Below are 121,896 nucleotides of genomic sequence, written 5' to 3' on the forward strand. Positions count from 1 at the left end.
AGCGACCAAGCAAAGAGAAGGAGGTGGACATGGATTGGAAACGTGCTGGGAATTGATAACAGTTCCCTACCACGAGTTGCACCGACATATGCATGGGTACCGGAAGGAAAACGCAAGAGAAGAAGACTCAGAGAAACATGGCGTAGCACAGTGGGGAAAGAGCGAATGGTGATCCTGGGTAGAGCCAGGGCTGGCGGCGTCTGACAGTGTGTCTTGAAGAAGTAAAATTTATGGCCCCAATCTCCATACGGAGAAGCAAAACTGATGATCGAATATAAAGTTTCGTTCAGGTGTTCTGAAATTGCTTGCAGAAATACATAATTTCAGCAAAATTAAAAGAAAGGACTGCGAAATCCTCTCTATAGAGAAAGAACCGAACGAAATCTCTCGACCAAAACTGCAATCAAATTGGATTTCATTAATATAACGGTGGATTAAACTCAGATTGCAATATAATTCTACCGGCAGAATTGTTTCTTTTTGATGGTTACTCAAATGTGAGGTTCTTTAAAACATTTTTAATTCCAAAAAAATAAATATCGGCAGAACTCTCTGGTAAAAGGTCTGTGGTTCTCACTAAATAGATTTTTAAAAAAACTTCTGGTAAAAATTAGACTAAAGGTGTGATTAATACTGACAAACATCCACAGCTAAAGACTTGTCGTTCTAACTTAATATAAATATAACAAGAAACTCTGACAAATGACCATAGCAAAAAGCCTGTGGTTTTCATTTAATTTAATTATAGAAAAACTTCATAAGCTTGTAAAAATTAGATTAATTAAAGGCGTCATAAATATCGGCAACAATCCAAAGCAAAAGGCCTGTGCTTGTCAGTAAATCTAACTAAACAAAACTTTTGTAAAAATCAGACTGAGGGTGTAATAAACTGTACCAATAGACGAGCAAGCGAAGGAAAGAATAATCGTGCGAGCGAACGATAAACCAACTAAACGAACAAACGAACGAATGTCCGACCGACCGACCAAACGAAAGAATGAACGAACCAACGAACGAAGCAAAAGAACGAAACAACCAGCCAACAAAACAAAGAGCCCACCCATCGACAAACCAACGAACGAACGAATCGAAAGAACGATCGGAAAAAAAAAGAACGAACCAATGAAGCTACCAACAAACCATCATCAGATATTTCAGAGAGCTAGGAATTTTTTCCCACTTTCAGAAGGACTCCTTGAATTTGAACACCATGGCAACGAGTCACTAAAATATGGTTCTCTTGAGATGGGGGAGTGGTTTCCTGAATGGCGAAAATGATGGAGTGAAATTTTGTTGGCGTCTATAGAAAGTGGATCGTGTCACCTGTGAGCACTCATAAGGTGGGTTCAGCCGTACTGCACTGATATTAAAAACAATGATAAAATTCTAAACAATCTGGTTTAAGTACCATGAAGGTTTCCAAGCCAAATTAAGACTAAAATATTAAAAGTACAGCGTAGTAGAAGAATTGAGTATACATTCATGGAAACGCTGTTTGTTCGCAAACGAAACGGACGAGAGCTGTTCACAACATGAGTCTCTAGGCCTTGTCGTCCACAAAATACACATAACGCTTGGTTATGAGTTAATCATTCGTGAAATTTCGCGTCTCGCGCACTTAATAAACGCTACAATGAAAACTTAACAGCGATGTTACTATTACAGTCATCTAATGAGAAGTCTTCGCCACTTGATTAGCGCGAGTTGTCTTTTTTGTCAAATGCTCTGTCACACCAATTGACGCTGAATCCAAGACAGTGTAGCTGAGATTATTTTTAGAAATTTCCATTGAACAGGCACTTGCAAAGCCAAGTTCTTCATTCTCATTCTGTTGGAAAGGTATTGTGGTGGTTTTGATCCACTCGTCGTTATCATAATCATAGCGCTCAACTATTGCTCCTTCAGAGTCGCCGCCATAGCAACCACCCAATAAGTATAGGTTGCCATCGCAATACACCATACGGCGGAACTGGTTCCTCCTAGTGACCAGGCCCCATATAATCTCCCACTCGTTCGATCGTTCGTTGTACACTTCACAAGTGTCAGCAGGCGCCCCTTTGTTTCCACCAGCAATGAAAATTTTTCCATGTGCTGCAGCACCACAAGGCAGCATTCTCTCCTCTTGCATGTCAGCTACTTTCTCCCAAGTGTTTTGGTTAAGGTCATACCTGTCAACATCGCTCAGGTATTTGTTCATTTCTCCGCGTACTCCACCGCCAATGAAATAAATAAAATTATCACTGGCTACAAGGCAAACTCTTTCCCTTAAACCCGAATCAAAAGATGTAATGTCTTGCCAAACGTTTGAATCCGGTGCGTACCTCGAAATCATAGAAACGTCGAATTCGCCTTCAAGGCAAGTCTGGCAGACTGCATGTGAAAGTCGTCCTTTGCATTTGAAGCATGAATAATGTTCCTGGCCGTATAATGAAAGGAGACACGGACAGAAACCAGTCAGTCTTCTGTTGCACTCAGGGCACCTGTATTTAGTTACCACACCATAAATTTCACAACCATTTCTGACAACTATCTGCTTCATAGCTCCTTCTTCATAGTACGGTAATGGCGTCCAAGTGTTAGAAAACAAATCATAGCGGTGCATTTGTGACATAGGGACCTCTGAATTTGATGGAGAAAAAGAATACAGTTCGTTATGACAAATAGAGGCTATCTGAGTTCGGTGATGTGAACCTAAACTGTCTCCTACATTGCACCATCTGTCTTCGCGAGGGAAATAACAAAGAACGTGTTCCTCACTGCACACCACAATGGTCGGGGCCTTCCTTGGTGGGGTAGATAAATCGTCGAAGTTGTTTGAGTCAATTGCCTTCAGAGCGCCCTTCACAAGATCCAAACATCCGTCATTAACTTTCACATGGTAATTGGTCGCAATGACACCGCATAGGAAGTCGCGTGATACATAAACAAGTCGAACTTGACGAAATAAATCAGCGAAATATTTCTTTCGTTCGTTTTTATCTCGATCAATCCATGCTAAAATGATCTCAAACACATTTTCCTCGGTGGTCACATCTATTTCGTCACTGGAAATCCACATCTCAACTTCCTCGTTGGACAAATTAAAAAACTCGTTTGTTTTGGCTACGGATGTGAAATTTGCTAGGATAAACTGTCTGGTCCTGGACAGAATTTCGTCGCATCGATACAATTCTGCAAAATGGTAGATTGAAATACAGTTTGAAGCATTCATGGCCTCTAAGTTTTCTACAACTCGCATGGCAAGAGCTTTTAATTTCGGAAGAAACAAGTAATCAGCCATAAAGACAAGATTTTCGGCCATCTCTCGAGGGGCTAATGTTTGAACGCTACCAGTGTAAATAAACTCCAGTACAGCAGACATCACTAACTCGTTACTCATCTCCAACCGAATTATTCCCTCTTTAGCCTCTTTCATGTCGCTGTTCAGCAGCTTTTCAAAAAAGGGACTGGCCTTCGACAAAACATCTTTATGAGCTTTGAATTCTTTTCCGTCTTCCACCAACAAAGTCAAATCACATGGATGATCGAGTGCTTCGTGTGGCTGAAACATTTCTTTCAAACTTTCGTTTTGCGAGCGATTGCTGGTAGATTGTAAGGTTGCTGACATCTTAATGACGTTTGAGACTAAATCACTTTCGATAAAAATGACATCTACGAGTCATGCGAGAGTCCAATATGGCAAACTTCCTCATCAGAAACTGAAACTTCAATGACTTAACCCTTTGCGTACCAAGTGGCCATATGTGGCCACTTAAATACAGGCCCCATTCGGGCGTCCTTGAAAGAGGGATTTTAGGGGCTGGAAACTAATGCTACATTTTGGTTCAGACTACACAACGTAGTTCTTCAGTTTTTTCGAAAATTTCTTCAATCGAGCGGGTTTTTAGCGAATTTTGCGAGTTTTCTTTTAGTTAAACGTTTTGAGCGAGGTGATTTAAAAATGGCGGCTCTTCGAGATGATGCTACACTAGATTTTAGCGTTCAAAACGATGTTGAAATTCAATTTATCGACGAAGAAGACTTCCCACTTGCTAATTTAAACGAGCACCGAGCCTCTGATCAGGAATTTTACTCTGGTGCATCTGAATCAAGCTCAGAGGATTCTAGTGAAGAGTCCGCAGAGGACGAAAACACTGAGACTGAAGTGCAATTTCCTGAAGAATGGTCAAGAACGGTCGAACGCAGAGTAGATATTGACTTCAGTGAAGAACCAGGAATACCGGTAAATGTCAACACAAGAAACCTGAAATGTTTGGATTTCTTTGAGCTCTTTTTTACACAAGAGGTATGGCAGTTGTTAGTTAGTCAAACTAATTTGTATGCAGAGCAGAAGAGAGGGCCAGCAGAAAGCTCTGCATGGTATCCAGTAACAGAAGATGAAATGAAGGCTTGGATTAGTCTTTATCTAAATATGGGGCTGGTAACTAAACCAAGTCTTAATTCTTACTGGAGCACTGATCCCATCCTAAGTTCTCCTTTCTTCCCATCTGTGATGTCCAGGACACGTTTCCTGCAAATCTTGCAGTACTTGCACTTTGCCGACAACACCCGTGCCCCCCCCAAGAGATTCTGAAGATTACAATAAGCTGTACAAAATTCAGCCTTTCCTGGATTTGCTTATAGCAAGGTTTCAGGCAGTTTACACACCTGAGAGGCAACTTGCCATAGATGAGACTTTAATTAAGTTCAAAGGCAAAGTGCACTTCAGACAATTTATTCCTATAAAGCCAGGAAGATTCGGGATAAAGGCTTTCACCCTTGCAGAGTCCAGCAGTGGTTATGTATTGAATAGCAAGATTTACACTGGCAAGGAAAACAATGGGGTTCAGAGAGATTTAGGGAGGAAGGCAGTTATGTCTGTGTTGGAACCTTATCTAGATAAAGGATTCTATGCCTTCATGGACAATTATTATACATCTGTAGCCTTGTTTGAGGAGCTAGAAGTGAGGAAAACACTTGCATGTGGCACTGTAAGGTCCAACAGGGTACACTTGCCAAAGGAGATTTGTGGTGTCAAAGAAAAGGCAGTGAAAGATCTTGTAAGAGGGCAGTGTCTGTACAGGCAAAAGGGAAATTTGACTTGCGTGACATGGCGTGACAGGAAGCCAGTTAGTGTTTTAGCTACCCTTCCCACCAGCACAATGAATGAGTTACCAGTAATCGGATACCCGTAATTGCACAAAGAACTCTGGGATCGTCAGGGGGCAAACATTGCAAGTCGCTAGAAGGAAATGTATAGCGAAAAGTTGTTTCGACGCCCAAAAACATGATTTTGTGGAGTGATCAACGCTTTTTCGCCGTAGTTTTTTCGCAAATGGATTTTGGCAATGTTGATACATGGAAAATGTAAGTTTTTGTTTGAATAACCGTGATATAAGTGATAAAATTTACCGATAAACTCCCTTTTGCTTGCGTGAGGTTTATTGTGAAATACATTGAATAGAATTTTGAAAATTTCAATACACGCCTGATCTCGAGAGGCTACCTGGAGCAAATGGTAGAAAAGACCCCCCGAGAAGTTACATATAAAGACAGAAAAGAAGCTCTAAAACAGAAATCGAAAATTGCAGAAGGAACCACTAACCTTTGTGTCGGGCAATTTCACTCAACCGTCAATACCAAACTTTGGAAAGCATAATTACGCACAAATGGCACTTTTAAATACAAATACTCAGAGATATATTCAAGGAGCCACCCTTGATCTGTTGTAGAAAAGGAAACCACTGAAATATGTGCTTGTAAAAGCAGAGCGAAGGCTTTGAGCAACACGGTAGCCACACAGCATGAGTCGCGCGGACTCATTTGTCATTAAATCAACTCCAGACAGTACAATGATCACCACCGGGCTTATTTCCAGTATTATTTGTATGACTGAGCTTTCAAATAAGCCAAAAGTAGCCTGCACACAACTTGAAAGGCTTTACTGGGTTATTTCCTCTCGATTTATCCCTAATTAATTTTGTAATATTTTCAGACCATTACGTGATGTAAATTTCTCAATAACGCTCACGTAAGCAACGGAGTTTATCGGTAGGTTTTATCACATATTTCACGGTTATTCAAACAAAAACTCACATATTCCACATATCAACATTGCCCAAATCCATTCGCGATAAAGACGACGGCGAAAAAGCGTTGATCTCTCTCACAAATCGTTTCTTGTACCTCGAAGCAACTTTTCGCCATACATTTTCTTCTAGCGACTAGCAATGTTTGCCCCCTGGCGATCCCAGAGTTCTTCACGCAAACACGGGTATCCGATTCCTGGCAACTCATTCATTGACTCAAGCACAGTGCAGCGGTCAGTCAAAACAAACGGGAAGTGGGAAAAGAAGGAATTCAATCGACCAGGTGTAATTGACCTCTACAACACCTACATGGGTGGCGTAGATGTGTCTGACCAGAGAAGTGTTGCGTATGCTAGACTAATGAAGGGGTCAGTCTGGTATTACAAAATTTTCTTTTACATGATAGAGGTGTGTGTATCAAATGCACATATTCTCCACACCAGGTCACAAAATCATGTCAGTAAAAGAGCTCTAGAGTTTAGAATGCAACTGATCAGTGGATTAGTTCAAGGCAAGTGCTTCCGGAAGGACACAGGATTAGTGCAGACCCCTGTTCCTATCCCTGATATAAGGTTCAATCGTGATCATTTTCATTACCCTGTAAGTAACGAAACACGATCAACCTGCAAGGTGCATGTTCAGAAAGTTAAAACAATATACAGCTGTGCCATTTGTGGTGTGAGAATGTGTCCTGAGCCATGCTTTCAAAGATACCACACAATGCAAGACTATTTCTTTGAAGATGAAAGTCGAAATGGCCCCAGGCGGCTGAAAGAAGGAAGAGGGAGGCCATATCAAAGAGGGAGAAGGAGAACATTAAGAAACTAACTCTGTATTGCTTAAGAGCCTGTTTATGAGCTACTGAGGCACAAGATTAGTGGTTGTATAACCCACAGAGGAACTCTTTGTATCTTAAGAATATTTCTTATGATGTTTTTATTTTAAGAATTTTTTCCTTGTAATAGGAAGTTATAATTTGTCTTAAATTCTCCCAATTGGGGTATATTGCCCTAAAAAATATTGCTTATCCCTTGAAACATTGTAGAAAGTTGATTAGGATTGGAAATAGTTGGATTTTTTTCTTGAGAGCAAGTGATTTCAAATTTTCTTTAAAAATGTGCATAATTATGAAAATTATGCCTGTCATGACGTCACAATTTTGACATGTGTCATAATTTGTATACTTGACGTGAAAGAATATTTAATGTACTTTCTAAATATATATGGTTTTATAGGGTTTTATTGTAAAGAATGAGCTTGACAAGCATTTTTGTAATATATACTCATTTTTGGGACAAATAAATACCACCCCCCTTGGTATACAACGGGTTAATCAACTTAAACGGAAGACGCATATTTATGAAAGTTGGCCACTTTAACCTCTGCCATTTTGTGATGCGTAAGGTATATTTTGAGTTGCTGATCTAAATTTAAACTGTTGTTGCTGTACTGCAGTTCGTCTCCGGGCGGTGCATGCACCGTTATCAAATGTTCTCGTTACTCTGTCGCTATTATATGAAAAGGCGAGATTTTATAGACTGAATTTAACTCACACGCTTGGTCGAGCACAGCATATTTATAAATTGTCTGCAACTTGCCTTTTGTTTCATATCACAAAAAGGGATTACAGTTGGAGACCACCAAGTAGAACACTAACCAATGAAAACTGTAGCTGACAACAATGGATTGGTAGCTTCTCGTGACGGCAAGTGAAAACACTGTCGACTCCTCTGTGTAATATACAGTCTTAGAGATTCAGTTCTTGACGGCGAATTATCATAGTTGTAAATCTTCATGTCATGTTCGAAAGTTAAGCTCAGTTCAAAAGTCATTTTGCGACAACTAAACCGAAACCGTTGATCATGGATAAGCATATACAATTAAGGATCGAAACTAGCAAATCGACAAATGACAAAGTTTCCTGAGAGGTTCGAAACACTTCGCACTTTGTTGGGTTTTCAATTTTGTTAAGAACTATTGTTCGTATTCTTCAATGTTACTGGTTTATTTCAGAAAAAAATATCGCTATCAATTGTTCCAAGTGGCCCGCATCCAGAAGTCTCACTGTAAAAGGCTTGGCTTTGGAAAACAGGAGAGCCGTGCGAAGACAGATAAATTTCGTCCAAGGGTGGAGTGAAGCTAAATGGGGAGTACAAATCATGCTTTGATCTGAAAATTCTTCCTGACGACTGACAGATCATTCCTAGTTTTAACTAACAAATCATGCTTCAATCTCGACATCGGTACTGACAAACGACCGATGATTGCAAATTCTAACTGACAAATCATGCTTAGTTGATTGAAATTCAATTAAATTAATTACAAAGGTGTCGTCAAAAAATTTGCCGTCTATATACTAAGACTTTTGGCGGGAAAATTGGAAAACATTTGCACAACGTTTTCCCTGGGAACGTTTTTGACAAACATTTTAAGGGGGTGCCCCCTCTTATTTTTCCCGCCTAAAAATATCAACATATACCATCCTTAACACAAACTGACGAACAATTTTTATACCAATCATTTGAACTTTTTAAAACTAAGATTTTTGAGTCCAGTAAATGTTTGTCTCCTGTGAAATAAAAATAAAAAAACTACGAAAACTTCAATCTAGTCCCAACGTTTGAAACATTTTAGACCTTTCGTCACTTTTAACCAAGATGAAAAATTATAAGGCAATTGAAAAAATGTTCATGGCTTGCTTAGTTATCTTCTAGAAATTACTTCCAGCGAGGTGTTAAAGGTTTAGGTCTGGTTATCAAGCTTCAAAATGTGTAACTATAAATTCTATGGTTTCAGTTAAATATTTTTTTCATTAGAACTTTGTCATTTGCGAATGAAAGCAATAACATTTTACAAGAATCAGACAACTGAAACTGTGGCTTTGAAAAGCAATTGTTGGTAGATTTTTGTCCGCAGCAAAATGATACCGGTAAATTTAAGAAGAATCTGACAATTGAAGCTGCATTCGTCCGTAATAGATATAATTAGTGAGTACAAACGATAGTGATAAATTTTCAAAGAATCAGATCGCTGGAGCAGTAAGTGTTGAAAATCGAAGATGTAATAGTGAATACTTTTAGTAACAATGTCTGCCAGTTGCAGAAGAAAGCAATCGTATTATTTAGAAAAATCAAACAATTAGAGCTACACATTTTTGAAAAGCAACAAATTTGTTCGCGAATATTTTTGGTAACAATGTTTTATGACGAGATTCATGAGACTCTAAAATACCCAACAGGACATAGGTTCTAACATCTGGTAACGTCACGGTGCTTGTGCTAATCAGATTACAAATCTGTCATTACTGCACAATTTTAGGGTGTTTGTGGTGTATGAGCCGTTTAACATTTGACAGAATAATTTAATGCGGTAAATCAAATCACCAACCATATATGGCCTGGTTAAAAACGTTTAAGCAGTTAATGTTACAACCAGAGGCTTCGCTGTATTTGCATCGATCAAAGAACGAGTGGCGCGAACTGGAGCATGGCGGCAAATGCATGTTCTGGACCGTTGCTCGATCCGAGCCAAACTTGATTCGCGGTGTCGAACGAATGGCTTCATAAACCACGAGAGTTCATCGAAAGTGATTCCTTTCCGTTTTCCAAAACAAGTGGAAAAATAGGTCACATTTGGAATAATAGGCAACACTTGAAAAATGGGTCCCATTTGGAGCAATAGGTAACACTTGGAAAAATAGGTCACATTTGGAATAATGGGTCACATTGGAAAAAATGCGTCACATTTGGAAAAATGGGTCATATTTGGAAAAATTCGTCACATTTGGAAAAATGGGTCACATTTGGAAAAATGAGTCACATTTGGAAAAATGGGTCACAATTGGAAAAATGGGTCACACTTGGAAGAAAGGGTCACACTTGGAGTAATAGGTAACACTTCAGAAAATGGGTCACATTTGGAAAAATGAGTCACATTCAAATAGCTCACACTTGGAAATACAAGTGGCAAAATGGGTCACACTTGCAAAAATTAATCACACTTAGAAAAAAGGGTCACATTTGGAAAAATAAGTCACACTTGGGAAAATGGGTCCCATTTGGAAGAAAGGGTCAGACTTATAAAAACAGATCACACTTGATAAATGGGTCACACTTAAAAAAGGGGTCACACTTGGAAAATGGGCCACATTTGGAAAAATCGGTCACACTCAGAAAAGTGGGTCACCCTTGGAACTCTGGGTCATACTTGGAAAAACGGGTCAAACTGGAAAAAAAAAGAGTCACACCTTAAGTCACATTTGGAACAATGGGTCACACTTGGAAAAAAGGCCAAACCCGGAGAAATGGGTCACACTTGGAAAAATGGGTCACACTTGGGAAAATGGGTCATATTTGGAAAAATGGATCACACTTGAATAAAAGGGTCAAACTTGGAAAAAAGGATCACAATTGAAAAAATGAGTCACACTTGGAAAATGGGCCACATTTGGAAAAATAGGTCACACTCAGAAAAGTGGGTTACCCTTGAAACTCTGGGTCATACTTGGAAAAACGGGTCAAACTGGAAAAAAAAAGAGTCACACCTTGAGTCACATTTGGAACAATGGGTCACACTTGGAAAAAAGGTCAAACCCGGAGAAATGGGTCACACTTGGAAAAATGGGTCACACTTGGGAAAATGGGTCATATTTGGAAAAATGGATCACACTTGAAAAAATAGGTCACTGTTGGAAAAAGGGTAACACTTGGGAAAATGAGTCACACTTGGAAAAGTGGGTCACACTTGTGTCGCTCAGACTTGGAAAAAAAGGGGGACACACTTGGAAAATGGGTTACTTGCACCAATAGACTAAATTTGGAAAAATGTGTCACACCTAGAAAAGTGGGTCACACTTGGAAAAACCAGTCACATTTGGATAAAAGAATCACGCTTGGAAAAATAAGTTACACATGGAACAATAGGTAACACTTGGAAAAATGGGTGAAACTTGGAAAAAATGGGTCACTCTTAAAAAATGAGTCACTCAAAAAATGAGTCACATTTGGAAAACTGAGTCACATTTGGAAAAATGAGTCAAACTGAAATGTGGGTCACACTTGGAAAGATGGGTCACACTTGGAAAAACGGGTCACACTTGGAGAAATTGGTCACACTTGGAAAAATGGGTCACACATGGAAAAATGGGTCACACTTGGAAAAATGGGTCACACGTGGAAAAAAGTTGGACAAACTTGGAAATAAGGATCAATGTTGGAAAAATGGGTCACATTCGGAAAAATAGATAATACTTGGAAAAGAGAGTCACACTTGGAAAAATGGGTTACTCTTAGAAAAACGGGTCACATTTGGAAAAACGGGTCACACTTGGAAAAAAGAGTCACACTTGGAAAAAAGGTCAAACTTGGAACAACGGGTCACACTTGGAAAAAACGGTGAGACTTAGAAAAATGGGTCATACTTGGAAAAATGGATCACATTTGGAAAAATGGGCCACAGTTGGAAAGAAAGGGAGAAAGTTGGAAATAAGGCTCAAACTTGGATAAAAAGGGTAACACTTGGAAAGATAGGTGAAATTTGGAAAAATGTGTCACATTTGGAACACTTAGAAAAATGGGTCGCACTTGGAAAAACGAGTCATATTTGGAAAAGAGAGTCATGGTCGAGCCCATGTGCCTTCTTTCATGTTCATCTTGATGCATATCAACCTGAGTTCATCAGGACTCGCTTTGAAACCAAGGCAAAACGAAACTTTGTAAAGGAGCATTTTTTATCTTTGACAAAGCCGAACTTTATTTTATGGAAACTGTAATAGTCAAGAAAATTATTTCTTTATTCCATTTTTTGATAATTTACTGGTTCATATTGAAGCCACAAGTATTTCATTTAGATTTCTCGTCTTTGAAAACATTACTCACCACAAGTAATTTTTTTAACTCTTTTTCTCTGAAGGAGCATTTACACCAATAATTGAAAGAAAAACTTGTTTTTAATGAAAAAATAAATAAAAAGCTTTTTACAATTCTGTTAAAACAATGCTGTTCATGGTTAAAAACTCTTATTCACAAACTCTTATTTACAAACTGTAGTTTCATTTACATTTTTGTTGAAATACCAACCTTGTAGCTCAGTGTCTGTTTGTTTAAAACTCAGTTGGAGGTATCTTGCTGTCTAGCTAGCACTGACAACAATGAACACTTAAATCATAAACGAGAAATGTTCTTCACATCGCGAAGAAACATAGTAGACCTCACTGGGAGTAACATTGAATTTGAAGACGCAACTTCTTGACGTGTCACTGTTTTCTTGTCTGGATGACTATTGCTCGTTTGTAGTCCTCGATAGCGGCCACTTTTTTGCCTTGTTTACCAAGAACATCAGCTCGCCTTTTGTAGACAAGAGCATCTCCGGGTTTGAGACTCAAGGCTGTGAAATAATGAATTAATAAAGAACGATCAAAAAATAACAATAATTCTCACACTCAAGGAAGGAAGAAGGATAAGAGAGCCTTAATCCCCCTCAAGTCATGTTTAGCTAGTTACTGGTGGAGAAACAGCTAGCCTCCTTCGCGAACGTTCTTCTCATCACGCAAGCTTTCCTCCCCGACGAGGAGGAGTGCGTGACGTTCTCACTTCTCTTCACGCACTCCTCCACGTGACGGAAGAAAGCTTGCGTGATGCGTCCATAGAGCGTCTGCGTAAGAGGCTAAGAAATAGTTTATCCCAATGTGATGCAAATTTTGATCAGGTGGACAGCCAAAGCGACCCAGCACGCACTTTCATACTCCAAAAAAACACCCACGCAACGTGCGCGCGTGGGAACATTATCCGTAAAAGACCTGGGTACCACGCATAAGGGGTACCCTTGCGAATAAGGCCTTTCTAGTGGTTTAACTCTCTTAACTTTCATCCTCACTATTAACAATGTATTACTTACGTTGAAGTAGCTCAAGCCATTACATCAAATGTGACGAGCGAACTCACGGATCCGTTTTAAAATTTTTGAAGCATCACTTGGCGAGAAGCTAAACTTCTGGTTATTTTTGGATATTCTGAGTTCTGAATTCGAAATATCAATTCTCCTTACTCATTGCGATGTTGGTGGTACATCAAGACATGATGGTTATCTTTATTCTCATCACCTGTCTACTTGACTGTCTATTCATATAATAAGGAGAATCTAACATGTGATCACTGTTGGGACTACCTCTTTCAAGTTGCCAACTGTTCTTCGATGATAATACAGCGCGAAATCAGACCAGGTGAAAGGACAGATGTACGCAATGGGAAGGGTGGGTAGGTGGGTTGCTATTTACCTCTTGTATAGTCGTCCTCTGAATCTTTGTATTTCCTCAATGAAGCATACAGGTTTGCACGGTTAAAGTACACATGAGCCGCATACGGATTCAGCTCCACTGTTAACAGAATAGAAATGAAATTGTAATAGCTATCATTGTAACAAGAGCTACCGGAAAATTGAAAAAAACAAAAAAAAAAAATAGAGAAAGTGTCAGTCACACAGAGAGGTGTTTTCTTGCTCCATTTTGATTGGCTGGGTAGATTAGAAGCCAACAAAAAGATATCAAGAGTTAAAAGAAAAACTCTACCTGCATACACACGAATGGATCAGATTAGTACCCCCAAAAAGAGGTCCAATCGGACAGCCCCCATCGAAATTGACAATGACAAATTCTGAGTTTATTTCCTACCTGCCCGATTAAAATCTTGTATTGCACCTCTGGAGTCTTTCATCATCACCTATATAGAGACGAAATGTTAATAACATTGACATTTCACTAGCCTGATGCACCTCTATAAAAGTAAATCCGCTGATCACAGTTGTAAATGTCTTATAGAATTTATGTTTTTCAAAGTATAGGATTTCATAAATTTGAGGCATCTTCGCATTTGGTAACAGCAGGTCTGGCGGGAACTGCACGCGCGCTACATGTGTGACCGCCGAATAATGTGACGTACCTTGGTTATGGCTCGGTTCAGTACCGCGGACTCATCTTCAGCATACCACGACAGTGCTTTGTTGTAGTAACTGAGTGCCTTTAATCAGAAAACAGAAAACAGAACGACCGTTATAACCAGGCTTAGTCCATGAACGGTAAGCTCCAGATGGAACGTAATGTACCGGTTACATGGAGTAAACGAGAAATGCTGTTTATCAAAGTAATGGGTGACAACTTATTACTCTCCCTCCCCTCCCCCTTCCTCGAGAATAAAAATCAACAATAATAATTTTACAGTTGTCTGCTCAGTGACCTGGCCTTTGTATGGCAGCGAGGCTAGAGTTGACCTTGTTTTGATACAGACCTCACTGCTTTTGTCATGTAAATGCAACTAGTTAGCATCAGAACAACTTGTTTTACACAACAAAAGCAGTGAGGTCTGTATCAAAACAAGGTCAACTCTAGCCTCGCTACGATGTAAAATGGTCTATTGAACTAAGTCAAGTCTATGATTTGAAGTTCGTTCCTCAGTATTTAAATACCAGGAAATTACTCATACTACATCTGCGAGGAAATTATTTTGGCAAAGAACACAACACAGAATTCTCAACAGGAATCGTACTATTCTCACTTCTGCCCCACCCTCCCCTCCCCCCCTCCTCTCCCACCAAAGAAGAAGAAGAAAACAAACGTTGGGAATGGTAATTTGGTTTGCACGATCAGACAAAATTTGAAATATGAACTAAATTTCTGAAAAGGTTCTGGAACATATGAGAATCATTTGAAAAGATGAAAACTTTGCGTTCCCACATGGACGTTTTTCTCGGCTAAAATTTCCAGGCCTTTCTTCAAGTTTGAATCCATTTCCGTACCCACACGACTAGGTTCCAGGGGCCCGAATCCAGTAAGTTCTTTTGTGAAAAAAAGAACCCTGAAAATCTTTGGCAACTAACTCAGTGTCGGCTTTTAAGTCCCTTAACGTTAACATTGGTTTCACCCTTTTAATGTTCACACCCGCACCCAACTGACCTGTTTGAACTGTCTCTGTCTGAAGTACACATTAGCTGCATTGTAGTAAGCCAGTGCATAAGATGGATCGGTTTTGACTGCCGCTTGATAATCACGGATGGCGTTAACGAAGTCACCCATGAACTGGAAATAAATAAGAAAACAAAGCAGCAAAGTCTGGTTAACTTGCTGCTGTTGTTTTACTGTGGGTGTCAATTATTGTCTGTGGATGCTTTGTTTTATACGTCACTGGTCACCACAAAATGAAGAAATTACCTAGCATGCTTTCTCCAACGGTGAAACTCCCTGATCGACCAAGTAAACACTCACATCCCACAATTCCCCAAATGGCAAAGTTATCTAAAACAATGTCAACAACCTAACCGTTTCATCTTCTTTCATTACTGTAGTCAGTTATTATCACAGAGTGTTTCACTCGGTTTACCTGCTGCACAACTCCACGATTGGTCAACAGCTCTGCAGTCTTTGAAATCTGATCAAAAACGTAAGGCAAATAGTTAGCTTCAATAGTTTTCATACAAAGTTGGGATGTTGTACCATCGCGAAACCCATGTTAAAAGGGATAGGGAAGCCCATCGACAAATTTGAATTAAATACCCAAAGGAGACCAATCTAGACGAGGTTCAAGCTTTATTTGACCCTCTTAGTGTGCAACCCCAAAACATACCCCCTGGGTAAAATCATTGCCGTTACATCCTGATATTCCCAAATGATAACAAAATCCGCCAGTTACATTCCAAAAATATACGACACGTATCCCACCCATTGCACATGAGAGTCTCCTCAGTGGGAAACCTCCCTTCTACCAGAGCAGTTTCCAAACACGCTCGAAATGTCATGTCAGCTTTCTAAAGTGTTCAATGTAAGAGCAAATTTACGACACCTGGTAATTATTGCTGATTTTCGACCAAACACTGCATTTTGCGCCATCTTTGCCACTGATAAAAAAAAACGGTGGGGGAAAATACGCAAACAGCCCCCTTTTAACGTCAAAGACGTTACTAATGGACATGGTGTATCCTCTTGGTGTCATGCTGATAGTGAAACAACTCGCACTCAGCCCGACGTTTAACATAATAACTCTGTCCAGATCATTCACAGAATTAGCCATGTCCAACTAAAATATACGTAACCAGCAGACTGTAACTCAGAGCCGCTAGTTTATAATCCTATACCTTAATGGCTTCATTCATATCAACAAAGGCACCAAACGTGTTACCCATCTGTAGATTTACCACAGCTCGTCCTTCTAGAGCTGACTGACATCCTGCGAAAATAGAAATTACAAAAACATTGTTTGCTAACCTGGCTCCTGATGTTTTCTTTAACAATTATAGAATTGAAATTTGTATAGCCCAAATTTTATGCGTATGATTAAAATGCGCTTTAATACGATGTATGTTAAAAAGCTTAAAACTGTTCCTTGTAAATTGAAGTAAAGCATTTAGATTACATATAGACTTTTTCTTTGTTCTAAAGGAGAAAAAAAAATATAACGTTGTCAACCGGGGTATAGTAAATGTTTACTATGATTTTAACAACATGCCATTTCTCTAAGTATTTTTTTGCTCGGCTAAGACATTTCAAGTCGTTGATTAATTTTCAAACATAGCTGACCTGAATCAATGGTTATTGCTGCGGAAAATTGGCTCCACGCTGCCTGGAACTTCCCCTCCACCTAAATAAGAAGACGACAAAAAAAAAATTTCCAAGGAATAAATTAATGGATCAAACACTCACTCAGGTGACCAGCCATGCCAGTGGAGCAATTTCTCAACTTGCACTTACAAAGCCGGACTGTTTTTCATTGCTTACTTGCAGGTTGTAGCCCAAGTTAACTCGTGCAGATAAACAGAGTGGGTCCATGTGAAGAGCCTTCAAATAATCATGCCTGAAACACAAGTGCAAAAACGTGAAGTTTTCAGCTTTATCTCTATCTGGTTAGTCATACATTATTTCGTTCGTTCGTTCGTTCGTTCGTTCGTTCGTTCGTTCGTTCGTTCGTTCGTTCGTTCGTTCGTTCGTTCGTTCGTTCGTTCGTTCGTTCGTTCGTTCGTTCGTTCGTTCGTTCGTTCATTCCTTCGTTCATCCGCTCGTTAGTTCGTTCGTTCGCTCGCTCGCTTGTTCGTTTGTTCGTTTGTTCGTTCGTTCGTTCGTTCGTTCATTCCTTCGTTCATCCGCTCGTTACGTTGTTCGTTCGTTCGCTCGCTCGCTCGCTCGTTCGTTCGTTCGTTCGTTCGTTCGTTCGTTCGTTCGTTCGTTCGTTCGTTCATTCCTTCGTTCATCCGCTCGTTAGTTCGTTCGTTCGCTCGCTCGCTTGTTCGTTTGTTCGTTTGTTCGTTCGTTCGTTCGTTCGTTCATTCCTTCGTTCATCCGCTCGTTACGTTGTTCGTTCGTTCGTTCGTTCGTTCGTTCGTTCGTTCGTTCGTTCGTTCGTTCGTTCGTTCGTTCGTTCGCTCGTTCAGAATAACATGAAGACGGGCGTTCAATGACGTTTACTCACCTTCCAAGTACGGTGCCGTCTTCGTGTCCAAAGTCCATCAGTGCATTTCCTCGGCCATTATAAGCCTCGACAAAGAACGGATCGATACGCAGAGCATCGTTGTATGAAGACACGGCTTCCTCCAGGCGGTTTAACCTAAAAGAAACAATGAGAACGTAACAATATTTTCATTGACGAAAGATTCGCCAAGTTCATCTCTGTTCTAAATGCAGTTTCTTCAGAGTCCTTAAAACTGCCCTCAGAATTAAGGAAAGCGAAAATAATTAAATAAAACCTGGGTTTTGACTGTAAGGGAAGAAACACAACACAACTTCTGGTTTTCATCGCTTTGAATTTTGAAAACCTTTTAACCTGACCCAAGTAACGGTGATGAACCAGTTGTTTTTGGTCGTCACCCGCGGCGTGAAAACAAAAATCCCCGACATTTTACCGACACGGAGACAATTTTCACTGATCGAAATATTTGCGCTTAAGATTTGCTTACCTGTGGTAACACAGACCCAAGGTGTGACGAATATGAGGGTTCTGCGGAGAAACCTTAGAAAGCAACAAACCATAACAGTGAATTATATGCACACGAGTAGAGGTCCCGCCAGTAAAAAGACTGGACAAGCGAGAAAAAATTATTTCCAGCAATAACGTACGTGTTTATGTACCTTAGCTGCAGCCAGAAAATCTTGAAGAGCGTTTTCCATGTCATCTATTTCGTAATACAGCAATCCTCGATTCTGTAGAACCTGGATTAAGACATATAGAAAAGGAAAACAACATTGAGGAATTGCCTTTGTGAAATAAGCTTGATTTCCGCCACTCTCTCGGTAACCGAGCCAAGATGTGCGACGGATCGGGGCAAGTGGGGATAACCACCATTCATTTACGATGTTTTAGTATTTAGTCTGTACAACAAGAAAATGAAGCTATTTTTTTCAATTTTGCCTAAACTAGATTTATCCATGCACGTTTGTACCAAATGAAGGCCTGTGATTATCCCGTGGTCATGGAACCCTTCGAAAGAATCATTCACAGCGACACGGATCAGAACGTTTTCCTAATTCGAGTAGAGTTGCTTAGTTAATACGACATGAGCTCAAGGTTAAGCAGTTTGTTTCTATCTGTAGGAGACTGGACAAGCTAAGTGGCACTAAGTAACTTCGGGTATTTGTAGCATGAAACAACCAGGTCCGAATTGTTCGAAAGCCGGTTATCACTAACCAAGGGTTAAAAGTTAATTTTCATTGATGAAAATTGTTTCTCACTGCTTATGTTTTGTGTGGTTTGAGAATATTCAAACTCAAAACTGAAGGACCACAATATAAACAGACCACCCCCCCCCCCCCCCACCCCGCTCCAAAAATAATAAAAAAAACGTCACAAATCTGATATCAAAATTCTCGCTGATCCTCGGTTAGCTTAATCGGCCTTTGAACAACCCAGCCCAGGAGTTGTGGAATCCCTTCCGAATGGGATGCAAGTTCACCACAGGTTAACCCTAACCTATTCCTACCGTCCATGATTCAACCTCACTCACCTTAATGTTTGGAGTGTCTTCAAGTAACATGACAGTTCCATAATCCATCAGCGCCTGTAGAAAATCACAAATGGAATGTTCGGAATGTTTCGCGGAGAGCGTTGTCGTATACATCACTTGCAAACAATTTCGCACTATTTCGGGCTTTTAATTTTTGGACACTTTTTACCTCATTTCGGACAAATTTCGGACAAAAATTTCGGACACTTTCTTGAAACTTAGACTGAAAAAACATCAAAAGGTAATAGTTTTAAAGCACCTTCAAGGTTTTACAGATACACCGACGAGAAAATAACACAAATCAGATCTATCAAGTCATTACGTATCTCAAGCAGTGTGTCAACTAAAGTTCGCTCAATCATAAGGGAACTAAGAGATTTGGACGGAGTTACTTACGTTTCACATTGTACTACAAATATTTCGGACGCTTAAAAATTTCGGACGGTTTTATTTTCGGATACTTCTTTTGTCCGAAATTAAAATCGACCGAAATTTCTGGCAAGTTAATGCAGATTTTGACAACTTACTCTTCTTTAGACAAACCCAAACCAACAAAAACTATTGAGTACGTTTTTAGTGAGTTGTACTAACCTTCTGAAAGAATCTCATTTCATGGTAGCACACGGCTCGGTTGAAGTAAGCCAGTGAACATTTGCAGTCGATTGCTACAGCTTCTGTGAGATCTTTCACAGCAAGACTGTAAGCTTTGATGTTGTACTTTAAGGCTCCCCTACAAGTTGTCAAACAAAATTTCAGCATAGAATCACTGCTAACTTTCCACAACCTGGTGTCCTCGCGGCGCAGCGATCAGATCCGGAGTTTAAGAGCTCAATTAGAAATCCACTCCGCTTCCTCTAGGTATATTATGATTTGTTTTCATTATCTCCAGAAACTGCCCGATAAACACGCTTTGTAAATAGCCAACTGGTTCGCTTTACCAATGCTGTGTTTATTCAAAGAACTCCTTCCCTAAACTATTTAGCTAAAAGCTAAATGTATGTCTACTACAATCATATATTTACTTCACATAAAGCTATTTTCCACATAAGAAATATGTCACTTTAGAATAAAAAAGAGCCTGTAAATGTATCCGAAGGTAATGAAAATTGCACTTCTTAAAAGTAGTCAGTCCCATAAAACACAAAATCATAATGATCAGCTTTATCGCAAGGTAACTCGAACACTTTTATTGCGCTTTCTTTCTTTTAAGTTCCAAAAGACGACCACTTCAGACCCATTACTCAGTCTTTGTCATCTGCATTATGCAGACAGCAACTTCCTAACTTTTCAAGTTAAATAATCTAGGAAAACTGGAGGCTGAAGAGAGAGAGTCCAAACCTGTAAAGATAAGCCCTGACACTGCGAGGCTGTAGTTTGATGGCCTCGTTACAACTCATGATTCCTTTGCTGTACCGTCCTTTCATACCATAGTACGCTGCTCGACTCAAAAATGCCTGACACAAAAACCAAATAAAACTCATTTAGAGATTTATTGATTTTGTATTGAAGGAATGCATGGTATCCTTATTCTTTATATCCAAAACTAATTACGTCTTTCAGGGTTGATTTTTGTTTCAAAGATTTTTTGGTGGGTTTATTTTCCGTGTGGGAGAAGCGCGTTTAAAAAAAATGCGCGCTTACATTAGAAGTGATTGTTTTGTGTGAAAAATCTAACACTTTCTAAACACGACAATATTCGAGTCTTTCCACATCGTCGACTTACCTGGAATAAAGTGGGATTGATGGCCAGTGCTCGGTTAAAATCGTGGATTCCTTTGGCGTGTTTCAGCTTCATTTTAGTGAGTCCGCGCTGGTAGAAAGCCTTAGAAAGGAAGTTAATATACCTTCAGTTAGAAATATCAATTCTCCTTTCTGGGTGCTACACGTCTCTTGCAATCTTCGTTCTGAGAATTCAATGGTAAATCAGGCTTCAGTAGTTCGAAGGCTGGATAACGCTATCCACCGGATAAATCACTATCCAGCGGATAGCGTGGTTTGTTATCCAGCCTTTGAACAAGTGGGGCCAGGATAATATGAAACCGCTAGATGTTTTTCTTTTTTGTTCTCATCGACTCGATATTTTCCAAGATTAACTCGAGAGATTTGGGTGGCGGGGTGGTGGTAGTGTGGTAGGGGAGGGGGGAGGGAGGGAGGGTAACTAACTGCTCCTCTTGGGACCATCCAGTGTATATTGTTACCTCAGCATAATCCGGGTTCACTCGTATAGCATTGTTGAAAGCATCCAGCGCACCAAGGGGTCTTCCAAGCTCTGATTGACACATGCCAATTAGGAAATGAACAGACGCAGCTTCTATTGGCATTTCATGGCGAGGATTCCATGGAGTCTGCAGAAGGAAGAAAGTCGAGCAAACGATCAGAAACTGTGCAGGTGCTTTGAATGATAAAAGTTTTAAGTACCCATACCAGCCAAGTGGCCCATCAGGCCGGAGCTTATCCCAGTTTCCGTAGCGTAAAGCCACTAGGAGTATTTCTACTTCCCCTTGGGATAGGATGCTAGTCCATCGCAGGGTTACCCCTCAGCATTAAGTTCGCCGGTACCCATTTATGCACCTGGGTGGAGAGAGGCACTGTGAGAGCAAAGTGTCTTGCCCAAGAACACAACACAATGTCCCTGGCCAAGGCTCGAACCTGGACCGCCCGATCCGAAGTCGAGCGCACTAACCATGAGGTCACCGCACCTCCACCAATGAATAGTACATGCATAAGTGGCAAAAAATAGCGGTCTGTCTTTGATTGTGGTACAAGGGTCTTCTTGTTTAAACAAAAGGCTTCTTACAGCTGAGCCATCGGAGGTCAGCTGGAAAGAAGTATCAAGGTATGACTGAAAAGTGAGCTTGAGAAATGACGATCTATCTTACTAGAAGAGGAGAAAGAGAGGAAAGAGGTGAGAGAGGAAAGGAGAACGAAGGGCGCGGGAGAAAATACACAAAGGCCGAGAAATAATGTGTTTAATTTCCGCATTTAGGAAAAGGGCATGGAGTTTTCTGCGCACAACCAAAAGAGAAATATCTGATAGTGAGGCTTCTTCAGTGAAACCAAACTGAGTACTTCAGCCAGCAACGATAGCAATACAAGTAATACCGTAGAATTCCGAAAGTAACGGCTTCTTTTGCCCGCTAAATCCGAATGTAACGGGGGCTGTTACTTTCGGAATTCTACGGTAATGAAAAAGGGTGGTATTCAAGAACAACAACAAAAAAATAAATCAATTAATTAAAAATTAAAAATTAAAATTACAATATTTAGAAAGGAAGCCACATCAGCCTTAGGTGGTTTTCATGCAGGTTTTCTATCCTGGTCGAATTAGAATTTGGAGTGTTGGTTATTTAGGAGTGAGGAAACCCGGAGAACTCGCAGAAAAACCCTCGGAGCAAGGCGAGAACCAACAACAAACTCGACTCACATATGACGCCGGACCGGAATCGAACCCAGGCCACATTGGTGGGAGGCGAGCACTCTGGCCACTGAGCCATCCCTGCTCCCCCAGAGTAAGAACTATTTGCCATATTACCGGGATTTCGTTTTAGAACGAAATCAAAGCATTTTTGCTCATAGGTGAAAAGCTTGTGTCCAATAAAAACGTTCCTCCTCTGCCTCACAGGAGGTGTACATGCAGCATGGAAAGAAAAGAGAAGTCGAGTCACATACCATGACCTTGATGGCCCTCTCAAAGCTGCTAATGGCGTTTTCAAATCTCTTGGCCTTCATGTTGGTTTTTCCCAGGAGAATGAACAAAGGAGCTACAGGTTTCACACGAGTTGCTCGTTCAAGAACTTCAATGGCCTGCAAGTCAAACAAATACTTGTGACAAAAATCAACGACGAGTCTAAGGAGCCTAATTTGCTGCTCTGGAAAAGTTAGATTTAGAATAAGAGTAAATTATAACTGCAGAATAAAAGATTATTTTAGTAAAAAAAGTTTTCTTACTTTCAAAGATTGACATTACCTGGTCGAAGTTCCTCAAGAAACTCTGCACCACAGCTTGTTGAGTTGCAGACGCTCCTAACCCACTGTTGAGGTCAGCGGCTTGTCTAATAAAACATAATGAACCATTGAACGAAAAATCACCACACTTGGAACAGAGCGTGATACTGGTCAGAGGTTAGTAAGGGACCATTGCTCCTTTTGCTTGTGTATATGTAACTTAATTTATCGTAAAAGTTATCCTATGATGAATAAATAGTTGCTATTGTTGTTGCTCTTCTTTCACCTGACCACTTTTTTTTTGACAGATCTTAACCATTAGAAGGTCCGAGCACCATTTACTTTACGATGAATATGGAAAACAAACCTGACATGAAAACTTGCCAGCTCTAATTTGTTCTGCTCCAGTAACAGTTTTCCCTGGAAACAAACACCATGTTCATTAGTATCAGCTTAAAAGGGAGGGATTTTGACTGCACTTGGCATTCTGTACGGTGAACTGGAATCAGTTTTGCCAAATCTTTTTTGAATCTGGAAACGTTTAGAATTCTTGAGGCCGGATAAAACGATGACGAAAATTGATGCGAGAACTCAAACCATCTGTGAAAAAGCCATGCAATGAAGTTCCAATTAGCTCCAACTGATGAGAGCGCACGAGAGGTTGGCTCTGAGGGAGCATACTGTCAGGCCAGCTTGGTTTCATAGTCAGAATGTTGCTGCTTAGCAACCTTGCAGACTATTTGCAGGCTCAGCTAGTTCCCAGGTTCAGGCAAGATGTGTTGTACTTATGTCACCGCTAATGATACTTTACAATCTAGGTTAGCTTCGTTTATTAAATGTATCAAAGGCGTGTACTTACTCTGGCCATGTGGTAGTCGGATATGTCTGGTCTCATGTGAATTACTCTCGTGTAGTCTAGGATTGCCTCTTGAATCTGTAAAATGATAACATTGTCAACATTAGTTTACCAAATTCATAATCCATTCCACTCTCCCTCAATCATAATTATCACTGTTGAATGTCGTTATTTATTCTGATCACCTTTTCGGTGCTTCTCTTCCTCAGGAAATTCTTGCTTAAAGGACTTACGTCACGGTTTGCGCATCTTGAAAATATTAGCCTACATTTTTCAAGTTCGTCGTTTGTAATTCGTGTTAATCTTCTCCATCCTTGTTCCTTTATGGTTTATTATTATTATCTCTTTGGTGTTTTTCTATCTTAGTAAAGAACTATTTTCAGGTTCCCTTCAGTTTAATAAAAGTAATTTTTTACATGGCCAAAATAACTCAAAATACGTTGAAAAGATGATTTAAAATAACGTATTTGGATAGTTTTGAACAAACGAAACTCCCCGTAGAATGAGAAATATTCTTCTTGCTTAGAAAGTTAAGAATATTTTCTCTCGATCGTATACTTGCATTCCTTTGCCTATTATAATAGGCAAAGGAATGCAAGTATACGATCGAGAGAAAATACTATTAATACTCGTTAGTTTTTGAATATATTCAAAGAAAGAAAAAGATATTCAGATATCTTGATAGTATCAAGTCAAGTAAAAGATACTATGAATGGTCAAGATAGAAGAAAAGACCAGAAATCTTGAAAAAGAACAAGCATGAATACAACACTGATTGGGAGAATCACAACTCGCGCAGAACTACGCAAATGATAGGTGGCCGAAACTAGACCATCATTTAATACCCACCATGTGGAGTTTGTGGTATGCCTCAGCTCGACAGATATAAGCTCTGATGTATGTGGGATCAACCCGAATGGCTCCTGTGTACCGGCGAACAGCCCTATAGAAATATATAACAACAACAACATACTTGGTGAAGCCAAACAAACTAAACCAGAGGTTTAATTGAGTGTTGGGCACTGGGCAAACTTCCCGGCTGTAAGAATGATTTTGTCCGCCTGGCTTGACCATCTAGGGGAAGGTTTTTCTTAAAATTTTACACGGCTTTTCAGTGTTGAAAATCCTTGTAAAACACCGCTGTTTATATAATTAATTTATTTACGTACTTGTGATAGTTGCTATACTTGATGATGTAAATCAGGCCTATGTTGACATGAGCACTTGCTAACTCGGAATCCAACTGAAGAGCAGCTTCGAAATCAGGGACAGCATCCTCCCATCTGAAAAACAACCAATTCAAACATTGTAACCAGTCTTGTAGGATTCGACGCGGCAAAAATAAGCTACGTAGCCCCTTACCTCTTAAGATCGGTGTACAGAATACCCCGGTGCAAAAACGCTTTGACGTTCTCTTCAGAATTGTCAAGAAGCAAAGACACACTGAAATCTTGCAAGGCTCTCCTCGGATGAACTCTGAAACCATAAAGAAACGAGATTATTATTAAGAGACATTTTTTCCGTATAAACATTATAGTGCATTTAGTGACACTTATGTGGTTGATTTTTTTCATCATACAAATCCATAAACGGATGTTGAGCCTATATTGAATTCGCCACCCTTTAGGCCCCATCTACACTACGCGGGGGAATTTGAAAACGGCGTTTTCCATCTGAAAACGCATCAGATGTTTTCCATCCACACTAAGCTGGAGGAATTTAAATACGCATCAATCATCGGCCATTTTGGATTTGTGTTTGAAAAAAAAAAAAAAACTCTGGAAGATAAATCACATGATCATTGTGATGTCATCGTTTTGAAAAAGCGTCGTTCTCGAAATATTGTTCGTCCACACTTCAAGGCAAAGCCGTCGTTCTCAAATTTCTCCAGTTGAAGTACGTTTTCAAAAAGTTCCTTTTTCGTGACGGATTAGTATGGACGGTAGGCCTAATCGGAAAAATAAAGCTGCGTTTTCAAATTCCTCCAGCGTAGAGTGGACGGGGGCTAAAATAAATTGGGACTTCCTAAGCGTACCCAGTTTAGAGTTCTTCAGCAATTACAGCCGTTTTGATAGTCTCTGTGAGCAATTACTCGACTCGCGTTACACAAGTAGTTATTGAAAGTTGTAACCATAGAGACGACAGAAACAAATAAGGAAATACATCTGCAAAATTACGCTTCTTACTTCCTCAGTAAACAGCCCCTGTGGTAAAATGCGACGGCATTTTGAGGATCATAATGAACAGCAGCGGCAAGGTCTTTTAATGCAGCCTCAAAATTACCCTGCAAAAAACATGAAAACTTTTCACTGATAAGTTATAGGAAGTGCGGTGGTTCAGTGGTTAGCGCGCTGGACTCCGAATCGACGGGGCCGGGTTCGAGCCCTCTGTGGTGGATCATTGTGTTCTTGGGTAAAACACTTGGGTAAACTTTTAAGGTAACCTGAGAAAATGGCGGTGTGCTGGGGAGACCCTTAGGGTTAGTCGTTTCTTTGGCTCGTCACTTAACCTCAATCACCGTTTATGCCAACAGCGAGTAAACGTTTGTAGGATAAGCTCAGCGACTTTATGCTATTAGATACGATAAGCATGTAGGTACTAACATAATTTTCAAAGGATGTGACTGAAGCTGTAACGCAAGACTATATTACATACCGTCTTGGCGTGAGCTCTTGCTCTGTAGGTATAAGCTCTGGAATCTTCTGGGTCTTGTTGGAGAAGTTGGGTGAAATCTCTCAGAGCCGCAGTCCAGTTTCTATGATCAACGAAACACTGTGTGATTAGCGCAAGATCACGGAAACAGACCACAACAATGTTTGGAAGATGATGATGACCGAAACAACTGAAATATTTCGACAATACAAAGCACGGACGATTACTAAATCGACTAAAAATGTATGGTTTAGTAACTGTCCCGGAGTTGTACTCTCTAAAAGTTCAAAAGCGAACTTTAAGTACCATAGTTTTAAAACAAAGGGCATTTTTTTAACAAACCACTAATTGAGAAATTGGGTACAAGTTTACCTAATTTGATTTCATAACCCTCCCACACAGTTTTGGTTTTCCATTGGCCGAAAACAAAGCGACAACTAGATATGTTTTTGAATCACTCACTGGTTGTTAAAACGAAAGAGTCCCATCTCGAACATGGCGTCCGTCTTTGAGGGCAAAAGCTTGGCTGCAATCTTGTAATCTTCAAGAGCCAGAATCATGTCTCCACGCTGCAGGACAGTTTCATTTAGAGAAAATGCCAGTAACTAACATGCGTTATTCCTGTTACACTTGCTGTATTTAATAAGTTAATCGGTGTCATCGGAGTAAATAGTGCCTTAACCCTTCTCTTCTTTAAAGTGACGAGCAAATAGTTTCTCCTTACAACTCCACTACGCTGTTAAGCATGCAGTTAAAGAAAATAAAGATTTTCATCAACTCGGACATTTTTTCCTGTATCGTCACAACATTGTGTAAATTCCTTTCCAGCCTCTCTCTTATTCCCACTCCAGATGGAGGGAAACACAAGAGCCCGTCTCTCTTCGCGCGCTAAAGTCTCACCAACTCAAAAAATCCCATACTGATGACGTAGCTTTAGAGAGATTCGTTTACTGTTTCTGATTGGTTGTTGCTCGGCTTGAAGGACGTCACTCAAGTGTAAGAAGTGTTAACAAGAGAGGTGTTTCTAAACATATCATTTCAATAACAATGCAAATATAAGGAGGTTACCATTTTAAACATGGCTGCTCTCTGATAGTAGGTTTCAGCATCGGCTGGGTTCAACTTAATCGCCTGAAACCAAATCACACATTATTTTGGTCAGTTTGTGTGCAGGTAGAATACTCAAATATTTTGAGATCTGAGCTAGAACAAATGTCAACGCACGGTTTTATAGCACTTCAAGAAATCCGTCATATTTCTAGGGATTAGTCTGGTAGGTGGGCGTCCTCGCGAGCGACCGTGAAGAAAAAGAATGATTTCTCTCAACCTCCGAGATTCGAGTTTCCTCCTATAAGGTGATTTTTGAGCGTGCTTACGCACTCGCCTGCTCGACTAACAGTGAGAAAACTGAAGGAATTCTTGTAGTGTACTTGATCATTGATACCTGAGAGTAATTGACAATGGCCATTGTGGCGTCATTTTCCAGACGATACAATTCTGCCCTGCAGTTAAAATCGAACATGATGTTTAATACACTCATTTGTCAACTACGATAGAGCATGTAAACACGAAATTGAATCCAAGAGCGACTCGTTCGTCAGAGAACTGTAAGTATAATCTAGGTCGTGTTTTGCAAGAAAACGATACAAACATAAGCTGTTCTTTCTACAATTCCCCAAACCTGGATCGAAAGGCTCGAGCCTGCGTACTACTGTGCTTGATAATGAAAGACAAGTCATCCAGAGCTGACTGAAAGACACAATAATAAACACCATAAGTAGAATTCTATTTGTATACTAAAGCAAATACTGCAATCTTAATGGCTGAATTATCGTACACTGTCAGCCATTAGTGTGCAGTGGTTGTTGGTCGTCTTCGAAATGGCGAAAGAAACTCTCCATGCACTGGCGGATATCTTCTGAATCTTACTGTTTGTGGACGGTATTGCACTGGAACAAGCTTGCATTTAAGGCTCAGGTAGGGAGTCTTCAAATCTCATATGGCATTACATGTAATGATATCCTCGCACATGAGGCTCCGCTGCAAGCTAGTCTGTTTACAGTCTTTAAACACTAATCGAGAGGAGGTCAGTGGACATGTTACCTTTCGATTATCCTGTAGCAGATGCAACAGATGTCTGTGCCAGTAAGCATCCAGCAGTTTAGGTTCCAGCTCAATAGACCTGGCAACAAAAGATACACCACATGAATGAAGGAAATTCCAAGAAACAATGAGTTATTCCATATAACCTCCAACGGTGTTTTGAGTTGTTGGAAGACCCGTATCCTTAATTAAGCCTTTTCAGGTTTTATTCTATTGGCTTAAAAATGCTTAAAATTGCTTCGAACTGCTACCATTAGAGAATCTACTCGTCCACGTATTCTCTGAGAGATAATCAACCATTTTTTTTCATGTAGGTGAAGTCTGCCAACTGGCCCGTCAGGCCGGCGCTCATATCCGGTTTCTGTAGCACGAAGCGACTAGGAGTATTTCTACTCCCCCCTGGTTGGGATGCTAGTCCATCGCAGGGTTACCCCCACTATTAATATGGCCGGTATCCATTCATACACCTTGGGTGGAGAGAGACACTGTGAGAGTTAAGTGTCTTATCCAAGAAAACAACACAATGCCCTCGGCCAGGGCTCAGACCTGAACCGCTCGCTCCGGAGTCGAGCGCACTAACCATGAGGCCACCGCTCCTCCAACTCGGGCTCATAATATGATTGTTGAATGCCACGGAGGAAGAAAGGGAGACAAGACCAGAACAACACGCGTGTATCAGCAAAATACTATAGATCCCTGTTACTTGTGTTTTACATGAGCTGTGAATTCATTCCCGTTCTCCTCTCACCTGTTTAAGTCATCCCACGCCCTCTTCAAATATCCGAGCTGCAGATGAAAAGAAAGCCCCATTCAAATTAGAACCACTAGGACTGTACAAATAGAACACAACTTATATAACAACGACGACCCACGTGGAACCCGACGTTTCTTAAGGCAGTAAGTGGCATCGCATTAAACAGTCAGTTCTGAAAGTCACGGAAGTTGCAACGCCATGATTACTGCGGATTTGAGCTGTATACTCTTTTTTGATACGAATATAGTTTTTCTAGCCTGCAAACGCAGACGCATTTTCGGCTGTCACTTGGTTCCGCCGAAAGGAACCAAGTGACAGCCGAAAATACGTCTGCGTTCGCAGGCTGTTGTTTTTCTGGCCTAGGCTAAAATTTATTATTTTTCTACCGATTTTAGGCTTAAAATATTCGTACGTGTGAATATTCTTAAATTATAGCATATGGCATTTATGATTTATTGACTTTGCTGGCGTTGAAGTAATTTTGAAGCCAGACTGCAGGTAATAAACCCTGTTATGACTTGTGCCTAGTTTTGCTGTTTAGAGAAAGGAAGAATTTTCACGGTTTAGTTCAAAACATATAACTGTATTGTGTTTACAAATTTTCAACACACAAAATCATACTCTTTTCAAAATCTCAGCCTCGGGTTTATTCTTAAAATATTCGTAAAATTTGGCAAATTTCAGCCTCAACATTGTTACAAAATATATTCTTATAATGAAAAAAGATCTAAAGTTGGTTATTACCTTGCGTAAGACAGCACCTCTTCGGCATAAAAAGATAGCAGTAGACTCCGGTTTCTGTGTAGTTTCGAGCAAATCGGTTAGTCGTTCAACTTCCTCTTGAAGGGCCTATAGTACAAACAAAACCAAAACAGAACATTTGTAGATTTATAAATTTGGCTCAAGATGAAAAATGTTTATAAGAGTTTTTGCCAAGATGGATAAAGTTTCACTTACGTTGTACAGCTCCCGGTCTGAGCTTCTTATCTCAGGCTCGATCACTTGGATGTCTTCTAGTATATCGTTGTCTATAACAACGGCTGTGGACTTGCTGTGTGGAAACAAAACTGCGCTCTAAGATACCTTTAATCACACGTGCTATGCTATACTAGTAACACTAAGGCTTTTCAGTTAGTCTTGAATTAACTGCTGAATATTTTACTGTATGACTGAGAAAATGTCTTTATTGTGATTGGCTGAGAGCTGGCCAATTTATCGTGAAGTTTTAATTTGCACTGCAGTGCCGCAAATTAACGCGCGCGTGCGTATATTTTTCAGTCGTACAAGTAAAACTTCTGTCACATTACACTCGTGTAAAGGCTGGTGCAATTTTGAGACAATTTTCAACTATCGCTCTTGGTGTAAATTTACTACGTCTACAGTCATGTACGATTTCCTGTGGCCGGTTTTCATGTGACGTCATCATTTTCCAAAATCAAAAATTACCAATCCTTCTGAAGTTTTGATTTCATCGCATGTAAGACCCTCTAAGAACTTGACGTTTTACTAAAGGGTTCTTCGTTTTGTAATAGAAGACGTTTGAATTTCCAAGTTTATGCGCTGCATGACATTAAAATGGCGACCCGAGAAGTCTCTCGCGTGGGTCAAAAAATGAGTTATTGCTTAAGTTTTTACTAACTGAACTGTTATTTCACAAGAAGAACACTTCTTCGAATAACGCGCGAATGAAAAACCGCACAGACCTAAATCTTGGAGGGGTTGTGTATATATCATTCATCTATCATATTCCAGATTCTTTTTAGTTTTGATGGCGTAACAGTGAAAACCAGCTATACTAATTCAGTCTTACCTTTGCGAGTGTGGTCTGGGAGAAGTCAAACTCTGCAGATCAACTAGAGCACGAATTAAAAACAGTTAACAAGTCACTTTTGACTAAGGCAATGCAAAATATTTTGACTGCCAAAACGATCCTAACTCGACGGTTCCTTAAATCTATTCTGGCTTCAGAGTTTTATGTCCGGCCAGGTGGTAACCTTAGATAGGCCACACGTTGCGTTGCGTTACGCTAAGTTGCGTTACGTTGCTTTACGTTGCGTTACGTTGCGTTACGTTGCGATGCGTATTTTTTTCCCTGGACCAACGCAACGCAACGCAACGACTTTAGGTTAATTAAAGAGGAAAGCGTCAAAGTGAAAGTTCACCAGGTGAAATATTTGGCAATAATTGTTAGAGAGTCTGATATCAACTTACATTTGATTTCAGGAATAGCAGGAGTGGGTGGATAAACTTCATCGAACCACACATACCAAGTACGCTCACGAACTTCATCAAACAGTGCTTCACCAGACCTGTAGAAAAGATTTTATTCACTTGTAGCTCACACAAAAACTGCTCCCCCCACCAACAAATAAAAAAAAAACATTTCCATGCTGCAAAATCCACAGAATACAAACAAAATGTTTTTTTTACTAACGAAAACGTTTCTAATAAGTGCGCCTACCCTGTAAACTCGTTTTTCATCATTTCGTCAAAGTCCAACAATGTTGGTTGGCTTTTTGCTTTTTCCAGGTCTGACCTGCGGAAAGCAGTTTCAAGTGAAAAATATACACGATTGGGAAATCTCGGTGCTGACAATCTATTATACTGTTGCATTCTTATTGTACCTTGTGCTGATGCTGATGCTTTCACTCCTCTGCGAAAACGTTTCTCTCTCTAAGTGTCTTATATCCGTGAACGACTTGTGTCTGCAAGACATAATTAACACTGACATGATTACATTGAGGAAATAAAGCAAATGGGAACATGGCCAATTCATCTAAGTCCCTAGTCATCCTTTTGCTTCACACATTATCAACTTTCTCACACCAGATGAACAACAGTCCTTACATTTTGAACCATAACTCTTGGTCTCCGAAACCACAAGTAGATGACAAAAACTCCCGGCTCAGAACAAGTTGGAGTAAAACCCGTGAAACTGTAACAACTTCTTTCTGTGTTTGTGCTTGTGTTTAGTTGTATTGTTTTGTCGTTATGCTTTGCAGCACAAGGGAGGTACATGTAGCGCTCGAAACATACCTTGAAATTTTCCTTGCTGGTTGATTCAAGAATTCTCTTATTGCCTGTTCTCTTTCCTAAGATAAATGAAAAGAGCTGTAGGTAAGAAGCTTCCACCAAAACAAGCAAACAAATAAACAAAGACATAAACAAAATTAATTTATAATCAATTTCGCCATTCAACGCCATGGAGAGATCAGAGTAAAGTAAGACATTTACATGTAAGTGGCCAGATGATCAACCAAAATTGTGATTAATCTTAAAATTTGCAAAAATAAAAAATGTACATACCAACTCCTTTTTTGTCTTTTTTCTTGTCTTTCTTTGAGGATGTCTCCTAATGAAATTATCGAACCAATACAGAAAAACGTTAAAACACTGTCTTGAATGTCACGCCTTGCCGATCATGTCACGTCATGTCACGTCACGACATCTTATCATCAATTCAACCCAACTTCTTTCCCTCTTTCATCTAGACTTCCACTCAAATAATAACAACTACAGTAATAACAACAGTAAAAAACAAACAAACAACATAACTTACCTACGACTTATAGGAACAGTTGTGCCTGTTTGTATTGACATGCTATCTCCAGCATCTGTCCTCCCCTCGTCAGTATCAAACTCATGTGACGTCCCCTGAAAATCTTGAGAACACGAACAGGAAGACAAATTAACAAAAACAAAATGTTATCATCATGGTAATTTTTAAATCTAGTTTTGTCAAAAAAATTAATTATACAGAACACTGTCATCTCATCAGGAATACATATGGAATAGAAATGCAAAAAGAGATAACAGACTGAAACAAACTAAAGCGTATTAACTTTGAGTTCTCTTTCATTTGCATTACTGATCAGCTCAACCATCAACTAAAAATGATCCACAAAATGATCCACAGAGAGTCTTCATGAATTATTTTAAGTTGAAAGTTTATGAGGCACGAAGCCCTTCCTTTCACAAAAAGTCATTAATTTTCTATCACGTATCATATTAACACTTGTATGATGTAAGCTGTAAACTAAATTTCACAATAACCTTGACATGACAATCTCACCCATTATGGTACTGTGTTCTGTTGGTGATGTCACAGTTGTTACTGAAAAAGGCTTTTCCTGAGTGAATATGAAACAAAGTAAGATACTAATTAAATAATAATCTTATTAAAAAAATAAAATATATATATTTAACTTTATTAGTACAGTCGAACCTCGATTATCCGTACCTCGATTATTCGGACTATTTCTTCCAGTCCCAACGAGTCCGGATAATCGAGGTTTGACTGTATACAGATATTAACTTGTCAGCTGTAAATTACAGGGTGAAATACATGTACAGGAGTGTACCTGAGAATGTTCCCTATCATCAGTTTGTTCTTTCTCCTGTTGTTTATCTTTGATTGCAGCAACCTGGTCACGTTGGTAATTCAACTGAAAAATATTAGACTTAACCATTAACATAACATAATTATATATGTCAGTGTTCCAGATAAGTGAGGGTTCTCAGGTCAAAAACCTCACAAGATCAGCAACATGTGATGACCCAACAAATTAACAGAAAATTTATAATTGATTTGGTGGAAGCAGCGGTAATTGATCCATTGGAAATCCTTTTAGACACCCTGCCTTGAAAACTGATCTGGAACCCTGCATGTATTACTGGACAATTTTATTTCTTTTCATGGGAGGCGTGGTGGCCCCATGGTTAGTGCACTCGTCTCCAGATCGAGTGGCCCGGGTTCGAGCCCTGGCCGGGGACACTGTGTTGTGTTCTTGGGCAAGACACTTTACTTCCACAGTGCCTCTCTCCACCCAGGTGTATAAATGGGTACCGGCGAACTTAATGCTGGAGGTAACCCTGCGATGGACTAGCATCCCATCCAGGGGGGAGTAGAAATACTCCTAGTCGCTTCATGCTACAGAAACCGGGATAAGCTCCGGCCTGATGGGCCACTTGGCTCGTATGCAGACTTTACCTTTTACCTTTACCTTTATTTCTTTTCACAGATATTTGTTAACATCAATATTCTGACTGGTCTTTCCAAACAACGTGAAGCAACAACTGAACAAGAAAGTATGACTGTCAATTTGACAAAAATAATTGAAGAATTCGACCCTTAATAGCTAACTTAATTCTGTAAAGGACTTTTGACTGATTACAATTAATTCATACTGTAAAACAATTTAATACATGTAACTGTACACTAATAAGCTTACAGTAACTTCAAGGTATTATCTCATTACCTCATTCATGCTGATGTCATACCCTCCAGGGACTATAAGACCCTTTTCACCAAGTGACAATGATGGATGTGACACTGACCTAAAATGGGGTCATTGCAATAGTAGTGAGGTATTGAAAAGAAGCCTTAACAGGATTGGCCAAAACTCACCATAAATAGATCTTTAAAGCTTGGGCAGTTTGTCACTCCATTTCAGACCATGTGATGATACTCTTGGGAATTTACACTTTTAAATTTTCAAATGGTCGCATGTATATGAATGAATACTTAATTATTTTTTTAGATGTGTAAAATAATATTCTCTAAAGAATATCATGTGGTCTGTAATCAGAGACGATGAACTGCCCAAGCTAAAAAGGTCTATCCAACAAAGACTAAAGGATAGGCAGGAAGGTGCGGTAGCAAAATGGTTAAGCATTCTGAGTCAAGTTGTTTAAAAACCAGTTAATGCTAACCCATGATTAAAAGTTAATCGAAGTATTAAATTTTCTTGTATAAAAATGTTTTTCCTTTCTATGTTTAGTGTGGTTTGAGATTACTCAAGCTAGAAACTGAAGGACAAACAAACAGAAATCCTCACTGAAAAGTTACAAAATCAAACTGAAATTGAAGAACCCAGTCAAGGAAGAACCAATTTGAAGAAACCGGTCAAGGACTCTGATTTGAAAGATCTGTGTTCAAATGTGTGCAACTAAATTTTCTTCTGTATCAGTCAATGGAAAAAAGACTCATGATTCCTGGAAAGTTTTTTTATTGGAGTATACCTGAAGATGGTGACACCTTCATCTTGGTCTTTCTGTGCAGCTGTACTTTCCATACCTCCATCTAGTTCAACATTGCTTTCTTCTGCATTATCTTGTTGTTTAATCTCCTGTCTTCTTTTGTCAAGCACTGACACAAATCTGGTTGGACTTGCAACTTAAAAAAAAAGTATTTAAAATTTAAACATGTGATTATTGTACACTGTTGTACATTGATCAATTGTTTATCCAACGTCATTTGTCTTGAAAGTGCATCAGAAATATAGCATGGTTCAATGCTGCAAATCTTAAAAGTTGCTATCTACACCCAAGGCAGGAAAGACATTTTGAAATCCAGTTGCCCAGTGGGCCAGTACATTTCAGTTTTCAGTTAAGTTGCCCCCACTAAAATATACTTGCCCAAAAGACACGCAGTGTTTGTGCCTTATCAACTAAATTAATCCATACTTTCAACTCATTGTTTTGCTCATTTTGCAGTCTTAAGTTTTGAAATTGTTTTTGATTAGAAATTATCACTAACAAGACTACTGAGGCTCATTTCACTTGCCAAGTGGACCACCAAATATCTATTTTCACTTGCCCAAGAACAAAATTTACTTGCCCTGGGCAATCGACTTGGGTTTTTTTCCTGCACTGGACACTGATGTGTTGTTTTTACAATCTTTGAATAGGACAGAGTGAACAGTGTTGCAAACATATCTAAATTGCACTGAATATTTTCTCAGGGTTTATGCTAACAAAAATAGATTCTGGCCTTCATGTATATACATGAACATTTTCAGAGCTTCTATTTATATTTATTGGACAAACGATATTGTCACTTCTACAATAATTTGTCAAGACACTGAACATGAGGTCAGGTCATGTTACCTTGTCCCTCTTGGCCGTCTGTCTGTGGGTCAAAACCATCCACTATGCCTCCTATATCAGTTTTTGGTCTTTGAACTTGGGTTTCAGCAACAAGCTTTCTCAGATCAGTCATGGACTCATGCATTCGACTGAGAACTCTGCAAAACAAAAAAGGAAATACATGGAACAAAGTCATGTGTGTGAGCTTGAACATCTATACATGTATGTGTACATGTACAGATACAGTATTGGGGGAGGGGGAGTAACTGGACTGAACAAAATGGTGCAAAACAGGATAGATAATGTAAACATAAAACAGTCCCAGTGTGAAGTCATGTACTATATGTGAGCTTGAACATTTATACATGGATATACAGATACAGTATGGGGGGGGGGGGGGGGGAGGGAGGTGTGGACTGAAGAAAATGGTGCATAACAGGATAGATGGTAAACGTAAAACAGCCCCACTGTGAGCTTAATTAATAGTGTTAAATCTAAATATGATTTTGAGAGTAAAGGTTGTACATGTACCAGATGGAAGAATGCCTAATCAGACAATTTTCTGTTTAGCTTCCTACCGATATATTCAAGACAACATAATGAGACTTTAAAATGGCTTCCAACAGGAAACCATATGCATCTAGAGAGAAACAAGATGAATCTTGAAAAAAACTGAGAATGATATGCTTCATGCGACAAGGTGATACGGTGTACTTGTAGTCCTTACTTTTGAGAAGTACATTGCACAGGCCATCAAAAAATACTCATTAAAATCAGGATACCTAGTTCTTAGTTAAAACCTTTCTAACCTAAATCAATAACCTTACTGTCAAGTGAGTACTGTACATACCTGTTCCTGGCCTTCAGGTCTTCGTCATCCAGGTCAGCCTCTGTTTCATCATTATCATCACTGTCTAGTCCCGTCACTGTGTGCAGTTCTGCTCCCAGGCTCTCCTGCAGCAAGGACGCACCATGGTACTCGGGATAAAGCTGCGACTTGATGGTTGCTGGGGCCAAGTTCATTTTAGGTGGAGCTGGAGTCCAGTAAAGTCTGCAACACAATGTATATATAACATCAGGGTTTCATTAACGTTTTCAGCAGGAGGGAAACTGGTTCAGCCAGGCAAAACTTTTTGAACAGAACTTCTTAATAAGAAAAAGTTTTTTCCAGATGGTCAAGCCAGGTGGGCAAAATCATCCTCACAGACAGTCAATTTGCCAGGTGTCCCACCGTTAATAAAACCCTTGTACAAAATAAAAATTACTGAACTGTAGTCCTAAGGTTCAATACATGTTTACTTCATACAAGCAATTACATGTACAAGGGCATGACCTTGAAGTATCCTCTTTTAGCTCCACTTTGACCCCAACAATGTCCAGAGATTCACCTGGTTCAGCTGAAAACTAAACCAAAAAAGACACAGCTTACAAACAATAATCATTAGCAATCTTTAGTTGTCACTTAAAATTTGAAACTAGTGAAAACTCAGTGCATGTGTCAAGTCAGTGTACAGTTTGTTCGTTATTTGATTTACAGTTAAGCCTTTCCAAAGCAGTGAATGGAAAGCCATTACGAAAAAACATAATAATTTACGTAGGATGTGGACCAAAGCATGAAAAAGAACTTGCAAACTCTTTCAATGATTAAAAATTCTTATCCTTAATTGTATGCAATTCATTTTGATGATGTTTCTTCAGGTGTCTTTTCAAAACATACTACATTGTACAGTTCATATAATCAGCAATTACATTATGAGCCTGTGTTTTGTTAATGAACAAATTGTCAACGAGGTGTAGCCTTGTTGCCTATTATCCATAGAAAACAAGAGCAAGTAATCTTATTGCTTTAGTTAAGACAAACTCAAAAGGATTACAGCACAAAATCTACATTTTTTTAGAAATTAAAAAAAATTGTAGATTAAATTGTTAAATTATTTTTGTAATTTTTTGCAATTATTGTAAACCGCATATAAAGTCAATAAGTTTCAGTTTAAGGTTACTTCCCACCTTCGCAGGTGCCCTTCGGGAAAAAAATCGTACGCGCGCCAGTTTCAATAAAACCCCAACAAACTAAATATCATAAGAAAGCTTAATAAATGTACTTTTAGAAAAAAAAAAACAATTTCAGCAATGTTTTCTTTCAGGAAGTGTCAGGAGGCAGTAAGGTGTGAAACGACCGAGGCTTCTTCTACTGAATTTATCAGGTATCGGATTCCGCAGTACGAGCAAAATGGCTGCACAGTCTTATTCACAAGGCATCAATCAATGAAAGTGTGTCGGGCTTTTTCGATATTCTGATTGGTTGTCTAGATATCCACTTCTAAAGTTGGAGTAGCTAAAAATATGCGAGACGTGTTGCATAAATGGATGCCACGGGGAAAAATGTGTTAAATATTCAAATTTCCCGACACACTTTGGTTTGTCATTATCTCTGGAATGTTCTGGCAAAGTTTCACAAAAATCCGTCAAATCTGCATACCCTATAAATTCGCTCAAAGTGGATGTATTCCTCCAAAAATCAAATGCGAGATTTTAGCTTGTAAAGGTTCGCAAACAACTCACGCCATGCCCGGAGACTATCATGCCTAATAAAACCGCAAACCAATGGAACAACAGGACCTCCTAGTGCCTATGACAATAGAGCAAGATTTCCTGGGAAAAGCATCACATTACAACATGTTTTTTTAATCTCGCTCAGTGGAGTTCAATTCAGGACGACAATGTTATATAATGGGCAAAGACACCAAAGGCAAAGGCAAAGGCAAAACCCGCGCCAAAAAGGTTAAAGGCAGAAAATGTGCCGCTGAAAAACAAGACGTTAAGGAATCGACGCACAGCTTAAGAAATACCCTTATTGCTGAAAGGAGTTCCCTTGGGTAGGTTTCATTTTCTTCATCACTTCCGCCAGATTCCAACGAAGAATCTTGTTTGCAGCCTGCACTGACGTTAACTTTGATTTTTAAGCTACTTGCTCCAAGGATATTCGAACTCTCCGGATCTTCAGCAGACACCGACATTGTCGAAGGCATTTGGCCCAACCAAGGGCCTTTGTCGCTTTCAGCAAGGTTTTTTTTTCTTTCCTTGACAATATGGAGCTTTTTCTCTCTTCTTTGGGCCGGTTTTTTTCGTTTTCTTTACCCAAGGCCTTTTTTCTGCTTTTGATTTTTCCATAGGAGTTAGCGTAAAGAGCTTCCACGTGGGAATTTTTGTCAAGTGCGTGATGTAAATAAAAATATGGAAATGACATGAAATACGAACGATGAGTGTTTGCCGCGAAAATTTCCCCAGGGTTCTCGCCTGTTGGCAAGATTGTGACACCTTCCTAGTTTATTAACTTTATTTGAAAATATGTTTTTTCTAAATAACTCGGCCACTTTTTGAGATTTTTAATGTTTTTCTTTTGGAAACACTAGATAAAATGACGAACTAAAATTTTGTCAAATAAAAGAAAAAACGATTTTTTTGGCCTCTGAAGGTGGGAAGTAACCTTAAAGAGCAACAAGCACGTGATCATTGTCTATCAGCAAAATAATAGGAAACAATGAGAGAACCAATCAGATTTGTGAATTTCCAATAGAACACAGCTTAGTGGCTACCAATATTAATCTTAGATACTGATTCTGTACAAACTGTGCAATCATATTCCTTCAACCCACCAGGCTATCAGAAGCCTTCTTGAGCCTGTTCAGTGTCTCGTCTGAATCTCCAGCCACTAACGCTTCCATGAGAATCTTCTGAGCCACAACTGACCAGCGTCTCTCTTCACTTTTCCCAGCCAGCTTGACTGTAGGCTTGTCATCTTCAATCACTCCTTCCTCTGTTTCATTCACTTCAGGCACTTCTTCCAAACTCTGTTTATACATTACAAGACAACATTAAGAATATAAAAAATCAAAGGTTAAGTATACATGTACATGTATGTAGACATATGGGGTCATAATCTATGATAAGGTTAAGCACATGTAAGTGTAGCCATGGGCCAGTGGTTCACATTGCTGGAGATTACATGCAGTACCACTCTGAGATAAGCGAACCATAAAATGCATTTTAAACTCGTCGACAAAAAGAATTCAACTTGTTGTCCCTTTTCACCAACCCATCAAATTTTGTAAACTCAGTTTTCATCAATACATTTGCCTAAGTTTGTTATTTGTTTTACTTTTACTACATACCAATGCAAATGCCAACATGTTAAAAAGCATTTTAGTTCTAAATATAAATGATTTTAATCAAGTTTAGAACATGTTTGATGGTTCTCTGAGTGGTACTGTAAGAGTATTGCTACATTTATCTTCTTAATGGGGACCTTTTAGTGATACAATGTAGGTTTCTCTTACAGTTAAATTAATGTTAGTACCCATTAGTGTATACCTGGGTGGAGCTAGGGAGTAAAAAACTAGACAAAAACAGTTTACCCTAGCTACATACATGTATGGTTTAAACCTGTCCCTCTCAAGTGATCTTTCAACTGTTTTATACACTGTACCATTAAGATGTCATTCTTCCCACATATATATAAGCATACATGCACTATAAGTTGAGTTACATCATAATCTTCAAACAAAGTCCATTTAATTAAATGTATTTTACTGTCGAAAAAGTATGTACCTTGAAGTCAACATCTGGACCTTGCTTCCCTGTGACCTGGAAAAATTTATCCCGTGTATGTTCATCTCTTGTGAGCTTGCAAAGATGGGGAGGAAGCTCTACTCTGGAGGGCATGGTGCAGAAGTGATGAATGTTGTGAGTCTTGACTGGCTATGGAAGGAAATGAAACATTGATCAAGAGTTAATTCTTGCTTAACAGCCTACCCTTAATACATGAATCTGTAAGTCAATTAAAACTGCAGTAATGTTGTACATATAATTTCATACATGCATACTGAGTTGTTCTTTTCAATTAGTCTCCTAATACAAGCCTACAATGTACACTTTGTTTCTTCGTCAAGATATTCACTCAATTTACTCATTCAGTTTTGTACATAGTTACCAAAATTTAAAAAAATGATACACTTCAATATTGTAATATAATGGCTCATAAACCATGATGGCTCCAATGAAAACTCTTGAATTGCATTATCTAATGATCCAGTTTTTAGTAATGTGATATATACCTTCTTCTCTTTTTCTGTTTCCTTTACTTCCCATGAATCCAGAAACATGACACTCGCCTCCCGATCCTGTTTGACATCAATCCACTGTTTGTTTGACTCTTGAAGTGGAAATCCTGTACTGCTTACAGGAGCAGTAGACTGTTTAGAAGCTATCTCCACCTGCTGGCCTTTTATGCTGATGATGTCTTCTGGAACCACTTCCGATGGCAACAAAAGGCACTGTACAGATGTGAGTAACACTGAATTACAAAACTAAAAAGAAATAGTTTCATTCTCTACATGTACATTACAAATCTCTTGTGGGCCTGGTTGCTCAACAGTGGACAACTGATGATTTATGATTAGTGATTTATAATGCTGTGGATGGCTTTATCCAATACTTTGAAAAACTGGGCCATCCAGGTGTTCAGAGAAAGTCAGTTGAGCTGCATTTCTGGTTGTATAATGCATGCATGAGAAATTAACTTCATCTCGTTACAAGTACATAGAAACCTCTCAAATAATCATTCAATTTTAGAGGGGTTTTTTGCGAAAAAAATTTCAGTCCATCACACAGCCTAAATGAAAGAAAGTGTCATTTTTTTAGTTTCGCCATTAACCTCTTTGGAGAAAATAATGGATCCATGCAATTCTATGTGACGAAAGAAAGGAGCTTGCAATCACAATGGGAATTAAAGTTTGTTCTACCTGTATTGTTACATGTAGTAGTAGCATTAAAAATGAACATGCACATGTATGTAAAGCTAAGTACCTCCATAGCCTGTTCATTTGTCATCATGGTCTTTTGACTCGCAAGCCCTTGTCTTGTTGAAAGTGTAACAGACTGAGATGCTGCAAAGAGTGACACAGAAGATTATTAAGACCATACATGTTAATTTCATAATATTATCAGACTGATTAATAGCCAAGTGTAATAAAAGGCACTTTCCATTCCACCAAAAATTCTGGAACTTTTGAAATGGGGGCAAAGAGGAGCCAGCAAAAATTGCCATCGACTTCAAGATCTGTCACCTACTTTGCTTGCTATTCACCTGATTTTTTAGAACTTCACGACAAAAGCAGTCACCTACATGTAAACAAGTGCTAGTGACTGCATTTAACTTTGTGAGAACCCTGAAATGGTATGCAAATCTCTTCAAGAAAAACTTGTTGATGAGAATTGAGGAATTTCTGAGGAGCAGACAGAAAGAAATTTTCAAGAATTAATTTTGGTTATAGCTGTACTCTGTGAGGTCATTCTGTTTTCCAGAAATTCCAGAAAATGCTGGAGATTTTCAGAAATTAAAACTGGAATTTTTGGTCAAAATATGGAAAAACACCCTTGATGAAGCAAATGTTAGAGTACAGGTAGTATTGTTCATGTACCTAAAAGATATCAGATCTCTGTCTAATGGTAGTCTGGCAATTAATTATTTTGAACAAACCTAGCATATCTCTGTCAGTCATTTCACTCTTCCTAGTTTCTGTTCCTTTGCCAGTCTGCGGCAGTTCTTCTGCTGTTTGTGGTTTAACACTGACGTCACCAGAAGCACCCATCTCACTGTTCATTGTAATTGCTTTGTCTTTCTTTGGGCTTGTGTCCAGACTTTCCTTATCACCAACAGAAGCTTTACCTCCTTCATCACTCTGCAATGTAGCCTTTCTAATGACAGCAGGAGTTTTGGACACATAGGGACTAGTGGACATTTGCTTCAGGTCAAGAGGAGACAGCCCACGAAATGCTCCCTGAATAGAGAAGTCTCCACTGCCATGCCCTGCCATAGCCCAAAGTAACAAACTTTCTTTTGATGGAGATAATGCAGCTGCTGCCACCTCTTGTTGCCTCTTAGCTTCGTTCTCAGCTTCCTCAGTTGCTCTGATCAAGTTCAGTATACCTGCCTCAGGCATGCTGATTCTTCTTGTCAATTCAAGAATCTCAGAGTGGATCCTGTTTATTGGGGAGTCTTCTTCCCCTTCTGTTCCCTCTGTCTTTGCATCTTCCACATCATGTGTAGAAAAAGATGTTTTAACTACACTAACTTCAAAATCTTTTGCAGTATTTTCTTCTTGCTGCACTTCCTTAGTTCCTGCATTAGTATCTTCTTGAACTACTCCACTGCTTTCATATTGAACTGGAATTTCCACATCGTCCAACTCATCACCTATAACAGCATCATCTTGCATATTCATGCCGTCATCATAACTTTGATTAACTGCTAATCCTTCATCTTCTCCATCCACATCCACTTCATTCTCAGCAAGGTTAAGAATGCCACCATCCTCATCCAATAAAGTGGGTGTGGTTGGGTGGAAGATTTCTTCACTCCTGCAGACATCAAAGTACAATATTGAACAGTTGAATTGCCCATCATGGAGACCACCTTTTGAACAGGGCACAAAGAAAACTGATTTTCAAGCTAGCCCTTTTTGCAAGGTGTCACTGTGATGAACTACACGTACCCAAAAATCTTTCTCACTTGCCCCCCAAACATTTTAGTAATCTGTTAAGTGTACATGTACTTCTGTAAATTATTCGGTTGTCCTAAAAAACTTCACTTGCCAATCAGGCAAGCAAAGGACAAAACCCACAAACCTGAGTGCACAATCTGCTAGCCCTGGGCTATCAGACACAACTTTCTTTGCGCACAGCTTTTAGTAACATGACATGAATTGTTTTTAATTAGTCAAAATAAAATGCATGATTAAGCATATACATGCAGCACTCAAAATCACCACTTTCCTTGAATCTCTTGCATTTAATGCACTGTTGTATATGATCTTCTCAAACTCTCTAATAATTCATCAAGTTAAAACAAAGAAAATCACAACCATGAAGGAAGTTTGGATACCTGGTCTTAATAAGCATATATTTTGACGATTTTACTTCTCTGTTTACTCCTTAGTTTTTGTTTTGATTGAGAAGATATATCAAATACTCGAGACAGTGTTTCATTGGCTATCCAGACACCTTGAATTTCGTCAAAAATACTCCGCCGCGCATTGTATTTTCAACTCTCTTCTCAGTGTTTGGATATCCCGATGAAACACTGTCTCTTGTGTTTGATATATTACTTCAGACATATCCTTTAACTTGAAGAATGGCGTAACCACTTTGCAACAGTGCTTAACAGGGATCCACCTGTAGATCCCCCCGAGCTACAATTAAACCACCAATTATCGATCAACACTGGCAACATCACGAACGAAGAGATTAAACGGGCACTGACAAGACTAAAGAACAGAAAAGCTGTGGGATCAGATAACATTCCACCAGAAGCCTTAAAGGCAGGCGGACAAACGTCCATCAATATACTATATGATCTGTTCAATACTATCTGGACAACTGAAGAGATTCCGGAAGACTGGCTAGATGGACTACTAGTAAAACTGCCAAAAAAGGGAGACACTAGCTATTGCAAAAATTGGAGAGGAATCACTCTGCTGTCCATCCCCAGTAAAGTGCTTAGCAGTATTATGCTTGAAAGAATGAAGGCGCATGTAGATGGAAGACTGCGTGAAGAACAGGTTGGATTTAGAAATGGAAGGTCCTGCGCAGACCAAATTGCGACCCTTCACATTATTATTGAACAGTCCATCGAGTTTCAAACATCTCTGTATCTGAACTTTGTAGACTTCGAAAAAGCTTTTCATAGCATTGACCACCAAGTGCTATGGGCACTGCTTCGACACTATGGGCTACCAGAGAAATTCATCAGAATGATTCAACTTTTCTACAAAATTTCAGATGCCAAATAATCCATGGGGGAACCCTTACAGAGCCATTTAGAGAGACAACAGGCGTAAGACAGGGCTGCTTACTGTCCCCTCTGCTATTCTTAGTGGTTTTAGACTGGGTGACTAAAACAGCATTCAACAGACCAAGGGGAATTCAGTGGAAGATGATCCAGAGACTAGAGGACCTAGACTTTGCTGACGACATCTGCATGTTATCGCATAGACTTCAGGATGCCAACAATCAAATGGAATGACTGAACACCACAGCACAAAGAGTAGGCCTGGTAAAACTAAAGTGATGTGAATCAATACCATTCAACTAGGAGAGGTTTGTCTCGATCAGTCATACATTGCAGAGGTTGAAGAGTTTACCTACCTCGGTAGCATGATGAATAAGACTGGAGGAACAGATGAAGACATAGCAGCAAGAAGAAAGAAAGCACAGCAAGCTTTTGCCATGCTTACACCAGTCTGGAGAAGCAAAGACCTGCACACAGCTACCAAAATTAGAATTTTCAACACCAATGTTAAGGCAGTTTTACTGTACAGTTCAGAGACATGGCGAGTGACGACAGCTTCTACAAAGCAAGTACAAACATTCATCAACAAGTTTCTGAGGAGAATTCTGAGAGTATATTGGCCTGAGGTGATTTCCAACAAAGATTTATGGATAAGAACTGGACAAGAGCCTATTGTTACCACCATAAAGAGAAGACGCTGGAAATGGATTGGTCATACACTAAGGAAGGGTGAGAGAAACATAGCGCGCCATGTGATGGATTGGAATCCCCAAGGAACACGGAAATGTGGCAGACCCAGAATTACATGGTGCAGAAGCATACAGAAGGACCTGAGGGAGAACAACATGACCTGGTGCGAAGCCAAAAGAGCAGCTCAGGACCAACAGAAATGGATAGCAATTGTGGACACCCTATGTCCCCCATGGGACAAAGAGGACTAGATGATCCTATAGTTTTATGATCGCAGGCTCGCTGAGGACGAAAGCTAAAGGAATCTGCGTGCATATTTTATGGCATCAACATGAGCACAGAAAGCGAAACTGACAGTGAATTTTCTCACATTTCCTGCAGCACTGCCTGTTTTGTGCTTAGACTCACAAGAATTGAAATGCTTGTCACAATGTACATGTGAGTACCTAGCTTAAGGTTACAGTATACCTTCAGATCGGCAATTTTCTTCAAATTTCGATTTTTGGTTCAAAGTAATGGTCGAAGAGTAATCTCTAATTTCTGAAAACAAAATTGAAAAAAACTCAATATTGGCGGAGAAATGGAGGTTTTACGTTACGGCCGGAAGTAAAAGTTCCCTCTTGATTGACAGCCCTATAACGTGTACGCAATCAACCGAGACTACTTTCGCGGGAATATATGGATACCACGAATTGGCTGGCTACTCAGATCCAAGCATTTTTTGTATTAGATGTAATTCTATTAAGTTATAAGTAAACATGGACCACGGAAAACTCTGTTTACCAGTTCGAAAAAGCGAAGAACGAATGAAAACACATCAATGAGTGAAGAAGCGAAAGTTGGCCTCGCGGATGAAGCTGTAGCTATTGTATCAAGCGGGCAAAAAGATCGAGTCAAGAGTAGAGAAAGATTCTGTAAAAGTTTGGGAACTCGACAGCTATAACAGCGACGTGTACATTGACTCTTTTGTTGAGTCCGATACCGATGAATCGCCCAACTCATTGAGATCCACTGGAATATTATCCATGCACATTTGCTCCACCACGCTTTCTTTTGTTCAGTTTGTTCTCGTCGCTCAGCCACTCTAGCGTTCGTATCCTTTTTCGTCTTCCCCATTTTGCCAGACCAGCTTCAAGAAAAACCGAGCTACAGAAAAATTATCTCTCCGCCTTGAGCGCATTGCGAAACACAAGGGTTTTTTCGAGATTCACGCGTAAATTTCACCGCGAGTTAATGGTAGTAAATTTTCCAAGCGCTGATTGGCTCAGTGATCTGAGAACCCAGTTGAAGGCGTTTGTGGGCGGAGTTTGTTTGCAAAGCAAGAGATTTTTCTTAGCGCTGTTTTCTCGAATAAATTTTTTCGCTTGAAGCAGACACTTTAAAGAGTTACAAATCAAAGGGGATTTGTTTGATTGCCCTCAAATTTGAACAGTAGCTAGATTAACATATAAAAACCAAAAACGTGTCTGCGAATTGTTTATTTCGAAATATTTTTTCTCCGAGAGCAATTTTTGTACGATCACTTCACATTTTTTAAATCCTATTTTGAAAATGTTCTGTAACTTTTTACTGCAATTGAATATGGCAAAACGCAGACACGCTTTTTTAGCGCTTTTTGTCCTGAAACCGAGGAAAAAAATAAATTGGCGAAAAACAAAATTCGCTTTGACTTGTAGCTTCCAAAAGGTGATTAGGACGCTCGCATTTAGTGGCCGTGAAAAAATCGGCACTTCATTTTATTTCAAAATTTTTGGTACGGTTTGATAGCCAGCTCTATAAGCTTTAATTTGATATAGGGGTTTAGGTATCTACAGCTTAAACCGGACGCGCTACATCGCTTGGACGTGAGACACCCCTGAAGGTATACGGTAACCTTAAGTGGAAATGCCCCAGAGACAGCAAGCATTCTCAAGATGATACAACCTACTTATAAACAGAAAGGCAAGAGGCTGATGATCTAGGGATCACCTCATGCAGAAATTGATCTAAGTCTACTATGCAATTTAGCAAATGTAAGAGAGAGATTTGAACCCTCTACACGTAGGTAAAATAAACAGTTTCAAATATTAAACATACTTAACAGAAGAAGCTCGACTCTTGACTGATCCTTGTTGTGAGGCCCTGGAGCTTGGTCTCTGTTTGGGCACTGGTCGATGTGCAAACTGCACAGCTACAGCAGTACTTTGAGAGCCAATTATAGCTGGCTTCTTAACCGGAACGTCCTCAGGCTGAGGGGATGTTCGTGAAGTGCTGGGACTTCTTGAGTGTGCTGACCGTGGTTTTGCTGCTGATTTCTTGAGAAAAACAAATCCATACAGACTTACAAATCCACTTATCTACTTACTCTGACAGCTTTGCTCATTTCATATCATTAATGAAGTTACAAAAACTTCTTAGAAAATAACTCAGATTACATAAAATTAATTTGTAATGGATAATTATGTAAAGTATGAATTCTGACTAATTCTAGGTGGAGGTGGCGTGGCCTAGTGGTTAAGGTGCTGGATTTGTAATCCCAAGTTCAAATCCTACTCCCTGCCACTAGATCAATTTGTGTTTGGTGGTCCCAGATTCAACTCCTCCACACTTTGTAAATAGCCAACTGGTCAGCCTCTCACTAGCTGGGGTTTTTAACAAGTTTCTGTTTAATTTCCAATATTTGTTTGCTTATTTCAGTGTCCTCGATTAGTACAGTAGTGCTACACACTTCAACACTTAAATTAAGTGATTTATTATTTTTTTTTTAATTCTAGTGAACACTTGGCAGATTACTGATAATTTTACAATGTACATGTATATGTAAACATTTCCTTTCAATTCACTGAGCAAGTTTCTAGACTAAATTAACGTAAGTCTCAGTTTATAGGTGATATTTTTCTGATTATTTTTTGAAGGCAAGCAGATATGACAGAAATGCCGCATAATGAGCATGTGACAAGGATAGGGTAAAATCTGGCAAGCAAGACAAACTGAAAATTTCAGTGTTACAGGGAGCAAGAGACAAGTATATTGTACATATGTACAATTGGAGCAAGATGAGTATAATTGTGTGATCCATTTTAACTCTACTAAATTATCTGCCTGGATAGAGGCAAAAATAATTCTCTGTTACTGGTCACCAAAATCTCCTGCATATGAAGAAATGCACTTAAAATACATTTTCACTTCTTTTGGCTGATTTTATATGTTTTTGGCAGGGGGTGGGGTATGCGGAGAAGGTTTGGATCTTTGACATATTTAGTGGTTGAATTGGTGGAGTTCTAATTTTAACAACATTCTTGGAGGGTTGAGAAGGTGCAAATTATTGGCAACTCCTGGATTTCAATTTTTTTCAATATTATGTGTTGTGAAATGTTGCTAACTATTTGTAATTCTCCCTTGTCTCATGTCATAAAATTAAGGAAAATAACAATCAAATTGGTTGAGAAAATTTCACACACATACTATCTACTTAAGCTTAGGTACACATGTACAACTATAAAATTTGTTTATGATAATAAATATTTACCTTATCTTTTTGCTTCGCTGTCGAACTATTTTCTTCTCCAAGTCCTTTCCCATACATTACAACATTCAACTCCACTTTTGAACGGATAGAAGCCACGCCAGTCGATCGAGAAATCATGTCCGAAGTCTTGCGATCAACACCATCCGAGCCTTGCAGGTCAGCTTCTTGAGCTGTTTTTGTGACAATCTCAGAGTCTGGTGTTATTGTTCTTAACTCTGAACCTAGATCGATGGATGGGCTTGGTGGAGGGATTTCTCCGTCCGAATCATTATTTTCTGCATCGATATTCTTGGTCGTTTTTCGTTTGCTTTTCGTAGTTTTCTTCGCTGGCTGGCGTTTTGTAGGTTGGCTTCTCTGCGCCAGTGAAGTTTTTGAGCTGCTTTCAAGCAGCTTCGACTTTTCATCGCTATTCAAGCCAAAAAATTCACTCTTTGATTGTCTAGTTAGGTTCTGAAGCTCTTGCTTTATACGCAGTTCCTCTCTCTTAAATGATTTTCCCCCAAATGACATCTTTAGTATCTCACTGTTGAAGCTGCTGTGGTCGACGCTTTTGTTGTTTGCATACTGTAGTTTTTGACGCTGAATTCTTCATCTTCTACCACCATATTAAGGCCAAAGTTAAAACCGTGTGCATTAGCTTGCCATAGTCAAATTGTCGTCAGAGCTTGTTCATTCTGCAGGTCACGACGATGGAGAAACTTTCGACTTTGGATCGGAGAAATGCGTGGTTCAGACGCCATCTTTGTTTAGATCTTGTTGCCTTGGACCCAGTTCCTCGAAAACTTACGAGCGGCGGTCTTCAATAACCCCACTAGGGGAGAGGATTGGAGGGGACAGGGTAAAATTTCTTCTTCCCGCTTTTCTAAGAAATCCTGAACCGAAATCGAAAGTAAAGGGAGATTTCACATACCCTTCCTTCTTTTCTAGGAAAACGCTGAGGCAATATCAAAAGGTCAACTGTTTAGTAGCGTGACAAAAGAAAACCACGTCATTGCGTAAAAATTGCTAAGACAGGCCATTTCTTCGACAACTTCGTAGAGGACAGAGGCACTAAAAGCCACCTGTGTTGGTAAGTACTGAAATGGTAGCATTTACAGGGAAAATTTGTAATTCTTACAAGTTAACTTCACGGTTTAGTTTATATCAATCGTATTAGCCAGTGTTAATCTTCAAGATAAGGTGGAGTTGCCTTGCCAAAGTTTTGAACAGCTATGTTAAATGTTTACATTATAGCAGTAAGATGCTAAGAGGGAACTTCGAGTACTGATGACTAACGCGGATGATCTGATAGTAAACTTGGCCTTTATCGCCGAGTAACTGAAGCCAGTTAACTAAAAGAAGCCGCTCTTCAGGTGAAAATACACAGAAATCGAATCAAAACTTATAAAAAAATGTCAAACTTTCTTATGTATCAATCAAGTAATTCCAATTCGCAAAACAGGCGGTTTGCATCTGCCAAAAACTATTCGATTCAACAAAAACTCTCCATCTAAAAACTGTTACGATATGGTTGATGTTTTTTTCGATACTTGCCAGAACTTGTTTTAGTAAACTCGAGCAAAGATCTACATTTCAATTGATGACTGTATCAAAGTTTCCTGTTTTCAATAAATGCTATGCATTCCTCAAATTTCAGTTACTTGTCTTTGGAAGGTACATTTGTTTTTAGTGTGCAAAAGGCATATTTCACAGCTCTTAGTATGCGTTTTTTTCCCTCTTGCATCGAGTAGTTATAACTCAACTCTACAAAATTCTGCCAACACTGGAAATTGCATCTGACTTTCAGCAGTTATTGTGACGTCAATGTGGAAATAATCGTCAACAACTCGAAACTAGAAAGAAAAGGTCGTTATTGTTAAATAATACGGAAAAAAAAAAACAACATCACGTTTGTCATGGGATATTAGTGGCTTTTTTCATACTACGGGCAACTGTGATTCGTGAAAGCAGTGCATGTAGAACATTATTTCTCTTCGGTTTTGTGGTCGAAAGCAAAGCAATTTACAAAAAAATGTTTCTTACATCCGCACCGAAACCAAAAATACAAAGAAAGAATTTAAAGCTGGTAGTCAGGTGACTCAAGAACTACTGACTAAAACATTCAAAGAATTTTGCACCAAGAATGACTTATTTTTGTAATTAGCAAAGTTTGTTAAAAGTAGCATTGCGTCTACACATGAATGATGTTGCACCACGCTCTAATATTTAATACTTCTGATTCTCTCCTGTTTCAAACAATCTTAGCATTTTTGATTGAGTAGAAAGATAACTTATCTTGCGGAAAGCACTGGTAGCTCTAAATTTAACTTTGTAGACACACTGCATAAAGTACTGGCAGATCTAAATTTAACTTTGTAGACAGTATCCTTACCGCCGTCAATTTCTGTCGAATGAATTCTTCAACCTTTTCCGCATTTTACACACGCTAATCAGATATTTGCACAAGTAGGAAAATTGGTTATTTTTCTTGGCCCATTTTAAGTCGTTTGAAATATACTTTGGCGAGGGTTCGAATTATCGGGAGTCACTATTATTAATCTACTATTTCTTTAACTTTTGCAATTTTATTTTTGCAGGACCCCACTGAAAACCACATCTATGTGAAGTGGGCTCCCTGTTGAAAGATCTTTATTATTACTTTTAACTCTAATAGAGGCCCACTCGAAAGATCAATTCTCTCAACGGGTCACTATGATTTTACTATCCAGTTAGTTATGAGAATCTGGGCGAACATCAAAACAGCATCTCCAAGTCGACGTTTTTTTCCCCTCATAACCTTTTCTTGAAAAGCTGTGTTGTTTACTGCAAAGAGTAACTACGTGTTGATCTCACCCAGCTTACTTGCGGCTGATTGGCCCCTTCTCGTATGACGTCATATAGTCACGTGGCTTATTTGTCAGAACCGTGAGTCCCTGACCCCCTGCGCTGTGTAAACATATTTCGGAAGCGTAGGTCGGTTGGGGACCGAAACACCACGATTTTTAGAGGGAGAGAACGAGGTTAATTCAGTGCTGTTTTCAACACATGGTTTGACAATGAAGGTAAGACAGTGAATTTGCTTGATGAAAATGACAGCCAGTTGAATACGTCGCTTGTTTCTTGATCCGATTATCAAAAAATCACTACGACGCTAGCTAGGTTACTGCACAAAAAGGCGGTCCATCGCCCCTGGTCTCTGCCCAAACCTATTGACTTTTACAGGCAACTCTGCAAATCAGTAACTCACTGAGGTAGCATCTAGTAGATAAATTAACCCAGCTATCGGCATCTTTCGCTAGCAACAAGTGTCAACCGTGCCTTCTGCAGGCTAGTCAAATAAAAGCCACTCTTTTAATACGCAATTAATGCTGATTGAAAGCGCCGCCTGAAGCATCCTGTACGTCTGAAACTGACTGAAACTAACTAGATCGAAACAACTCTCAATGATACAGCCTGATGAGAGACGGAGCCAGAGAGATGGAGCTGGAAAGAGAGCTAAGGTGCTGCTTAATTTTAGTAAGTATACAATTAGCAGTCAGTACCGCGGGTCTCAAAGCGTCGCTTGCGTTTTTCTAGCCAGAGCTCCATTGAGGACTCTCGTATTAACGTATTGCATTGCGAGCTATACTGATCAGGCGCAGCTCCGCCAAAAATAAAGTGAGAGCATTCAATCTAAAATAAGATACAGCTACATATGCGTATATATAGTCAACTACAGTTTAGTATTGGCGCAGACTGCAGGCTTCTGGGGTATTCAAACACTTCCGCTGAACTTACACTGAACACTAGCACCTTTGTAATAACTATACTCGAACGTCGCAGCAGACAGGGTTGTTAAACTCGATGATAAACGTAAATAAAATACAATTTTACAGCTTTATTAAATGACGATCTTCAGTTAGAATCGCGCAATGTGCTAATGGAAATTAATCTGAAAAAAGCTCGAAGCAGTTTTGATGGCAATGGTGTCATCAGAGTTGCGTGTTTTCAGATGTGAATCAGTGTTTTGGATACTTAATTAGTTGGATAATTTCCTGCTCATCTTCTGACTACATCAACTGTACTGGAGCAGAATGGACTAGATCTGGATGCGTTTGTCTTGTTGTGCTTGTATGGAGCCTTATAGTATTCCTTTATCATCAGCAAAGTTTTGTTCCCTAGGCTAGGTTTTAACTGATTAAATGGAAGAGAGGAAGGTCGCATTTCTGTTTGGTCTTTGGAGCCCAATGGATAATCATCAGTCTTTTTGAGATTGAGACAGCTGTTCAGTTCAAGGAAAACTAAGATTCAGGATGAAGATCTAAAGAAGCCGTAAACGCACTGGCTACTTAACCAATTTGCTGAGAAGAGAGGACAACTCCGCACTCTGGTCGACATCTTGAAGGCTAACATCTACTGCCCCAACACACCTCGACTGCAAATCATATTTACCGGTTCGTTTAGTTCCCACATCTATTTTAGAATGTACAAGTTTATTTTGAACTCCACTAACTTATAAACAGTTAACAACGTTTTAAATATTTATCCTAATCAGGCAACAAACAAACTGCATATCTGTATAACAATCGCAAAATTGTACTTGGCTTAGCACTATCACAACTTCCAAAGAAATGATTAAGCTTAAACTCAGTGTTCATCAGGTTTTGCATGTGTAAGCCTTTCCGTGATGCCACTGAGTTGAAATCACCTCAGTCGTGCACTCTTATCCCCGCAATATTTTCATTTTCAAAGCTCATTGATACACTGTATGTGTTTTGTTGGAGCATTTCCATCTTTAAGGCATAATTCTGATCATTTGAAGTCGTAAACAACGGCTGCAGAGTGAGCATCCACCCCATGTATAACTCAATAGTGGGCTTTGCACTGAAGCCCTCAATTAATTGGAAATGGCGATATGGAATGTCCATTCGTTACTACTAGGTACAAACTATTCTTTCTCCGGATTTTTCTCTCTCAAACTTCATCCGTCGAACCTGGAATGTATTTTTCAACTGTGGAAATTTAAGCTATTCCATATATTAGCTGTGTCGGACACGGTCAATACTTCAAGTCGGTTTTCAAAAAACAGTGGTGGAGATCATTTGGAGAACTAATGGAGTGTTTGCAAGTTAAACACGCTTAATTTACACAAGAGTCTGGTATTTCGTATCGCTTGATTTTAATCAGTCATTTAGGCGAGGCAGGAACGCTTTACTCATAAATAAGCTATATCTCAAGCAATGTAAATTGAATAGTCCTGCAATTAAAACTTTTAAGCTGATTATATTCATATGGTACAGATGGAGTAATTGTTTACCTGTATCGCCAAAAGCTACCTTAAATTACAAAAACTACTAGTCCATTTTTCTCAATTTTATCCCTGCCATCCAAAAGTGCATTTGTGTTTGTAATTTCTACTTATAATATTAAACTATTATGACATAGTAAGTAGGTATTGTTTTGTCAAAATGCTTGTGAGACATCAGGCTCCACCGAGTTTCGAACCCACATTGCAAATGGACCAAACCTTGTCATGTTTCGTCAGTTTTGTACTTTCAGAAGGAAAAGCTGGTGTGTACAAATCAGTCTCAAGCCCTTGTAAGTAAGAATTTTCAAGTGTGCCCCAAAAAATTCCAAAAATAGTTTTCAAAATATTATTCCAGTCCAAGAAGATTTTGTGCACACATTATTCGAATCTCTTTTAGATTTTTAATTTCCCTAATTACTCTAGTTTTCTCCACTCTAGCAATATAAAAATGTTTTGTTCTTAAAATTGATTTTTTTTGGCGATCCTTTGCTCAATGCTATTCTTCCGGTGAAGGAGTCATGAAAAGCCGCTTTAAAGATGAAACCATTTTCTACTCTGCCTTATTTCACAACAAAGCCTTCTTCTTGAATTTTTAGATTCTCCGGCGAGTAAAAATTAAAAGGAATGAATTGAAAACATTCTATTCCGCTTTGTTCGTGTCATGGAAAGTATTTCTTCCGAGGAACGAGGTTCTTGTTTATTTCAGTGCAAAGCCCTTTTCCAAAAGAAACATTTTATGTTATTTATTCCGTTTCAAAATTTGCATTTGCTTTGTTCAAATATTTTTCCTTTGTACTGCTTCAACCGTTCCGGACTGTTGCCGAGTTTCTTATACAGAATGGTTTGTTTTCAATCCTAGTTATACAGTTTTTTCTACGTCTTAAAATATTGTGTTACTTACATGTTTGTTCTCAAAGCAAAAGAAAAATATATGTAGATATTCCTCTATCTTTCCTCGGAAGGCTTTTTGCCATGTCGAAGTTATTCAGGGGTTGATTTACAATAAAAAATTTCAATATGGAAACATTTTTTCCATTATATTATTGATTTATAACAAAAGAAGTCCAATTTTTCTAGAACATCTACGGGTCAGTCCAATACGCGGTCACGTGGTCTTAAAACTTCCTGTGTTCCAGACTCCCATTAGTACATGAAAGGAGAATTTTGCATTTCATCGCCTATGATTTTCGGGAAAAAGCAGCACTCCTGCCTTTTTCAGCCGATATCGAAGGAATATATAAATATTGGTAACGAATTTAACCAAATAAACGGTAGATATTCCCTGTTTTGTGATTAATCTTAGAACTGGCACGGTTTACGGACGCTGGTGGAAATTGTGCTTTCTGGTTCTTCGCTCCGTTACAGTGCACTGCTATATCAGACTCAACGCTGTAACGGGGTCAAGGGTCACTGTTTTCGTCATTGTGTTATTCACTTTCAAGTTGGCAAAGGAATGAAAAATTGTCTGATTTAAGGTCCAACGAGGAAGTTATAACTGCTCCTGTAAGCTTGGGCACATGATCACGCTAAGCGCGGGAAAGCAAAGTTTTCCACACAGAAAAATATGGCGAGTCAGGGTATAACTCATGGCTAGGAGCAAGAAAGTTTGTCAAGGTTGGTGAAATCGATGTGTTTTGTGCTTTTTTCCAGACCCAGGCAGGTGTAATACGTTTACAGTGAAAAGTCTTCCTGGTGTAACCGAATAAATTTTACAAGACGTCATGAACAACTCTAATCGGTCTAAGTCTGTGTTCCATTAAAGAGGCATTTTTTGTTTAAAATGATGTAAGTAAGGTTGCCAGGAAAAAAAAACTATTTAGGAATACCTCACCAGAGAATAGCTACAATAAATGAAAAGAGATTAAGATGTGAGAAACGGAATTCTAATTAAGATTCAGAACTCGGTCATCGTACAACTTATAAAGAGCCTCTTGAAAGTGTAAGATTTGAGCTTTATTATTTCACCTATAGACCTATCCTCACAAATAACCTGACGACGTCGTTTGCTGACTACAATTAAGTTGATATTAAACTCGAAACTTGCTGTACATCAGCTGCGATGATGCGCGCTTTCGCTTTCATTTAGTTGACCATTGGAACCATAGTAAACAACAAAACTCGAAGACACTTCTAAAAGAGAATTAGTTTTCTTGGAAAGCGTTTCCGTTATTAACCGCTGGATAACAGCAACGGCAAACCACCATATAACCAAAATAAAAGAAAGTGTTGACAAAACGCAGCGAAGATTTATGGGATAGATCAGGTTAGGACGCGTCACAGCTGAACTCACGCGAGTGTATCTTAACAAGGTTCCAAAACACCCATCTTGTTGCGAACTCGCAAAAAAGGTCTGGATTTTCACAATTGAATAGAAAATATATCGATTCTCTGGGAAGAACAGCGCTATCGTCTCAATGGTAATAGTAAAGGTAAGTCTTCTTGCAAAAGCGAGTCCATGAAGAACGCGCTCGAAGCGGCGATCGATGAACTCATTTGAGCAATTTTAGCTTCGATGCATTTAACTACAAGGCCTTACGGGCCTTAGATTAAGACACTGCAGTCCTTATTGCAGTACCGCACAAAGACAGATTGAAAGAGCCCGATTTGTTTCTTTTTAACTGGTTTTAATTGTTCTAAAATGGACATTAAGGTATCGGTGAAACGTTCTAAATGAGTTTGCCGAAGACTGACTAATTTGCTTGGTACAGCTAGATGCCCGCGCGGACTTCACTCGACATCACATCTGAAGCTTGTATAATTATGCTACTTAACCCCAACTGAGTAAACTACAAAAAGGTGCTGTCTCATAGACGTTCAATATCGTTGGGTAATGACAGTTCTGTAGGTGCGTTCGCTGCCACTGTCAAGACGAAGGTGTTCTCTAACCCACAAAGAGTTTCATACAGTTAGAATCCTTGAAAGTGACTTTTGGTGAGCTAAACAGCCCCCTTTTGCAGGCAGGCAAATGAATTTCGCTTAATTTCTGGACGTATTTCTCGGACGTAGCGATGTTTTTCAAATACTGACATGCAAACTCAATTGAGTATATTGCACTCCAAAGTCCGCAGATAAGTTGTCCGTGCTAAACGAAATATGCAAACAATTCTCACTGTTGCTCAATATAAGGTCAAGATAAATGTGTTACCAGCCGTAAATGCTACAAACCGATGGCAAGGCATTGGGTTTACTCAACCGCTAATATGCTCAGGGATGGAAAACAAGGTATATATGTGCAGAACAGCGTCTATCCACTCTTTATGTATGTATGGATCGGTTCACGTGCACGCCCTCGACCCTCCTCGAGCAAAACCGGATGGCCAGTGAGTCTTTGTTGCACAGCAGAACTGACCTATTGTGTGGCTTAAACCAAGAAACCAGCTGGCTTTTCCGAATATTTTGTATCATAAGCAACATCGTTTTAAATTATAAGGAATATAAAATCTCAAAGTTGTATGTAGGATCAACTGTGGAGATTTTTGCAAAGATCGCGCGTCGTGTGATGAAACTGGGGGGTTTGTGCTTTGTATCGATTTGTAAACAAAGATGATCAATCCTTTTAGTGAAGGAAGACAACTGAGCATGTGAGAAACTACTGTCCACTGGTGTTGTGGATTTCCTATTTATAATGAGTTATTATTGTCTGACTTGAGTGTTTCAGCTTGAAGATATTAGTAACCAACGTAACATTAGAGTCGCGTTTCGTCCTTGCTTAACTCAAACGAAATGCTCAACAAAATATTGGAAACCATTCACCGGTTTGGTGCACGAGCCACACATTTTATCTCAAAAGGCGCGCATCTATGCAAAGACACATCTCTTCAGATTTAACCTGATGTGGACTGATTGACAAGGTTAGTTTGCCGTAATCCTTCAGGTAAACTTGAGTAAGTTACGAAGCTCAACCCATTGTGATATCAGTCTGTGATGGTCCCAGTTGGTTTGTTCGATTATAGCTAAGCAGGCCCAAGCTTTCTTCATTCACTCTATGGTGGTCAAAAATTAATACTTTAAATTTGACAGGGAAAGATTAAATCGTCGATTTCTGTCAGGTAATAAACTCATAGCCTAAGAATTGGTCTAATTTGTCCTGCTTAACTGAGAGCTGTTGAGTCATTGACTGTTTCATCATCGACTGCCAAGTTTCAGTGACACTTATTCAGTAAAACCATATGTATTTATTACCAATGCAGTTAACTGTTTAGTGGCAATTCGCTGAGAATAAAAGAAAGCTGGTTTCAACAGCTGGAAATTTTAGGGTATTTTAAAGCAAGGGTTTTTGGAGCAGAAAAACAGTGGCCATGCAACGGGTATTGTAATTGTATTCAAGCGGTTGCCTCGGATGTGATCTCATTCAAACTGTATTCATAGCACTCGCCAAAGACAAGTGCAAAATTGTCTTATTCGCCTCCGAAAGGCGTCAGAAGAAGAGAAAATAAGTATTCAGTGTGTTAATACTCTTTTTTGTGAGCTAAACCATCTACAAAAAGGCACCAATTTCTAAAATATGTCTAGAAATTACTTCACGAAGGTCAGCATGCAACATGCAACATGTCCACCATCTTGTTTCACCACGTTTTAAACCTTACTGGTTTGTTATAAATAAAAAAAAAAAGTGTTCAGAATGCAATTTTGTTTTAATTTCACTATCTGATGGCAGTCAAGTTACACTAAAATCCATCAACTGATTTCTATAATGAAAGTGAGTGTAAGCTAACCCTTTGGTGTGTACTACTTAATACAGAGAATTTGAACTGAACTGAGATTGGTTCAGGTTAAACAACATAAATCGTGAATATGTCTGCTTTCTCTGGCTCTAGTGTGTAATATAAATGCTACTTCTTAAGGCTGACTTCTGTGAGAGGACCTATTCCGAAACTTGATGTTTTAGCTCTGCAAGGGAAAGCAATTGTGGAGATACGTGGAGATCTACTTAGGTACTTGTAGCAATTCCTTCTTCGCCATTTTTTAATCAAACAGTAAATTGTACTGCTATCTCGTTGGCGGTATACATGTTGTTGCGTTCTAATCCAAATCACTAGCTACATCATTGTCTTAGATGAAATATAACCAGTGTCGAATTTATTTTCATCCACACTGTGTAAGCCTCGAGGCCCATGCATATGTACCCAGTTTCAACAGACTGCCCACTGAATGTATCATCGAACAACATTAATGGTTCATTATGAAGTTTGGTCTTTTTACTGAGAAGTAGTCCATCTTTGTTAACAGTTAGATTTGACTTTTTGTAAGGCAGGAATTAAATTTCTTAAGTTTTGGTATAGATCAAAAAGCTATCTCATAGTTTATTGACATCACCAAAAGTATCATTTGAGTTTTCTTTGCATTTGTTGTTTTGAAGCAGCCATGACCTCAAAACTTAAAAGTTCTGCTAAATTTAATTCATTGTTTAAAAAAAGGACGTTCACAATACTTTATTTATTGAGACTTGTAGAATTAAAATCAAGTTCTTTTTATAACTGCTGGACAACAGCTTTTTATAGCAGCTAGACATTCTTGTCATTATTCTGAAGTTTGGGTTGTTAAGATTTTGTACATTCAGCTTTGAATAATACTGGACAAGTGACTGCATTTGTCTCTCGTACGAATTTCATGGTACATTTCAAATTTTCACTTTAAAAAGTATCGTTTATGGCTCTTTTACTACAAGTGATTTCAGAAGCCGCTAAGATTCTGTAGTCACATGAAACTTCTTGTGATTTGAATGTAGAATACCATTTCGATTATTTACAAGTTATTAGGTGTCTCAGCTTGGATTGAAAGTTTTGTTCACGGAAATCTCATTGAAAAGCTGAAAAAAACCTGTTAGTATTCTGAATTTGAATAGTTTGCAGACTTTGGACTTGAAAAATAAAAATGGGCCAGTGACTGCCTGTAGATCTCTCCGGATATGTCGTGGTGTATCCAAATTATTTTTAAAAAGTCATTAAGTTGGGTTGCTGTTGATTCTTGAAGCAGTTACTCTACTACTGGTGACCCACGATCAGGAGATGTGATTTCGAAGTTTACATCCGCTTGATTTTATATTTAGAATATCCATTCGGATTATTTGGAGTATAGGGACGTTCAAGTTTTGCTTTAAAATTTGAAGCCAGTACAGATGGAATCGAGCTCTTAGCTTACACAGCTAGAAAACCTTGTGAGTATTTTGAAGGTGGGCTTTTAAGATTTTGTGATGACTTTCACAAATTAAACTGTCCAAGTAATCGATGACTGCGTGGAGTTCTCTTGAGATTTCTCCCGGAGCATTCACATTGTTTGGTTCTTAAAGAATCATTTATTTGTGTTACTGATAATTCTTGATGCAGCTGCCATTTTGCAGTTTGGAACGGCTTGGATTGAGGTTTAAATAGATATTGTTTGCAATTTAGAGATGCTCAAACTCTTGTTCTCCGCATTTTTACACCAAAAATTATTCCAGTGAATACTGGACGAGACACTGCTTTTAGCTCTCTCCAGATATCTCGTGGTACAGGCTAAGCACGTCATTTAAATACGTTTGTGTTGTTTAAGTACTGGCGATTGGTGAAAAGGCTGTGATTCTAAAATACCTTTTTCAATTATTTGCTATTTAGGGACTTTCAAACTTGGTCAGTAAAATCTTAATTTATGGAAACGAGCCCAGGTGAAATCAAGTTTTTCTTTTTAATTAACAGCTGTAACAGCATTTTAAAGTCAATGTGTTTAAGATTTTTATTTGCAGAGAGCAAACCTCACAAGCCATGCTACTCGATGAAGTTCTTTTTGGCTAAATGCCGATGGTTAAACACAATTGTTTAAGCATTTGCCATTGCAAATGTGGAGCTGTTTAAATACATGTTCAAAGGCTCTGAAGAGAAAGCTAGAGAAAAGTTTAATGGTTTTGTAACGGAAATGAATTTTTGCAAGTAAGCTTGCTCTACCAACGGTGATACAGCACTGACACGATTTTCAAAACCCTTCGGTCTAATTTTCATATTGAAATATACATTCGGAAATAAATGATTCATTTGTCTTGGAGGTCAATAATTTCTTACTTGTATACTGTATTCCCTTTTCGGGTTGTACCAGAAAACGTAACTAAGTTCTTTCATCTGTTTCTGTGATAATGTTAAGCTTGTTTTGATATGTACGTTCGGTAGAGCTTATGCGTGTCACAACACTAACAAACAATCAGAAAACGAAATAATACAAATCTCGTTAATTAAATTATCACCTGAAATCATGGAACATTCAAAGTCTCACAACTTCAAGCAAGATACATTTAATGAGTCCTCCATTCTGTCAGTGTCACAAGCTGGCTGCGAAAATGTGTTGCGACAAGCACTAGATTCCATTGAGGAATGTTGTTCTTCTAGCGTCGCCACACCCTCTCGCTCACTACGACACTTTGAAATCGTTCCATCAGCGTCGATAGATCTGCAACCAAAACATAACATCAGTGTTTAATAACTGTAAGTACAATTCTGCTTATTATATTGTGCCCTCTGCTTTTCCTAAAGACTCTGTTTTGGATTTATTAACATCGCGGAATGCTGATTCATAACGGCCGTAAAGATTGTTATGAAGATTGTCTGCCAAGCAACTGGCTTCATAAAACCAACAGACCCATTCAAAAGCCGTTCATTTCAAGACTAGAAAAACAGAATTTCTTCTATTTCACTAAAACGGCATCTAACCACCCAAAGACGACGATATATTACAAAAACTACTACGAAAGGAAAGATAATTTTGTGTGTTTTGCATACCATTCATGCACGTACACATTTATTAACCCTCTTAGTTTTTATAAAAATGTAATTGCTGATTTAGGACCGAAGTCTATTTTATGAGAAAGAAAATGCCTAACATTTAAATATCATCCTCTAAGAGAGAGAAAACGTAACATCTCTTAAATTGAAGAGTCCAAACTCATTTGGCAATTGCAAGCTACCTGCTGCTGAAGAAGTGAAGTGAATAGTTATTCCTGAAGACTTGGCACACTTAACTGGGCTCGTGTTGTACGACATTTGTTCTTTTACTACATGTTAATCAATGTCACGGTAGAATGCAAAACATTTCTCTCGTAGAAACACAAAGATCCCTTGCAATGCATATTGACTGAAATTTATTTGACTCTCTGAAAGAATAATCGATTTCAGACCACATATTGGTGACCTCAGGAAACAAAACAAGCCTAGTACATCACGCTGTTACAGAGACCATGCTTGTCAAATTTCAGTTTCCTTCTCCATAATTTTCCCTTTCGAATTTCAACCAAACGTGTTTGGAATTAATTTTCCATATTTCATATAGAAGACTAAATCATGAAGAAAAAACTTACAGTTTGATTATAACATATTTGCCATGAAATGCCTGATTGTACAGTGGAACCTCGATAGAACGAAGGGCCAAGGGACTGGCAAAATATGTTCGCTATAACGAGCTTTCGCTATATCGGAGTTCTTTTCCATATATTTTACTATTACTAGGGAAAATGATACCGTTCGTCACACCGAGGACTTCGTTAAATAGAGGTTCGTTAAATCGAGGCTCCACTCAGGACAAAGTAAAAGATTATGATGAAGATGTTTTTGACTTAGATATAAAAATTCCCCAGGACTGTTGAGCTACGAGCTATTCACATTATTGTTCAGTTGTTCTTACCACTTACAAGCCACTCCGTAATGAAAACAACTTTTCATTCTTTTTTAAAACATGTCTTCAATAAGTGTAGGTCCAATCTCTGTAGAATTGATGGAGCCTGCAAATTACTGTCTTCATCATACTAAGCGACTTCATATTAAGATAGCTACTATTAAAATAAGGTTGCATAAGGAGAATCAAAATCAAATTATATGTTCGATACAACTTGTTGGGCTGCTGTGCGAATTCAACAGAATCAGGGGGAAACATTTTTGCTCAAGATTACTGATAAATTCCGGAAGCTTCACTTGTTTCTGTTATTGTTGCTTGCATGTAGCTGAAGATGGGGAGAAATTAATACGTTGCTTGGCAGAATTCAAAAACCATTTGATATCATCTCTTTATTGCATATTTTAAAATCTCCTTTTATTTACTTTCAGGACAGTTTCTTCCAAACTTTCCAAAGCATCTACATCTAAACAAATACTTGACAGCTAAATTGCAGCATATTGTGCAACAGTTTCAGCTAATTTTTAATGTTTTTGATTTGTTGTTTATTGCCACGTTGTTTGAAGTAGTTACTGGAAATTAAAACACGTGCAACAAACAAAGTACTCATTATGCAATTCAGTCGCTCACTTGCTCCATTCTTTAGCTATTCTATGATAGTTTTACAACTGATTTTGCCGACTCCTGTAGGTATTCAACCGCTTCCCCCTCAAATAAAAAAAAGTGAGTATAGAATATCATAAATTGAAAGCAAGGCATCGAGTGGCAGTACAATTCAAGAGACATCTTTGAACAATTTGACTCTTTCGTCTTTAAACAAAATTTGCTCGATTCTAGCCAGTGTTTGAAATTGGCAACTTATTTCTTTTTGTTTTTTAAAACTACCACCCCCATACCGAGCTCATATTGGAAGATTGCTTCGATCTTTTCTACATCTACATCTACATCTACATTTATTAAGTCGGTAAAATCATTAAGACATCGCACCAACTAAACTATAAGAGTTGATTATAAAATATAGAGATAAATAAATAAATAAATAAATAAACTCTGATAATACATATATAAAAATATGTGAATTTTATAAGAGTATCATATAAAAATGTATTGTTTAAAAGTCTATTGATGTTTAACTAAATAGGGAAGTAACTTAGAGTTACAAACAGCCAGGGAGTTTGACTCAGCTATATCCGCGGGTAGTTTATTCCATAGTGTTATTGTCCTTTAAATATACTTCTAAGCTCCATTCAGCGCGGCTTTGGCTCGAATGACACTAAGTTCTCGGTACAAGAACACTCACTGGTCACTGAATTTTAGCTAGTTCGTATCTAATAAACAAGCTATTTGAAATTGTATGGTAAACGCTGTCATAGAACCTTCATATGTAGTGATCCTTGCGGAAAAATCAATAAATACAATTTGACTTCTGTCTAGGATGACCTTTATAAACGTTTCATATCATCACATGTGTCGAACGGAAATGGCTGACACTGTCAGGGAAAGATTAAGATGAATGAGCATTTTATTCCATGTTCAAAATCTCTTTCGGAAGGTGTTCGTCATAATTACAAATGTCTGAAGGATTACATCTGTCGAACAAATCATTTATTCCTGTTCAAAAATCTCCCATCTTTAAGTATGAACAAAAGTAGTGAACAATAGCTAAAATCATATACAAAAGTAACTAGATAATAAAAATAAACTCAAGTCTCTATAGATTTAAAACAAAAGAAATTAGATTTCTTACAAGCAGCGCTTAAAAAAAATATCAAGATACTATTTACTACGCTCTGAGGTATGATCATAAAGAAAATTTATGCACAATTGGAACAAAGGTTTAAAAGATCTTCGGATCAAAAGGGAGTAAACCGCGATATACTTCTTTATTACTCTCAAGGATTTTAAGGGTTGTTCCCATCTATTGTCAAAAAGACCTTAGAAAAACATGCTTTCGAGGGTTTAAAGGATTATTGCGAAGAAATAAAATCTCATTTGGTAGTAACGAATTCTTACCGTCACGATAGTGCATTGTTATCGATCGTTTTCACGTGACCTCATCAAATCCCAAAATCCAAAACTAAAGAGCCACGAAAATTTTTATCCTCATCAGGCATGAGAGGATGTAAATTTATGTCTGTTTATAACTTTTCAGCTCAACCGCGTGCTTGGTTTGGAAACCAGCGCAGTTTGAAGTTCGGAGTTAAGGCGGTGCGTGACATTCCGCTCCTATCACGTTTGTGGAAAAATATACACGTATCTAGTGATTTTTAGCCTTTTTAGGAGTTAAAGTGTTAGACAAAGTGCTTGAGGGAATGTTTGTTGGCTCAGTTCAGATAATCAGTCGCCTAGATAGTCAAAGTAAGTTCCAGATGCTTACACTATTTCGCGGCCGCCATGTTGGTGGAGCACAGAGCTCCCATACTGGGCTCTGTAAATTTGCGCAAAACATTTCGACGAATATCTGAAGTTTGGGAAAACGCAGAGAACTAAAACTTGGAAAAGTGTCTTCTTTACCTGTTTACTATAACAGTACAATTTCTTGACTTTATCCACTGAATAGTTTTCGATTTATTTTTTCGTTGCGTGACGGTGAAAAGGATCAACACTAACTTACCCAGAAACGTACAGGCTTTGCTATTTACGGCCTGATCGATTTTTTGTTTCATGTCGGTTCCGTTATCCTGTTTCGTATTTTTCGAATTTTGATTATTAGTAATATCTTAATTCTCAGTTAAGTCTTCAGATCCTCTAAAACCCTCTTCTAAAGACTATACTTATTAAATGGTCCATGTTTGTGAACTTCCAAATACGCCTCTCAGATTAAAATTATTTCGAAGAAAAATAAAACTTGTTACACTTAAAACTACCATTTTGGCCATAGAAGTACTGCGAGTTAGAAGATTACACTTAAAATAAGATAATTAGTTATTTAGAATAGAGGGAAGATACATAAGTGCCCTCGCTAAAAAAAAGCCTTGTTTCCTCTGTAATTATAAATCTGGCAGACAGAACTGATTTGCTCTTGTCAATATCACAAGAAAAAAACAACGAAATGTGCAATTCCACTACAACGAATAAAATTTCACAATGCTTTCAAGAAGATATCAAGTTAAAACCTACAATTACAAAACTACAACGGGTTATTTATGAGTTTTATAAGATACCTCATGTACATTGAATTTTGTTTTGGTTAAGAGTCCGAAATTGTTAAGTAACTTTGGAATTTCGAAAAGTGGTCTATGAAAGATATAATCTAATATAAAGAAGCTAAGTTTCTTTCATTATATATCAGAAAATATTGGCAGCTAAAATGCATGTTAAGTGATGCTGACTCAGTAAAGGTCAAAATGAGAGGGAATTGACTGAGAGCTACTGTTTTTTTTTTCTTCTGTCAGCTGAGAAATCATGTGTTTCTTAAACGAGAACTGACATGTGAGATCTTCAAAATTTGCTGATTCATGAGAAATTAACTAAAATATTTTAACTGTCATCTGAGAAATAATAAGTTTTTTATTTGATACCTGAGATCTGAGGTCTTCAAAATTCAGTTACTAATAACTGAGAAGCGTGCTAGGTCTTAACATCATAGCTGAGAAATCACCCAAAGATTACAGTACCGCTTCCAGACTGCGGTCTCCAATAACCTGGTTGTCTAAATAGTGCTATGACAAAGGTTCTTTAGGAGAGGGATAGTATTTTTTAAAAAAAATAAACTGAATTAATTTACGTATTAAAAAAATACCACATACCATGCTTAGGTACTTTATAATGGGGCTGTGATTTCGCTGTGCAAGAATGCTCAGAGAATGCTGAACAGTTTCCGGGTTATTCCAAATAACAAAGTTATAACTGAGTCACCAATACATTCAAGACAATGCTTGTATAAAGGTGGGCGACACATACTAAAAAAAGAATGACATAAATTTGGACTGCAAGCATAAGCTGATGTAAGATATCCGAACTTTGACACCGACAAAGAGAGGAAGCAAAATTCAGATCACGTCCATTGAAGAGACCTACCCAGTCAGGTAACTTCCTAAAATAACTCATGAAGAAATTAATCACTGCTAAGTCACATTAGTCAAACTTGGATGATTTATTAAGCAACTAATAGTAAAGCTAGATCTTTACATAATAATATTTAATGCTTCTACAGTCTATTGAGTGTGATTTTTCGTCGAAACTCCATTGACTTCCATTGTCAAGGGAAGACAAATTTCGGTCTGTGACATTCAACCGCCTTAAGGCTGATTCGACGAGTTTATGACTTTTTAGTTCTTGCTCTAGAATAAAGAGGTGTCATGTTAGTGCAAAACACAATAAACTAATTATTTTAAAGATTGACTCTAAATCTGTTTGTGCCCTCTTCATTAATACTGCAAACTATCTTGTTGGTTCGGAACTGGGGTTAGAAGAAACAAATTACAATAGCGTATTAATGAATTAAGCCACGTTAAGCAAAATAAGAGCCGACTTTGCAAAGACTAAGCACTTCCTAATTATCTAAGGTCCTATCATAGACCAAATTAGGAAAATAGCTCTACCGGTAGTTGTCTTTAAGACGTGATATGAAATTTATCCTATGGCTTGCACAGTGTCATAGGTCAGATATCGTTCATTTATTGTATTTGCAATATAATTATTAACCCGATGTGTGAGGAACGCAGTGCAAACATGTCCGAGTGACTAGAAATGCTTCTATTTTTATTCCAGATACATTCAGAAACAAGTAGACATTGATGAGTGGGAATTACTTCCTTGTCTTCAGTCACGTACAGACTTCTGAGTCGAACATCCTGCCTTTATTTGAAAAAAATTTCGAATCATAAATTTCATTATCTTCGGTTCCATCGTTCCAAATATATAAAACAGTAAAAAATTCATTTTTGGAATTCTATATAAACCTCCAACTAACACTTCTTTTGATGTCACAAACCCTCTTTTTCACAAACATGAACCACAGTGGAACCTCGATGTAACGAAAAGCCAAGGGACTGGCAAAATATGTTCGCTGTAACGAGGTTTCGTTGTATAGAGGTTCTTTGCCATACATTTTACTCTCACCGGGTTGAGGAATGTCGTTCGTTATACCGAGGACCTCGTTGTTAAACCGGTTGTTGTTCGTTAAATCGGTTACACTTACAGTTTCTGTTTCTACACTAAAACGAGGACTCACGAACTTGTGGCCGGCCAACGTTTACTTAGACTTCAAACCGTTGTTGTTATAGCTAAGCTTTTCATGCTTTTTCACACAACAAATATACTAAACTTCAAGCGGCTGAGGATATAAGGTCCTCTGTAAAAACCGCGCGTCATGGCTGTAAATTCTGTAAGTCTCACAAACACCGTAATTGCACCAAAATTCTAAAGTGAGTTTGGAGAAAATCAAGTGAAGAAATTGAAATTGGTTTGTTTCTCCGTTTTAATCCATGTGGGCATTTTTTGAACGACTGTGTTCATAGCAACCCCTACTTTATAGAACCTATGGGTCCTGAAATTTAATATGGGTCCTGCCTTAAGTTCGCTATTACGTAATGAGCTCCTTGATAAATTACGGCTATGCATTTAAGTAACGCTCCTGTAAACGCAAAAAATACGTAAAATTGGACATAAAATCACTTCGCAGTAAGAGAAAATAAAGAGGTTGTTGATATTTTTTAAGGGAAAGTTTCTGTATGGCCTTAAAATAAGCTAAAATAAATTCGAAACTTGTTCCCTGTTTGTTCTGTTAACTATTGAGATATATCAGAAAGTTTCGAATCAAACAGTTACTCGACAAAAAATCCACAGAGCTGACAAATTATACTTGGCAAATTATTTATTTTACACAGTCGAGAAAAATTTCACAAAAAAAATTGGCTTGCAAACTTTTCTTTAAAAATTTAATGGTCCATGGCTTCAGCGAGGCAGCCGCTCACAGGATGTCTTCGTTGTTCCAGAATGAAGACTGTGACTAAGATGATTATGTAATCCCGGCACGTACGGAAACTCAGCGACGATCGTATTTTTGTCTCGCGGCCGGTCTGGTGGGGTTGCTCTATTGTGCGGTTTGCGCCCGGTTGGAGCAGGTGCCTGCCGTACGTGCCTCGAGACGGCGAAAACAGGATGCTCTAAGCATTCGTAAACATGATCGTCGCGCCTCACTAATAATATTTGTTGTCGGAAAAAAATTGATTGAATTTAGAGACATCCACTTCAAAAATATACGGATAGAAAGTATGATACATGTTTGAGATAACACGACTTAGCATTTTTAATTTATGATTTCTCACAATATTTTTTCATTTCAATATTGGTGGTAAAATCATAAACGTAACAGATCATCTCTGCTCTTGTATAAAGCATTATGTCGTAGGGCAAAATTAAATTCCCTTTGGGAAATACTCCGGTTGCGTGACACGAACCCGGCTTATTCAAACATGTATGTCTAGTTTTAATACTGATTTTAAGTTGTCGCTTTTATCTAGGTAGAAAAGTGCGCAATTTTTAATTTAGTTTTCTTGATATTTTGCCCTTTGAATTTTCAAAACGAAATTACACACTGTTTATGGTAGACGGTCTGTTGATCGAAACCTAGCAACATGGAGAGGTTACGTGACCAAAACATCATTACCTTTGCATGCCTCGACGATTTGTAATTGTGTTTATTTCTGGATGGACGGCGCAGTCAAAACACGGAGACACAGACATTGAGCGAACGATGGAATATTTAAATAAAATTAACATTTAGTGGGTTTGTTTGACGGAAAATATTTTTACTCTTTCCGGTGACTTATGAAATGATAATCGGCCTCAATTCGATCACGGTTTTTCCATTCCTGATATTTTTAAGTATAATGTTATGTTATAACATATAGAAGAAATCTTAGGTCTGCAAGTATTGTTTTCGACTACCTGTCTTGCTTTTACGGGGTGAGAGGGTCACACCGGATGTTACTGTCAATCAAACTTGCGAGCTCCCGCCCTCTCACATACTCAGGTCCATTCCGGATGCAAGCGCTTTCAGCCAATCACATTTCGAAAAGGCGCACAAGTTTTCTTATCTTCCAATGAAAAAGATGCAGGGAAAAGCCCTTTTTATAGCCGCATCTTAAACGCGCTAAAACGACGTAGCCGACTTGAAACGGCTCAGTTTGCGATGATAAACCAATTGGTTAGACATAAAAACATTTGCATTACCGAGCCCTCTTGAAAGCGTTACAAGAGTTGCAGTGCACGAGACATTGGTTGGACTCTCTTATAAGGTAACAGTATTTTTTCGATGTTCACAAACTTGTAGTTCTGGTTGGAGATCTGAGGTGAATTTTCGGTGTGTGTTGGATTTGACAAGCATTCGAGTATATTTTGACAACTTCTCGGCGAAACACCCACGCTAGATTGTGCACGAAACTTGCCTATGCACATCAAGTCGAACTTCAAAAGCACTGTGTTTTCGCCATCGCGCGTAACACAATGGCTGTATTTTCAGGTGTCGTGCTTGTTTGGAAAGCGAGCTCCGAAGTCATGGATCTCAGTTGTCTAGACGTAAGTATATGAAAGACAATGATACGATCCCAAAATACGCAGTATCACGGAGACCTAGGGGCCTTAGACCTTCAGTGCATGCAAGTTACGGTTGTTTCACCTGAATCGCACAAAGCGTAATAATTTGTCTCACTTCTTCGACTGCGAAAGCGAAATGAGAACATGTGTTAGACGATCTGTTGCTATAAGAAGTTGTTTAGCTTCAGGTCAAACAGAGAAAAACGAAAATTGAAATGCAGATCACGTTTGCATCGATCAATCGCTGATAGTAAATTGTTATGTCGCGGCCTGCGGTAGAACGTATGTTTTTGTAAATACTTATTGAAATTCACAATTACGTCATACCTTGTTGAATATATTGCCGCATTGTCATTTTTGGACTAGAGGAGTATTTTTAACTTTAGCTGACGGTTTCGTCTCTCTGAAGAATGAATTCATCTTGGTAATCCCTTGCCTGTCGCTCGAATTGAGCTTTGCACTTTATTAGGTTAAAGTACAGTCAGTAAACCAGATAAGAGCCAGTTAAAATTCAGGTCCAGTTGATTTCTAACGTCACGCAACACTAGTCGCGTGACATAAAGCCATTGTTCCATACATGATATATCAGACATGAGAACAAAGATGGACTGAGTCTGTTAATAAAATGCAGAAAACATTGTTTTTATTTATAGGCATTGAATTTGCAAATGCCGTCTGCTCTTCTAACTGACTGTGGCGTATTTTGGTGGTTCATTAATTTACAACTGCGTGTCGCCATTTGTGAAGATCTTTTCAAGACTACAGAATTTGAGCATTTTGCACCCGCATCTCAATCGGCAGATTCAGTTTGATATTTGATTTTAAAAGCTTTCTCTATCGTGCCAAGATCGCATCCAGACTGAGAGAAATAATCCGCTAACAACACTGGAAACTTTTCTGCGACTTCTGAAGTGAAACTGCCCATATTTCATAACTCTGAAGAAACGATACAGCTTCAACACTGTAGCAGGTGTTGGAAATAATTTCATTTTTTAATCGGCATTGTGTTCAAGACGACTAAAGCTTTTAAAGAGTGAGGTTTCGCTATTCAACAGTTCGCTGGCGCCTTCAATAATTTGGCTCTGCAGCTTTGAACCCAAATGGAGGTAGGTCCCTTACGTAGAAAAGATTTTCTCAGCTTCAACTTGCACGTCGTGGCTTTCAATGAAACCTCTTATAAGAACACCTAGAAAGTGTTCTTCAATAATAGTTCGACGAAGAAAAATTCAAACTATGAAGTGCGTGTTTCAACTGATGGCGTTTAATGTTAAAGTTACAGTCGTTAAAAAATACCGAAAACCGACACAATGTATAGAATCTTATACTTTTAACTGTCGAGTGAGGCAAACTGACACAGAGAGCTAAACTGAGCCTATTTCAATGTCTACGTTACTTGTTTATCTCAGACGAAGCTAGACTATTCATTATATTATATTCGCCGTTTCGACACAGCCGGCTGTATTCTAATTTTGAGGCTATGGCAACGTTCGCTATAAACAAGAAACTGCAAATACTGAGGATTTGAATGCTGTTGCAAATATTGGCACAGCCGTCACATTTTCTCGCACCTTAAACAACAAAATGAAATCGTGACGCTCTGAGATCAAAAACTACTTGGAATGTTATAAAAATAGCGAAACATCGCAAGCACGTCCAGGGACCGAACCCCTGTAATTAAACAAACTCATTCAGTGGTTTTCTGACGTCGACTGGAAGTTGTTGTGATAAAAATAGCTCCTATTTTGCCGCAAATTCAGTCAAATTAGCTATGGCGTGCTGCTTTATGATGCCCTCTGTAAAAAACGTACGTGACCTTGTTATCCTTTTGTGGACATCATGACGAAAAATGTACGTTCCAAACAGAGGACATTTTCCGTTGTGGACACTGTTAAAATTTATCAGTGGTAATAATTAAGTTCTTTCGACGCGCAAGGTAACTTTGCTGCGTTTTGAATCAGCAGTTGTTTTGCAAAAACTCTACGAGGCATCTTAACCAAGCTGAAAGAGAAATAATCTTTACAATGTAAGAGAAGCATTTCAAATAACGCAATAAAAGTTGGAGCAACTTTTAAGCCCAGTTAACTGAGATAACATGGAGGCACTTTCGAGATCCCAGCACTTTGATAATGGAGTTTATCCATGCCTTTGGGGTCGAGAAAAGGGTTAACAATCGATCTCCATAATGACTACCATGCAGTTAATTTGGATTCTCGTCAATATTTGTATCCAAAGAATGATTATCTGGAAAGCAACAAAGACAATGATCAGCATATTACTTCGTTCACTTTTTTTTTGTTTTCACCTGATACATACATGCATACATCAACTACAGTGCCAAGATTATTTAGCATCTCTGCTAATTGGAGACAAAAATAAAATTCTACTTTATAATATTAAAACTATATAAAAACTAAGGAATCCTGTTCATGAACAATAAAAATTAAACTCTGGGCTAATAATTACAAAGACATTCATTATAGGAAACTATTTTATATGATTTAGGCTAAGAACACCTATATTAGCAAAGATCACTAGTATTTTATAATTTTTACTCTTGTGTTTTTGCATCAAGCTCACGTCACTCTCCTTTCTAAGAAAAATAATTGAAAACAAAACGTCAGTCCAAATTATTTAAAAACACTATTATCATAGCAACAAAATGAATTTTAAGGTAATCATACAAAAATACGAAAATAGGAAACATTTCAAAAGTTCAAAATTTGCAGAGAACTTATTAGAACATGCCACGTGAAATTTACAGTTTTTAGATAGAACCTAGCTTTTAAATCTCTTTTGTTTTGTATTGTAGTTTATTTTATATATATTTTATCGTATTACTTCTGATCAACAGTTCTCTTCTTTGTAAATACCTTTTAGATAGTCTTTTTAGTTTTTAGACACAGCCACATCAGCGTTACTGTTATTATCGTGTATAAATAAATGCATTACCTTACCTTACCTTTACTGTTCACGTTTGACGTTAAATCATAAAAAAATTATAGAATAGGAACATTAATTTCACTGAGGAACATTAATTTCACTGAAGAACAAGATAGACGTTCCTACTATGTATACAAAGAGTTGTAAGGGTGTACATGTATACATTTAGTAGAAAGGCACAACAACAATCCACAAATTAAAAGTAGTAGAATGAAGGGGCTGAGGGTACATAAAAGAAGGAGAAAATATAACTATAAAGCTGAGCTGACTTACTTCAAATTTGCACTCTTTGAAGTTTTCGAATATTTCAAAATTTTAACCAAATTCAGTGCAATTGGGCTAATTTCTATCACGACAACTTAAGTGTACTCACACATAATCTAAACCTGCATTTTTAAAATTCAGAATATACAAGCATGTTTCATGCCTACTTAGAGTGAATACTGAGCGTGGAACAGCTATTTGTCCCAGACTTTTATACGCTATATAAAACGATGAGTAACTAACTTGTTCTTATTCACTGTTTTATTGTTACTCTTTTGACGTGTAGCTAGAGGCTACTCAGTTTTCGAAACAAACTTGTTATTGTTTTGTTGTATAATGAAGTCACCTTGTCGGTCTTCTTTTTAGACTTTTTCAGAATTTGAGTTGACTGAAGCAGCTAAAATGAACTGCGACGAGGTTCCAGGCTGGGATAACTCTCTGAGCGATGCGCTGATGTTTCCCAACGGTGGTGGAGGCCCTCGATCCGTGGACAACACTCAAGTAGTTCCAGATCTTAATGAGAGCACCCTAAGTGGAGACATTCAGATGATGAGTTTGGACTGCCCAGTCGTATCGCCGGAGGATCTGACCAAACAAAGAAGCGACAGCCTCGGCAGTTTAAGCTCTTGGAAGAGTTGCTCCAGTCTGACTTCTGGCTATCAATCAGATGATACTCACTGGAGTACGGTGAGCTCCCCCAAGTATCTGGGTATGGACGAAGAACTTCCCTCTTCCCCAGCTGGTAGTACTCTTTTAAACTTAGACGGCATCTCATCTCCAAATGTGCTGGAGTCTCTTGGCCCTACAGCTGAAGGTTAGCCAGCTTTGAATCTCTAGTTTGCATAAGCATTTCTTCACACTAGCTTCCATACCACACATCCTGTTAACCTTCTGTGTAGCATGGAAATGAAGTTTCATATACACGAACACCTCTGGCATTAATTCGCACAAGGCCTAAATTCAAGGCCCGTTCGTCTTAACAAGAAATACAGCCATTAAAACATGGCTCCACCAAATACTTCAGTTGCTATCGCTCTTCATTTGCAGCATTTTGATTGGCTGGTCGAATGTTACCCATAATTCAAATCTATTGTTGGCGGTTCAAAGCGTCTTTGGAATGTTCTTCCTGTTTACAGCGGTAAGAAGTTTGGTTCTGCAACTCCTCAGAAAAGCGGGAAACATCCGGTTAAAGTATGACTTTACATAGCCGCAAATCCACGGAAAGTTTCAAATAATACTTGCCAAGCTCAAAGATGTTTTCTGGTTTTACGGTGACTCAGATTTTTGCGTTTTCTTCCCGTTTTCTCTTGTTTTGGGTTTCTAGCTGCTTAAAACTTCCGGTCGAATCGATCTGTGCTCTAGAAAGCTATGGACAGTCGTTTCATCAAGGTTCTATACGAAATCGGAACCAATGGTTTGTTCCTGAGCACACTAAAATCAAGGTAAGCTTTCGTTTCCTTACGTGAGTAAGGATTTTCTTGCATATCTACAAGTCTTCGAACTATCACGACATGCTCGATTTGAGTGCTTTTCTGAAACATACAAGATAGATCAAGATAACTCGTCAAGCCCATTTAGCCTCAAGGTAGCCTTAACCAGTCATGAAATGTTTGATGTAAAGTGAGTCGATTTCGTTTGGAGCGTTGTTCTCAATTTGCCCGTAAAATGTTCTGATAATTCGTCTACAAACCGGCGTTAACCAAGTGTAACGAAAGTTGCCCGCCTTTACAGTTCAGTTCCATATATTGGGCAAATGGATTTCAATTAATTCGTATATAGTTTTGCTGTTGCGGAATATATAAACAAGAGCTTCTTAATTACACCAGGATTATTGAATATTCCGTTTTCAACCTTTTTCTTTGCAAAGAGCTTTTTTCAGAAAGAGTCCAGTTTTTCGTATGCACGAAAATGCTTACAGCTCTTAACAGATTTACTAAACTGGATATTTTATTTGCTCTCCCTTTCATCGCAAGAGAACCATTTCAGTCGTATTGCGTAGAACTGAACGGTTTTGCAAAATTCAGCATGTATCTCTCCGTGTGCAGACAACACGATCGCCTTCATGCGATGAATGTTCTGCTTTTGTCTTCTTTAATGGACGAGTGATAATCAAAATTCAGCCAAGAAAACTGTTCAAAGCTTGGACGAAACGTTGACGTTTTTGCCTCGTTTGTTTTGAAAAGGACCACAGCTTCTGTTGATTCTGTGTTCGGGAAAACTGTCAGAGTTGTTGCTCGTATATTAGGCTCTTGATTGTAGTTGGTCTTTCTTTCTTCTTCTACTATGAATATAGAAAGGCAATGAGGTGAACCATTTTCCTCGACTCCTACATGAGAGTTAAGGCTCTTTAAATGTCGTTATTTATCTCCTAATAAGCGGTTTTGCAGCATGGTAAATCTTTTGTCTGTCTCATTCTCCGAGCTGAATATGATTTATCAGTGACTCTTCTAAATGACATATGGGCTGATTCTTTGAACCATATTTCTTCACTTGGTTCTTGCAAGTGGAAGCAACTTGTCTATAAATACTCACTCAAGTGATGAGTCATTCACTCATTCCCCTCTAGTGACCTCAATCATTAGACTCAGCCCCATTTACACATTTGCTCATATACCTGTTGATTGTCCATTCACCAATTCACCAATTCACCTATTCACCTATTCACCTATTCACCTATTCACCTATTCACCTATTCAGTTTTCACTCTCATCCCTCCCCCCTTTCTCCCTTATCCACCCTCCCCCTTTCTTCCTCCATTCATCCATTCCCTCATTCACCCATTCACCCACTGTATTCACTAGTTATTTCATTCATCCATTAACCCAATCACTCAGCTTCACTCATGCACCCATTCAATAATTCACCTATCCATTGATTCAACCATCCACTGATTCTCTCATTCACACCATATCCAGTTCATTTATTCATTCACTCATTCATTTATTCCTTCGGCCCTTCAACCATCCCTTCAATCACCAGTTCTTTCATTCACTCATTCATTTATTCCTTTGGCCCTTCAAACACTCCCTCGATGGCCAATTTGTTCATTCACTCATTCATTTTTTCCATCGGCCCTTCAACCATTCCCTCGATCAATCACCAATTCGTTCATTTACTCATTCACTTTTTCAGTCACTCAGCGCTTCACTCAGATTCATTAATTCAACCATTCACCCCTTCTCTCACTCGCCCATTCACTCATTTCCTCTTTTCCTCTTGTGTGTTTCCCATATAGGTCTATCCAGCTCAGGCGCAGATTGGATGCGTTGCTCACCTTCTACCTGGACAAAGGCTCAAGTACAGAGCTGGCTGAGGTGGGCCTGGAAGCATTACAATATCCCGGGAGAGTATGACCTGGGGAAACTAGACCTTACTGGTCTAGAGCTTTACTTCTCTCCAATAGAAGAGTTACAAAACCGTTCAGAACATGGAGGTCTTCTGTACGATGCCTTCACTCAGTTACAATTGGATATTCCCCAGTGGGAATGTAAGTATTGTGGAGCAGGCTACAACAAATATGTTATATAAGACAAATAAATAAATAAGCATTTAGATAAATAAATAGGAAAAAATATGTCTCTCAGTCTCTGTAGACTACGATATTCAGCTTTTTCTCAGTTAAACATTACTAAATCAGTAATACGTGGTCAGTGTATGAGTGCATTGGAATGAAGTAAGAAAAAGAAAAAGTAACAGAAAGTAATTAATGAAAGCAAGAAAGAAAGAAGAAGGGAGGAATTGAAAAAGACTAAAAAGAGGAAAAGAAAGGAAAGAGAGAAAGAAACAAGAATGTAAGGAAGAAAGACACAGAAAGAGGGAAAGAAGCAAAGAAAGAACGGAAAACGACAGACACCCCTTAATTCCACAGTAAAATGGTGGGACAATTTAAAAAAGATTCGTCGCCCTTCACGCTTCCGAAAACTTTTTTAATGTTAATTGATTTGGTTTTCTTTTCCAGATAACAGTACCTTCTATGAAGGTAAGTTTGCTTTGTCATGAACCTGTTTTGCTACATGTCGCAGAAAAAGGTTTGCCAGATCTAGACTGAGCGAAGCCAACACGGACTATTATTAAATTGTTTTTTCCTCTCTTTTACAGGATTTTATGATCCGTTAAGTGACGAGATCGTTAACTATCTTGCTGAGCAAGGTATTGTATTCTGTCTTTATCCGTTGGTACTTCATGTGTAGCACTGAGTTATGAGAATAAAAGATAAATTCTCCTAACGGACAACCAGTACAAGAATTCTGTTCTAGATGATGACTTTTTTAATTTTTATTATTTGTCTGCGTAACAACGCAGGAGAAATTATTTGTTTATAACTCATGGTGTCTTTTGCTCTTTAAAGGTTTACTTAATAACGAGCTTGAAGATCTTGATTTACAAGGTGAGAACGCTGAGATTCTTGGCTGCCAAAAAGAAGCAGATAAAATCGTTTCAAATCTCAGTTGTGCATGCTTTTCCGTTTTCGATCTTTTGCAATCTTTTGCGTCAATTTCTTTTCTATTTCATTTAGTACTGCATATGTCGTCAGTTATGCTTTTATTTTCGATTTTCCTGTCTGTTTTGAATTGACCTGTTTAGGAGTTCTTGTCGTAAAGGTTCTTTCTAAAAATCCACTTTTTTCTTCCTTTTCAGACTTGGCAAAGCTTCTTGATGATTCAGAAAATGGTGAGTAAAAATATCTGTTATAGCATGCAACTGTCATTGCCTAGCTTGTAAAATCGTCCATAATTACCTTAGATGGCCATGCCCCTACCAAAAACTGCGACCGAAACTTGTCTATTACGTAAGCAAAGCTGTGTGCGTAATAGAACTTTCATAGGTGCATTTCATCAGTGTATCTTTTATCGCGTAAAAGTAGCTTTCGAACTCGAGAAAAATTAGCGCTAAAATTTGAAAAATTTCCGTAAGAAGCACGAGTTTCCGTCCACACGGGTCTCTCTTTTCAGAAGGGTTACTCCTCGAAGAACAATTTTAATTTTAATCATGGTAATTCAGTTTTCGTAATTAACACCAAAAAGCCCCGTTGGGAGCTGTTTATATAATCTGTCTTGTATTGGTGCCTAAATTTTGGCGACTACTATGCTGCACAGTCCTAGACAGTGATTCAGCAAAACTGGAAATTATTAATGTCGACTTGTGACAGATTAAGCTGTGATTAAGTTGTGTTTTCCGCGCTCGACTTGCCATACTGCTAATACCACTATCGATAGTAATTGATTGCAAAATGGACGAGTGAATTATCAGAATTTTAACTTACCTCTCAAACATAACCCTCAAAACGCTGTGAATTGCTTGGTAACAGAATATAATAACCGGTGAACACCCTACATATTTAACAGAAAATTTGCGAAAAATGGCACGTATTCGTGACGTCAAACGGGAAATATTAACCGACCCCGACTTTCATTAACCGAAAGTAACGTCACTATCGTGGAAACAAAGACAAAGATAATTGAAATGTCCGTCACAGGAATTGCTCCGTCTTTCCGCAATTCAAAATTCGTGACTCGATATAACTTCTCTGCTTCCTAGTGCTCAATTTCGATGCCATTACTCCGAAGTGTCTCTGTGACCTTTTACGCGTGAAAGAAAAGAGAAAAAACGTCTCATTGGTTGAAAAAAAAAATTTAATTGCGTCCGGAGAAGCAAGCATTATAAACTTTGTTCAAGTGCATAAAGTGCTAAAGTTCACCAAAGCCAAGCTTCTACCGATTAAAGACAAAGTACCGCTTACGAGCAACTGCTAGTAATGTTCGCTGTAAGATAAAAGACGAAAGAAATTGAATGTATACTATTGACAGCTTCCTCTGAAGCTTGCTGTGAGCAGAACATAAGGTTCCGCATGAGTTATTTCCTTATGTCTCGGTATTAGCACGTAGCGCATATTGATCACTGCGCAAGTGGATAACACGTGATACCTCGCAGGTCGAGACTTGCGTGGGTGGTTGAAAGACGCACCCTAGTTCAATGTCTCATGATCGAGGCGAGCGCAAATTCCAAGCTTCGAAAGAAAATATGTTCAGTTTTCGAGCGCGTTTCGCAGCTTAGTACTCTTAGTGTGTTTTTCAACGGGTTTCGCCGTCTTCCGAAGGTAGAAATTCGCGACTTTAGCCGCGACAGATCCGCAATAAAGTTAAGCTTTAACAAACAACATTCCTTTGTTTCCGCCTGACGATACACTGACCGTAGAGATACGCTTTGTTACACACTTCCGGGTCTGTTGGTTTTTGTGTCAATGCTGCCCGTCTATGCTATCACGGACAACCGTTTGATCACACTTTTACAGCGCATTTGCCATTTCGACAGCGTATACTCGTTTCAAAACTCGGGAAACCAGCCTTTTGAATTCAAATTACTCGGGCGAAACAAATTATACTGCTCGCTTTAGTAAAAATGCAAATAATCCATCGCGGTTACGTAAATAGGCAAGTGAAATTCGAATCGCAATGACCTCTCACTTACTGAGGGGATAGTGCTCGGGAGGCTTTTGTTCTGATGCTTTAAACATTTGTAAATAGAGGCCGAAAGTGCTAAAAGGTTCTTCGTTTTATAACTTATGCTTTCAAGATATCTTCTTATGTAATAGCATCAATTCACCGATGATAATATATCAGAGAGCAAATTCAGTAAAATGTAAATGTTTATGACCTTCCCTCCCCTCCCTCAAAGATATTTTTTGCTCAATAATCCCCCAGCATATTTATCGACTGTGGTCCGTGGTTTGCTCTTGCATGTTGAGTTCCTAATAAGCGAGCTTTCCGCCAAACGTTCAAAGCTGGAAATGCCCTATTACTGCTCTTTAAGAATATTTAGCAAGGAGAAAAAGAAAAGACGTCGACGAAAAGGTAATCGACTCGAATTGAATCATAATATTTCGTTAGTATTAGCTCGTATGCCTTGCGTGAACTGTCCCTGCAATAATTTGAACTTTTATGATATATTTACTGTTAGCCGCCGTTCATTACTTTCGTTTGGGGAAAGTGTTAAAGCTGAAATGTAGTAGTTCATGCCTTGTTGTTCGAATAGTCCGGTTTTAGAGATTACAGTCTACATTTCGGATGGTAATTTGGAAACGGAGATGTCGATTTGCAGTGTAATTTTACGCAGCCAAACTAGCTTCCTGATCGATTGCATCTTGTATAGTTCTCGCCGTTTACGCCGTTTATTTAAGCTCTATCTGACAGACTTGCGTTCATTGCAGCTGATTGTGAATCTCGTTTGTTTTATTGGCATTGCAAAGCCTCGTCTGTGCCCGTCTGTTGCATGAATGAAACTAACAACCGTGTTCGTTTCCGCACCGCTTCAGTACGCGCCATATCCGTACACGAAGGAGGCGAAGGAAAGACGAAGTGCAGTCCATCGCTATTTTTATAATTTCTGGTCAATCCTTTCACATCGTTGAATGATACAGAATTCTTATTGTTTCTCAAGGGCTAATAATCTTCCCAGATGACGGTCTATCGTACAATTGCATAGGTTCTTGTGTGACCATCTTTTCGGGTTTCTATGTCGGGCGGTGAGGTGTACATGTATGCTAAATACCAGAAGATTGATCAGTCTCGAGATATTCTCAAACTCTTCGCTAAGACTCTACGTGCCTACATGTGTCTCTTTAAGCGTTTAGTCTGTTTAAAATGGCGAAGTGTCGTTAATTGTGATCAATTTTGAGCAAGGTTTATTTAACAGCGCGACGAACCAGGTTTCATTCTGAATAGTTTTCCGCGTTGCGGGGCGCTATGGTTTCCATTCACTTGGCATTGAAATGAGCTAGACACGCACAATTATTGCAGAAATTTAGCGCTGTTTAACGAATCATCGAACCATCTAACGACACCTTCTCTCTTTCAGACGAATCTTTTAATGAAGATGAGACACATGCTGAGGGAGAAAAAGATGTCAGAGGTAAGTTAGTAGCTTTTGGACGAAAAATTATTTTGTCACGTAGCGGGTTGCATCAGGTTAAATATTTCCGGGAGCAAAAACAGCTCTCTCGAAGTTTCTTCCGGGAGCAAAGCAGTTCGCTTTTTGTTTGCTCTATGGTTAGGTGTTCTCATTATGCTTGAATGATCGAAGTTAACTGACATTACTTGTTTTTGCTAAGGGTATTTTGTAATTTCTTTGTGTTAAAACCACAATAGAGATATCTTTGGCTTGTGGACGTAATTTATATTTATGTATTAGCTTTAACTACCTCCGTTGTTCGCTTTAATTCCTGTGTTACCTGTCTTGGACAAACGAAGAGACTGCTATACATCTCATTTTTGCATTCAGACGAAACATTTTGTTCTCGTGTTTTTTGCTGTTTCGTGGTCGAAAGGTTTAGAACAAGATTCGGGAGTGATAAGTCTCGAGGACAAAATGGAGTTGACATTTATTGATTTGCATAAATTTCGCAATGACTTGTATATTAGCGCTCGTCAATAAGGTTTTGTTCTGAGTTTCCTCAGTTTCTTCACCAAGGTATCGCTGATTTATTCAGGAATCACAGTTTTAGTGTTGATATCTTTTTATCGAGTCAAATGTCGCCGGGCCTAAAGTAATACTGCTCTCAGATTAAAGCATAATTATCATATGGGCTCTCTCGTACCGAGACATAAACACACAGCACTTCCTTTTAGCTTCGATTTGTACTCTCAGCTACAACTTAATGGAGAGTTGCTATTTCAGCACTTTTTTGGTAAAACCGTCGTATTCCGAGTCCAGAGCAAATCAATATTGTGAACATTTACTCGGTGACAATGTAACGTTAGCTTACGATATTAAACAGGCTTGGGGTTTACGATGCACATATATTAAATATCGTACACCTTTGAATATGCAAGACTTGGAGGAAAGTAGATTTTGCTGATAAAATATTAAAACATCTTTTCAGTTTACAAATGCTCTGTTTTAACTTTAAAAGAGATTTGCAAGCCTGTCGTTTGTAAACCTAAGCACGTAAATTATAATTTAGAGCTCTGTGAGATTTTGTTGTAGCGTTCCTGATATTAACCGTTCAATAAATATTACCACTATGGAGCCATGTAATGACGTCTGTCTCGAGATAAATGGCTAGTTTATTTCCTAAAAAACTTGTAACTGAGATTCGTAGGCTTCGCTGTGTAAGACTGTGGTTTAAAGTGTGAGGAAAGTTCGCTTGAATTTTCCATTTCTAGTGTTGACAACGAAGGCGCGAAAGGTTTCTAAACAAACCCCCTGGCACATTATAAACAATTTCTTAAACCGTTGTATGTATAATGCAAAGGAGCTTAGCTTTAATCGGGAGCAATTTTACACCACAGTAAATTTGGCCTGAGGAGTTACTTGCTGCGTTGTAGAGCGTGTTTTCAACGGTATTCTAGAAAGTTATCTAAAAATTGTAATTTTTTTGTTTTAAAATTATTCCACGTATTTATGTAGACATTGGCTTGCTTTTTGTTTAAACCTGTCTTTTACTATTATTTGGGGAGCTTGGGTCAATTGGGGGTAGGTTCTGGAAGAAGATAAATGGTTTTAATATTTTGTGTGAGCTAAAGTGGTGAAGTTAGCAAACAAAAGACAGGAAAAAGAAAAAAAAAACATTTTCAAAAAACTTGTTTATGAATGCCAAATATTCCGAGTGTGTGGATGCCTTGAAGCTAAAACCTAGCTCATGGCCGAAATAATTTTAAACATTTTGGCTTCATAATTTGGCACGTTTCTTCAGCTTGGGGCCAGCTGATGAAACATCTGCTTGTTAATATAACAAGTTGGGCGGAACAAATTTCATTTAAATTTTTAAAACTTGTTTTACTACTATCCACTCTGCAAAGATGCTTGAAGCATTATGAATAATGGGCACGTCTTGTATGTCAACAGTGAATGAATTATCTTTCCTGTGCTACCTCAATGAATCGCAGAACGTCTTGTACAATGTAGAAGGAATTTATTAGAGAGACTGTTGTTTACCTCCTTCACTTTAATATTCTGAGACACTTGGCTTTATTTTCTGTCCAAGTCTTCGAGTAAACAGCTATTGTTTTTACCTGCATTTTTGCAGAATAGGAAACTCATTAAAAACGTAGTAAATAATAATTTTCATACCATCACGAAGGCGCATTTTGGCAAACATGCATGTGAAAAAAAAAAAAAGCTAAATTTGCTCAATTTGGTCTCAAGGAAGTTAAAAAAAAAAATTTCAATTCTACCTGTTTTTTAAAATTTCGGATAAATTTGCTTGGGTGGATGTTTTATTATTATTATTCGCCTGATCATCAGAGAAAATAAGTCGAAAGCAATTTACTTTGTTAACGGCGAGCAGGTTTCAAACGACTTTCACCAATGAATAATAATTAATTTTTGTTACAGGGCCAGTTAATTGATGCCTGTAGTATTAATGACAAGTTTGTCGTTTCTTGAGACGTGGTTAATATCACAGGAAAAAAATAACTGTTTTCAAAAGAATATGTCACCATATTGTGTGCTTTATAATTGTTGTAACACACTAGTGCAGAAGTAAAACAACTGGATTTGCAAAAATTCTTTCGCTAGAGCTTTTGCCGTTTTGCCGAGGGCAAAATATTTCGTTTCTTCCGTTAAAAAGACAGTTTTGTATGACCTTGGCTGAAAACTTTTACCTTATAACAAGAGAAGTTAACTAATTGAACGGTTTAATACGTAAAGTTTTTTTTTGGCTGAAGTGTGTTCATTTTAAAAACCACATATTTTTTAAAACGATAATTTGATCCTTTTTTTTTTTTACTCAGTTACGTTTCATGTAGGACTTGGCAAGCTAAATACTCATGAACACTCCCTTATCACCCACCTATCCTTCAAACAGGTGAAATTTATTTAATAATACTTCTATAAATGCAAATTTTAATGGCGGTGTGTTTCTTTTCAGTGAAAAGTGACAGCGAACTAATTGAGGGTGCCAACGATACAATAACCTCGTCGAGCAGTTCTTTCGGTACGTTGTAATAATTATTTGTTGTAAACCTCTAGGAAGTTATTAGCTGGGAAATTAGAACGAATACAACGCCGGCAAACCCAAGTGTTTTCGTGTTTAGATACTTTGTAAAATTTCCGACCCCTGGGGGAACATAACCGTATCATATTTACAAAAACCGCCCTTTCAACAGGCGATGCTATAACACACAAAAAATTAAACCAATCTGTGATTAAAAGACTAATTTCTCCTTAAAATATCGACACCCACTCAAGCAAACAAGTCATGAGAATCTGTAACAATAAGCATCAACTCAGATTATAGCCTTATATGATGATTGTTAAAAATAATATTTACATTCAGCGTCTATAGATTTCCTTCGGCAGACTTCTTGATGCCCATGCAAAAGAATTGGTGCTTTTTTTATCGTCTAAATGAAGGCAGTAGTAACTCTGAATCACAGTAACGATTTAACTTGGAGGGGGTATTCCTTTTTTTTTTTATAGTAGGTGATTGTACTCTTTCTTTCGAAGAAAAACAAGCAGTTTGCCATAATATTCACGCTGGGCGTGTGTTTATTGATTGTCAAAAAAACCAGCTTTCTGCCATAATTTGCATTTGAAAAGATTTTCCGAACAAGCGTCCTTTGTGAGTTAATTTCTGAAAAAAAAAAAAAAAGATTTAAAATTAAAAACTATTTTATATTTTGTTTACCCCAGTACCCTCCAAGAACTCCACGGCAGGTGGTATTGGTCCGGTATCCAGGCCCCAACCAAGTAAGTACTCCATGGTAAAGTGTTATTCGAAAAGTGTTAATCAGCATTTCTAGGGTTATTTTTGTTATAATTACCACTCTCTTCGTCTCGGTCTGAAAAATTGCTCACACCTAGCGTGGCTTGGGTAATTGGTAATAAATTGCTTCCTGTAGGATGTGCTACGTGACACTTTGACTCGCTCAATTTAATGATTGATCATTTATATTCATACATACATACATACTTTGTAGATTGCTTTCTCGCTGAATAATGACTAATTATAATTTTATGCCGCTTGTGGTGTTAAAGAATGCCTTTCATTTAACCCTTTAGATCTGCCACTGAGTTACCCCGTAGCCGGATACCCTGCTCAAACCAACACTGCTTCTAATGGCTTCTGCGCTTCTCGCCTGTGGCCGCCAAACGGGAACTTCCCGCCGTGTGTTCCACCAATCAACGGATACACCCACCAACGCCAGCCTCAGCGCAACATGCCGGAACTTCACAGGAATCGTGATCTCCCCCCGGTGCCCCCACTGATTCCCTCCCCGACCAGTCCGTTGGATAACTTCCCAAGGACGCCATTGCAGACGCTGTCGTTGGCGGCGAGTTTCTTCGCGAAAACTGACGCGCTGTTTGATGCGGCTTCACAGCCTAAGAAGGCCTCAGCCGAGGAGCGCGTGAGAACCCGAGATGGGCTTTATGATGAGCCATTCTCCGCTGGTAGTCTTCTTAACAACGGGGCTTCACCTCCCGACGCGAAGAAACCAAAACTGGAGGGCTCGTTTGCACCGCTCAGTAAGATGCCGCCCAACGGGGCCCCACCGCCTATGAGGCCGTCACCAGCCGAACACCATGTGCCTTTCCCGGCGAGTCTTTCCCCCAAATCGTGTGCGGACAGTGAGCTGGATTATGTAGAAGAGCGGGTATCACCCTCTCCGCCGGCTTCTCCGTACGGGAGCGGCTCGCCCTCGCAGAGGGGATGCGACTCGCCTGTTGCCCGCAGGAGAAACAGTTCGAGTTCAACGGATTCTGGCACCGAGGAGGCGAAAGATGGTGAGTCAATGTACCTATTGTGATTGATTTTTGTGCAGCACAGGCAAAGCCTTCACTCAAGGCATCTTACTTGCTGAAAACTAGGTAGGGGCGACACGGACAGATATAGCGGGCTACACGAGCTGTTGACTCTTTTTCGTGTGCAATGCAAAACTCGAATATATTTAATTTCTTTACATTACCTGTTGGACTGTTGGATTCATTTCCACTCTTTTGTTGTTTGCAGGTAACCATAATCGCAGCGAATCGTCCTCTAAAAGTTCTAATTCCAGTTCACCCAGTGCAAAACCCCGCGTTGGCCGAAGAAAGCGTAAGTGATTCAAATATTGTGTTTCTTTCTTATTCAAAACAGTCAAAACATAAATATGCTTTGGAGTTACCGCGAACATTGGGTCATCCGTATTTACTATTAATGTAAACACGCAGACGCCATTTTTCAGTTCTTAAATATTTCCTCTATCTTTTCAGAAACAAGATCTTTACATCTGTGGGAATTTCTCAAAGAACTCCTGGAGAACAAGGAAACGTGTCCGCGATACATCACGTGGATAGAGCGTGAGGAAGGGATTTTCCGACTCGTCAACTCGGGCGCGGTGGCTAAGCTTTGGGGTCAGCGGAAGAATCGGCGCAACATGAATTACGAGAAGATGAGTCGTGCTTTGCGGTACTACTATGAGAGGAAGATCCTAGAGCGGGTCCCTGGCCAGCGGCTGATCTACAAGTTTGCTCCTGATACCATGAAAGAGTGTAACTTCAGCTTCATGAAGAAAGACGGCTGACATATTGGTCGGTGACTGTTATGTGTGTGTTTTTTTTTTTTACATGTAGTTTAGCTATCATACGACTTTGTGATTTTCAAACATTTACGGATTTGTGAAGTCCTCTCAAACATCCGGGATTTACTGGAAATAAGTATTTCCTTTCTCTGAGAAGTGGCCGAGCCCGCGATGTGTTTGTTACAGAGTTGCTTAGCAACATAGATCAAGCTTGAGGTAACCACGCAGTGGTCAAATGCCAGGCGTTCGTGCGGTTCCCGCCAAAACTGCCGCTAATTATCTCAACGTTTAAGAAATTCTGAACTTTCAAGCAAACGAACACGTTAACTTAGGCGCTTGTGCCGGAAGTAATTTTTTGAATTTGACTGCTGTGTGTATTTCAAGCGAAATTTGAAATTTGTTTGAGATGAAGTCACACAATACTGATTACTTTTGTAAAATGAAAGTGATTACTCAGTCATCGGGTCTTTTGATTCAAGAGAACCTTTTTGACTGGAAAGTTTCATTTTTTAAAATTGATTAAGAAAAAAAGTGAGAAAAGAACGATGAAAAATGTTTATAAATAGCTGATGATTGGTCAAGAGGAAGCATTTAGACTTCACTATAACCCAGTAAAATACAGCGCCCTCTGGAAGCGTTGTCTAATTATCACTAATAATCAATCCATTTCGACCAAAGAGTTCACTATTTTTTGCCTCGTTACATATGCAAAGGTTATGTGTCGCGGAAAGCGCTTTTGGTACGACAATGTAAATATAAAACTTTCAGTCTTTTCGGCACCATTTTCAAAGTTAGCAATTAGGGCAAAGTAGGAACTGTCTTAAAGGCAGCTGAGAGGGAAACTTGATTTTTTTTTCTCCCTATGTTTGCTGTGTGACGTTTTTTGCCCAATGTTTCACATTATAGATGAACTATAAGAGTTAGTTATTTACTTTATTTGCTATTTGTTGGTTTCGGTATGCTTTCATTGGCAGTCATATTGAGGTCATGAACAACACGTCTGATTTGACACATGGTCGTCTCCTGATTGATTGTGTCTTCATGCTTTGAGGGGCTTTGTCACGGATGACTAATTTTGACAAATTTAGATTTTTCTACGTTCGTCTTTCGTTACTCGTTCACATTTTCAACAATCCTTGCACCTTTTCGGAATCGCTGTTACCTTGATCGTTCTTTTTTTTCCCCTTTTTTTTCAAGTTTTTTGTTCACCTATTATTTTGAGGTAAGCGTCCTTTTCAAGCCTATTTTACAAACCTCAAAACGACTTTAAATCCGTGACACAACCCTTTAAAAGTCCAAAAAAATGTGTCGAATCGTGTTTGAAAATTAATCCTGTTGTTCTCAAAAGATGCGCAAAATTTTCACTCAAGGCCAAGAGAACTGTGCTAAACTCATGACCAGACATAAGTTCATAGATTCTTTGTTCGACTACCATACATGCAGCTGCTGGTGTTTTGAAATCGCTAAGCAAGGAACCCTTGTGAAGGTGGCTTGGTTTGTCACGGCACAAGTTGCATTGCGTGACAACACGTTTAACGGCTGTAAACGTGACTTTTCAATCCAAGGCGTGTGTGACAATAGACCAAAATTCAGCCTGACACAATGGACCTCAGCACGAGGCTCTGGCGAATAAACCCCACAAACTCTGTAGTTATTCCTAGGAGCCTCGTACTGAGGTCTATTGTTTTAGGCTGAATTTTAATATATCAAAATTGGTCTGTTGACTGCCAGATTTGTCATTATTTAGTTTCATATATTACATATTCATATTAATGTCACGTAGGTGACGCATGCCACACCATTTATCATTGTAAGATAATTAACATTCCATGTGTGTAATGCCTGCTGTGGTTTCGTAGGGAATATAACATTTTAGCTTGGTTAGAGTATATTTTGTATGGAAAGATTGTTTTTAATAAACATTACCATTGAAACATGTGTCTTAGTCGTCTGTGAAATACATCTCAGTCAAAATGCTATGGGGTGACCCACAGTGAACTAAGTTGCTTCATACTACAGAAGACCTCCGAGGGGGATGACCCACTTTCCTTGATCTCTAAAAAAAATTTTCTTAATTGTTTTCCTTCTTGTTCCCCATTAACATTCCCTTGTTCCCTTGAAATAAATGGTTTTATTTTTTCCAAGAGGGCACGGTAACAAATCCCGCAATTGAGTTTTTCTATCTCTGACCACGGTAATGAGCACGTGATGTGTGTGTGCGTGGAAAAGGTCAACAATTATAAAAGTGATTTGAAAGAGAGAGGAAAAAATAAATAAGTTATTTACCAGCTTGGGGTCAGTCTGTACATTGAAAAACTGTGACCTCAAACTTGAAAATGCTGCCCTTGGCCACAGTTTTTTACCATATGGAACTGCCAACTGGCAAACAGCTTAAAATTATATCTATTCCCTTGTTCCCCCCAAAAAACCCTGGGAGGCCTGCACTACGGAACCCAGAGTGCTGGCAACATCAATAGAAACCCCCTCCCCTTTGATATCCCAAGGCAAATGTACTAAGGCCTTATTTCACACTTCCTGCAGTAGAAGAACAGCAAGCTAAACCTCACATAATTGTACAAGAGTTTCACAAATACACCCACGTTTTTTATTCACGATAATGTATAACAAGTTTGATCTTCACTTTTTGAAGATCCAGAGCCCTGAGTGACTTTTGCCACGGAAATAATTTGAAAGCAGAACACAATTTCCTTGTAGTTGTGTATGAAACTTGTCCTCACCAATTTCCTTACGATTGTGCTTATTCCTAACAAAATTTTCCTCACTCTTCCCTCCCATAATTTTCACTATCTGCTGTGCAAGCTAAGACTAACAAACTCTCTCAATTTGGTTCTAAAGATAAAATATTCTAATTTAAAACATTTAGTGCTTAGGGTCCCAAGGAAGAGAGGAGAGGGGTGTCTCTGGAACCCTTGTGTGAATTCAAAAACTTTTCTTTGTTAGAGCCTGGAAATAGATGCTTATTTCTGTTCTTAAGGGCCTTGAGGTAAAGCAACAGGGGCTTGGTTGTTAAATGTATTTTAGCTTCTAAACCTGGAGTCCTAAATAACTTGGGACCCTGAGAGCTAAATTGATTCTTTGTATAAACACACACTGTCTTTTTTGATCTACATGTATAAATTTATATTATATGATCATTTTATTATGCAATGTATTTAACAATAATTATAATCATCACTTAATTTCTGTATGTTATGCATATGAGCTAAATACATTTTGTTATACTGAAGTAAATGACTTTGTAATATACATTTTGGGTATGTGCATGTACATGAAAGATAAGATATATTATCAGTTTTTTTTTAGACAGCCAGCCCTGCAGCGTTTTGTATCATAAATTCAGTTACCTTTTTACAGTATTTTGGAATGGAACAGCTCCTACTAAACTGTCACTTTTCTTGCCTTCAAGGTCTTAGTCCATTAGAGTCATTTTCTTGCCTTGACTTCCATTGCTAGCGCCTTAAAACCACCACATAAAAAATAACCCTTAATACCCCCCCCCCCCAACCCAGATTAAAATTACAAACCAGGATATTTCTTTTCCTCTGCAAAGGCTTTTAGCCTACATAAAAAATCTCGCAATCTCACAAACACACCTTGTTGAGCCGCTACATAGGAGAGAGAAATGATGTGAACTTTTGAAATAAACATCAACTTTTGTCCTAAATCTCTACCATCTATCTTGATATTAAATGCGCTTCTTCCTATCTTCAACATCGGAGCTTGCTATCCCATTTGCTATGACTTCTCCATTAGTCATGACTTTACCGTTTGCCATGATATCAGCACTTTCCCTGACTGTTCCATTTGCTACACCCTTTTCATGCCTATTGAACTTCCTGGTAAAGTATGCATGAATGTAAAAATTTGAGAACAAAACAAGGAAGGAGATCATGTAACCAATCAAGGCATACTGCATCCACAGAGGATAGTTACACTTGACATAGAGTGAGACAACACCATGACAGAGAAGCATACAAAACTGGGTCTAAAACAGAGGGAAAAAGAGGAAAAAAGAAATTAAATAAAATATACTCTGTATTTCTTTAGTCTGTCTGCATGATTTTTGGGGTGTGGGGCAAGAGGGAATGTGGGATGCATGGCTGTCACCAACCTCATACCAGAATAGCTGACAGATTGTAAAATTAATATAATTTTTCCATAACCAGGTTCTCCTAACTCCTAGTAAAAAGGCAAGGTAAAGTCTGCATACAAGCAAAGTGGCCTATTAGACTGGTGTTTATCCTGGTTTCGGTAACATGAAGCGACAAGGTGTATTTCTGCTCCCCCCCTGGATGAGATGCTAGTCCATTGCAGGGTTCCCTCCAGCATTAAGTTTGCTGGTACCCATTTATGCAATTGGCTAGAGAGAGGCACTGGGAGAGTAAATTATCCTGCCCAAGAACACAACATGATGTGCCCGGCCAAGACTTGAACCAGAACCACTTGATACAGAGGCAAGTACACTTAACTATGAGGCCACCATGCCTCTGTAACTCCTAACTCCTAGTAGGTCTGTAATAGTATTAATAGTATTAACAATTGTCTCATTGACCTATTTGAAATATTGTAGGGTATGATTAGGGCTTCATTTACATGTTGCAGCAGTCTGCACTGAATTTAAACTGCCTTTGCTCATTCAAATTAAGCATGCAGCTATCTTAAGTTCTGGCAACAAAATTATGAACTTAGCCAAAGCTAAACTTCACTAGAGTTTGCAAGGTTGATGTTTCAAACTTTACCCCTCGGCTTCATCAGAGGATAACAAGCTACCACTCAAAAGATCGGATTCACAAACTCGTTGCAACACTTAATTTACCCCTGTCAACTTCTGAAGTTCATAAAGAGCAAAGCGTTTCACATCGACACAGTTTCTTCAGAAATTATTACCTCTATTACAATAAAACTTTCTTTTCAGTTGTTTGTCTGACATAAGTATCAAAAGAAATCATAGCTATTCTACAAGATATATATCAAAAGACAGCTTACCAACTGAAATTGTGTTAGATGCTTTTTCCACCAAAGGTATTTCCTTAAACTTGGTACAGCTGACATACCATAGTAAGTGTACATAAAGACGTGTACCATAGAATTAATCATTGCACTTAAAAATGCTGCAAAGAAAACAAATTAAATTCTGCATTTCAGATGAAGATCAGATGCCCTACATGAATACATTTGTTAAGAAAGGGTAAAGGGATAGTGAGTTTCAAAAAAATCAACCCATAAGGCAATTATTTTCAACTGGTGGAAATGTATCGTAGACTTCGGACTTCAATTTATCAACCCAAGACGCAAAGAGCAATGAATAACTTACACTGTCCACCCGCTACCCACTTCATTCCAATCCACCACAAGCCAACCATAGTTGTGTGGTGATAAACATGAAGGAAAGTTACTTGATTGTTCTTCTTACGGAGAAGGAAAAACATCTGCCAGATGAAGAATTAACACACATTATCAGATCACATGCAATGGACTAGCGATGATCCCTGTGATGGACTAGCATCCCATCCAGGGGGGAATAGAAATACTCCTAGTCGCTTCATGCTACCGAAACCGGGATACAAGCTCCTGCCTGGTGGGCCACTTGGCTTGTATGCAGACTTTTTCCCTATCAGATCACATTCTCTGAAACTAAGTACGTAAACAGATGATATTTTTTTGGTGCTGTTGTACCTACACTGTTATTAACTTCTGAAACTTTTTCATTCTCACACTCATAGAAGTTCTGGTAAGGTATTTGAGAGCTTAAGCAGTGATGATGACAACCCCGACAATAACGGCCAGTAAAAACTGAATTTATATTTTACCCGCTCAAATTTTGCGATAGTCTATATCTGATCAGAACAGCACTTTGTCTTTGTGTATGGAGAAAAAATATATCAGAACTAACATGACTGCATCAAAGGAATGCTGAAACTGGCTGATTAAAAGATGGAAGTACTTACAGTGTCGAAAAGTTCCACAATTTTGGAGAAATAAAACCACCACAGGACTGAAGCAATCTGCAAAAAACAGGACATAACACTTGTCTAATTCACTCACCAGAATAAAAAAAGCGATAGAACAACTTTCACCTTGCAGGATGATTATCTTGGCCATGAAACAACAAAAGTGGATGGTTTATAGATAAATTCTGAGACTTTGAACAGGGATTTAGAAATTCCCTGAGCTGATACAAAATTCTCTGACTTTTTTCCTGACCTTGAAAAAAAAATCTGATTTTCCTTGACTTTTGTCTGTCCATGGCAATCTTCAGTTGATAATGTCTGATGCAGGTATAGTACCAAATTAAAACCTATTGTTCATTATAATAAAGTTCCCAATTTGCTGAAATGAATCATTTATGAGGAGTAGTGTAACTGTCTAGGTTAGATATTAGTGATGTTTCCGTCAGATCATGTTTCAGAACCTTGTACGTCAGTTTTACTAATCGTCTGAGTGCATGATCTGTTATTGCGTTTGCGAAGTATATTGCATTTATTGCAAAGTTTTTTGGATCCTGCGTTTATAACTACTCAGGCGTGCAGAAAGGACAATCGGCAAGCATGCTTTTACCTTTCTTAGTTTCATTTCATTGCTTTATTTCTAATTCAGTTGTTTTTGCCTTTCCTGTGTTCGTGTGTTTATCATATCCGATTATTGTTCGGCTTTGTTATTTCGTGTCGCAATAGACTGGATATTTTACTTGTATTTTAGTTTGACAGTTTTCAGCATTGGATCATTGTAATAAAGATAATCATTGGAATCAAGACGAGGTCTAGTGCTCTTGATGAGTGCTTTGACGTCCTTCAATTTGTAATTCTCAACGTGCAGTAATCGTCAGTTACAAGTAGGGACACTTAAAATTATTATTATTATTATTATTATTAATATTATTATTATCATAATTATTATTATAATTATTATTTGTAGTATTAGTATTAGTTGTAGTAACCATGATATCATGATTAGATACGGAAACATGTTTTACAGGTTTAACAGACATCAAATTATGTAAATATTATAGCATTTTGTAAAGCTTAGCTCTAGTTTTTGTCACAATTATTATTTGTATTATTTTTATTATTACAAATAATAACTTACAAAATTAATTGAATACTTGACAGAAAGTTCTTATTGAAATCTTTATAACAGCAACACTATAACTGTTTTTAAGTTGAGAATATAATAAATATAATTATAATTCGTTTTCAGATCTTCTGAAAGACAGTTACCCTCATTTCCTTGGGTTCAGAACTCATTGAAAACTCTTGACAGGAATAACTATACCCAGCATCAATAGTTGAAATCAAAAGCTATTAAAAGGAAAAAGAAGTGAACATAATTTCACATGTACACATACAAGCTATTAGTATTTCACATTATAGTAAACCATGGTTACCAAATCATGGACATAAACCATGCAAGTTATATTTTCTTCAATTTACATTGGTTGAAATGGAAGTTCTTTTCTGTAAGCAATGTTCTAAAATTAACACATCATATTAGGTAAGTTTATTTAAGCAACTTGCAGATTGAAATGTGCAAACCCAGATAATTTCCATTCCCAGACCCATGGAATGTCGCTGGACTGACTTTCTGAGGGGAGGGAATAACGTGTGGAGGAAGTGTTCTCAAAAGCCAAAAATGTTTATTTTACAAGGAATTAAAAGTAGCAAAACTAAACTGGAATGCTGGTATACACGTAGATTTAATTTTTTTTCCACATGAAATCTCTGTTTTGAACAATTTGTCCTTAAAAGTACAATATTAAGTTTTTTTGCCACAAAAACTCTGACTAGTGATCGAGTATTTGTTTGATAATCATTAAATTTCAAATTTGATATTACGATTATCAAACAAGATACTCACTAAGGAAAGATGAGCTACAGTGTAGTTTGTATTGATTTTGTTTAAGCAGAACCAAAGGAAATCAGTTTCAAGGTCATTCATCTTCTTGATTTAGAGCACTGCTCAGTTTTTTCACCATAACTTTGTGGGTGGCTCTTTCAAAGCTATCAGAACTCCAGTGCCTGCTCTAAATTTACCTTTAAGCTGAGCATTTTGTTCATATTTGCTGGATTACATGTACACGTACACTGTACAAGGTTTGCTGCAAACATTTCTGCTTTAAAGATGGAAATATAAGATTTCGATTTACAACTTACCTCAACACAGATGTATAAATTCAGTAATGTCAAAGCAGCATTGTAAATTACTAGTAGGGTGGTAAGTTTGAAAGCTTCTCTGGATCTCATGACTCTTGGAACCAGCCATACTAACAACAAATAAGTTATTACTGCAGTTACAGGAGACCAGATGGATGGAACAAATAACCAATTTGAAGTTCTTGGATCTAAAGATGGAAAAGACAGACATTAAACTAAGTATAGGGTTGGTTGCCTAGTGGTTTAGGCAGGACTCTGAATTGAGTGGTCTGGCCGCAAGAGCTGGATGGGGTTACTACATTGTGCTCTTGTGCAAGACACTTTACTTTCACATTACCTCTCTCCAACCACGTTTATAAAGGTGTAGAGGCAAGCTATCATGGACTGGCATCCCTTCCTTGAGTCACTTTATGTGAGGGATCAACTTTAAGATTAGCACTGACATTATTATGCCGACACTTAATTAAAGCCATCCACCCCAAGATTAAAGTCACCTACTTCAAAGCTGAAAATGTGAATTGAAAAGGAAAACAAAACAAAACAACAACAAAAACTGTTGATCAACCAACACTCAATGGACATCTTAATCGATACTTGGCTGACACTCGGTCAACATCTCTATCAACACCTGATCAACACTTCACTGACCGTCAGTTGATAGCTGGCCAGGTGTTGACCAATTCATTTATATTGATCCACACTCAATGTCGTGCCTGCGAAAATTAGTGAATTCTCAACTGACTGTCGACCGAGATGTTGACTGAGTGTTGAGGGAGTGTCAATTGAGTATTGATTGAGTGTCGATCAAGGGTAACAATCAACACTTGACTGTGGATGCCAGCTCTTATAGAACACATGACAAAAATATTCTGCATCTGGCAAAGCTAGTCTTCCAGTTTCTCTTACTACATGTAGCATCACGAGTATTGTAAGTGACTAGCAGTGGTAACAATGACAGAGGTCTTCATTGTATTGCATGGTGCAAAAAGGACAGATGCTGAGTAGCAGCTGGGGCATATAATGACCACAAGCACCTACACACATGCATTAACCTCTGAAAACCCAGGAAAAAGTATTTCCTTCATTTAAATTGGGGAAAATTGTCTGCTAAATACCAGTATTCACAGTCAAACTTGAAAAAAAATCTGAACACTGAATATGAATACGTTTGGAATGTTTATTGCATAAATAACCAGTCACAAGCAAGATCTTCAACTACAGAAGACCCACAAAACAGATGAGTTTCTACTGGTCATGGAACAAATCTGTTTTGTTTCAAAATAAATCCTTTAATTGTTTTTGTTATACAAGAATTTAGATAACTGCTCACATCCTAATTAAACACTAATGAAGAGGGTTTGGGATATTTTTAATGAAAAAAAAAAACTATTTTCACAAACCATCAAATGAATGCAATGTGCAGGGCCAACGGGACTGAATGATTGGCAGGGGTGGCAGTTGAATCACTCAAGTGCAAATGATCCATATCAGTGCTTTCATTGTACAACTGTTTTCTAAGATAATTATATCGAGTTGCTATTTTAACCAAGGATGATATTAAAATATCTAGCAAGGTTAGCAAAGCAACCAAAATTTTGAATTTTTAATCATCCCTTTTTCTAGACGTATTGAATTAACTGTTGCTTCACTTGAGTAACCATCTGTGCCAGCTTGCTTGTCAATTCTTTTTTTTTCCATCAAACTAAGGACTTGATGTGACTCTTGATATGAAAGAAAAGCAATTATTTAGACTTTCAGTAATTAAGATATAATGAGGGAGGGTAAATCTTGGGATAAAGTGAAAACCAAACACTAAATTTATATAATTCCGCGACCGACAGAATCCCTCTGTTGTCTGTGGTTTCTGTAATTGTCTGTGGTTTCTGTAGTCTGAAGATCTCACTTGTGATATGAAAATGTGTTCCCTCTACAATAAGATTCATTTTCATGCAAATCAACCTCATTTTTTACATGAAAGGTTTTGCATGAGGACTCATTTTGAAACACTGACACGTTAGGTTACTCACAACTGGCCTAATAATTATCCTGAAGGTTGACATATACACAACATAAGTGACTAAATACTAGTGAAAGTTTTCCCATGTTTTGATTTATGATCTGTTCTCTGGAAAGCATGGGAAATTATATTTTCAACCCTCTAAAAATAGAAAATTCCTAGGGGAAGAGGGATGCCCCCAAATCCCAGTGTTTACAAGGAACTAAGAACACATTTTTATTTGCCTTTCCTTGACTTTCAATTTTCTTATTATAAATGTATTTTCCTCTCAACATGCATCTTTCTGATATCATCAATAAGAGTTCTATTAAAATGTCATTAGGAAGCTTAAGCAGACCATGATGAAGACGGCAATGAGAACATCACTAAACAAAAGATTTACTGAGCAAAACAATAGCTGTGCACGTGCGTATAAATCTTTGTACATTTCTTTGGCATCCTCTGCAAAACAACAACAAGAAATGACCAAGTTCTGTGTCGTCTACGGATCGTGGATGAGGACGGCTAATTTTTCGTATTTCCATTTGCAACTGAACACCGTCGTTGCATATTTAGCTTAAGCACGTTTTTAGAGCCATTAGGGTACCAAACAGATCTAGACAATTGCAAATTTTGCTTGTAAAATATAAATTCATTTTTTTACTGGGCGTCGTCCTCGGCGTCATTGTTGTCGTTGCTTAAGCTCCCTATTAAGATGTATTTGCAGCAAGGTACCGTAGATAACCCTGAGATTTAATAGAGAAAAAAACTGTAATTATTCATGCTTTATGACAGAAGAGGTGAAAAGTTTAATTAAAAGAGTGAATGGGAGATGAGTTTTTGTTCAGTTTCTGGTAACCATAGGAGCCATCCTTGTTATTTTCAGTTTAATATTTCTTCTTTGGTTGTTTTCTAACAGCTTGAAAAGTTATGTATTTCTAAATGACATTTCTTAAAATGGACTAAACATTTTCATGTCTTCTTCTCCCATATCAATGCGTTGTCCCGGAAAATATCCATACCTCTCCCATAGAGGTCATTTTTGTTTGAAGCTCCTCCCCTCCCCCCTCCCCAACCTTCTGTACTTTAAAACAAAAAATGTGTCTTTGAGACACCCTCCATCTTGGAATTTCCAAAAATCCTCCTTGGGTGCACATGGATATTTTCTGGAACCATGCATTGTTCCCTTCTAGTAAATAAAAATAAGGGTTTCAATTTTAGCTAGAGGGTTGAATCTACATGGAACATCCTTTCATAAGTTTTCCCATGAGTACAAATAACATGCAATAGACCACTTGCGATATATTAAAATTCAGCTTGGCAGTGAGACTTAGACGACACAAACAAAGGAAATTGAATGACCCTGTTTAATCATTTCTTTTGTCTGTGTCCTCTAGGCCTCGCTATCAAGCTGAATCAATCGAAAGTGGTCTATTGGAGTGAAGGAATTAGCACGAATGCCATGGGCAATTGCATTTCAATCAAATTAACAAGTTCGAATTACTAAAATTACAGCAGCTACAAAAATATCGTCGTTTGAAGCTGTGGAATTTACCGGCATTCCCGATGGATTAATGTGCAAGGACTTTAAAGTTTGACCTCCAACTCACCGCTTTGAGAATCTACCCGTACGTAAAATTCTTGCAGTTCCTTCACCAAGTGGGAAGCCATGTTTACAAGCCTGCCACCGAAAACAAGAAAGTAAACCCCGGTTTGTGGTTAGTGGCTACCTTGCGCTAAAGACAAAACAACGGGTCGGGGTTGCGCTATCATTGACATTCCACGCATGTTGTGTGTTGTAATTTAAACTTATATCATACCTTATCACAATAAATGCGGCAAAATTGACGCTTGTAGGTGTTAGATCTTTACTGTGGGTTACTGCGTGCTTAATTTTCAGCTCTAAATTTTTGTTCTTCTCACATAATACGTTTAAGGCTGTAGTTTTGCACCCTTTTATTTATAAGCTTAAATTAAAACTAGCTCTTTCTAACTTAGGCTTACTTTAGCTACTCCTCACCTGCCATCTGTTGCCATGCTGGGAGAGCGAAAAAATATTCCTATCCAGAACAAAGCCTGAAGGCAGTACTGTACAAAAATAGGGAATATAAAAATTATTTTTGAAAATTATTTTTCCCCATACACTAAAAAAATCACTTCACAAGGTCATTTCACAATAATGGAGTGGCAAGACACGTGCCGGAGACGAAATATTAGCTCATTCCAAAGTTCATAGACAACAAAACAATAGAATCAGTCAACCTGGGCCAGGTCAAAACTTAAATAACTGCAAGAACAAACCTCGCAGCTTCAAAGTGCAAGATGTTCTAGGTCTGAGCAACAAAAATTCGAATTTCAGCTCCTGGTGGCCATGATTTACCCGCGCGCAAAGACCGTGCAAAGCGTGCAAACGAAGGCCGCTGACAAGATCCCGGGCGAGCCCCCGTTCTGCCCGTCGAACCACTAACGAACCACCAATCAGAGACCGGCAATAATGGTTTGTCTTGGACCTCTATTCATCTGTTCTTTCCTTTTAATTGAGTTTCACTTCGAAACCGTGGTCAGAGTTGGAGGAACAGGCTGTGGAACCGTTCAGTCAAAACATTCTTCAGTTTTCCAAGTGGTGAGTTGGAACTTCATTAATTAGAACTATGGCGCTACCTAGGTATTTCACGGACTTCTGGGTGCAAAGTTGCACATCATGCTGTACATTCAATGTACAAACAATGTCGGTTCCAGACGAAACTGATCTAATTAGGCCATGTGGCACTGTGGATGTTCAGTTCGTGTGCTTTAAAGCTCTCTAAGCGGCGTACAATCACAGACGAAGGAAAGCTTATTTAAAATAAGTAGATCTCGAATTCTTCCGATTTGAAAATAGTTTTAGGCCAGAGGCGACCGACCGAATGTCGTGTTACGCAATTATCACGAAGGTTATTCAAGGTGATCGTTCTAAACATTGCTTCATAAGCTTTTGTTAATGAAGGCATTATATATTCCATTCTCCCATCAACATGCTGCGTCTCGTTTTGGAATATTAACTGAAATCTGTGCAGCACACAGTTGATTTGGTAACCGGCGAAATCGTACGTTGTGTACAAACTTTTGATTTCCGGATCGACAAGGGAAAAATACTACTAACACGAACTAGATTTGGTATATTAAAGGTAAACGTAAGCTTAATTACACCTGCGTTTATGTAAAAAAAAAAATCGACTTTCGTAGGAAAATCTTTAAATTTTGTCGCTGAATTAATTTCCTTTCGCCGGATAACAGAGTGACAGCTTTCTTGCACCGAACGTTAACCAGCATCAAATTCATGAGCTAAATGCTTTCTAAACTAAATTAGAGCTAGAATTGCCATGCTAGTTCTCTTCTATGCGTTATTTTTCCGTCGATCAGCCTCGATCTGTAAGCTACAGTCTACAATCTGGTTATCTTAAAGGTGAAACTGTGTCCTTTGAAAAATTAAAGCTAGACCACAAAGAGATAAAGACCTAACTTCATGTATACACGTGACAGACCTGATTGGCATTAGCAGCTGGTCGTAGATTGAAAGCAAAATCTTACTTTTTGTTAGAAAGATGATATCTTATAATCACGTGAAATCAGCAACATTAAAAATCAAACATCCACTGGATGGATATTTTTACACAGAGCACTCTCCCTGTATAATTTATATATTTATGGCAGGACCAGATCACCACTTGATTTGCATTTTCATTTAAAAATCTATCTTTGACAAAGGTAAATGCTAATATCAAGATCAAGTCTAAATGATTTTTCTTTCACATATTATATAATAATCATTCTATATGTTTTAAAGTCAAGGGTCATGCAACATTGATCCCGCTTTTCTCACGGAGAAATCACATGAAATAATACGTAACATGAACTTCAGTCTATTTATCTCTAATCTGTTGTCTGAGGTCAAAAAGTCTGTCATATGCAGGGGAACTGACACTAATAATAAAGAGCCAAACTATGGAAACTGCTACTACTGATCAAATTCTAATAAAGAAAACAGTTCCTTATAAGCTAAGTCATATGACTAAGAGGAAATTGTGATGATGCAACACAGTTGACTGACAAAAAGCACTTTGCAGCTAAATGCCTCATACAGAGGGTAGCCTGACAAGTTAAAACTTCTTTGCCATGCAGTTACCCGATATCTATTTAAGAAAAAGAAAACATGTATGTGTCTCCATCAAGTTATAAAAACATGAGTGGAAGTTTGGGAGAACAAGAAATGCTGTCGTAAGACGAGCTGACAGGCGAGTGTTTCCACAGTTTTTTCAAGTTCTCCCAAACTTCCACTTGTGTTTCTGTAACTCAGTAGAAACATAGAGAACATGTTTTCTTCTTCTTTCAGAAAATTCCATAATGCAGAAAAAACTTGTTTAATACTTTGGTCATCAAAATGTAAATTCTCTTTGCTCAATCCATAATTAAGTCAACAGCTTGTGCTAGTTACTAGTTACCATAGGAAACGCAATTTAAACCAGTAAGCATGCCTATTTTCATTGGACTACTTTCTAATTAACAATTAGATTATGAGCTTGAGATTTCTATCTTGTGATAGTTGACAAGGGTGCAGCCCGAGTCAACTATCACACATAGAAATCGATAGCGAATACTGTAATTGTTTTAGTATAAATCTAGTAGTCGTTCAAAACTTTAATCTAAATCTTCTTCAAAGACACTTTGAAAACACAAAGAAGCGGCCCTCAATGTACGCTGCTAGGCTACTCACTATCTGCAACAGAATAGATAGTGAGTAGTGTAGCCAATCAGAGAACGGCATGTGTGATAGAACACTAGTAGAACACTAGTAGAAATGTATGAAGCTTAATTGGAATTTCCCGAGGGGAGGGGGGTCTTCCGTGGGGGAGGTATGGATATTTTTTGGAACTACACAACATTAACCAATGTTTATTATATGGCTAGCTCTGTGAGCGGGCAAGATGAATCAAATCCTGCTCTGTGGTTGGCTACCCGAGCGGGCAAGATGGAGCTATCTTGCCCGCTCGGGATTACCCGCCGTGTCCCGCAAGAAAAATTTCCTTGAAAGCCATATAATAAATTTTTTACTGACCAAGCTTGTTCGGTCAAGATGGCTGGATATTGGCCTCGTTCTTTTTTTTGCGTGTTTATGGACCTCGACTCCGTCTCGGTCCATAAACGCGCAAAAAAAAGAACTTGGCCAATAGCCAGCCATCTTGACCGAACAGGCTTGGTCAATAACCCATATGTATGGGAGGCAATTTCAGGCAGTTTCGTATAGTTTTTTCCCAAAATTGCTGTGCATCCACATGGATTACACTTGCAATGCAAGAAGGAAAAAAGGGCTATTGCCTGAAATTGCTTGACATACATGTAGCTACATGTTGAATTGCATTGTAATGCACATGAAACAGTTAACATTAAAAAGGGCTATAATTTATTTCCCGAAAGAACAAGAGAGGATATTTACTCCAAATTTTGGAGTGCTCCTTCCCTTTCTGAGATAGTGATACCCTAACCGACACCAGACGGATTTAAATCGTCTACGAGAAGCCCCTAACCTGCGAACAGGCTCTCGGCGAGGACGGAAAAAATTCGGCGAGCAAAGCGAGCTGACGAGCGCGAAGCTGCCAGAAGCCCCCTTTTGCCCACGGGTGACGACTGTTCCTCTCGCGCGTTCTTTCGCGTCACGCGCGACGGACAGAGCAAATGGCGAAGTCCAAGATTTGAGCAATCTTTTTGCCACTCAGGAGTGGAAAAGAATTAATTCATTGAGAGCGGCGCAAAAGCTGATAATTATATTTCTTAAATCAGGTATTGTCCGCTAAATCGATTTTAACTGAAACGTGAGATCGAAACGTGAGTGAAACTAAACTCATTTAAGCCCCGGTTATTCAACCAATCAACGGATGTAAACACTGTCTGTCGACTAGATAGTTCGTTTTGTCAACCGCAATACCCACTTGATAGCAATTTTTTCGGTGGATTACGTTACCCACCCCGTCATCAAGTATGTAGCGAAACGGATAATTCTGTAGCGGAGTTCAGTCCTAGCTGCAAACATACTTTGTAGCGTAGCGACCCGATAACGAAGAAGCTAACCCTAAACCGAGATGTTTTGACTCATTCCAATTTGTTTTCGATGTTAGTAAACATGCTGGCGGGTGTTCAATCGGCAGGCTACAACCCGCGGATAAACAGACCAAGCACCTGTACTACTGAAATCTTATTGGTCGTCGTGTGTAAAGAGACTGCTCAATGTGTTTCGGGCTCGTCCCGCATTTTCCAGCCCCCAGCGTGAAATCCATTGAAAAATTAAAAAACTACCCGTATATTTGCAGACAAGAAAATTGAACGGAAGGCAGAGTTTTCATGTCGCGTTTAATGCGCAGTGAATTGTGAAGCATTTTGAGTACACGACCGGAAACCAGTGGTTGAAAGCTTTATTTGCTTCTTGATATAAACTCTGGAATATAAGGTAATTAATAACTAGCGATGATTGCAAAGCTATTTTAATATTTAGGTAATTCAATGCTAGGATGAAATTTCAGGTGCAGTTCGATCGGTTGTCATTCATAATGCGTCTTAAAATTCAACATTGGCATTAGTTAGATCATAAACGGTATTTTCCTTATTTCGTTTCAAATTTACCTTTTAGTCTGCGAAGTTTAACTATCGTTCGGCGAGAATTTCCCCTATTATTTTGCTGTTTACAAAGGTCTTGTCAAACTCGGGCGTGGTAGAAAATGTTATGAAATACACATGCTTTGTGACTTGTGATTGACAACATGACATTGCCTGAAACGTCGTTCTTTGCTGTGCCACCAAAAGATATATAAACGTTACGTTTGTGCAAAAAAAGTATTAGAGAGCTTTAAAGCAACGATCATGGCGACGGCGAGGACGACGCCAACCTAAAAATGAATTTATATTTTACCAACGAAATTCGCAATTCTCTAGATCTGTTCAGTACGCCAATGGCTCTGAAAACGTGCTCAGAATAAATATGCAATGACGGCGTTCAATTCCAAATGGAAGTACGAAAAATTAGCCGTCGTTGTTCGCGTTCCTCAGACGACGCAGAACTTGGTCATTTCACGTTGTTGTTTTGCAGAGGACGGCAAAGAATTGTACAAAGATTTATAACGCACGTGCACAGCTATTGCTTTGCTCATTAAACCTTTTGTTTGGTGACGTTCTCGTTGCCGTCGTCTAAGCTACCTATTAAAATAACCACGCATCGCACCTCATAGTTTCAAAGCTATTCTTTTTGGAATTTATGCCTCAGCGCCAATTTCGTTTGATTTCCCTCATGTACGTTCACCTTTAATGTCTGAAATGTCATATGGCGCCCATTGTCGTCCTTTTCGCGTGTCTTCAAACCATAATCTTTAGTAAAAGTCATCTTGTGTGACACCTGTCACAGGTCTTCCAATGTTTATGTCACGCAGTTTTCACTAACATTCACGGTAGTAGAACTTTAGGCTGGGTGAAGATTGAGTTATAAGAGTGATAACGATTCGGTTTGTTACTGTTGCTTTCAGTCGAACGCATGACAGACCCAGCTTTCTACCATTAAAAAAAAGATGCCATACATTTGCAGGAGCCCATTACCCTGACATTTGTCATCTGATCGCTCATTTGATATTGTTTTTTATTTATTTTCCCAGGTAGATAAGGTGTCAATTAAGAATTAGGAACAATGACCACTACTACCCAACGTCTTGTAGATTACTATCAGTGGGTCATTGAAAATGGCGGTAAGTATTTTAACATTCGTCATTATTATTATTCAGTATTATTACAGTACCTGCTTGCTGGCTTGCCTCCTTGCCCACCTAACTACTTATTCAAACCTACCTACCAACCAACCTTGTTGTTTTCGATCGCTTCTAATCTGGTATGGTTCTTTCTTTTTCACCTGATTTCAGACCCTAAGACTGAAGAATGGCCCATGATTGCCACTCCATGGCCCACTATTTCTCTGGTGGCCATCTATCTGTTCATTGTGAAAGTTGGACCCAAGGTCATGGAGAATAGGAAAGCTTACAGCCTAAGAGAAGTGCTCATAGTCTACAACATGGCACTTGTTGCTCTGTCGGCCTGGATGGTGTACGAAGTAAGTACAGCGCTCGAATCAGTTGTAAATAAGCCTGTTGTTTAAGTTCCTAACCCAGCCGAGCTGCATTGGTTGGCGATTTTCCAAATTTGCCATGTTTTCATCTTGGCAGCGTTTACACTGCGCCGGAGAAACTTGAAAACGAAGCTTTATTTCTACGGTTAGGCCTACCGTCCACACTAAGCCGTCACGAAAACGCTCCTCGAACCGGAGGAATTTGAAAACGCCAGCTTTTCGTTTTCGTGTGGACAGAAAATATTTTGACCGAGTTTTCCTCAAACACAAATCGAAAATAACTGGTGATTGTTGCGTTTTTAAATTCCTCCGGCGTAGTCTTTGCGTGAAGTCAATCTACTGTCCAGCAAATAGGTGTAAATATCGTCAAGAAAGTGACAAAGTTGTCTCAATGTAGCACGTACCAACGTTTAAGAAATGTGTGACATTCATGCCGGAAATGAGAATGAATATGTCGATTTGAAGCAATTTTGTTCAAAGTTTTGAACAGCTTGAAACATTAGTTTTCGCCTCCGCTTATTCACAGATGTGGTATGTATATAAAATGGTTCTTATTTAAGTTGGAAGACATTTGCTAACTAGGGTTTCTTGTTTACTTTACTGTCCAGTTCATTGCCTCAGTCCTGGATATCCCAAACTTCAATCTTCTTTGTGAGCGCGTCCCTTATGTCCGTGATGACCCAAGACAAACTAGGGTAGGTAACTTTTTAGGAACGGAGACTCGTATTTTATGAAACTTCAACTGTTAGTACAGCAAATCCCTCCTCAACGAAGGATGACCGAATGAAAGAAATGTTCAAGAAAACTCCTTTAAGATTTAGTACCTTTCAAGGTAAAGCCAAGAAATGCGTTTAGAAGTCGAAAAACCTCCAAAATTTCACTTGCGGTGCTCAAGTTTAATAACTTTTCGAACTAAAGTGTAATCTGAATATCATTTTAAAACGGGATGTAATTGGTACCAAAATCGGGTCGGAAGAGATTATTTCCAGTAAGTCCTTATCCCTAAGCAGCAGTTAATGATGATTACTGGATTAACTGGTGAAATTGCCAACCGTCTGAGTGTTAAAAAGAATCGAGACGAACGCGGAATGTCGAGTGAAGTGTACGATGAATGACATAGAAAAGTACCAATACTGTAGTCTTGGTTTTTGAAATACGCTAAAAGTGCGAATAGAATTCATTTTAATTGTTTTTCCCTTTCTTGTTCTTGTCCACAGCTGGCTCGAGTTTGTTACATTTATTATCTGTCCAAGTTTGTGGAGTATCTAGACACTGTAAGTACATTCTCTTATAATTTCCGGTTGTGCGCGCGCGTAATTTTGTTTAATTTTGTCGACAATTTAAAAGTACGCTTATCTTTGCACTGTGCAGTTGATCCGAAGATTAGTCGAAGAAAAGGAGAGCCTTTTAGCAATCTTGTGGCTGACAACTCCGGTCCCCGTAGCGTGAGGCGATTGGAGAATTAAGTTTGTGTTTGTTGTTTGCAGTTCTTTTTCATTCTGCGAAAGAAGAACAATCAAGTGACGTTCTTGCACGTGTATCATCACGCAAGTATGTGTGTGCTGTGGTGGATGGTTTGCAAGTGGATTCCAGGTAAGACAGACAAGAGCAAGGGAAGGATAACGGACAGGGTTGGGTTAGGACAGATCGACAGGGTGGTGGGGGGGGGGGGGGGCAAGTTTATTTCCTCTTTTGTTTTCGTTGTCGCTGCGCTCTTTTGAAAAAAACAAAAAAACAAAAAAACGGCTTAAAACTGAAAACGGTTCTCTTGTGATGTAAAAGGTAGAAATGTGAGAGCAGGCTTTTATCCGTATTAAATTAAATTAATGTTTAAATTGCTCGAAGGGCTGTTAAAAATGGGGTAATATCGGAGAATGGGGGATTAAGGAAAAAAGAACGTGAATTGTTAAGAATGGTAAGATTAAGGCGAATTGCGAACCACAAAGTCCATAAATTTAGTCAAAAGTTTGCAAGGAACGCCAATTGTGACTTGAGTTTCACATAGTGATTTCTGGTTTCACTGACATTTTGCTTTCTTGTTTATTTTCTTGCAGGTGGTGTCTGTAAGTATCTCTCTTTAATTCTGTTGAACTGCATTGTGTTGTCAAAGCCGTGTTAGTAAATTACTTGTTTAGTTCTACATGGTATGGTTACCTCAGTCTTGACAGTTCTTTCTCTCTTTTTAGCCTACTTTGGTGCAACATGTAATAGTTTTGTTCACGTGGTTATGTACGCTTATTATGGTCTGTCTGCGATTGGTCCCCAAATGAGGCCTTACCTGTGGTGGAAGCGATACATCACTAAGCTTCAACTGGTAAGATCAGTTGTTACAATATTGCGCTTGCAACACAACGGTAGGCTAAGTAATGAGGTGTTATATCTCTTCACGCGCTTTTTGTATTCCTCGCTCGAGAGAAGGCTGGTTCGAGCCAAAAAGTGTAAGAATGATGACGTAGCTCCTCAGAGAACCATGCATTGTCTCTGATTGGTCATTACTTGCGCGCGAAATTTGGTAACCGAGCAACAGCCGATCACAGACAGAGCTCAGTTATCGGAGGAAGAACCGGGCGTTTAAACTGAGGAGACATCTTTTTGCTTAGCTTAGTAGCTGATGTAGCATTTAGTTGTTTTAACGTGTCTTTGACTACCCGGCAAGGGCTGACTGTATATATGCATGTGTGTATGTAAAACGGAACGTGACAAAATTGAACGGAGTAAATGGGAAGATGAGATAACACGAAGCTGACAAAGAGGTCAGTTGGATCTGAGAGGAATTCAGTCTTGTCGTTTACTTTCCAGCCATGTAGGCGGAGAATGTTTCGTCTTTGGAAACAACTGTTGCCTGCAAATACAGAGGGATTTTTGCCTGTTATTTCGAACCTAGAGAAACGACAGAAATCTACCTGTATTTGCAGACATTTTTATCCCTCGCTTTCTTTCTTATCTTAGCTTTATTTTTTACAGTAAAGTGTGTTTTTGACCTCCGTAATTAATTACTGAATGTCGCTAACTAATCGCTTGAGTGGAGAAACCCTATGGCTGTATACAAAAAAGGCTTGAGGAAGAATCGTGGATCAAATACAAAGAAAAACTACTTATTAAAAACCTAAACCTAACATGTAACGATTGTGAAGTCATTAATAAAGCTATGTATGCTTTTGCTTGTTGCCTCTTGTTAAATATTTCCTAATGATAAAGATGATGACTAACTGTATTGCGTAATATCATTGACGCTTAATACACAACTGCTGTGTGATGTTAAACGACTTAACCAATGACAAATTAACTAAATTCATCAGATATGGTATACTGAAAATCTTTTTAAACAAACTGTTCTCTTTGTTACCCTTTAAGCTGGGATGCATGGGTGGGTAGCGGAATTTCAAGATGCATTACATGAATTACCTGCATTTACGTAGTTTGTTTTACGATGGAATCTGTTAAAGAAACGTTTCGGTTAGGTCAGGGTGATAGCAAGCTAGAGTCAGTTTGTACTTAGTGCAAAAGAGGCGGCGTGAAATCTGTGGTCGAAAACTAAACATGAACTTGAGTATGCCTTTGAAATCATGTGATCTAGTGATTTATGTACAATGTAACGAGCATAGAATGTGATCAAGAGTCGTTTTCTCGTAAGCTGTTGATATATTTTAAAGTCATATGAAAAGATAATTAGCAGCATAGTGTCGTTGTGAAGCTGTTTTATCAAAAGGATACGTTCTATGAATTTGTTACTGGTATTCATTTGTTTGCTCTACAACTGGTTCAAACCAAGTCACTTAACATGTGGTCTTGATAATCAAGACATTGGTCAGCATTCACGTAATATGCAAATATTTCAATAGTCTTAGTCAATGAACTTTTAAACTCGTCAATCTTTGGTTACTCTACATGCGGTCAATTCAGTTCTTTGCTCGCTAAAAGCAGTTATTAATTCTCTTTATCAAGTAGCCTGTATTATGGCGTGGCTACAGAGGAGGGATGGGATTCGAGCCCACGGGTTAAATCTCGCGCTTAGTATAGGTCACGTGGCTTTTACCTCAAGTTCTCATTGGTTTGTTGTGATGTTTTGAATCATTGGTATATCTTTTATGTGTCGGTCTTAACTTAACTGTTCAAGTTAATATCAAGCTAAAAATCATCGAAGGTGAAGCAGAGTCTATATGACATGATGATATAATATGATTATGATTACAGGGTATAACATTCTGTGTTATTTTTCCGTACGAGGATAAAATTGTCTCATATCTAATTCTGAAGTTGGTACAAGGTATAACTTCAATACGATTAAGTGAACTCTTTCAAAACTAAACTTAATTATGTCTTTAAAAGAAAAACTGCCTGTGGTAAACGTCTGTGATATGAGTTCATCATCGTTTGACTTGTTTCCAAATTGTTTAATAGATGAGCCTGTGGTTGATGTGAATGATTAAAGTGCTGGTTGCACGTTGTTAACCATAAAAAGCTTAATACTATCAAACTCATTAATGCAGAGAATTGCTAGAACTCCAAATTTTGAGGCTACTCAACTTTGGGTAATGGCTTGACTAAGCTTCTTCATCCAAGAGGTTAACAACGAAATGGTCACTGCTTGAATATTTGATACTTTCTTCCTTCACACGATAATGTTCCCCTTTGTTTCGGCCTGTCTTTTGGAATTGAGGGGGACGGTTAGCCTCAGCCTATACAGAGGCTAGGACATTAACTTCTCTGCTAGGCTTGTCTGATTATTACTTCTTGGTTTCTGTTAACATGAAAGAGAAGCATTGAATGTGGCACTACCTCGTAATTCCACTCTTATTTTTAAAAAAACTAATCATTTGCCTTCGCTGTTTTGTTAATCATATGATTTCCAATAACCTTTACCCAGCGATTTTAGCACAGAACACTTTCAATCGTTTGCAAAGCGCTCTTTTTAGAATTAAACTTGTGTTTAATTCTGAGCAAGACACCTTTATGCGGTGTTGCGAGTTGAATTCTGTGTTGTGATGGCCATTTTTTCTCTACTTTTGTTTTCTAGACGCAATTTGCTGTGATAACTATATCTGGTATCGCTGCCATACTGAACCACGATTGCAAATATCCCTACTGGGCAAAATGGGTCATGCTTTGCTATACTCTTATTATGATGGCGCTGTTCACCAACTTTTACATTAAAACTTATCTGCAAAAGGGGAAAGGCAAAGAGCACGGCAAAAAGGAATCGTAGAGGACTGCTGAACAGGAAGCATGGAATGGACTCTAACACGACATAAATGCATTGGGAACTAAATTGGCTATCAGTGTAATATGGAGATTTATGGACTTTTCAGAATTAGCTATAAAAATTGTAAAGGACTAGCAGAGTTGAAAACTTTGCGTATTTAACAACGAAATTATACGAGAAATTGAGAAATGGACTTCATACTTTTTAACATTAATCGACTGTCGTTTTGTGAAATTGACAAAAAAAAAGTGATATTTATCGGGCAAACGGATGTTTCAGAGGTCACCCTTGTCTAGGCTGTTATTTATCTGTACTAATGTAAATGGGGTAGAAGTTTTCACTACGCCTTTTGCTATATCAAAATATATAATAATGCTATGGTGAAGAAATCTGCCTCTGTAAACTGATATTTTTCTAATCTGAATGAAAATTTTATACCCTTTCATTTATGTGTTGCGATGTACATAATTAAGGTTCTTTTACGTTAAGATGGATTGTTACAGAAAGTTTTGGGAGCGTTTTTTATGACAAGGCTTCAACTCGTACGGTTTTCATTTTTTTTTTTTTAATTCAACGCTGTTTAAGACGATTGTGTATTTAGATGTTTTTTTAACCACTTGAACTAGAAAACATGGATAGGTTTGTCAATAATATTTCGAGTTTTACCGCTGACGTTGTTTTGTGAAGTCACATGTGTCAAAAGGCGGAAATAAAGTCTTTGCGACGCCTGTCAGTTGCCATATCCTGTGCAAGTTATAAAACCTAGTGTTGACTGATGACGTATTCTCAGTTATGTTGGTGTGTTTCTCCGGGAAATTGTGGTCGACTTCCAATGAACGTGCTTCAATGTTAGATAGCGTTTCGTTGCCTTGACGTCGAAGGGTCAATTTATTTAGCTTTTTGAGAAAGGATTAAAATATCTCTCGTGTAGTTGATTTATTTTTTATCAGATAGAAGTGAAACTGGCAAAGGAGTCTTATTTTCCCCGCAATGAACGAATTGATTAAAGGAAAGAACTATACTGGCAGCTTATACTTTTGGCATTCACTTTCCTGTTTTATACTGCGGACACCAACGACGCTCAGAGGGGATTGATTTTATTACCAAATGCAGCCCTTTATGTTTTGTTTCAACAAACCAACATCGTAGCGCCTGTTTTCTACTATAAACCAATATATAAATAAACAAATACACGAAGAAATAAAACAAACGCCGTTTGCAATTTTACGCGGGTAGAACACAAAAATAGAAAGCAATATATAGATAAACAAATATAAGAATGAAATAAATAAATAAATAAATAAATAAATAAACAAGTTAATACATCGATAAATATACGAGTGAATAAACGAATGAAAGAAAGAATGAATAAATAAATAAACAAATAAATAAATATATTAATAAATAACTTTATTGACTTCTGGCTTCTTTATTTTCACTGCTTTTGTATCTCGATTTCGAATGACTTTTCGTGCATACTGATAGTAATAACAATCTTAAGCAAAAAAAAAAAATGGGTAAAAAGCGGTAACAAAAAAAAAACTATAAAAAGCTATAAAAACAAAACGAAATATAATATATAGGTCAAAAAATGGCAGAATAAAACTATTAAAATGTATGCTATCCTAACTTCATCTTAAAACGTAAAATTTCTTTCACATCATACAAATTATCGTCCAGATTGTTTAACTCTTTCACTGCCTGTTAAGTTCGTTTCTGTTTACCCCAGTTAGTTTTTGGGGCAGGCAAATGGATTTTCGCTGACGGGCGTTACAAGTGTGAATTCTACTGCATGCCGTACAAGAACAGGGCAGCTTCTCTGCCTACACATGAACTGCGCTGCTCCGATGGATTTACTCAGTTAAGCCACTCTACCTTGTAAACATAAACAAGGTTACAAATTAAACTTGAAATGAAATAAACATTGTTATAGTTAAGAACTTCAACGACTCCTGTTCGCACAAACATTTCTTTATTAGTATTCATTGCTAAATCGAGAGGACTCGAAAGACCAAAACGCAAAGGCGTTTTTTCTTTTTTGGAATGACCAAAACGCAACCCGTAACTCTGTGTTTTATTCCTTACACAGATTCAGTTCGTGGTCACGTTGGTTTTCGTACTCAACGCCTTGTACATTGATTGTGGCTACAGTCGAACGATTCTCTATCTCTGTGGCCTTTACCAAGTCAATATGTTTATTCTATTTGTTAAATTCTACATGCGGGCCTACGTGGTCGAGAAAAACGAAAAATCCAAATAAAAGATGCACAAAGTCTGTCAAGTGACGCCATTACATAACGCATATACGTCATGTTAGGTGCATCATGAGTGGGTTTGCATTCAAGCACACGTTTTTATAAGTCGAATTTTAAAATCATCAAGTGATAAACACTAGACGTTTTATAATTTACGTTTTTCTGCTGTCGATGGAAGTGTCAACAGTCTAATTTATTATGGAACAATTGCAACACAATTGTTGCTATTTTAGTAGCGGCAACTTAATTACAAGGTTCGCAAAGTTATCATTGACACGTTAAAACGCAACAGAATTCATCTAGAGGAAATAACAAGGTCGATAAAGTTAGTCAACGCATAAATATTTTTAATAAACAGGGTTAACATAAAAGAAGAATTCGAAGTCTCAGTTTTATAAGTAATGTATACCATGATATAATATATCGCAGAGAACCGTGAGAACATGAAGGCGATATCTCATTGCAATATTCCCTTCGGAGTGGTAATAAAATAACAAGTTTTTTTACTAGTCTGGTTGTTGTTTTTTATGTAGTCTACTTTTGTTATATAATACTCTACCTCAGAATTGAACTTACCTCACCTTTACCGTCGATTAGGGGATCGTTCTAGTTCTTAACTATAACAATGTTAATTTCATTTCTTGTATAACTTCTTTTCATTCTTTTTGTTTTCTATCTTTTACTTTACCTTTCTTGCAATGACTCTAACTTGTTATTTCACGTCTTCCGTTGAATCTTGCCTTTCACTTCCAATTAAAATTTTGCAAAATACTTGATAACGAAGAGTTCCACTTGAACGTACTACCTGATAACCATAATTGGAATGGTCACACTGAAGAGTTTGATTCAGACTTGACGTACTTGTACAACACACTAGACTGTATTTAAAGTACAGTTCGATGGCTTCCACTTGAATTGTCATACACTAGGGTTTGATCCACAAACTTAACGTTAGAACCACATTTTACAGCAGAATAATAACAATGTACTGGTCGATGGCTTTCATTTGAATGATCTCGCACTAGGGCTAGATCCATATACTTAAAGTTAGTTCCAACTCGCAAAATAGAACTTTTTCAGTTAATAAACCAACAACAAAATGTCCGGTTTTTTTGTACGACATCTTCAAATAAACTGTAAGAGCATAACCCATCTTGTCACTGGCTCTTCTCGTTGAAATATCACGATATTCTAAAGCTATAAGTCAGAGGTGTAAAAATTAACTTGTTAACTGTTCTATAATCGAAAAGCTTATCGTTCATTGTCTGTGTAATCGAGAGGACTTAAATGACCAAAACGATGATTTAGTTGTGTTTTTTTTTTTTTGGAATGACCAAAAGAAACATGACCGACTTTGTCTTTGTTTTATTTTTTACACAGATTCAGTTCGTGGCAATTTTGGTTTACATAATCTCCGCCTTGTACATTGATTGTGGCTTCAGTCGAAACCAACTGTATCTCAATGGCGTCTACTTAGTTACCTTGATTGTTCTGTTTGCGAATTTCTACATTCGTTCCTACCTCGAGAAAAACAAAAAATCGGAATAAAAGCTGCTCGGGACTTTCCATGTGATAGTATTATAAAACATATATTATGTTACATGTATGATGAGTTAGTTTGGATTGAGTGCAAGATTTTTTAGAGGAACTTTGAAATTACCAAGTGATGAATACACGAAATTTTGTAATTAACGGTTTTTGCTGTTGATGGAAATGTCAACAGTCGCGATTATTATTGACAAATTGCAGTACAACCGCTGTAATTTTAGTTAGAGACAACGTAATTACAAAGTTGGCAAAGGTATCATTGACTGATTTAAAAAACAGCAAATATTTTGTAACTTACGTTTTTTTTTGCCGTCAATGGAATTGTCAACAGTCGTAATTATTATGGACAATTGCAGCACGATTGCTGTTATTTTAGTTAGGAACAATATAATAACAAGGTTGGAAAAGTTACCATTGACAGGTTAAAACGCAGCGGATGTCATTTAGAGACTATAGCAAGGTCTATAAAGTTAGTGTCCTGACCAGACAAAGCATAAAAAGGCTGGTCCTTGATTTTTATGATTGACTTCTTGTTTTAAAAGAAGAATTCGAAGTCCATGTTAGATGCATGATGAGTAAGTTTGCATTTAGGTATGAGTCTTTTAGTGGAACTTTGATATTATCAACTAATGACTTCTAGAAATTTAGTAGTTAACGTTTTTGCGTCGATGGAATTGTCAACATTCTCGATTATTATTGAACAATTGCAACAGGATTGCTGTTAGTTTAGTTAGAGATAACAAAATTACAAGGTTGGCAGAGTTATCACTGACAGATTTAAACCACAACAGATTTCATTTAGAGGAAATAGCAAGGTCGATAAAGTTAGTATCCGGACCAGGCAAAGTATAAAAAGGCTGGTCCTTGATTTTTACGATTACCTTCTTGTTTTAAAAGAAGATTTAAGTCTTAGTTATATTCCTAATGTTTATACGTACGATGACCTAACATAGAGCAGGACACTCTGGCCCAGAGTGGAATAAAAAGACCATATCTGACACAATATAACCTTCAGAATGGTAATAAAATAGCAAGTTTTCTCTTTAGTTTGATCGTTTGGTTAGTTTTGTTGTACAGTTTGCTTGTTTTTATTTATTATGTTTTTTTTATGATGGCTACTCCTGTTTTTCGGATACTCTACCTCAACTTTACTTGCTCTTTACTAGTAGCAAATGAGCATAGAGGCTAATGGCATGGTAACGACTTACAACGTGTTATTTTGAACCTTACCTTTCACTCCCAGTTACAATTTTGGAAAAAGAATCGAAGTTTCAGTTTGCCAATTACTTTATAGCGAACAGTTCCACTTGAAAGTTCTCCTCGACGATAGCTATTATTGGAATGGTCACACTAAGATTTCATCGAGACTCGAAAGTTAGAGACCTGTCGTACAACGTAATAAACTGTACAACATGAAAGAAGTGTTCAATAACTTTCACTTGAATTGTCATACCTTGGGGTTTGACTCAAAGAATCAACGTTAGAAACACCCTGTACAGCTAAGGAGACAGTACTAAAAGCACTGCTCTGTGGCTTTTACACACACTAGGGTTTGATCCACGGTCTTAAATTTACAATCACCTTGTAAGGCGTAGAAAACAGTACCGCATTAAAATACTGCTCAATAGCTTTCTTTTGAATGGTCACACGCTAGGGTTTCATCCACAGGCTCAAACGTTACAGCCATCTTCTACAGCGCAATAAACAGTATCACATGAAAGTTCAGCTCAATAGCTTTCATTTCAATGGTCAAATACTAGGGTTTGATTCACAGAAGACACTTTAAACTAAACAGTAGCTCGTCAAAGTTCCACTCGGAGGATTTCAGCTGAATAGACGTAGACTAGGGTACCACATGAAAGTACCATACGACGGCTTTCACTTGAATGGTCACTAGGCATTCAAGGTAGAATCGCCTTTTTCAGTTGAAAATCAACACTTGCTGCCTAATAACTTCCATTCAAACGCTCTCACGCTCAGGATACATGAAATAGAAAATATCGTCCTTGTTTTCCTAGCCAATGTTTTTAGATAAATGGAATGTCTGACAAGCGAGAGAGTCTTTATTTGTAGAACGTGTTTGTCGTGGGCATGTTGAAATACCTAATCATAGATATTTTTCCTTTTTTCCTGTTTTAGATCCAATTTTTGTGTGTTATCTTGCACACTTCCAATGCTATCCAAATCAAATGTGGCTTCCCAGATGGTTTCCTATGGTTACAATCTGGCTATATGTGTTCTCTGTTCGCTCTCTTCATCAACTTCTACAGCAGAGCTTATGTAGAGAAGAGCAAAAAGGAAGAGTAAAACTAACACGGTTTATTCACAATTTTCCGCTAGTAAGGTGTTCACTATGTTATTTAAACATTTCTCCCAACATCTCTATGTTAAAAAGGTCTTCACAGTCTGTTAAAACTTAGTTGAATGAAATTTGCCTCAACCCTCAAAAGATGTAGTAAACAATTTTCAATGTATTGTTCTGTAACGATCTCTATTTAAATGCGTTCGCAGTATCTATTACAAATTATAAACGTTTTCTCCCCCATGCCTTCTACATGATAGTTCCTGGCCTGGATTGAAGTTTTGTTTGATTAGAAATGTTCAAAACGTTTTTAACTTAAATTGTTTTGAGTGATTTAAATTGGACTATTTTGTGACTTTTTTTTGTATCGTAGCGCAGATCGTTTCTTACTTTTTTTCTTTAAACTACAAGTTTTGCCGTAAATTTTGTTTATTTATCTTCAGGAAATTGCATTCGCTGATAGCGAGTCAAAGTGTCCCTAGGCTGGCAATAAATGAGCTTAATATTGCATTTAACGCACTGCAAACTCTCGGGTTATATCAGCTGATGGTTTAGAAGGGTGTAGAAAGTCAATAGGAAAAGAGCGAAAAGTCGTATATGTAAGCATAGTCAAGCTTTGGGTTCCTTTGAAACTTGGTATCAATTAACTTTACCACTTTTACAATAAGTTAAGTTATATTGAGAGTGTGAAGTATCGATTTATCTATCTAATCAAAATGCTATTTCAATGAACTTTTGGACATTTGTGGTTTCACTTCTTCGTTCAAACCAAAAAGATGGTGTTCACATGTTCTCATATCATAACCTTTACACTGTGATTGGCTTGTGGCCTGTGCTTTCTGTTACATATCTAGCGATTATGTTTTCCGATAGTGTAATCAAGAATTAACAGTTATTTTGCGCTAAGACTACCGTAATAACTTATTCACAATGATTATATGTAAAAATTTTGAAAACAAAGAAAAATAATTTACGTTCTTAAATTATTATGATTGTTTTATTTTTATAATTTCTGATGTTGTATTTGATGTATTATTATTGATTATTATGAAGTCTTCTCAATAAATTACTTTTATTGTAATGTCGCTGGCTGGCTCCAAGTCGTTGATTTAGATTTTATGGATCCATCTGATCCAACACAATGCTACTTTTAGCAGCTTATTCTGTTCTATAAAGAGTACAAGGAAACGTGATCGCAGTCTCACAAGAGAGTTTTAATGTTAAGTGATATCGAAAAATTTGAAGAGAGGGATAAAGACAGATAGTTAATGAAAGACAGACAGACATGCAGACGGACAGACAGACAGACAATAAATACAAAATAGAAAGAGGGACAAAAACAAAGAAGGCGCGATGGCCTATTACAGAGGGCATCCCAGGGAGGCTGGGAGGTTGCATGTTCCCTTGTTCCCTTGAACATGTCTCTTTTTCGTCTTAGTTCCCTGTTAATTCCATCGTTCCCTAATTTTTGTCAAACTTCCCTTCAATAGTAGGGACATCCCTTGTTACTTCAAATGAATCCCAAAAGTCACGAGAGAGGTTTTATGTGGAGTATTTTCAACTCTACCAATTGGTAGAGTCGAAGATTGCACATCATGACGTCAGACCACGTCAGAACATAGCTGGAAAATTACAAATGGCCAATTCCCTCTTTGAGACATGCCTGCAGGGAATCATGGTATTTGCAATCATCATCTTGGACTAGGTATTTGTTTTGATAAATACCATGATTCCCTGCTGGCGAGTCTCATAGATGGAATTGGCCACTGGGCTTTCCATTGCACTTCAATCTTGTACTGTAATGAACACCGTGCTCGGGTGTTCTTTTCCGGCCCTTGGTCAATAATAAAATTTATTATATGGCTTTGGCTTGTGGCCGATATAACGCGCGCTCTGATTGGTTAAGAGCGAGATCTGAGCGGCATTATGCAGCCGTAGTGCCCACGGGCCGATTACGGATTGTGCAAATTAGGAAGAGCCCGGCTCGGAAAATTTAAGCGCATTGAAACGATGGAAGCCGATTAAAAACAGTAAGAAAAGTAAATTTAATTCCGAGTAACTAAAAGTTTAGGGATTTTTCCTTAATAAAATTTGTATAGAAGTCGTTTTTGACTTACCGGTAACCTTGGCGGGCACTAGTGAAAAACAATCAAGGTTTGCCGAGTGTTGAGTAAAGCTAAAATCACTAAGTGAAAAACACCATCGGCAGATGTGTCACGTATCCTGAGCAGAACACCACGAAGAAATTTTTAAGTTATCATCTTAATCACAACAATTACCGAAATATTGAACTCCGTTCTCATCAAATAGATTCCCTCGCTTTAACACAAGCAAGTGTAAATCAGCTTCCAGGATCATTAGATGTAAACAATCGGGCGGTTTCTGTCGGTAGCAGTGTTTCTGATACCTGCAGGAAATTTTAGACGCTCACAAGGCTTGAAAAGTTCATTCATAAGTCCCAGAATGAAGAAGGCCGAGATATGTTGTCGAAAGCGAATGCAAAGATCGAGTTATTCTGAGCAGTGCATTATGAAGCGTTCTTTCTTTTCTTTCACCGAAAGACCGTTGGTTTGGACTATTTTGAAGCACTTTCTGTCTTTTCTATATGCGTTGACGTTTCGCCACAAAAGTTGGAAAAACTCCCTCATCAAGTTGTGGCACCACGATACTAAAATACCTTTTTGAGGGCTGTGACAATCATTTTTCCCGTAAAGAAATACAGTGGTAAAGTTCATTGACTGTGTAGTTTTGCCCTGGGTTTGAGACGATGAATGAATCGGCAAACGCGCGCATCGCCGGATGTAAATTGACAACTTCCGCTCGAATATTTTTTTTCTTCTTTAATTCGTGAGCCATATAATAAACAACTTAATAACCTCGACCGTTCGGTCGTTACGGGAAAATCTCAAACTTCGGCTTACCGTATTGACCTCGCTATCGCTCGGTCAATATGGCAAGACCTCAGTTTGAGATTTTCCCGTAACGACCTCACTCTCGGTTATTAAGTAGTTAACATTTCATCGTGTTGATTGCGTATTATTTAATAGTATCAATTGCCATTTTCATGTTTATACTGACCCGGTTATTTCGAATCCCCGCTTTATCGAACTACAGTTAAATCCGGACTCCTCGAACCTGAGTTTTCACACCTCCCGATAGCTTGAATCAAAAGTCGTTTCCCTCTCCTAATTTTACCTCCGATTTCTCGAACTAGCCGATTGTTCAAACCACTTTTCGTTTTCCCTGTAGGTTCGAAGAATCGGGATTCCACTGTATTTTTCTTTTCCCTCGGTTGGAAATTGCGAGGTTCAACTGTAGTTAATGCCAAGGCTGGGTTGTTCGAAAGCGGATTAACGCTTAACCAGGATTAAAAGTTAACCAACGTACAAATATTTCTTGTATAAAATTAAAAATGTTTTTCACGCTTATGTTTTGAATAGTTTGAGATTACTCAAACTCAATCTTGAAGGAAAATCAATACAAACGGAAAACCTCACCGAAAAGTTCCAGAACTGAAATCAAAATTCTTGGTAATCCTGGGTTAACCTAATCGGGCTTTGAACAACCCGCCCTGGCCATGGTCTCCAGGCCGAGGGGCCATTGCTCGAGCCATGGCCAGGGCCATTGTGTTGTGCGTTCCTGGGCGCACCCAGATGTATACGTGGACCCGGTGAATTTCATGCATGGGGTAACCCTGTGATGGACTAGCATTCCATCCCGGGGAAAATAGAATAATGTAATGCAATAGAAACCTGAATGAGTTTTAGCGGTTTTCGTCACTTCAGAAACGAGAAGAAAACTGGGGCAATATTTTGTCGCCAGTAAGAACCCACAAGCCACTGCGAGATGAGACTCTCCCCCAGTTTTCTTCTTCGTTTCTTAAGTAGCGAATGGGACAGTTGGGACTGACAGAGTCTTTTCCTTCATGTTAACCACAAATGTAACGATTGTTTCATTCGTTTCTTGAACAGATGCAGTTCATGGCCATTCTGATTCATACAACCTTTGCCCTGTGCGTCACAGGCTGTGACTTCAACCCAAGGTTCCTAGGGCTTCTATGGTTGTATTGCATCTCTTTGATCATGTTTTTTGTAAACTTCTACATGCATGCCTACCTTGGCAAAGGGAAAAAATCGGAGTAAACGAAGCATAAGTTCTTTACAGCAATATAAACACAAGTTGAGGCTAATCCTCGGTGTAAAAACTTGTAAAACCCACCAGTGACGTGAATAAAAAAAAAAACAACAAGGGGGGAGGGGCTACTCCGGATTTCAAGTGACGGGGATGATGGAAGGAATTTTTTGGGGGGGGGGAGGGGGGCGAGGTTGGAGGTAGGGGTTGAACTTTTCTATTCCAGGAATTTTTTGGGGAAGGAAAATTCGAGAAGTATCCTTTGAATGACTTGATTTAGTAGTGATCTTTGGAGGGTATTTAAAATAATCTGAAGGTTTATGGTAGTGCCCGGCCACTGAGGTCTGCAAATAAAGTACAACAAACTTGTTTTAGGGTTGTTTTAATCACGATGGTGTTGCATGGTCCAGAGATTTTTGGGGTTTGGTTGGCAGCCCAGAGATTTGGGGGGTTTTGATTTTTGCCCCCATTCGATCATCCCGTCACTTGGATCCTTGTGTACCCCCTGGATTAAAATCCGAAAGGAATACAAAACAGGAAGAAAATAGCTTCAAAACAGAAATTAAAACGTCACATGTTTTTACACCGACGTATAATCCTAAGTGCTAGTTGTTTTTGGTACCCTTTTCTACATTTTTTTTATGTTGTTTTACATGGTTTTAGGGTTGTCGGGTGTTTTTAACGTCCAAATTTCACAATAGCCGCCATGTTATGATTGCTCATATACCATGATGGCTAAGCCAAT

At 38.4% G+C, this 121,896-nt stretch overlaps 5 protein-coding genes across 12 annotated transcripts; 2 read left to right on the forward strand and 3 right to left on the reverse strand.

The window, feature by feature from the left end:
• Nucleotides 1–728: 728 nt before the first annotated feature.
• Nucleotides 729–3,832, reverse strand: LOC145489597 (kelch-like protein 40). The gene has a single exon (XM_081468589.1). The coding sequence runs from the start codon at nucleotides 3,605–3,607 to the stop codon at nucleotides 1,670–1,672; it is 1,938 nt and encodes a 645-aa protein (XP_081324715.1). The 5' UTR covers nucleotides 3,608–3,832; the 3' UTR covers nucleotides 729–1,669.
• Nucleotides 3,833–11,844: 8,012 nt separating this feature from the next.
• Nucleotides 11,845–50,322, reverse strand: LOC145489595 (uncharacterized). 2 transcript variants are annotated; one of them, XM_081468580.1, is made up of 55 exons: nucleotides 49,267–50,322; nucleotides 47,835–48,052; nucleotides 42,759–43,639; nucleotides 42,086–42,165; nucleotides 41,392–41,553; nucleotides 40,829–40,978; nucleotides 39,877–40,071; nucleotides 37,554–37,624; nucleotides 37,071–37,271; nucleotides 36,242–36,378; nucleotides 35,375–35,528; nucleotides 34,612–34,690; nucleotides 33,715–33,798; nucleotides 33,426–33,483; nucleotides 32,913–33,015; nucleotides 32,660–32,705; nucleotides 32,390–32,445; nucleotides 31,978–32,058; nucleotides 31,815–31,889; nucleotides 31,565–31,662; nucleotides 31,164–31,206; nucleotides 30,311–30,404; nucleotides 30,098–30,202; nucleotides 29,348–29,385; nucleotides 28,600–28,678; nucleotides 28,178–28,245; nucleotides 27,941–27,998; nucleotides 27,565–27,627; nucleotides 26,959–27,065; nucleotides 26,500–26,599; nucleotides 26,031–26,128; nucleotides 25,207–25,320; nucleotides 25,014–25,127; nucleotides 24,694–24,787; nucleotides 23,848–23,922; nucleotides 23,356–23,408; nucleotides 23,011–23,095; nucleotides 22,713–22,847; nucleotides 21,242–21,388; nucleotides 20,767–20,865; nucleotides 20,382–20,497; nucleotides 19,635–19,773; nucleotides 19,044–19,097; nucleotides 18,172–18,252; nucleotides 18,000–18,052; nucleotides 17,516–17,650; nucleotides 16,828–16,903; nucleotides 16,630–16,690; nucleotides 16,188–16,279; nucleotides 15,437–15,484; nucleotides 15,013–15,135; nucleotides 14,003–14,080; nucleotides 13,735–13,783; nucleotides 13,342–13,440; nucleotides 11,845–12,452 (listed from the first exon to the last, which is right to left on the reverse strand). In XM_081468580.1, exons 1-55 carry the CDS (start codon nucleotides 49,774–49,776, stop codon nucleotides 12,322–12,324), a joined length of 6,543 nt encoding a protein of 2,180 aa, XP_081324706.1. In that variant the 5' UTR covers nucleotides 49,777–50,322; the 3' UTR covers nucleotides 11,845–12,321. The 2 variants fall into 2 exon arrangements, with proteins under 2 accessions (XP_081324706.1, XP_081324705.1); XM_081468579.1 differs by having other exon boundaries at nucleotides 11,846–12,452; nucleotides 41,335–41,553.
• Nucleotides 50,323–51,834: 1,512 nt separating this feature from the next.
• LOC145489596 (uncharacterized) lies at nucleotides 51,835–89,345 on the forward strand. Of its 7 annotated transcripts, XM_081468583.1 has the most exons (14): nucleotides 70,300–70,407; nucleotides 70,632–70,687; nucleotides 74,276–74,723; nucleotides 77,145–77,396; nucleotides 77,868–77,888; nucleotides 78,008–78,058; nucleotides 78,258–78,296; nucleotides 78,548–78,580; nucleotides 81,764–81,817; nucleotides 84,777–84,842; nucleotides 85,541–85,597; nucleotides 85,910–86,632; nucleotides 86,859–86,942; nucleotides 87,101–89,345. In XM_081468583.1, exons 2-14 carry the CDS (start codon nucleotides 70,667–70,669, stop codon nucleotides 87,409–87,411), a joined length of 2,160 nt encoding a protein of 719 aa, XP_081324709.1. In that variant the 5' UTR covers nucleotides 70,300–70,407; nucleotides 70,632–70,666; the 3' UTR covers nucleotides 87,412–89,345. The 7 variants fall into 7 exon arrangements, with proteins under 7 accessions (XP_081324711.1, XP_081324713.1, XP_081324714.1 ...); XM_081468585.1 differs by lacking the exons at nucleotides 70,300–70,407; nucleotides 70,632–70,687 and adding an exon at nucleotides 51,835–52,307; XM_081468587.1 differs by lacking the exons at nucleotides 70,300–70,407; nucleotides 70,632–70,687 and adding an exon at nucleotides 52,318–53,678.
• On the reverse strand, nucleotides 88,692–100,059 carry LOC145489599 (very long chain fatty acid elongase 4-like). The gene is made up of 9 exons (XM_081468593.1): nucleotides 99,877–100,059; nucleotides 99,596–99,663; nucleotides 99,186–99,256; nucleotides 95,580–95,767; nucleotides 94,647–94,727; nucleotides 93,378–93,434; nucleotides 92,744–92,858; nucleotides 92,416–92,540; nucleotides 88,692–91,414 (listed from the first exon to the last, which is right to left on the reverse strand). The coding sequence occupies exons 2-9, from the start codon at nucleotides 99,610–99,612 to the stop codon at nucleotides 91,115–91,117; spliced, it is 954 nt and encodes a 317-aa protein (XP_081324719.1). The 5' UTR covers nucleotides 99,613–99,663; nucleotides 99,877–100,059; the 3' UTR covers nucleotides 88,692–91,114.
• Nucleotides 100,060–100,096: 37 nt separating this feature from the next.
• LOC145489601 (very long chain fatty acid elongase 4-like) lies at nucleotides 100,097–118,100 on the forward strand. The gene is made up of 9 exons (XM_081468595.1): nucleotides 100,097–100,198; nucleotides 105,249–105,338; nucleotides 105,510–105,697; nucleotides 106,321–106,407; nucleotides 106,930–106,986; nucleotides 107,200–107,305; nucleotides 107,767–107,775; nucleotides 107,899–108,026; nucleotides 116,858–118,100. Exons 2-9 carry the CDS (start codon nucleotides 105,281–105,283, stop codon nucleotides 117,023–117,025), a joined length of 801 nt encoding a protein of 266 aa, XP_081324721.1. The 5' UTR covers nucleotides 100,097–100,198; nucleotides 105,249–105,280; the 3' UTR covers nucleotides 117,026–118,100.
• The last annotated feature ends 3,796 nt before the right edge of the window (nucleotides 118,101–121,896 follow it).

Source organism: Orbicella franksi, chromosome 6, assembly GCF_964199315.1.
Source record: "Orbicella franksi chromosome 6, jaOrbFran1.1, whole genome shotgun sequence".
In the NCBI taxonomy this organism is placed as follows: domain Eukaryota; kingdom Metazoa; phylum Cnidaria; class Anthozoa; order Scleractinia; family Merulinidae; genus Orbicella; species Orbicella franksi.

Bases quoted from the DNA above. Each gene is read 5' to 3' on its own strand.
- LOC145489597 (XM_081468589.1), bottom strand. From the start codon at position 3,607: ATGTCAGCAACCTTACAATCTACCAGCAATCGCTCGCAAAACGAAAGT.
- LOC145489595 (XM_081468579.1), bottom strand. From the start codon at position 49,776: ATGTCATTTGGGGGAAAATCATTTAAGAGAGAGGAACTGCGTATAAAG. The intron at 37,625-39,876 runs GTGGGTTGAAGG...TTTTTGGTTTAG, and splicing joins AGAAGGCTTCTGATAGCCTG to TTTTCAGCTGAACCAGGTGA. The intron at 30,405-31,163 runs GTAAGACTGAAT...GTTTCCACACAG, and splicing joins CCCAGACCACACTCGCAAAG to CAAGTCCACAGCCGTTGTTA.
- LOC145489596 (XM_081468582.1), top strand. From the start codon at position 70,616: ATGGCTGTATTTTCAGGTGTCGTGCTTGTTTGGAAAGCGAGCTCCGAA. The intron at 81,818-84,776 runs GTAAGTTAGTAG...GTTTCTTTTCAG, and splicing joins GGGAGAAAAAGATGTCAGAG to TGAAAAGTGACAGCGAACTA. The intron at 85,598-85,909 runs GTAAGTACTCCA...TTAACCCTTTAG, and splicing joins GGTATCCAGGCCCCAACCAA to ATCTGCCACTGAGTTACCCC.
- LOC145489599 (XM_081468593.1), bottom strand. The intron at 94,728-95,579 runs GTAAGTTGTAAA...TCCTTTTAATAG, and splicing joins ATTTATACATCTGTGTTGAG to CTTTTGATTTCAACTATTGA. The intron at 92,859-93,377 runs GTAAGTACTTCC...TTCATCTGGCAG, and splicing joins TTGTGGAACTTTTCGACACT to ATGTTTTTCCTTCTCCGTAA.
- LOC145489601 (XM_081468595.1), top strand. From the start codon at position 105,281: ATGACCACTACTACCCAACGTCTTGTAGATTACTATCAGTGGGTCATT. The intron at 105,339-105,509 runs GTAAGTATTTTA...ACCTGATTTCAG, and splicing joins GTGGGTCATTGAAAATGGCG to ACCCTAAGACTGAAGAATGG. The intron at 108,027-116,857 runs GTAAGATCAGTT...TTCCTGTTTTAG, and splicing joins ACATCACTAAGCTTCAACTG to ATCCAATTTTTGTGTGTTAT.